The 144179-nt window shown below is 43.6% G+C and overlaps 2 protein-coding genes, 1 non-coding gene and 1 pseudogene across 5 annotated transcripts; 1 reads left to right on the forward strand and 3 right to left on the reverse strand.

Moving 5' to 3' along the window:
* Positions 1 to 4473: 4473 nt before the first annotated feature.
* On the forward strand, positions 4474 to 4546 carry TRNAF-GAA (transfer RNA phenylalanine (anticodon GAA)). Its single transcript has one exon. It is a non-coding gene; the product is annotated as a tRNA-Phe (tRNA).
* Positions 4547 to 8945: 4399 nt separating this feature from the next.
* AGY1 (Albino or Glassy Yellow 1) lies at positions 8946 to 119653 on the reverse strand. Of its 3 annotated transcripts, none has more exons than XM_087668944.1 (21): positions 119099 to 119653; positions 76710 to 76782; positions 76399 to 76605; positions 60221 to 60324; positions 59936 to 60115; positions 59560 to 59778; positions 57951 to 58064; positions 57749 to 57862; positions 27776 to 27943; positions 27332 to 27507; positions 26494 to 26566; positions 26260 to 26406; positions 26075 to 26170; positions 25887 to 25955; positions 25694 to 25795; positions 25099 to 25350; positions 24944 to 25011; positions 24751 to 24868; positions 24262 to 24501; positions 23962 to 24158; positions 8946 to 9401 (listed from the first exon to the last, which is right to left on the reverse strand). In XM_087668944.1, exons 1-20 carry the CDS (start codon positions 119555 to 119557, stop codon positions 23997 to 23999), a joined length of 3141 nt encoding a protein of 1046 aa, XP_087525070.1. In that variant the 5' UTR covers positions 119558 to 119653; the 3' UTR covers positions 8946 to 9401; positions 23962 to 23996. The 3 variants fall into 3 exon arrangements, with proteins under 3 accessions (XP_087525070.1, XP_087525069.1, XP_087525068.1); XM_087668943.1 differs by lacking the exon at positions 8946 to 9401 and adding an exon at positions 9470 to 9866; XM_087668942.1 differs by lacking the exon at positions 8946 to 9401 and adding an exon at positions 10384 to 10927 and having other exon boundaries at positions 119099 to 119652.
* LOC148012626 (uncharacterized) lies at positions 17426 to 23916 on the reverse strand. Its single transcript, XM_087668945.1, has 2 exons — positions 17954 to 23916; positions 17426 to 17904 (listed from the first exon to the last, which is right to left on the reverse strand). The coding sequence occupies exon 1, from the start codon at positions 20009 to 20011 to the stop codon at positions 19505 to 19507; it is 507 nt and encodes a 168-aa protein (XP_087525071.1). The 5' UTR covers positions 20012 to 23916; the 3' UTR covers positions 17426 to 17904; positions 17954 to 19504.
* LOC148012627 (U6 spliceosomal RNA) lies at positions 100894 to 100963 on the reverse strand (annotated as a pseudogene).
* Positions 119654 to 144179: the final 24526 nt, after the last annotated feature.

Raw genomic sequence — 144179 nt, forward strand, 5'->3', positions numbered from 1 at the left:
ATGAATGATCTCTTGGAGGAGAGAGAGAGGAGAGAGAAAGACTGATTTTTTATCTCCACAACCAAGCAACCATTGCTCGTGCGAAGACCGTCGATGGAGAGTGAAAATTGGAGGGATAGACCTACAACTTCACATTTATGGGTTGTTATTCATCCCAAACCCTCCCTCTCATCAAAACGACATGGCACCATTTGCTAATCACACTCAACAACCCCCCCAATCGTGAAATGGCCATTATTTAACCGTGCAAGTGCTCGACCTTCAGTTCCTCCCACATTCGGTACCCAATTTCATGTCTGAAAAATTATGGTCGTTCGTCTTGCAGTCGTGAATTGTGATGAACTTGTCCTACTTCAATCTAGCATCTACCATTGTGAAGGTTGGTCTTTTGAAGTAATATGAATTCTTGTCTTTGACAACCATATAAATTGTCTGATCCGCATCTTCCGCTTTCAATGAGCTTTAAATTCCACTTTAAAATGACATATTTCAGCACATCTCTGACTCTTATTCCAACTTAAAATCCCGCTCTCATATATGCATTTTCCATATCTACAAGCTAAAAGTGTTTACTATAAAATCCAAGTTTTATCATAACAATGCTGCCTGACTCCCTGCAAACCAAATAGTCTTTTCAAATACATAATGCTTGCCCGAACATCCAAGCAACACATGTACATTGGGTAGCTACTTTGTATTCTATTGAGTCTAGCTTATCCCATATATAGAGCCGTCATTCGTACATCAAACCAAATCACAAGGATCTCAATTAATTAGTATAGATATACACTTTTCAAACCAAGACAATTTCAATCCTACAATGGCTACACTAATATCAGGCATCTAAGTGTAGTAGCATGACCAATTAGACATCACAGACTGCATAGATCTCATACATACATGATAAAAAACCTTCAAAAAACTAGTGATCAGATAAGGGGCTATTATACTAGCAAAAGATTAGCTCAAAGATGAGTATTTAGTGCTCATAACTACTCAAGAACCATTTCATAAGGATATACCACTATCCAAGCATTCATAAGTGTCTATACTAGCTTTGATGAGTTCAAAGAAATCAAGGTGTAGGCTATCAGTCCACTTCTAGTGATTCAGATACATGAGTATAATGTCAAGTTCATTGCCAATCATTCCTTGTTGTCCAACTGTATCATTAGTCGAGAATTAGATGACTGAAATTTATAATAAGCATTGCTAAAGACCAAGAGCATTTTCCCACAGTTTACTCTGTTCTATACATGCATACATATTGTTCATTTGCAGCTCAATGGATGCTCAAACAAAGGTAAAAATATATAGTTCCAATGCTCAATGAGATCTTCCAATTTATGAGTGTTGCTAGCTCTCAAATGAGTTGATATTTGATGCCTTTAATGCTCAAAAAATAGGCACCTTCAGTGCCTAGAAAGAAGCAAGCGCATTCACTGCTATCCACGGTAAAGTTGAACCACAAGTTTGTTGCTATTTGGTGCTACTGTAATCCATACTTAATGTTGCCCAAAATGCCATACAATAATTACCCAAGATGCAACAAAAGGTAGATACTATATCTGCCAATCAATAGCTAGATATGAGAGTACCTTCCTATTGTCCACGACGCTGACAATTCAAACCAAGTAGAACTCTGATGAGGTCTACGTTGAATATATGGACTAAATGTTGGTCATAAAGCTCATCTCCCAAAGCTCCAATGTAGGCTACTAAACCCCCTTGAATGCCTCACAGCAAGGACAACTGATTCATGCTCTCTTTTCTTGTCTGTAGATCATATCAACTTGAGCTTTTCACGTGAACTCTCTTGGAAACCCGCTTTGATACCATGTTAGAAGTTCAAGAGAGACAAAAGGGCAAAGGGGTGGAGCAAGAGCAAAGTAGTAGGTTCTCTACAATCTTCTTCTTCATTATTCATCATAGGTCACACACTACAATCTAATGCGAAATAGTGAAAGTAATCTAGGTCTACAACTAACCATAGGTCTGAGTTACTAACTCAACTTATTGACCACACATGACACACAGCTAAGCTACAGCTCGAGGGTCAGGTGAATGGAATGAGCTTGATCCTCAACATAGTTTAGTTGATTGAGCTGAATGCATGGTGACCAAAACGTCTTGGGTTCAACTCCTACATTCTACACAATTATTTAGTATAGGTGTAAAAACACGAGTCAGGATGCATCCCTTTCCTTTTCAATCTATGGGTAAGCTTGCTATATGGCACCCTTTTGTATATTAAAAATGTGAAAAAATGATAATTTTCAAAATCCCTTTTGTTGAACCGACATGGTACATTCAAGTATTTATGAGTTAAACACCATTCCCTTGAGAGAAAAATGGGAGATTTGAACTTGGATCAATGGGTTAATAGAATAAGTGGCTTACCACTATATATATATATATATATATATGCACTTATAATTTCCCAACACAACATACATTTACATGTATAAATTCTCATTTGCAATTATGGTTAGAAACTAGACATGTGGAGAATGGTGTTTACAAACATATTGTATCCTGCCCTTCATTCTGCAATGACAAAAGGTAAGCATACATAGAAAACATTAGAAATAAGTTAATATCCAAGTGTATATGCTTTGTGCTCCTCACACCCACACACATACACAACATTGATTAAAAAATTTACAAGTAAAAGTTTAAAAGATAGAATTTAGAGGAAACTTAAACAATGACCCAACAGTAGGAGAAGGGATTAAGCTTATGACTTTAGCATGCATTTTAGATATCTAAAGTCCACATGCGATTGCGACATAGAGTCTCCATATATTTTCACCACAAATTTTTGTGTTTGTCAGGGAACTAAAAGGGAAGAGAAGATGGTGGTGGATGAGGAGGAGGAGGAGGAGGAGCTACAAATAGATATAGGATAGGATGGCAATAGAGAAGATGTTCACAATGATAATACACCCCATCTATTATGCAACAAACTGGACCTCCCTAGGTATGCTACACTCTAATTAATGGCCTGCACAATGCAATCTCAATAGGTTTGCAAGCAACCAAAGTAGGCCCAATAAACATTGGCCCAAACACAAATCCACCTATCTGGAGTTTTAACTTCTCAGTTCCTCAACCCTTCTATGATGCCCACATTTCCATCACACAACACAAGTCCACCTATCTAGAGTTTTAACTTCTTAGTTCCTCGACCCTTCTATAATGCCCACATTTCCATCACACAACACGTCTGTACATGAAAAATTATACATCTTACAATAATACCATGTCACACACGCGCGCGCGCGCACATGTGCTCTCTCTCTCTCTCTCTCTCTCTCTCTCTCTCTCTGTGTAGTATGCAACGCCATGGTACACTTTCGACGACTCAACATTCTATGCTTCCGATCGAGCAGGTGTGGGATGAACATAGCGACCTGGATACGATTATACGATTGACATTCTATGCAGATAATACTATTCCATCCATACATCATCCGATATCCAATCCCCTCGACACTGAACAAGCTTGTCAAGTCGAATCACAGGCCTATAATAATCAACCATCTACCGACAAACACACAGGCGCGTATACACACACTGCACACACAGTACATCAACCGAATCTTAGACACGTCTTCGTCTGCCAGTATGCAGCAACGTCGCCTTCTGCACCAACAACTTGCTTCCTCGATCCGACTTCATAGCCTAGCAAAGCAACCCACCTATGCTGCAGCTCGATCAGGCCCCGAATTACACAGGGCGGCCCTGCTAATTGCAGTCTAATCACCATACACCTCAACCTACTCTTGGACAGCATCCCGGAGGCCTTCGCTGCAGCAGCAGCTGTATTTGCTATCCCTGCGGCGGCTGTAGTGCCTGAAGCTAAAGAAGTAGAGCCCGCAGACTTAGTTTAAAGATGAGGAGATGGCGCAATCGCCATCATACGGGACATATTGATTATGGCAGGTTGTGCTTCAGTATAATTCCCTACGTGAGATCAGTGGGTTCTGAAATTATCAACCACTACTTGCATATGCACGGCTGGCCATTGACCGTACTTAGGGGAGAGAGTGTGGGTGGGGATCAGTGCCTCAAAGCACCTCGTTCTTTGTAATACACAGAGTGACCTTTCTTAGAATTGCCTTCTCCTCATACATGTTTTATTTCATGTAATTCAATTTAATTTATGCCATGTAAGGGTAAGATTCTTCCCTACTTTCATATAATTAAATTTAATTGATTTCATGTAAGGATAAGACTCATGTAATGTAAACTAAATTAATGAAAGCACCCCTTCCCACACAATCAACATCTCAATGAATGTAGGACCTTTTCACAATCCTCAACAGTAGGCAATGCGTAGTCAATGCAGATTTTTCTAAATGAGCTAAAGCTTGATGTATACAAACATGTAGCTAAACGGTTCGTCCCGACACATGATATAGAATAAGCAATTATTGATGTTAGATTAGGTTGGGGCTAGAAATCAACAATGCGGGGATAGCTCAGTTGGGAGAGCGTCAGACTGAAGATCTGAAGGTCACGTGTTCGATCCACGTTCACCGCACAGGAATTCCTTTTAGGCATTTCGCTAATTATTTGAATGAATATCTCACCCGCCACATCACCGATGATTCGAGTGGCATATGGATGTCTTTTATAAATTGGTTTTGACCTGCAACCTTTTATTTAGCTTATGAAGCTCTCACTCTCGGGAAGGCGATGGTACTTCTACGATTTGCTCTCTATGCACGCCTCAACACGATAATAATCCCACTTAGATGCCGCCCTCCATACAATCAATCTCACAATGCTTCGCCTTTCTCAATGTCATATTACGCACGTTATTTTGATGTTGCGTACTTTCTAACTTTCGCATCAGATCTAAAATCAAATGAAAGAAACAAAATGCTATGGTGAGAAAGATAAGTAGCCCACAATATTGAAGATACACAAGAATTAGCAACAAATTAATGTTTCCCCTCATAGACTAGGCTTTCCCTAGGCTATCTAAGTTCTTGGAGTCCAAACAAGATATATTACCTAGAATTCCACATGAACTCCTTAGACTTACCCACTGCAGAGCCTTTAGGTGCAACCAATAGGTTTAGCTTAGAAGTTGCCCAAAACATGCATATGAAATATATTTAGGTCCCACCTACAATTCCACATGAACCCTATCCTTAGACGTACGCTCTGCCAAATCTCCTTAGAGCCTTTAGGTGCCACCTTTAGGTTCAACCTAGAAGTAGCTCAAAACATTTAGGCGTTTGTCAATTTGTTAGCCACATGCACCCTTCCAAAGGTGAAATAAAAGAACATTATGTATGAAAGAATCTTATCCTTGCATGACTTTTGCCAAATTTGACTAACTTCATCCTGTCCTTATATCTTCTAAAGTAAGGTGAGCATATCCTCCTCAAAGGATCAAATACATAAGCATCACCATGTTCGTCTATCTCTTTGACAAATAAACAAAGTTTCTATTAATGAGCCTTTTACATTGATGGCTGTGGTGCTATATAACATCATCTCTAGCTTTAGAAATGCAACCAATAAGGTAACTTAAAAGCTTTGAAATGTGGTCGAAAGATTTGTTGCAAAATCCAAGCCTCCTTTAGTGTAGGTACACCTACCTACATTATAATATGGAAGCTAAAAAGGTTAAATCAATCAATGCCAGTGTATCGTATCTCCTGTCAACTCAATCATAATGGTCTCACAACAGAGCTTGAAGGCCTCTCGACCTTTGGTAGGAAAAACTTCAATGATGATGGACTTCTAGTTCCACACATCCATTAACCTTCTAGATAAGGCTATGACATAGGGGGTAACTTGTAAGTCTTTTATACTTCTCCCTTTAGAGAAGGAAATAATTAAAATTCCGTTAGCAATACTTATATGACCTCAAGGGCAACTGTATGCCTACTGATAATCATCTTAAAGTTGCAACATCTACACCCAATCACAATAAATGGAGGTTCTATTAAAAGGATTTTCACAAAGTTCATGCTAGATGAGATGGATTAGTGCCATATAGTGTCATTTCTAGCTTTAGAGATGTAACCAATAAGGTTCTCTAACTATAATAATCATCCGATTATGAGGTTCTCTAACCAATAAGGATAATAATATACATCCAATTATAATCATCTTAGAATTGAAGGTGTGATGACATTGCGTTATCTCTACATATCCCAAAAAACTCCAAACTTTTGCTAGCTATATATATATATATCATGTTATGAATTGTGGTGACAACAATGGCAAGATGGACTTAATATAATCATGGTGATGATAATGGAAGGATGAGAGAGACCACCCTATCCCACCCATTTCTAGGAATAGGTTTAATGGTCCTTTATATGCCATGTATAATATGTGATGAGGTATATGTAAGTGCTCATAATTGGGTGCATCAATGTGAGATTGATCAATAAATTCCATCTCCTCTCGCTTTGGTGTAAGGCACACTTAAGTGAGAGGGTTAGACTTAATTTCCTTCAGAAGCCACAAGGTATACCCAAAGTCCTTTTCAATGATGCTAGTACCATTGACCATGCCAATTTAAGAGCCAAGCCCATGCAAAAAATACCTACACCAATACGAGTTTGGAACTTAAAAGTAGAGAATATGGACTTCAAAGATAGATTGGACAAAGTGTGCCATGCACTTTGTTGAGCTAGGAGGAAAAGTGACGGTGCATAATATAACTAATAGAGAGATTGATGACGAAGTCAAGAACATGATGATGAATACAAGAGGAGGTACAAAGTAAGTCAAATGAAGATAAAGCGAATCAAATGAGGATGAATACAAGAGGACACACAAGTAAATGAAAACAAGGAGGAAGGAAAATAAGCAAGGTACCACAAACTATCTTTTCAATTTACTCAAGTGATTATGTATACCAAAAAGAAGGTTGCATCGAATGCTCCTTTAAGACCTCCTTGACATGTTAAGAATGATGAAGACTACATGTACGTTCAAAGTCATACATATTATAGAACCAAATAAGGCCTAAGATCAATGTGCAAAAAGCAATGGTTTGGTTTGGAAGTACCAAGCAAGGGGTAATAACTAAGCAACTATCAAATTTGGGTACAAGACGAAAGATTTAAGAAGTACAAATATTTCAAGGGAACCAAAATGTGGATCACAAATAACTTACACTAAGTTGTCTTAGGCTCATGATTTATTTAGTAACTCTTGAAGCTTTTCGTAGTTGGATTCTTTCATGCCAGTTGTCTTGTGTGTGTGCATGAGTGCATGCGTGCATGCCCCATCACACACATGTACATGGGTTAATTTGGTGGGTAGAGACTACTAAGTTCTTATATTCTATTTGAAAGAACCAACATTGAAAACCTTAAGCATATGCAGCATTAAAAAATGTGAAACTAGGATTACCTTTGATGACAAGTGATAACCATGAGCCGCAATGAATTTATTTCTATTTTGTTCAATTTTTTCAATCTTTGAACTATTCAACTCCCCATGAAGAAAATGGCGCTAAGAAAGTTAATGCAGGAGAATCTTGGTTTTAGCTCAAGGATTGAACAATTGTGCTAGTGTAGGTCCCAAAAGTGGACTTGAGCTCCTCATGAGAGTTAAGTTATGTGTTGTTGAATAAGTTTGAGAACTAGAAAGTTGTTAATGTAGGTCGCATGCTTCACACCTAAAGGTGATAATGTGTCATTGTTAGTACTTCAAGGACATGGTAATTCTATTGTCTTGAAATGCATTGCATCAAAGAAAGAAATCTGCTCAACATCGTGATGCTTGTAAAACCACATTGATATGAAAGGGCCGGTTGGTTTGTGTGCATGCATTTGGTGGAGATGCATGTGTGCTTGGATATGGATATTTGTGGGGGGAAGGGATAGGTTGGGGTGCATGTGTGTGTTAAGACAAGACTTACACATGCAAAGAAAAGGAGAATTTCACCAAGAGAAGTTAAAAAAACCATGCAATGCATACTATTATTAGTCCTGCATAAGAATGTAACAAGCATGTACATTAAACTATTATTAATCCTACATAAGAATGTAACAAGCACGTACATTAAACTATTATTAATCCTACATAAGAATGTAACAAGGCCGTTATTATCTATTATTAATCCCCTATAAGAATGACACTTTACATAAGAATAGAACACGGTTAAATACAGGCATCTCCATGTATTAGAAAGTGAGTTTGTGGCAACTCCAACAAAGCTACATGGTAGTTAATGGTAAAGGGAGAATGTTGTTTAGAAAAGCGAAAAAGGTGCAGCACAAAAGTGAATCTACCCACCAAAATTATGGAATGCTTGTTCACACTTGCTTACCAAAGGAAATACCCTTTGTTGGAAGTATTGCTGATTTATTTTACCAATAAAGGACCAACCCCATTATATTTTGCTATACTAATAATGCAATTTTTTCTACAAAGAATTTTGAGTTCTTAACACATTATACCTCAATTAACCCCCTCTTCTTTGAGTAGTACTACGTTTGACTCATTGTGATGTAGGTGACAATTTTGCACACAAATGACTTGCTTCCAAAGAAAAGATCTATAAAGGAAACTTCATTATCACAACAAAGCAATGCTATCCTTTCTTAAGCTTCCACCAAAGAAAATAATTGTGTTTCATTGTGAGGCTATCCTTTCATTTGAACAAGAGCACTTCTTTATTATGCAAGCAATAAGGTGCTCTATTGGATTTGGATGGCCTACCCACAAACACTCTTGAATTGAAGAATACATGACTTGTTACAATTAACTCATTATCCAAAGGTTATGATAGAAGACCATCCTTTAAAAAAAGGACTCGACGTATACAAGCAAATGAAATAACATCTTATCTCAAATGGATGTTGAGGTATGAATTCCAACAAACCCTTAACAACCCTTCAAAAGCATCTACTTAAGACAACTTCTAATGGATATGCAACAATTTCCACTACTAGTGTTATTTATATGTTCCATAAGAGCAATATCGATCGTTGTAAGGTTGGAAAGGGTCCAGACCATGTTCTCATCAAAAAGAGCACATTATTTAGATTCAATGTGTGTAGAAATCTCAGTTTTTTTCTTTCGAAGCTCCACCTTACTTTATGTAGTCTTGTTATTGTCAAAGTTTTAGGGTTGTTGGCTACCTTGCTGGTGAGATAATCACTTAAAAAATCAAGTGAACTACTGATCAAGCTTATCTATTTTGGCCATGGTTTTGGTCCGCCCTGCATAAACAGAAAGCAAGCAGGGAAAAAGCAGAAAATTTGCCAAGCTATCGGCCAAATCAGTGCATATTCTGAGGAAGATGGAGGTCCATGCAGTTTCACTCGAGCTCAAAAGAGTAGGAAGCTTACAATCAGTGATGTAAGTTAGACTTTCCATGGAGTGCAGTGAAAATTGGGATGGCTTTTACTGTTCAGCTGCCAACCCAGACGAAGATGTAACGAATATTTGTTAGACCAAGAGTTACAAATACTTTAGAGCCACCACCAGTTCAGCGCCTTGTAGATTAAAAAGAAATCACCCAGATGCAACTGAAATTACATCAATGGCAACTTTTAAGGGTTTCATGGAGCAGAATACCAACCTTCTAACCCCCATGAGCAAAATTAGCAGACGCAGATTTGTTCAGAAAAAATGTACTCCTATCTGAAGTAACACTCAGCTGGTTGACTACACGCATTTCTGCACCCTTTACAGAGGGTTTTTCTCCTTGTTCTTTCACGTACTAGGTTTTTGGACTGTACTACAGCACATAAACTAGTTCAAGGAGACCTAAACTGGGTTAAAGCACCAGGCCAATGTGATCTGGTTCTCTTATAATTATTACACAAAAACCTGGCCCGTCCTACCTTGCAACTGCAACGAGTTCCCCTCAAGGAATGCTGTTCAGAAGAATGAAAACATGAGAACTGTAGTCTAAAGAGAGAGAAATGTTTGCACTATTTAACATGCAGTATTGGTCATGATGGATGCTCTTAGAGAGAGTACAATGATGCTGTGGCAACATAGTAACATAAGACAAGACAGAAAATGGGTGTCTAGCATTCCATTACTTGAAAGTAACATGAATGTCCATTACTTGAAGCTTCTGATTGCAACCACACTCAAACAAAACTAATGTTAAATTCTTAGTGCACGTGAGAACTAGGCATGGTCTGGTAAGCAAGTGCCAGCCAAAAAGAATCACAACCACCAGCTAGGGGACAAGACCACCAGACGCCACCACATGCTTGACAAGCCTGAGTCGTCAGCATTAATCATAATAAAAACTTCCGGCTCCATTGTGCACAATCTGGTTTTAGAGGAAACAACTGGCTATCCAGCACATTATGTTTATCAGAAGAACCATGCTTAACATGCTATAGCGCATTTTTTTTAAAAAACAACTTTGGTAAGACCTTTAATTAACTTCTTTTTTATTCATTGCTAATAAATATAATTCGGAGCTCAAAGCTGGACTGTACAATGTGATATGTGTAGCCACTGTTTTGAAGTTGTCAAAAGTGACGGAGCCTCTTTCATGCCTCTATTTGGTAGAGATTTCAAACAAAATGACACGCATGGGTCTTGGTGTCAGTGTGCACGTCTGCATGGTCAAGTACATGATTAGAGAATGTTGGGATAGCAATAAAGATACACTCTACTGCAACTCATTGGTTGCCTGACATATAGCCATGTGTATGACCAGCTTTTTGTCACCTGTGTAGACTGCCATATCAACTACCTTGTAGCTTGCAAACAATCTGCTGCAATTGCCCCCTGGCTTCCTCTCTGGCTGGTGGACAATTGAAGCAGTGGGTATGCGTTGCTAACAGTGGGTATGCCAGGATGTTTTGCATTGGCCTCACCAGCACCTACATATGATCTTGCTCTGACCGGCTGCTGCTGTAGTCTGCATGTCACCTGATCTGTCTTTTGGAATAGAACCAATGTTTGATAACTCCTGTTTTACACACAGAAGATGCTGCTTTATGCCTGCAAAGATTTGTCTATAACTAGCTGCTTACCTACAGAAAAGAATTCAGAATTCGCCATGCCGACGGTTAAAAAGAACAAAATGTTTGTACTGTTCATCATGCCCCAGATGCATAATGTAGTTACCAACTGTATCTATGAGGATTTTCAAGAAACCAAATGGCTTGGAAATTGAGAGGATGCAGAACTCATCTTTGCAGGTAAGGACTTCTACTAATGTATGTCAAAGGTTTAGTTTATTCCCAAAGATATTGTAGGATGTTATCCGAGTATTTGCAGTGTATGGCCAAAGCCACAGGGACTCAAGTAAGAAGAGTTTGTAGCATAGAGAAAAGAAATTCTGTAGAACCAGAAGAAGGTAAGAAACAATAGGAATTCAATAGACAGAGAAAACCCAAATGTAGAGTAAATTTATTGCATAAGAGCTTGTGCTTAACCGTTGTACAACATATACATCAACATAAAGCCCATCAATTGAAGCTATGGCTCAGTACAAACCCAATTTAATTCAGCCCATATGCATTAGAGTTGGCCATACATGAGTTTTAGTATCAAACAATGTATCTATGGCTCAAAAATAGGCTTATACATGCATAAGAACAGTGCGGTACCTATGCAGCCCACACAAACCAATAAATCCCTGTTCTAGGACTCTAAAATACCCTTCCTCCAGACAGATTCAATCTGTCAACCTGCTACAACCGTAGATCAAGATATGTCAAAACAATCCTCAATATCCCTCCATTCGAGACAGCCAAGAGCAATATTCAGACATAGACACAAGATAGATCAGAGAAATCTTCACGAACAGCAATAGACAGCTTGTATTCCCTATTTAGAATACTCCACAGCAGTGAGAATCCACAAGTATTAGTCTTCTCCCACACATCAAAAGCTTCTCCTTGTTCACTCCTAGTCTTTCCTTTGCTTTGCCCTTAGTTTGAGCATACAACTATATGCTTTTCCCTGCCACTTTCCCTACAGTCTATGCAGCCTGGAAGTGCCCAAAAATTATGGTGGAAATCATGGAAGCAGCCTTGCAGCCATTCACACTGCAAACCACATCAGAAGTTGGTCCAAGATCATGTTTTGGTCCAAATTAATGTCCTTTATAGGCACTTAAGACTTTGCACTCCAATGAGGTGTGAAACCAACTTCAACTTCATGATGACAGATGTTCACAAATAGTGTATATTCAGCATAAGCATAGGTAGTTCAATCCCATAGGCACACAGCTCAGATATTGTTACTAGCAGACTTTCTTTGAGTTTTCAACCATTGGATATATAACCACATGACATCCACCCCCTCTAAACACACACATCCTCCTGCATGTGCCACATAACTTAGTCTTCAGCATGATCAAGATCATCTACTTTATCTTCACCTGTCTTGAGTAGTTCCAATGTCATGCTCTTCTTTCTCATAAGTGATAGAATCTCTTCTCTTGAATAGTTTGATCCTCTTTCCAACTATAGGTATCTTCAACTCTGTCCCATCAAGCTCACAAAGAGAATATGTAGCATTATCATACGCATGTCTCACAATGTAAGGACCAAATCATCACTTGGAGACCGACCTTATAGTAAGTACTATGCCAATTATCCAAAGTGCTATCAAAGACAAGTACCCAGTCTTTTTTTTCTACAACTCTCAATTGAAGTCTATATCAAACCTGTCTTTGTTTCGCAATATAGCTTCCTTCAACAGACTTTTTACTGCAAGCTCTATATCCTCAGGTCTTCTCTCCAACTGATGAATCCTTAGAACTAGCAACTCTTCTCTACTCATTCCTTCTCTACTCATTCCTTCTTCCCATGGTAGTACATTTCCTCTATTGCCATGATCGACTTCTACCCATACATCAACTCTATGGGCATATATCCTATCATAGCACTATGAGAAGTGCAATCAACCCATAAAGCATATGGAAGTGACCATGGCCACTCTCGTATCTTTCCTCAGCAAAATTTTACTAAAGCCTTTACAATCAGTGGTGGGTGACCCCTTTCACTGTAAGTGCAAGCTTGATTTCCAACCTAGAGAAAAAATCTTAACGACATATCACATCTTCCAACAAGAACCTACATACCGCACTAATAGCTTTTGTACTCAAAGCTTGGCCTTTAACTTGATTTGTGAGATCCTCCTATACAAGCATAATATATCTCATTTGCCATAACCCCATAGGCATGGTTAATAAATTCACAATCCACTTATAATGCATAGAGAAGGTAAGTAGGATGTAGACCATCACAATGTCTCACAAAAAAATACATCTGACATGCGTTGCAAGTCTCAACAAAATGTAGGACATCCTTGTATAAGGCTTTCCACCGGTATCTCTCTTTGATCTTTTCAAATGTAGCGCAAACTCCTCTATGACCAGCCCATAAGCTCTTATGAAACTCTTGCATAATCTGCTGACCTGAGTATCCCTATCACAGACTACTCACAATGGGGTCGTCTCTTTTATGCTTTGAGTACTTTCAAAGAAAGCCGTTCTTAAGAAAATAGGAATATGCCTTTCTTCTAATCCTCTTGAACTCTTCAACCCAATCAACGACCATTCTCTTTCATATAACCCCTTTGAAAAAGCTTCTATTAAAGAGAGAGAACATTCATGATCAAGTACTATTCTTGCAGTTTCAGTCTCTTCATCATCTGTTAGCATGTCCTCTTCATCTTCATACCTTGCTCTTGATAATATATTAGCCACTAGGTTATCCTTTCCTACTATGTGTCGAAATTCAGGATTCATGGATTTAATGTAGGCAATCCTTCGTAACATAGCAATGCCAGGAGTGAAACAACTAGTGATCTCCCCAAGAGTAGGTAAAAAACTTGTTTCCAAAACACTTGGTGCTTCCATGAAATACTCGTCAGATTTCAAAGCTATAACCACTCCCCACAATGCTCTTTTGATCTATGGATATCTTCTTTGTCTTTCATTCATCACTTTAGTCCCAAACTTGACTGCTTACCTCTTTCTCGTGTTTGCATCTTGCCCAATAACCCAGCCAATCTCTATAGAGCTTTGTATCAACAGTGATAATAATAGATCTTTCACCTACATAATCAGCTTTCCTCAAGGTAGGTGCAGTCCTCAACAATCTCTTTAGCTTCCTCATAGCATGTGTGTGCATTCGATTCCACTGGAATTTCTAACCTTTTCTCAATAACTAATACAAAGTATCTAAATTTAACCGCATGGCCCGTCTGGGTGTGACTTCAGTTGCGGATGCCACCCTTGCCAGTCGTAATGTCTGCGCATCGTTTCGTACGGCCAGGAGACTTTTCAGAATCCTGCGTGGATACCATGACTTATGGGAGAAGCTTTTGTTGGTACTTCAGGGCAGGCAACCTTTTCCTGCCCTTGTGGTGGGTCGTCCTTGGCAGGACTGGGACCTGGCAGGCCGGTTGAGTCTGGAAAAGGCCTCTACTAATCAGGTGTATCATCTTCTGATTAAAGATCATCAGTGGCTGGGTGTTAAAGCTAATTCTGTATGGGAATTGCGGAAAGCTCAGTCACGGTGGAAGGCAACGGTGATGGAGGGCTGGTTGAATAAGACACCGTTCAAATGTAAAGTCTTTCTTTGGCGGGTGATGATTGGTGGTCTTCCTCTTGCCTTGGCCCTTTCCAAGCGCCGAATCTCCAATGGCAATTGTTTCTTCTTTACCACTACTGTGGAATCTGCACGGCATCGATTTATTTCTTGCCCACTGGCCAAGAAGATCTGGTCGTTCTTGTCACAGGTTTGGCGTACAGTGGTGGGATCCTCTCTAACCCCTTTCGACTGGGTTTTTGTGCGGCCAAAATACCCCACACCGCCACAGTTGCATATGAAGATCTTGTTCCACTTTTTCAGATTCTGGGGATGCTGGCACATTTGGACCACTTGGAATGCCAGGAATAGGTGGGCAAGAGAACTTGGTAGTGGGTGCAATTCAAACAAGTTGCAGATACAGTGAGAGAGAGAGAGAGAGAGAGAGAGAGAGAGAGAGAGAGAGAGAGAGAGAGCCATAGAGAGCAGATACACTTGGGCGGACATCATGGTGAGTCAGGCGGCAGGTACTTGTGATTATGTAGGCTGTCACGATCTCTAGACAAGCATACCCTGTGGGCACACAAGTAAACTCTCACACCGCCCATCTCACACAGATACGAAATCCAGCAACTTCTATCAGTTGTCTACAGCACCAACCATGCAGTCACTTTCATAAGCACAGTAGAGACTATATCTCTATGCCTAAGTTGAATGCAGCCTTCATTGATGAGGAGGTAGAGGCCTTGGACCATGATATGGATGAGAATGAAGTGGTTCCGAACTCTGATTTTTAAACATGTTGAGCCAATTGTGAAGAGGTTCAAATATGTTGAGGCTATCTTGTGAGCAAGACAAATGCATTACCTTTTGAGGAATCTCAGACATTGCCTTATGCTCCAACAACTGGTCCAACTTTGTCCTATGCTCAAGCAATTGGACAATCAAATGACTCCAAGGACTTGGATTGGGAGCATCTTTTAAATTTTGCTAATACATTGCTCGGAGAGTATGTGCAACGTAATCAGGATAATTTTCCAAGATTTTGAGGAGAATAATGTTCTTGTTACTAGTATGGATACAAAGACGGTTGTGTTCCTTTTCCTCCTTTTATGACAAAGGGGTTATCCTATGTTTTACTGCCACAATTCCTATGATGTCTTCTATACGATTGTGGTTGATGGCTATTGTGCAAGAGGATTGTGTTGAAGACATTTTTAAGAGCCCAAGGGGGTTTTATGAGGTTTTGCTCAGATCTTCTCATCACCATGTTGTACTTCTAGGCAAGCTTCCATTGTCTTATGATAGCAAGCCGGTGCATGTTGTCCCATAGAGGCTAGTAGCGGACTTCACACAATTGCTCAAACAAGAATGCCCAGTTTGGGTGGAAGTCGAGGATTGTCCAGCTCTATATTGGCCTCTTTTGTCTCAGGGAATGGCTAAGATTGGCTAGTTCCTCCCAGTACTCGAGCCATCAATAGAGACAGAATGTTTATGCTCTAGGATACTTTCCGGAAGCATCCTACTTGGTTGCGTGTGAATTCTTCTTGTATGCATTTGCTACACTTCTGTCTCAAATAGAGAGCTTTTGTAGGAGATTGCTTTAGTTCGTGGCTAATTGGGCCATTTTATAGCAAAGTGTTCTAAAGGGAAAGAAGAGATACAACATGCAAATGATGCTCCTGTTATACCACAGGAGGTGGGGTTTTACATATGCCTATAGATGCTCAGCCTGTGGGAGGAAATATAGACAAAGGGAAACAATTGCTTTCAACCTCCTCAGATGATACACATGGCTAGCAGGAGGTGCATTCAGAGAAGGATAAAAAGTTAGATGATGCTCCACATACTAGACCCTTGGACGACACAAATTACCTCGCGCACCTATGTACACCATAAGGATGAACCCTCATCCCATGCTACGAGTATAACACCTTTGAGCACTAAGACTACCTATTATATAAGGTCCCAACAAGAGTCATCATGTAAACCCCCTAAACGTCTAGCATTCGATAAACATGGTAAAGTGGGAAGTCCATGGAGCCAAGCCGCATAGTAGTATGGGTGATGTGGATCAACCCTCGATCTCTAAAGTGCATAGCCGTGCAACGAATGCTTTTGCTGTGTTGGCAAACTTGTTGGATGAGAATGTTCCTGTTGTCTTGGAGAATAAAGCTGTAGAGAGGTAGCTACAACCTCAACCCTGATTTCCTTTCTGCCCTTCATGAAGCCAGCTACATGGAATGAATTAAGTATTTGCTCTCACAGCAAGCAGCATGCTATGTGGCAGACTTTGCATTCTAATCGTTGGGGTGTTTTGTGTGTAGCACAGCATAAGAGTCACAAAGAAGCCAAGAGAATCCTGCACTGTCATGGCTTCAATCTTTTCTATGCTAGTGTTCTTGCAGGGACCCATTCAGGTGTGTTGCTAATTGTTTGTGAGAAATTTCAGCCAATTTTGATAAAGCGAGATGTATTGGGCAGAATCATAGCTGTGGAGATTACCTATGATGGGGAAGCACTATGGCTGGTGGGTCTATATGCTACCAATGATGTTTCTAGTCATCACGAATTATGGCGACAGCTAAGAGCATGTCTTTCTCTTGGAAGACCTGGACTTATCATGGGGGATTTTATTGTGTTGATCCATCTCATTCAACTTCTAGATATGGATTAATGGATGGGCTTGAATGCCAAGATTGGAATGATTTTGCATCAGCCATGTTGAAACAAGGTCTCTCGTCTTGGTTATCCCAACTTGACCATGGTTATACCTTTCATTCACTGCAGCACTTGGAAACCTAGAGCCACCTAGATTGGATCTAGGCTATGCAAGATGATTCCTTCTTGCTCGAAGTTTTGGAGATCCAGGTTTTGCAAGGCTATATTCTTGCCGACCACTTGCCCTTGGTGCTATGCCCTTGCATTTTAATTCCTTCTTCCTCCAGCATGAGATATTTGATGGCTATATGCAACAGTTACTACATCAGTTTTCATTGGATCATACATCGCACAGGGCAGCCTCTTTTGATGTGTTGATATGTGATGTGCAAACAGTTGCTAAGCAATGTGGAATAAATCATGCTACCCTCCACAACCAAAGATTGCACGCCACCGATCACCTTCTAGCTTATGCACATTCATTTCTGATGGGTTCGCAGCAAGATCCCATTTTGCTTTCTATCTCTATAAAATTGTCACAACTTGTTGATACTTTTCATTAGAGATCCTATCAATAGGCTAAGCTTGTAGCATTGTCCGAAGTATCGCACGATAATAATTGTTAGTCATGAATCCTCAGATAATTGGGTATATGTGCAAGAACTACCTTATAGACTTGCTTGGATTGCAATCCTCTGTTTCTAACACAATTGTAGCGACCAGCTTGTTGTTTCGTGACCTAGTTAAAGATCAAGTCTTTTGTAGCGACCAGCTTGTTGTTTCGTGACCTAGTTAAAGATCAAGTCTTACCAGGTGATATTAATACATTGGATGCAAACAAACACAAGATGAAGTGATGGAAGTTTTTTGATACCCATGCAACTCAATTGGTTGCACCTTTGACAGCCTTATGTCTACAGGTTTGGATGAAGAATGGTGTTATTAAATTGATTCCCAAACCACTCGATCTCCATCAGCCCCGAGAGCAATCTCCGCAGTCTCACATGTGGTAGAAGACGCAGCCTGATACTCTCCCTCAATCAAAGATAGGGCTACCATGGGCTACTTCCTGCTACTCCAAGAGATAGCACCAATACCCAAGGTAAAACAACAACCTGTAGTAGACTGCCGTTGATCCACATCGCCAGCCCAATCCGAATCACTCCAACCTGCAAAAACAAGATCAGAAGCACCTGTACCTACTGTCTAGGAAATCCCGAGGTCGGAGGTCCCCCTCATAAACCGAAGTATCCTCTGAGCAGCCTGCCAATGCACCTACTGAAGTGCACTCATGAACCCACCCAAGAGACCTACAGCAAAACATAGATCAACCCGTGTGTTGAGGAGTCAAATCAATGATCCAATCACCTGACGGTAGCGGGTAGAATCTGCCAAAGGAGAATCTGCATGTGAAGTGGCCTTCCAGTTCGGATCCATAGAAGTAGAAATGGACCGACGATCCTCCATCTCAAAAGTCACCAAGAGCTCCTGTACATATCTCTGCTGAGAGATGAAAATTCCCCTCTAAGTCTGATAAATCTCGTGGCCGAAAAAGAAATGGAGAAGTCCTAAATCCGTCATCTCGAACTTCTGATGTAGGGCTGCCTTCGTCTCTTCAACCTTCTGGGCATGATCACCTGTAACAAGCAACTCATCAACATACAAAACAAACAACACACGACCACCCTTAAAAGTGTGCACATAAAACTGCAGATCGGCCCTAGAGTGCCAATATCCCAACTTGACTTGGAGAAACGAATCAATCTTCTCATTCCAAGCACGAGGAGCCTACTTCAGGCCATACACGGCCTTCTTCAACCTGTAGACCTTCCTATCTGAAGAACCAAAGCCAGGAGGCTGCTCTACATAGATCTTCTCCTTCAAATCACCATTCAAGAAGGCCGACTTGAAACTTCACATCCAGCTAAAAGGCACGCCATCTCCTATGACCAGCCAAGGCAAGAACAGCACAAATAGTCATCATGCGAGCAGTAGGGGCAAAAGTATCAAGAAAATCAACACCTGGGCACCGTGCAAAACCTTTAGCTACAAGGTGAGCCTTGTGCTTGTCCAAAGAGCCATCACTATGGTACTTGGTCTTGAAGGCCCATTTGACACCAATCACCCTCGTATGAGAGGAACGAGGCACAAGGTACCAATTGCCATTCAACTCAATAGCCTCCAGCTCGGCTTCCATCGCTTTCCGACAATGATCAAATTGTAAAGCCTCCTTCACTGATGTAGGCTCTCTATCCTGCATAACATGGGACATCAAATAGTAGTTAGACCAAACAAGCTCCATAGTATGTGCTTAGCGTTGTCGTGACCTCCGCGATCCATCACTCCTCAGGGACCCCCTCGATCCCTGAATCTCGGAGAGTGTCACGGGCCCAACGAGGAGGAGGCCATATCTCGCCTCGGCGCTCTCCATTTGCTGAAGTTTCTGGAAGATCCACCATCAACGGAGGACCAATCGCTGAATCCGATGGCTGGAAAGTAGGCTCCTCATCCAAAGAAGAGTTCTCAAGAGACACAGGCTCGAGAGGAATAGTCGCTAGGGCCCAGCTATCACGGGGATCTCCAAGTACAGGGTGATCCTCACCCCCCTCTCGGGCTAGAACCTCCACGAACCGAACATCATGGCTCATGTAGACATCCCGCTTAACAAAATCATATAATTGGTAGCCTTGAGATTGGGAGCTATAGCCCACAAACACCTGTCTTCTGGAAGCCTCTTCAAATTTATCACGTTGTGTCTTCGGGATGTGAGCATAAGCATCACACCCAAAAACCCTGAAATAAGAAACATCGGGCTTTGATCCAAAGTACGCCTCAAAAGGAGTCATACCAACAACAGCGGAAGTAGGGGAACGATTAAGGATGTAAACTAAAGTAGCCACAGCCTCAACCCATAGACATTGAGGTGTCTAATGATGCCCCATCATGGTATGGGCCATCTCGATCACACTGCAATTCTTCCGCTCCAAAATGACATTCTCCTCAAGGTTGTTTGTATTGACAAACTCCTGGTGTATGCCACGATTTGCACAAAACCAAGAAAACTCATTAGAAACAAATTCTCCGTCCTTATCCGATCGTAAGGTCTTCAGCTTCCACTCCGATCAGTTCTCCTAAAAGAGCAACCAATCCATGAAGTGGCAAAAAGCCTCCAACTTCAGCTTCAAGAAATAGGCCCATGTCATCCTGCTGTAATCATCTACAATGAGCATGAAATACAAACTCCCTCGAAGGGATTCCGTCGTCATCGGTCCACAAAGATCAGTGGAAACAAGCTCCAAGAGTGCTAAAGACCGCCTTGAAGCCTTACTGGGAACAACATCATGAGTCTCCTTTCCACGAATGCAAGATACACACGGCTGCTAACTCACTACAATATTTGGCAAACCTCAAACAAATTGATTCTTAGACGCCTTCCAAAGGTATTCGTGTTTGAGGTGACCAAACCGAGCATGCCAAAGCTCGAACTGAGTTTGACAGATAAGAAGAAAAGAAGTCAAGGCAGAAAAAGACCGCAACTTGTAGACTCCATTCTCCTCATAACCTGAAGAAAAAACTGCTCTCATTCCTCAATCAAGAATCCGGAAAGAATCCACATCAGATTCGACCAAGAGGCCGATTGCACAAATCTTGTGCACCGAGAGAAGATGATACCCCAAAGCCGGCACATAAAGTACCTCAGATGCATGGGTACCACCACACCCATTTGGAATAAGATGCATGCTGCCCTGCCCCTGAATCGGAATAGATGAACTATCTCCAATAAGAATCTGACCATGAGAAGGCCGCAACTGAGTAACACCTTCTAAAGAAGGAGTCATGTGCCTAGAGGCATCGCTATCAACAATCCACTTTCGAGTAAATGGGGCCGTCAACGCAGCATCAAAAGCCGGCAGGGTCGAATCCTCAACCACCTCCTAATGGAGGAAAGCACCTGATGAGGGAGCAGCCACCGCTTCGGAATCCTTTGAAGATTTCTCCTTCTTCTCCTTGTCGGGGCAATCCTTCTTCCACTAACCTCTTTTGCCACAAATGTGACAAGTAGACTCCTTGTCTTTGTCCTTCTTAAATTTGTCTTCCTTCTTCTTCTTTTGGTCCTTTTCCTTCTTCTAAGAGGATTGACCAACCAAAGCTTCAAATTTTGAAGCATTGGTTCCCTTAGGTTGCTCCTCTTGGTCCAAGACCATAGGAACCAACTCTTTCCACCGAAGAGTCTCAGACCGCCCTAAAGCAATCAAGGCGGAATAAAAACCACTGAAGCGAGGCGGTAACTGTGAAAGAAGAGTTATCACCATGTCCTCAAATGTGATATTTCCTACGTTTTGAACCTGCATCTGAAGCTGGCTTGGCTTGTTGATATGCTCCCGCATAGATGATGACTTGTTAACACTCATAGTCCTCATTTGCACTTCCAAAGAAACTCGCTTCATGATGGTCATCCGATTATACATCTGATCCAACTCCAGTCATATCTCCCTAGCCACCGTCAAATGCTCTATATTAGAGATAACAATTGTAGTACATGAGAGATAAAAACGAGCGAATGCGAGCATTGATTTTATCCCAATGTGCTTAAGCCTTTGCCAACTCCGCCTTCTCACTAGAAGAGAGTCTGGACTCGTCTCGCGAAGAAGGATGATTGATAGCCTCCGTAACAAGCTTTGCCAAATCATAGGACTCCAATATGGCAAGCATCACGACCCGCCAATGCGGTAGTTCTCACCATCGAGCTTTTGATCTGATGGAAGAGCCGGTAGGACGGGCACCTTACGGTTCATGATCACTTAAAACTCTGTCTTGGCCTCAGAAGACATTTTCACCTACAATGCCTGCACAAAACACAAAAAGTAGCCCCCTTTGACTGAGAAAATACAGCCTGCTATGGCTGAGGTTTGCTCATCCCATTCCTTCTTCACCCACCAGAGGCGATGAAAAGGTAAAATCTACACTTGAAGGCCAAAAAATGCAGCCTCCTTCCTTCTCTAATGTGAAAACAGCAGCAGCTTCAGTAAATCTTCTCTTTTCTCACACGCCCACACTCGCCTTAGCTTTGTTCTGATGGGCAGCCCACCTATTCGCACTTGAACGCTGAAAACGCAACCTTGTGTCGCACTGAAAACTCCTCTTCAGATAGGTCCACCCTAGGTCAGTCCTTCAATGCTCTAATACCATGTCAAAGTGAAGCAATGCGGAAGTGAATGACCGTGACAAAGAGTGAACAGAGAGAAAACAGAGAGAGAGAAAGAGATAGTGAAACACATAAAATCTGCACAGAAGAATGTTGTATCAGGATGCAGAATTATACACGGGTGCAGAGAGAATATCTGTGTATGTCTCCACCTCGAGGACCTCGATCCCTGTCAGCCCCGAGAGCAATCTCCACAGTCTGTAGGCTGAAATCTGTGAGACACCATATCAAGACTGCTGGAAACACAACCTATTTATAGGCTGAAAATCCTTGTATGCCATGCAGCCCTTTCACTCTTTGGACCAAGATTTCCCTTGGCAAGAATAGATGATTAATGGCTACTTTGTCTCGGCCATTTTCAATGAATCAAATACACCACTTGCTTATACATGATGAGGCTTGGCTTGCCCGAAAAGACAACAACACTTCGGGCCTCCATAAAGATGAAACTTGGTTGAAATCTATGACAATGACAAGTTGGCTTAACAAACTGCATTTCAAATACAAGGTCTTCATCTTGCGAATGTTGCTTGGTGCTCTCCCTCTTGCCTTAGCACTCTTCAAACATCTAATTTCCAAGGCTGCTATTTCTTTTGTGAGATGTGTGTGGAAACCCCTCGCCATTGGTTCCTTTCTTGTCCAGCGGCCAAGAAAAGTTTAGTTGCTCCTGTCACAACATTTGGTTGCAAGTGGTGGGGCTATTGATGCTTCCAAAGGACTGGGTCTTTGGACATCCCAAGTTTGCAGATCATATGCAATCTGATATGAAAGTGTTCTTTCACTTTTTACGCTTTTGGGATTGTTGGCACATATGGACTATGAGGAATGCATTCATCTTTGATTCTTCTTTGGGATTGCAGAGTTATATAGCCAACTTGAGAGGCCTTCTTCATTGGCAGCTTGACATGATTGAGCAGGCAGATATTATCCCTCGACAAGATTTGCTTCGTTGGCACACAGCAATTTTTTCAACTACTCTACAACCTATCTAGTCCCTTTGTACTTTTGGTCATGTCGTATCCTCGTACTCTTGGTCATGCTGTACTCTTGAGATTATGTTTTGGTAATTAATACAATTACCCTCTCATAGAGAGAAAGAGAGAGAGAGAGAGGCATATATATATTTACGAAAAAAAAAAAGAGAGGCATATATATAGCATGAGGAATGCATTCATCTTTGATGCTTCTTCAGGAGTGCAAAGTCATATAGTCCACTTGAAAAGACTTCATTGGCAGCTCAACTTAATTGAGTTAATAGATACTCTCCCTAGACAGGATTTGCTCTCTTGGCATGCTGCAATTTCTCCTGCCCCCTTGTAGTCACTCTACTTCCTTTGTACTTTAATTGTGATGTCTCAGATTTTATGCACAATGGCCTAGAGCCATCCTACATCTTGTAATCATGTAATCTTGTACTTTTTCGTGATTAATACAATTACCTATTACGCGCGCATGAGAGAGAGAGAGAGAGAGAGAGAGAGAGAGAGAGAGAGAGAGAGAGATATTTTGGTTGGCCTGAAGGCCTGATGTAAATATTTCCATACATTAATATGCACTTATTCACGAAAAAGAGAGGAGAGAGGGAGGCACCTGCTTCATTTGACAATCATTGAACCAAGCACCATCTAAACAAGTCCTGCAGCAGAGGGTGTTTTTGTATTTACATCATCCTCCTCTGAGGGAGCTTTCCCATTCTTAGATTTTCTCCCTTTCTTTTTGCGTTTATTTTGACCTTCTTCATCTGAATCTTCAACTGCCTTTTTATCCTTGACCGTGACTGGCTTAAACTGCCACAAGCAAATTATTTCAGAATGAGTTGTATTATCACCATATAATAGATATCATTGGAAAAGAGACTAAGGAAACCCTATTTATGAAGATGCAAAAGACCTGATAAACAGAGTAGATGACATTCCGCCGAATCTGTGCCATCAGCTCAAGGAAAAGATTATATCCTTCCAGTTTGTACTCTACTAGAGGATCTCTTTGTGCATAACCACGTAGTCCCACAGCTTGCTGTAGGAATTTCAAGGCTTGTAGATGCTCTTTCCAAAGACGGTCAGTTTGAAAGAGGACAAAATACCTTTCAGCCTCTGTCATAAGCCCTGCTGCTTCTTTCTCAATTTCTTGCTGTCATTTAGACAAAATGGTGCAACTTTCAGCACAAATACATAGCACAACAAAAGCTAATACTACAGAAAATTAATATCAATGCTTTGTTTGAAGATTGTATTCTTTTAATCATGACCAATAGTCTATCACATGAAGTACAGATCAGGACAATTCAACCACTGAACTGTTATCACAATGAGAAAAGATGTATGGCCTCAATATGGCAAGCAGCAAATCTATCTGGACTAGGAACAAAGCCTAGCATACCCGCTTTTGCAAATATGATTCTCGACCACATAGGCGAAGATATTCTCCTAAGCTCTCATAATCAGAACCTTTTTCTCGTAGCTGCTCTACTGTCAAATTGTTTAGCAGATAGCAATACCTGGGACCACAAGTGTGTTAAGAGGTTTGAAATTTTACATCCGCCTACTTATGTTTAAAATGGTAAAACGCTTACTGTTGCACTTTGGCTAGCAATGATTCCAAGTTCCATTCTTCTTTGGGGGAAGCAGGGTCAACATTTGCCTGCATGAAGACATACCCTATATCACCAAAATTACATGACATTTATATGTACACATACTTTTGTTAAACTGTCACAGAGCTATTTACCTCCAAAATGTCATCCATGGTCAATTCTGCATATTCGATCATCTGAGCCTGAAGATCAACTGCTTCAAGAGCTCGTCTACGTTCAGCATACACACGTTCACGTTGACTGTTGAGAACCTCATCATACTCGTAAAGTCTCTTCCGAATCTCAAAAAAGTAGTTTTCTACTTTTCTTTGAGCCTCATCCAATGCTTTTGTTAGCATCTTGGACTCTATTGGCAGGTCCTCCACACGGAAAGCCCGCATCAACCCCTTCCAACCAGTTCACCACACATTGTTACATTTTGCAATGTGATAAAGAACAAGCTGCAAGCCATACTTATGAAGTTTGACTTCAAAAAACGAGTCACTTGTTTCAACTCTTTTTGAGATATTCACTCAAAATTATCACAGAGCATAAAGAAGCAGGGTGGAGTGATTCACTGCAATGCAATCTGAATGGAAATACCTCAAAAGAAAATAATATAACATATAACTCACTCACTCTTTGTTTAAAACATTTATTCAGATGTTCAGTCCTAAAGCTTAAAAATTATCATAGACCAGATAGAGCCAGGGCAAAGTAATTTCTGCATTGAAACTTGAAGAAACGTACCTGAATACGGTCTCCACCAAAGATACGAAAGATATTATCCTCAAGGCTTAAAAAGAATCTTGAGCTTCCTGGATCACCCTGCCTACCACTTCGCCCACGGAGCTGGTTGAAAATTTTCAAGCATTAGCAACTTGTCTATAAAGTGTATCAAAATGCATGTACAGAAGCATCCATTAAGGTACAAAATTATAACCTGGTTATCAATACGCCGTGACTCATGTCTTTCAGTGCCTATAACATGTAAACCTCCTGCTGCAATAACCTGCACAAACTAACTGTTAGACTTTTTTCATAATACTCACCTATTTCCGCTTCTTTGATACCATAAAACTAATAATAACAACAGCCACAACAAAAAGTGCCAAGCAGTTAAACAGTTACCTTCTTCTTTTCTTCGTCGGTAAACTGTTTATATTCTGACACTAAAGCCTCAAAAGCTTTCCTGAGTTTGAATATCACAGGATCATCTGTTGGACCCTAAAGATGCACGAGAATTTTTATAGAACTAATTACTAAAGACCCATTTAAACTTGACCCTGTAATTTGCAAAATGAAGCATCAAAAACCTTCTCGCATGCATAAGACAAGCGATCCTCAGCCTCAAGTTCTGCCAAAGACTTCTCTCCCCAAGCCTTAACAGATGCTTCAACAGCAGCATTTACCAAGGAAGAATTCACTTCCGATAGCTCACATGGAAAAAGGATTGGATTGACCTGTAAAACGAAAATCCCACTTTTGTCCAGGTTCCACAAGATATATATGACAGCAAGTGTTTTGCAAGATCAATAACACAAGTTTACCTTCCAAGTTCTTCTTGGGGGCAGTTTCCGACTTTTCTGGAAAGGAATCTCATCATTGCTTAGTTCTACAATTCTGGAATGGAAGATGCATACTTAGTGATTTGAAGTATCTTGAATAGTATATATTCATAAATCCAATTTCGATCTCTCAGTACTGAGACACTCAGACAAAGGATCGCATGAAGCAAGAACAATGAGAAGCACATGACAAACTGATTGCAGATATTCCACACAAGCAAATTCCAAATAGTATAGAAGATTATATGATAGCTACTTGGCCTGTACTGATCACTTGAGACTCAGACAAAGATTCACCTGAAGCAAGATACATCAAAAGCACATGGCAAACAAATTACAAATCTTCTGTCAAACCAAGCTGTAGGTACTACAGAAGATTATATGACAGTACTTGGCCTGTATATTGTCACACAGCAGGCAAGATTGTTGCAGATTTCTTTGATGGGTTTTATGTGCTGGAAATCCAAATGACCTCCTAAGACGCAGCTCATCCTCATTTCTTGTTACTGTTGATTCATGAGTATATTAGTTGATTATTCATTTAGCAACATTAAACATGAAAGAAACAGTGATTGACACAGTGATGCTTAGCAACAAACTGTGCACAACAAAGAGAGGAAGAGTTTTGAGAATAAGTGAAAGGTCTGGTGGTAGCTGTAGTTGTGGAATTTCTTGAAATTGCAGGCACCATGATTATTGTAACAAAGTGCAAACATGGACATCAAAGAGCTCATGTTTCCACAAGGTTTCTGGACTTTCTTGTGAGTCAAAAACACTTGGGCAATCTTGTCAAACTGCAGATTATAACTAGCATTCATACCTTGGCATCAGAAACTCTCTCAACTTCAATCTTGCCATGAAGTCTGGATTGCCACCAAGAATGATGTCAGTACCACGCCCAGCCATGTTCGTGGCTATTGTAACAGCTCCTGAACGGCCACTTTGTGAAACAATTTCAGCTTCTCTTTCAGCATTTTCAGGTTTCGCATTCAGCACCTAAAGATGCCAAAAAAATATCCCACCCCAAAAAAAAACAAAAGAAAGAAATCTGAATTCAAAATTTTAACTACCCATGTAAATTGGACCACGAAAACAAGACCCCTCTGCACTCACAGAACAATGTTATCATAGCTCCAACCCCTGAGTCTGGATGTGGATTATAATTGGAGACATGTGATTAGCAAATGGCTAATTTATGATAGATAACCTCACATTAAAAATAATATCAAGGTATATACACAACCTAGCATTCGTGTGTTTTCACCTGATAAGGAATATTGACTTCATCTAACTGTGCTGCCAGAGCTTCACTCTGTTCTACACTAGTTGTTCCCACAAGTACTGGCTGTCCTGATTTATGCATCCTGGAAATTTCTACTACTACTGCACGCCATTTTCCCGCAGCAACCCTAAACACAACATCTGATTCATCCTGCCATTACATCACAGAATTTATTAGCACAGACTTCATTAGCGCATTTACTGATTCAGAAAAAGTACAAATGCTAAATCATATTGAGCCCATACACAAGGTTAATATGAAACTGTCAGTCCCCCTGCTCATGCCCCCTTCTGCCTCCACCTCAGCCCCACCCTGTTAGCATCACAATGTCGAGCAGCTTGGCCAAGGCCTTTACACTATGGGCAATTCTTTTGGCTTCTCCTGACATGGAAAAGCCTTCAATACTTCTTCGAAAACACACACCCCCTCTGCCATTGCACTCTTTGAGTCAGGGGCTCTACATAAAAGAGATCCCTGAAGTACAAGGTTCATCACTCTATCCAGCTTTATCTTAATCACATATGCCAAAACTTTAAGGCTCAATATCTCTATCCTTCACATCAAGGGAAATGAACTTGGAAGAACTCCTTTGTGAACTCATCTTTTGTCTTGGCCAGGAAAGAGGTAGATACCTGAAACTGATAGTTCATCTGGGCAGCCATTTTGGTGGGCTGCCCCAGCTTTGTCCTCCATCAAAGACATATTCCTGCTCCCCACGGTTTAACCCCTCTCCAAAACCTGCTAAAAGGAAGTAAAGTCCCATCTCTTTTTTTTCGTAAATCGACTCCCTGGTGGTAAGTCACTTATTTTCTTAACCCACTGACCCGGGTTCAAATCTCCCTTTTTTAACACCTATACTAAATGACTGTGCAGAATGTAGGAGTTGAACCCAAGACCCCTTCTAGTCACCATCAACTTAACCAACTTAGCTACACCCGTATGTCAAAGTCCCATCTCTCTCTCTCTTTTTTCTTACCCAACCACTAAATCATCCCTCCTCAGTTGCACTGAATCAGATTTACACACTTTGGTCTGGCATGGTGTGGTGATTCCACATGGCAATATTTCACGACAACTTGGCTACCCTTTGGGCGTTGCAATTCACCAAAGTGGCATAGACCATTATGTTGCCCATGCTTTTGAGAGATCCCAAAGAGCAACACCCATCTTTTTTTTTTTTTTTTTTTTTCGTAAAAGGTAATTGTATTAATTACGAAAAAAGTACAAGATTACATGATTACATGATTACACGAGGGCCCTAGGCCAACGTGTGGGAAATCCCCGGACTAATATACTAAAAAGGTTACACCAATCATGGCAAGGACCCAGAGGCAATTGCCAAATGCCAGGAATGCAAATCCTCCCGAGGGAGCAAGTCAGAGTGCCTGATGAGATCTAGCTGCCAATGCAAGAGCCCTTTAAGCCTTGCAATATGTCGCGGTACATTAGAGGCCGAATCAAAGAGAAAAGCATTTCGGGTGGTCCAAATGTGCCAGCATCCCCAGTATCTGAAAAAATGAAATAAGATCTTCATATGTAACGGTGGCGGTGTGGGATACTTTGGGCGCACAAAAACCCAATCGAAAGGAGTCAGTGAGGACCCCACCACTGCGCGCCAGATTTGCGACAAGAGTGACCAGATATTCTTGGCGAGCGGGCAAGAAAGAAAACGATGTCGGGCCGATTCCGGCGTAGTGGTGCAGAAGAAACAATTGCCGTTGGAGATTCGACGCTTGGAAAGGGCCGAGGCAAGAGGAAGGCCACCAATCAGTACCCGCCACAGAAAGACCTTGCATTTGAAAGGTGTCTTATTCTGCCATCCCTCCATCAGCGTTGCCTGCCACCAGGACAGTGATTTCCGCAAGCCCCAAACAGTATTAGCTTTCACACCCAGCCATTGGTGATCTTGAATGAGAAGATGATACACTTGATTAGTAGCGGCCTTTTCCAGACTCAACCGGCCTGCAAGGTCCCAGTCCTGCCAAGGGCGATCCATAGCCAGGGCAGGAAAGGGTTGTCTATCCTGAAGTTCCGACGAAAGCTTCCCCCATAAATCACGGTATCCGCGCGGGATCCGGAAAAGTCTCCTAGCAGTCCGAAACGATGCTAGGACATTGCGAGTAGCAAGGGTGGCATCCGCAATCGAAGTCACACCCAAACGGGCCATACGGTTAAATCTTGGTCTGAGCTGTTGTTTATCTTCCCATGAAAGCAATCTGGATACTGCCAACAATTCCATCTGAAAAGAATTAGCCTGCAAGCGGTCCCCTACCGGATGCCAGCGGGCCTTTTGGAGCACCACTTTCCAAGAGCCGACCAAATGCAGTAGCAAAGAGGAAGAGGGACTGGAAAGTCGAGAGTCAGCATTAATGACATGCCACCATGAGGCCCGAAGCCGTGTGTTACCCTGACGGAGCCCGCTGTCCTCAAGAAGATAACGGGCTATGATGGTCCACGGGTGGTGATCCACACACATGGCACGAAAAAGAGACCAACGAAGAGCCAGCATATGAGTTTCCGCATCCAAAAGAGCTCCACCACCCAAGCGCTTAGGGGTACATGCATGTGACCATGAAATCCAGGAAATGCCTGCCTTCAGGGAATCCTTCTTCCATAGCATGAAACGAATGGGATGAGTGAGAGCCTTCAAAGTAGTGGGCGTCCATGGCAGTAATGGCAGGAAATACGTCAGCATTGGTAGCATAATTGTCTGAGCCACTTTGAGGCGGACATGGAAGGGCCAGGCTTGCGACTTCCAATACATAAATTTCGCAGCCAGTTTTTGTGAAATCCACTGCAACAGGTCCTTTGGCCGCACATCCACCCCCAATGGGTATCCAAGATGCCTGACAATGGAGCCACGGGAAACCACCTGACCCTGCCAGCCTAATGACTGTAAATCAGGCTCCGTGCAACTGAGCATGGCTGACTTAAAGGCATTGATGCGAAGACCAGAGGCTTGACCAAAGAGCGTCCAAACCTCTAATGCCTTGCGAATGTTATCCCTGTCCGCCTGTAAAATCATAAAGGAGTCATCAGCCAACGATTGGCTAATGAAATGCTGCCCCAAAGGAAGAGATAACCCTGCCAGCTGGGCAGAAGCCGCCATGGAGGATAACATTGAAAGGACCGGATGAGTCGCCAAGGCAAAGAAGAGAGGACTCAAAGGGCAACCTTGTCGAACCGAGCGTGCAAGGACAAATGGCTCTGTAACTCCACCATTAAGCATAACTCTTGAAGAAGCCTCAGTACTAATGGTGTAGATCAATCTGGACATCCGGATACCAAAGCCCATAGCAAACATAAGATCCGCAAGGAAAGACCAGTCCACACAATCAAACGCCTTTTCCAGGTCCAATTGAATCAAGACCACTTGCTGATTTGAGTGACGCGCATAGTCAATAGCCATTTGCACATTTAAGATATTATGCAAAATGTTGCGGCCCTTAATGAAACCATATTGGAGAGGGTGCACAATAGCTGGAAGGTGCTTATGAAGCCGATTTGCCAGCACTTTGGAAAAGATTTTATACATCGTGCCCATCAACGAAATCGGTCTCCAGTGTTGCAGCTTTGACGGCGAAGGCACCTTGGGAATCAGTTTGATAAGGCCTTTCCATGCAGAAGGCATGACCCCTGTTTCCCAGACCTGCTGAAACATGACCACCAATGGCTTTACCAACTGCGTGGCCGAGTGCTCAAAAAATTCATTAGTGAGACCATCCCAACCAGGACTTTTATCCTTAGGCAGGTGCAACAAAACATCCATAACCTCCTCTTCGCAAATATCTGCCTCGAGAGTGGCTTGCATATCAAATGGAACCTGCTGCTGGACCAGATGATAGAAGACCGAGCGGGCATGCGTAACCTGGCGAGAAGGCAAGGGAGAAGAACCAAAAAGATCCATAAAATAATTTCTGCACATATTGATGACGGTCTGCGGATCAGTGACCATGCGACCTTCCGAATCCTGGAGTCGAGTCATATTTTCGCGAGCCGGAGAAGCATGCAAGGCGCGAAAAAACTTATGACTCTGACAGGCACTATCTTGCAATGTGTCAGTCAAGTTATGCAGCTTGGCCTGCTGATAAGATTTCAAGCTAAATACTTGAATAAGATGGGCCAAACGCCGCTCCAGTGATAGCAGAAAATCATCATCTGGGGAGTCCAGGAGCAAGGAACGGACCAAGGCCAATAAGTCCTCTGCTGCATGTCGACGGCGACGACAAAGAGAGGCATTATGAATCCCATACTGCCGAGCCACCCGCTGCACATTAGAGAGCAGGCGTGCATACGAAGCCAAGCCCTCGGAGGCGAAGTCCAATAAGAACCTGTCAATCAATTGCTGCATATAACCCTGAAAAATTGGATGCTTTAAATAAGAGGAGTTGAAGCGTAAAGGGAGCTTTTCCAGCAACTGCATAAAAGGTGCAATAGATTGTGCCCGCATCTCCAGCTGGAGGGGGAAATGATCCGACAACGCATATTGCTGCAAGACCTTAATCTCCAGCATTTCGGGAAGAAAATCATCCCCCTGCATGATATACATTCTGTCCAACCGCGACCAAGTGGTTGCATATTGTGCGGAATGAAAAGTAAAACCTGAAACAGAAGGGTGAAGCCACGACCAAAGATCTTGCTTAAGGACGTGCAAAGCAAAGGAGTTCCACACCCGGCTTTCCGGCGTATCCATTACCGAATGTCCTGAGGTGGACTGAGAAGGGTCAAGACACATATTGAAATCTCCCATCAAAAACCCCCTGCGGCCAAGTGACATGGAGCCCTGCAAAGTCGACCATAGATCCCGTCGGGATGTGGAATCATTCGGAGCATAGAGTCCCAACAGCCATAAAATTTCTCCTTCAAATAAAATTTCAATTACCAGAAAGCGGCCCTGCACATCATTTTTAACAAGAACAGGCTGGTATTTCTCATGGACAATCATCAGCACGCCCGAATAGTGCTTAGCATGTGTCCCTGCATAAAACAGACGGAATCCATGACAATCTACAACTTTTCCTGCCTCACCGTGACTTTTGTGCTCCACTGCACACAACACATCCCACTGGTTCTCATGCAAGACAGACCACATGGTATGTTGCTTATGGCGAGAGCAAATGCCTCGCACATTCCACGTGGCAATCTTCATATATTTTCAAAGAAGGAAGTCAGGAACGAGGCGCCTGTTGCCTCGATTGCACCTTTTCCGCGAGAGCATCCAGAACACCCTCATCCAGAAAATCGGCCAATACTGCAAACGAATTCGGGCGACCTGCTTTAGAGGTAGAAGGGAAATCCACTGCCTTGGGAGTAGGGCGGGGATAACGCCTATCCCAAGGGGTAATCACATTACCTTTTGCATCAAACGCTAGCTTGGCAGGTGGGCCTTTGGGGCCCTCTGAATAGACTTTCCTTGAAGCCGGATAACGGGGGGCAGACGGGGCCATAGTACGCGCAGCCTGCTGCGAGGTGACCAGGTCTTTCCTGCGCGTGTACGTGCGCACAGAATCCGGGGAAGCATTAGGCCCAAGATCTGCCAGGCCTGCGTCCAACTTTTTACCTTTTTTTTGTCGTGCCTCAATCCAGTCAGTGCTAGGGGAATCCAAACCCCGGACCTGTTGTTGGCCTTTATCTATGGCAGTTGGTGGCTGAAGGGTCGCCTGCATCGGGGCATCAAGTACCATGTCATCATTGGGCTGCACAACCTGCGGCGCCTCAGGGGACGGTTGCCGGTCCGGGCATTCGGCCATAAAATGCCCTAATTTACCACAGGAAAAGCAGTGGCCGGCAAAATTGCCCCATTTCAGGCGAAAATGCAAAGGATGCATGCCGGAACAATTGAGGCGAAGCCACGGAGGCCTTTTCCTGGCCGTATCCCATAACATGCATAAACGGTTTCGGTTCATAGCCCTGAGGCTTGGGGGAACCAGCACTGTGCCCACAACCGCCATCGCATCCTTCAACAATGGCCAATATACCGCTGGACAATTTTCCACTTCCACCCACACCGGGCATTCTCGTTGAAGCAGACGCTGGAAGTCAGCCATAGGGCGCCATGGTACCACATGGACCAGGCGGCGATCAAAGAACAGTGGCAATCTAGACAGGAGCTCAGCTCGATGCGATTCCGATTTCAACAGCACCTCATAAAAACCTCGAGGTCCAAGGAAGATCTCCTCAACACACTCCCCTTGCAATAAATGGTGCATCCACTGGCGAATATGTGAGAGCACTGGGATCCTGCCGGTGAAAAAAAGTATAACTGCCCGGTCATAAAACACCGAGAAGGACCGCAAGACTGATTTTGGGTCCACCGTGGCGTCCAGCCCATCATCCGCAGCCGCAGCAGAGAAAGTTTCATTATTATGCTGGACATAATCGCCAAGCAGAGTATTGGCAAATTCCAGCAAATGTTCCCAGTCAATTTCCTGCGAATCTTGAGGTTCAGAGGCAACCTGCGCATAGGAACGGTCCTGAGGACCCATTGGCTCGTCTGAAGTATGCTTGGAGCGTTTGCCTGCAGGCAGCAGTTCAGAACCCGGAGGCGGCTCCTCCGAGCATGGCACCATGTCCTCCGACTCCTCTGCATCGGAATCAGGGCCAAGGGCTGCCACCGTCTGGTCGAGAAAATCCATATCCAGGCCAGCCATACTGCTGGCTTCTCGCTTTCGCTCGTTCCCTTACTTTCTCTCTTTCTCTCGCTATGCAAGTCCCGCAGGCCTGCAAAAACAGGGAACCACCCGGCTGCAGCAACAGGACAGTGAGACTTCAACGCGGCTGCAACAGGCTTCCACGCTGGCGCAGTGCAGCCAACCACAAACAGAGGGCTCTGCACCGGGCAAACGTTGAAAGGGCAGGCGAGGCGTGAAAGGGTCAGGCACAGACCAGGCGTCGCGGGGACAGCGTGGAAGGGGGCAGAGAGACAGGCGTAGGCCAGGCGTCGAGGGGCAGCTTGGAGGGGCGCTGCTCGCTGGCGCAGCACCAGCGACCAGCAGCGGCGCTGACGCAGATCAGCAGTTCAGGGCGATGGCAGGGGTCTCTGTCGTTCAGAGCAGGCGGGGAGAAGGGGCCTCGTGTCCAGTCCCTGAACGTCGTGGCGGGACAGGCGAGCTGCGACCTGGAATGCGACGGAACCTCTCTCTCTCTCTCTCTCTCACACACACACTCTCTCTCTCTCTCTCTCTCTCTCTCTCTCTCTCTCTTTCCCTCTCTCTCTCTCCCCCCCGACCCTGGCGGCCACTTCATGCATTATCCAACAAGTTGGCACTCCCTTTCAGCAACACCCATCTCTCTCTCTCTCTCTCTCTCTCTCTCTCTCTCTCTCTCTCTCTCTCGTGAATAAGAGTATATTAATGTATGGAAATATTTACATCAGGCCTCAGGCCAACCAAACAAAAAGGAAAACAACAGTAATGAAGCCATCTAGCTATCAGAACAACCATTCTACATGAGTACCACTAAGAGATCACACTGAAAGGACAACAGGAGTAGAGCGAACAATAGCCAGCCAGGGCGCAGCAATGTCAGGAAGAACCAGGTCAGCTGATATCATAGAAGAGATCTGCCATAGCACTAAACCACAAACACGGGCCACATGACCATGAATGCCCGATACTGAATCAAAAATAAAGGCATTACGAGTGCGCCAAATATGCCACAGGACTGTCCACCTAAGAAAATGGAAAAGGCAAGAATAATTTGAAGGCAAGGAAGACATAGAGGGCATGTTTCCCATAATCCATGAACGAGGAACCATCCATTGCTGAGTCACCAAAGACCACACACGGGAAATAAAACTCCAAATCTATCGAGCAACTGGGCAAGAGACAAAGAGATGAAGCGATGTCTCATCACATGTAGTGCAGAAAACACAACGACCAGCAGAAATCTTTCGCGCATGCAACACATCCCCAGTTGGAAGACCCCCAATGAGCAGCCTCCACATAAACACTTCACCCTGATATGGAACCTTAGATTTCCAGAGTTGTATAAATCTTTCCTCCCATTCAATTTTTCCTATCCCGAATATGCCATAGTTTATTAACCTTCCCAGTGACCCATTTCTTGGCCTCCACCATCTGATGATATATCTGATTAGCTAACCTACCATGAGGCATGAATAACTGTGTTACCATGAGATATGCCAGTCTTTTCTATGAAAAATTTAGCAATATCTGACCAAGGATGACTCTCTACACAAAGGGCTTGCAAAAGGGTTAGCCTCAAAGCAAAGCCATATGCAAGTTAACATCTAGCAAAGCTGCACCCCCCGTCCTTTTTGGAGTAGTGACATGTTGCCATGAAATCCACACCTATCCCAAACAATTGCCTTTCTTTTTCCACAACATGAATTCGATAGGCTAGACCAATTCCAAAAGGGATTTCTTAGTCCAAGGAAGCAGTGGCAAGAAAAACGAAATCATGCTGATCATAATACATTGAGCAACTTTAAGTCGGACATGTAGAGGCCAGCCTTGAGATTTCCAGTACATAAACCTATCACGAATCCGAGAACCCATCCAATCTAGCAAGGCACGAGGAGCTACTTCCACACCAATAGGATATCCCAAGTGTCTCATTATATTTCCCCTTGAGATCGCAATACCATGCCAGCCCAATGCCTGTAGATCATTCTCCGTACAAGAGAGAAGAGTAGATTTTTGAGTATTAATATGGAGACCCGATGCCAAAGCGAAAAGATTCCATGCCACCATTGCCAAATTAGTATTAGTGTGATCTGCCTTAAGAAACATCAAAGAATCGTCTGCCAAAGATTGACCCACAAGTTGGATACCAGAGGGAAGAGACAAGCTAACTATCTCACCTTGATCAGCCAACTTATCCAACAATGAGAGCATCGAGCAAGTGACTAAAGCAAACAGCAAAGGGCTGAGAGGGAGCCTTGCCCAAGAGACCGGGATAAGGCAATTTCCTCCATGATCCCTCCATTAAGTGTAATACGAGCCACTCGCAAAAAAGACCAGCTGACATGATCAAAAGCCTTCTCAATATCAAGCTGAAGCATAACCACCTGTTGGCCTGAAGCTTTGGCATAGTCAATTCCCAATTGAACATTCAAGATGTTGTGCATTATATTTCGGCCTTTGATGAAGCCATATTGACGTGGATGAACCAAGCGCACATATACCTTCTACAATCTGTTGGCAATGATCTTGGAAAAGATTTTATATAAAGAACCCATAATAGAAATAGGTCTCCATTGTTTCAAAGATGTTGGAGAGGGAACCTTGGGCAACAACCTAATGATAGCAATCTTCCAATCTGAGGGCATCGTTCCGGAATTCCACACTTGCTGACACAGGTGAGTTAATGGGTCCTTAAGCTGCTCCACATGGGCTGAAAACAGCTCATTAGGCAGCCCATCCCAGCCAGGACTTTTCCTTCGAGGCAAGTGGGGCAGTACTTCTTCCACTTCATCTTCTGAAATATCAGCCTCCATTAAATCCACCCAATCGGGTTTGACCTGATTACTAACCAATCCGCAAATATATCTGCAAGCAGAATGAATAGCATTTGAAAGAAACTCTTGCGGACCCAATAAGAATCTATAAAATTCAACACTCATCCGAATGATGGAGGCAAGATCAGTGACCATAACACCTTGTCCATCTATTGAGCGCACTATATTTTCCCGGGCATATTTCCAGTGCAGACGAGCAAAAAAATGATGGGATCGACAATTATTGTCATGTAAAGCTTCAGCCCTGGCCAAGTGATTTGCCACAACACTAAACCCTAGATTTGGGCCACATGACCATGAATCCCAAATACTAAATAAAAAATGAAGGCATTCCGAGTATGCCAAATATGACACAAGGCTATCCATCTAAGAAAATGGAAAAGGGAGGAATGACCTGAACTCAAAGAGGTCATGGAGGTCATGGAGGTCATCTTCCCCAAAATTCATGAACGAGCTAAAATCTGGTATCGAGTCAACAGGGGACGCAGTATGTAACATTTTGGTCTCATAGGCCAACTTGGCCTTTCATCGACATTAATCTCTCTCTCTCTTTTTTTCGTAAAAATCTCTCTCTCTCTCTCTCTCTCTCTCTCTCTCTCTCTCTCTCTCTCTCTCTCTCTCTCTCTCTCTCTTTTTTTCGTAAAAGGTAATTGTATTAATTACGAAAAAAATACAAGATTACTTGATTACAAGATACATGACGACAATCTAAGTCATCATGTGAAGAGATTCTAAGTGCTACAAGTTACAACGTCATGGCAAAGATGCAGAGGAAATTGCCCTATGCTAGGGACGTAAGTCCTCCCTAGAGAGCAAATCAGAATGCCGGAGAAGATCCAACTGCCAATACAAGAGGCCCTTAAGCCTGGCAATATGCTGCTGAATATTATAGGCGGAGTCAAAAAGAAAAGCATTCCGGACGGTCCAATTATGCCAGCAGCCCCAATATCGAAGAAAATGATACACGAGCTTCATATGTGGTTGTGCAGGAGCGGGGTATTTGGGCTGCCCGAAAACCCAATCAAAGGGGCGCAGGGTGGAACCAACCACTCCTTGCCAGACAGCCGACATAAATAACCAGACTTTCTTTGCGATGGGGCAAGAAATAAATCGGTGGCGGGCGGATTCCACAGCAGTGGTGCAAAAGAAACAGTGGCCATTGGAGATTCGTCGCTTGGAGAGAGCCGAAGCAAGCGGAAGACCACCAACAAAGAAAAACTTTACATTTGAAGGGTGTCTTGTTCAACCAGCCCGCCATCACAGTTTCCCTCCACCATGACCGGGATTTACGTAATCCCCATAAAGCATTCACTTTGGTGACGAGCCATTGATGATCTTTAATCAGAATATGATACACTTGGTTAGCAGAGGCTTTGCTTAAGGTCAGCCGGCCTTGTAGGTCCCAATCCTGCCAGGGATGATCCGAAGCAAGGGCAGGAAAGGGTTGTCTGCTCTGGAGCACCCTCAAAAGCTGTTCCCATAAAGGCCTGTAACCACGAGGGATCCTGAAAAGCCGCCTGGCTGTACGAAAAGATATAAGCACATTACGACTGGCAAGGGTGGCATCCGCAACGGAAGACAAACCCAAACGGGCCATCAGGTTGAATTGTGGTCTGAGGTCCTGTTTACCTTCCCATGCAAGTAAACGGGAAACTGCCAGCAACTCCAATTGAAAAGAGTTAGCAGCTAAGCGATCCTCCGCTGGATGCCACTGGGCCTTCTGGAGGACGTGTTTCCAGGAACACACCAAATGAGTGAGCAGGAACGAAGAAGAGCTGGAGAACCGCGAATCAGCATTAAGAACATGCCACCAAGAACTCCGGATCTGGGTATTGCCATGTTGAAGCCCCTGGCCCTCAAGGAAATAATGGGCTATATCGACCCATGGATGATGATCCGAGCACATGGCGCGGAAAAGCGACCAACGGAGTGCCTGCATGTGAGTTTGGGCATCTAAAATAGCTCCGCCACCCATGCGTTTAGGAGTGCACGCATGCGACCAAGAGATCCAGGAAATACCTGCATGCAATGAGTCTTTCTTCCATAGCATGAAACGAATGGACTGAGTAAGAGCATTGAGAGTCGTAGTAGTCCAGGGCAACAATGGTAAGAAATATGTGAGCATTGGCAACATAATAGTCTGGGCCACTTTTAGACGAACATGAAAAGGCCAGGCTTGAGATTTCTAATACATAAACTTAGCCACCATTTTCTGAGAAATCCACTGCAGCAGTTGCTTTGGGGGAACATCAACACCCAAAGGGTACCCAAGGTGCCTGACAATGGAGCCACGAGGAACAACCAGACCCTGCCAGTCCAAGGACTGCAAATCCGACTCCGTGCAGCTGAGAATGGCTGATTTGAGGGCGTTGATGCGAAGGCCGGACGCCTGACCAAAGAGGCCCCAAACATCCAATGCTCTTCGAAGGTTATCCCTGTCCGCACGCAAAATCATAAAAGTATCATCCGCCAGGGATTGGCCAATGAAGTGCTGTCCTGTAGGAAGTGACAGTCCTGCCAACTGAGAAGAGGCTGCCATATGAGATAACATCGAAAGAACTGGATGTGTGGCAAGGGCAAAAAATAGAGGGCTCAAAGGGCATCCTTGCCTGACAGAGCGGGCGAGGACAAATGGCTCAGTAACACCTCCGTTCAGCATGACCCGCGAAGACGCTGCAGCGCTAATAGTGTATATGAGACTAGACATCCGCGGACCAAAGCCCATAGCAGACATAAGTTCAGCAACGAAAGACCAGTCTAGATAGTCAAAAGCCTTTTCCAGGTCCAGTTGAATCAGTACGACCTCCTGATTGGAATGCCTGGCATAATCAATTGCCAGTTGAGCATTCAATACATTGTGTAGGATATTTCGGCCCTTAATAAAACCATACTGTAGAGGGTGCACAATGGCCGGGAGATGTTTATGGAGCCGATTCGCCATTACTTTGGAAAAGATTTTGTACATTGAACCCATCAAAGAAATTGGGCGCCACTGTGTCAACTTAGATGGCGAAGGAGCTTTTGGAAGCAGTTTAATGAGGCCTTCTTTCCATGAGGAAGGCATGATCCCCGTTTCCCACACCTGCTGAAACAAAGCCTGCAAAGGTTTCACCAGTTGGGTAGCAAAAGCTTCAAAGAACTCATTAGTGAGACCATCCCAACCCGGGCTTTTATCCTTAGGTAAGTGTAACAAGACGTCCATAACCTCTGCCTCACAAATATCAGACTCCATAGCAGTTTGCATGTCCTGCGGAAGCTGATTGCGGACCAGGTCATAAAAAGCCGAACGGGCCTGAGTAATTTGGGCCGAAGGGGGAGAGGTGAAACCGAGAAGGTCATGGAAATAATTCCTGCACATATGCACAATAGTCTGCGGATCCAGGATAAGGTGGCCTTCTGCATCCTCGAGTCTAGTCATATTTTCTCGAGCAGGAGAGGCATGGAGCGCTCGAAAGAACTTATGGGTCTGACATGCACTATCTTGCAAAGTTTCCGTCAGATGTTGCAGTTTGGCCTGCTGATATGATTTTAACTGGAATGCTTTAATAAGATCAGCCACCCGCATGTCTAGTGCAAGCAGAAATGGATCATCCGGAGTGTCGACCAACAGAGAACGAACCAAAGCCAGCAGATCCTCTGCTGTCTTGCGACGCTGCCGACAAAGCGAGGCATGATAAATCCCATACTGTCGAGCAACCCGTTGTACATTAGAGAGCAATCTTTCAAAAGATGCAGTGCCCTGAGAAGAGAAATCCAAGACAAATCTGTCAATCAATTGCTGCATATAGCCCTGAAAGAGTGCATGCTTCAGGTAAGATGAGTTGAAGCGCAAAGGGAGTCGGTCCAAAAATCGCTTGAAAGGTGCAATGGGTTGTGCAAGCAGCTCAAGCTGCAGAGGGAAATGGTCTGACAAAGCATATTGCTGCAACACTTTGATGTCGAGCATCTCGGGAAGAAAGTCATCATTCTGCATGATATACATACGATCCAGTCGCGACCATGTTGTTGCATACTGAGCCGAATGGAAAGTAAACCCTGTAGAAGACGGGTGTAGCCAGGACCAGAGATCTTGCTTAAGAACAGAAAGAGCCAACTCATGCCACGTACGACTTTCAGGTGCGTCCATCACCGAATGCTCCGATGTGGACTGGAAAGAATCCACACACATATTAAAATCCCCCATGAAGAAGCCTCGTCTGCCAAGTGACAAGGAGGTCTGCAAAGTCTGCCAAAGCTCCCGACGAGATAACGAATCATTCGGAGCATAGAGGCCAACTAACCATAAGATTTCCCCTTCGAATAAAATTTCAATCACCAAAAAGCGGCCATGAACATCATTTTTAATAAGCATAGGCTGATATTTGTCATGTACAATCATGAGCACTCCCGAATAATGCATGGCCTTTGTCCCTGCATAGAACAGTCGAAAGCCATTGCAATCCACTACTTTTCCGGCTTCACCGTGACTCTTGTGCTCAACAGCGCACAGGACATCCCACTGATTTTCGTGCAATACCGTCCACATGGCATGTTGCTTGTGGCGAGAACAAATTCCTCGCACATTCCACGTGGCTATTTTCATGTGTAGTTAAAACCACATCAGGTACGAGGCACAGCTTGCCTCGATTTGACCTTGTCAGCAAGAATGTCCAGGACTCCCTCGTCCAAGAAATCCGCCAACACAGCAAAAGAGTTCTGAGGACCAGATTTGGAAGTAGACGGCATATCTGCTGGCTTGGGGTTGAAGCGGGGGTAACGACGGTCCCATGGGGTAATGACATTACCTCTGGTATCGAATGCCAGCTTAGCAGGGGGACCCTTTGGACGATCTGAATACATTTTTCTGGCGGGCTGATGACGTGGGGCAGAGGAAACCATAGCAGGGGCAGCGCGCTCAGAAGACAACATTTCCTTCCTGCGCATATATGTACGCATGGAATCTTGTGAGGGAGTAGACACAGTATTTTCCATGCCAGCAACAACCCTGTTGCCTTTTTTTGCACGTACTTCCACCCAATCAGTGGCACGGGAATCCAGACCCGAAACCTGTTGTTTACCTTTAGCTAGAACTTGGGGCTGGTGGATAGCATCCAGCGACGGGGCATCACACATCATATCTTCCGTGGGCGGCGCAGCATGGCCAACATCGGAGGTATGTTGTTGTTCCGGGCATTCAGCCATGAAATGCCCCAACTGTCCACAGGAAAAGCAATGCCCTGCGAAATTGCCCCATTTCAATCGAAAGTGTAACGGATGCATGCCCGAGCAATTAAGGCGCAACCAAGCAGGCCTTTTTCTTGCAGTGTCCCATAGCATGCACAAGCGGTTGCGATTCACTGACCGGAGACTGGGAGGGACGAGAACAGTGCCCACCGCGGCCATAGCATCCTTCAACAGTGGCCAATAAACCGCCGGGCAATTTTCCACTTCGACCCATACAGGGCATTCCCGTTGCAGCAGACGCTGAAAATCTGCCATTGGACGCCATGGAACCACATGAACCAACCGGCGTTCAAAAAATAAAGGCAGTTTAGACAGGAGAGCAGCGCGGTGCGTCTCTGATTTCAACAGAACCTCAAAAAACCCCCGGGAGCCAACAAAAATCTCTTCAACACATTCCCCTTGGAGCAGACTGTGCAGCCACTGGCGAATACGGGAAAGCAGGGGGATTCGACCAGTGAAGAAGAGTATCACAGCGCGATCATAAAATACTGAAAAGGAGCGTAGGACAGTTTTTGGGTCGACGGTGGCGTCTAGAACATCGTCAGGCGCTGAGTCGGAAAAGGCTTCCTGATTGTGTTGAACGTAATCGCCAAGCAACGTGTTGGCAAATTCCAGCAAATGCTCCCAGTCAACATCCTGGGAGTCCACAGGATCCGAAGCAACCTGAGCATATGAACGATCCTGAGGAACACCTATCTCTTCCGGAGTATGCTTGGTACGTTTACCCGCAGACTGAATGTCGGGACCAGGGGGCATCTCTTCGTTGCACGGAACCATGTCCTCAGGTTCCTCGGCATCAGAATCCGGGCCAAGTGCTGCCACTGTTTGGTCTAAGAAATCCAGATCCAAACCAGCCATCGTATGACAATTTGATCTTGAAGGAGGACTGACCCTGTTTTTCTCTCTCTCTCTCTCTCTCTCTTTTTTGGACGGATCAGTGGGTACTCTGGCCGAGACGCTGTCTCTCTGACAGCCAACGGGCGTGGGGCTTCACAGAAGCTGGACGCCTCAGCCGAAGACGACACGCACAGGCAGGCTGAGCTGCAAACAGCAGTACAGACGAAGGCAGCGGGGCGACTGGTGACGTGGCAGCGCGATGGGGCAGGGGACAGGACGGGACAGGCGGCAGGACACGGGACAGAAGGCGGAACAGGAGACGACGGCTCTTGCTCTGACGTCTAGGGTTTTCGCTGACGGCGCAGGACAGGGCGTGAGCAGCGTGCGAAGGCGGGCGGAAACGCAGGCGTCGGCGGTGCAGACAGGGCACGAACGACCGACGGGCTGAGGCGGAACGTCAGGCCACGACGGTGCTGACGCGCGCGAGAGGTGACGACAGGCGGGTCGTCAGTCTTCGACGGCACAGGGCTACGCGACGGCAGGGCGTGCAGTACCAGGCGACGGCAGGGCGACAGGAAACGGCGGCACCATTCTCTCTCACACACCCCCTCTCTCTCTCTCTCTCTCTCTCTCTCTCTCTCTCTAGCATTCTCTCTCTCTCTCTCTCTCTCTCTCTCTCTCTCTCTCTCTCTCTCTCTCTCTCTCTCTCTCTCTCCGTAAAAGGTAATTGTATTAATTACGAAAAAAAGATACAAGTTTACATGATTACAAGATACACGATGGCTCTAAGCCAATGTGTGTAAACTGTCAGTACAAAACCAGGAAAGAGTTACACAAGTCATGGCAAAGACGCAGAGGAAATTGCCATATGCCAGGGAAGTAAGTCTTCCCGAGGGAGCAAGTTAGAGTGCCGAATGAGATCTATATGCCAAAGCAAGAGGCCTTTAAGCCTGGCAATGTGTCCCGGAACATTAGAGACCGAATCAAAAAGAAAGGCATTCCGAGTGGTCCAATTGTGCCAGCATCCCCAATATCTATGAAAATGGAACAAGATCTTCATATGCAACTGAACCGGTGTGGGGTATTTTGGGCGTACCAAAACCCAATCGAAAGGGCTTAGTGAGAAACCAACCACAGCTCGCCAAACCGCTGACAGAAGTGACCAGATATTCTTAGCGAGAGGGCAAGAAATAAATCGATGACAGGCCAATTCCACAGTAGTGGTGCAGAAGAATCAATTGTCATTAGAGATTCGACGCTTGGAAAGGACCGAGGCAAGAAGAAGACCATCCATTACCCTCCAAACAAAGGCCTTGCATTTGAAGGTATCTTGTTCAACCAGCCCTCCATCACAGTTGCCTTCCACCATGACTGAGATTTCCGCAACCCCCATACAGTATTAGCTTTAGTAACCAGCCATTGATGATCTTTAATCAGAAGATGGTACACCTAGTTAGCTCAGGCCTTTTCCAAATTCAACTGACCTGCAAGGACCCAGTCCTGCCAAGGACGATCCACAGCAAGGGCAGGAAAGGGCTGCCTGCTCTGGAGCACTAGCAAAAGCTCTTCCCATAAATCACGGTATCCACGAGGGATTCAGAAAAGCCTCCTGGCAGTACGAAACGAAATGAAGACATTACGACTGGCAAGGGTGGCATCTGCAAACTGAAGTCAAGCCAAAACGGGCCATGCGGTTAAATTTTGGTCTGAGCTCATGTTTGCCTTCCCATGAAAGTAATCTCGAGGCTGCCAACAATTCCAGTTGAAAAGAGTTAGTATGTAAGCGGTCCTCCGCTGAATGCCGACGCGTCTTCTGGAGAACCAATTGCCAGGAGCCAACCAAATGAACAAGCAGGGATGAGGAAGGACTCGAAAACCGAGAGTCTACATTAAGAACATGCCACCAGGAGCTTCGAATTTGTGTATTACCATGCAGAAGCCCGCGGTCCTCAAGAAAATAACGGGCTATAACGGCCCACTGGTGATACTCCACACACATGGCACGAAAAAGAGACCAAGGAAGTGCCATCATATGAGTTTCGGCATCCAAAATAGCCCCACCACCCAGGCGTTTGGGGGTACATGTATGCGACCACGAAATCCACGAAATACCTGCAGCTGCTAGTTTCTGTGAAATCCACTGTAGTAGTTGTTTCGGCCGAACATCAACACCCAAAGGATACCCAAGATGCCTGACAATGGAACCACGGGGAACAACCTGTCCCTGTCAGCCCAATGACTGTAAATCGGACTCCGTGCAACTGAGAATGGCTGATTTGAAAGCATTGATACGAAGACCAAAAGCATGACCAAAGAGCGTCCAAACATCTAATGCCTTGCGAATATTATCCTTGTCCGCATGCAAAATCATAAAGCTGTCATCAGCCAAAGATTGACTAATGAAGTGCTGACCAAAAGGAAGAGACAATCCCGCCAACTGAGTAGAAGCTGCCATGGAAGATAACATCGAAAGAACCGGATGTGTCGCTAGGGCAAAGAAGAGAGGACTCAAAGGGCAACCCTGTCTCACAGAGCGTGCAAGGACAAAGGGCTCTATAACACCACCATTTAGCATAACTCGCGAAGAAGCCACAGCACTAATGGTGTAGATCAAGTGGGACATCCGAGTACCAAAGCCCATAGTAGATATAAGTTCTGCAATGAAAGACCAGTCTAAATAGTCAAAAGCCTTTTCCAGATCCAATTGAATCAATACGACTTCCTGACTCGAGTGCCTTGCATAGTCAATAGCCATTTGCACATTTAAGATATTATGCAAAATGTTGTGGCCCTTAATGAAACCATATTGAAGAGGATGCACAATGGCCGGAAGATGCTTGTGGAGCCGATTCGCCAGCACTTTGGAAAAGATTTTATACATCGAACCCATCAAAGAAATTGGTCTCCAATGTTGCAACATCGACGGCGAAGGAACCTTTGGAAGCAGTTTGATAAGACCTTTCCATGAGAAAGGCATGAACCCTGTTTCCCAAACCTGCTGAAACATAGCCGTCAATGGCTTCACCAATTGGGTAGCAAAACTCTCAAAGAATTCATTCGTGAGACCATCCCAACCGGGACTTTTATCCTTAGGCAGGCATAACAAAACATCCATAACCTCCTCACAAATATCTGTCTCCAAAGTAGTTTGCATATCAAGTGGAACTTGATGTCGGACTAGATCATAGAAGACCGAACGTGCATGCGTAACATGGTCAGAAGTTGACTGAGAAGAACCAAGAAGATCTAGAAAATAATTCCTGCACATATTGACAATAGTCTGAGGGTCAGTGACCATTCGACCTTATGAATTCTGGAGTCTAGTCATATTTTCTCGAGCAGGAGAGGCATCTAGCGCGCGAAAGAACTTATGAGTTTGACAAGCACTATCTTGCAAATTGTCAGTCAAATTTTGCAATTTGGCCTGCTGATAAGATTTCAACTGAAACTCTTTAATAAGATCAGCCAAACGCATCGCCAGTGACAACAGAAATTCATCATTTGGAGTGTCTACCAACAAAGAACGAACCAAAGCCAGTAAGTCCTCCGTTGCGTGTCGACGCCGCCGACAAAGAGAGGCATGGTGGATCCCATACTGCCGAGCAACCCGCTGCACATTGGAGAGCAAGCATTCAAAGGAAGCAGTGCCCTCAGTGGCGAAGTCCAATAAAAATCTATCAATCAATTGCTGCATATAGCCCTGAAAGATTGAATGCTTCAAATAAGACAAGTTGAAACGTAAAGGGAGTCTATCCAGCAATTGCATCAAAGGTGCAATGGGTTGTGCAAGTATCTCAAGCTGAAGAGGGAAATGGTCCGACAAGGCATATTGCTACAAGACTGTCATTTCCAGCATCTCAGGAAGAAAATCATCATCTTGCATATGTACATTCGGTCCAACCACGACCATGTAGTTGCATACTGCGCCGAATGAAAAGTAAACCCTGTAGAGGAAGGGTGTAGCCAAGACCATAGATCTTGCTTAAGTACAGCAAGCGCAAACGCATTCCACACCCGACTTTCCGGAGTGTCCATCACCGAATGCCCTGAAGTGGACTGTGAAGAATCAACACACATATTAAAATCCCCCATCAAAAAGCCCCATCTACCGTGACAAGGAGGTCTTCAAAGTATTCCAAAGATCCCAGTGGGATAAAGGGTCATTCGGAGCATAGAGGCCCAGCAACCATAAGATCTCTCCTTCAAATAAAACTTCAACTACCACAAAGCGGCCATGTACATCATTTTTAATAAAAACAGGCTGATATTTCTCATGTACAATCATAAGCACACCAGAATAATGCCCGACGTATGTCCCTGCATAAAACAAGCGAAACCCATGGCAATCCACAACTTTTCCTACTTCACCATGACTCTTGTGCTCAACCGCACACAAGACATCCCATTGATTCTCATGCAATACAGTCCACATGGCATGTTGCTTATGGCGAGAACAAATGCCTCGCACATTCCACGTGGCTATCTTCATGTGTATTCAAAAAGAAAATCAAGAACGAGGCACCGCTTGCCTCGATCCAACCTTTTCTGCTAAAATGTCAAGGACACCCTCATCCAAAAAATCAGCTAACACGGTAAAAGAGTTCTCACGGCCAGCTTTAGAGGTAGACGGAATATCCACTGTCTTGGGGATGGCACGGGGATAACGACGATCCCATGGTGTAATCACATTCCCTCTAGTATCAAAAGCCAGCTTAGCGGGTGGGCCCTTTGGACCGTCTGTATGTACTTTCTTAGTAGACTGATTACGAGGAGCTGAAGGAACCATAGTACGCGCAGCGTGCTCTGAAGACAACATTTCTTTCCTGCGCATATACCTACGCATGGAATCTTGTGAAACATTAGGCCCGGTATCCGCCAGGCCAGCATCAAGCTTTTTACCTTTTTTGGAACGTGCCTCTACCCAATCATTGCCACGGGAATCCAAACCCAAAACAAGTTGTTTATCTTTATCCAAAACTTTAGGTGGCTGGGTTGCATCCTGTGACGGAGCATCAAGCACCATGTCTTCCATAGGTAGCACAACATGCTCATCATCTGAAGACGGTTGCTTCTCTGGGCATTCGGCCATAAAATGCCCCAATTTTCCACACAAAAAGCAGTGTCCTGCAAAGTTGCCCCATTTCAAACGAAAGTGCAAAGGATGCATGCCAGAGCAATCAAAACGAAGCCATGCAGGCCTTTTCCTAGCAATGTCCCGTAACATACACAAACGGTTACGATTCATGGCCCTTAGGCTCGGGGAGACCAGAACAGTTCCCACAACGGCCATGGCATCCTTTAACAAAGGCCAATAGACAGCCGGGCAATTTTCCACTTCAACCCACACCGGGCATTCACGTTGAAGCAGGCGCTGAAAGTTTGCCATAGGGCGCCATGGCACAACATGGACCAAACGGCGATCAAAGAACAATGGCAATTTAGACAGGAGATCAGCCCGATGCTTCTCCAATTTCAACAGCATCTCATAGAAGCCTCGGGGCCCAACAAAAATCTCCTCAACACACTCCCCTTGTAGTAAATGGTGCAACCACTGGCAAATATGGGAAAGCACTGGGATCTTGCCAATGAAGAAGAGTATAACAGCACGGTCATAAAACACCGAAAAAGAGCACAAGGCATTTTTCGGGTCCACCGTGGCTTCCAGAACATCTTCAGTTCCAGAGTCAGAAAAAGCTTCATGATTATGTTGGACATAATTGCCAAGCAGAGTGTTGGCAAACTCCAGCAAATGCTCCCAGTCAATATCCTGAGAATCCACAGAATCAGAGGCAACCTGAGCATAAGAATGTTCCTGATGACCCATTGTCTCTTCTGAAGTATGCTTGGAGCGTTTGCCCACACGCTGAAAGTCAGGACCAGGAGGCATCTCCTCTGTGCAAGGAACCATATCCTCTGGTTCCTCTGTATCAGAATCCGGACCAAGGGCTGCCACCGTTTGGTCGATAAAAGCCATATCCAGACCAGCCATGCTTCTCCTCTCTCTCTCTCTCTCTCTCTCTCTCTCTCTCTACACACACACACACACACACACACACACACACACACACACACACACACACACACATACATACATACATACATACATACATATATATACATATATACATATATACACATATATATATATATATATATATGTACAAATCCGTGGGCACGCGAGTCAAGACGCTGCCTCTCTGACAACTATCGGACTTAGGGTTTACAACAGCTAAGCGTCTCTCTCTCTCTCTCTCTCTCTCTCTCTCTCTCTCTCTCTCTCTCTCTCTCTCTGTGTGTGCAGATTCCGCAGACCTGCAAAACCGGGTAACCGCAGGGCTGCAGCAACAGGACTGCGACGGGGCGCCTGTGCAGAACAGAACAGACTCGAGCAAGTGAACCCCAGACCAACAGGGCTTGTGAAAGCAGTGGGCGTCTGCAGCGCGGCTCAGCAGGCGATTGTCTGAAGGCGCAGATCCAGGCGCCTGTCAAGCGAGCAACGGCACGTTCCGTCAGTAGGCGCAGCAGGCGACAGGTCCAGGTGAAGACGTGACGCGGACGTCAGGGCAGACGAACTCCATGCAGGTCCGGGGGAGATTGCCCACAGCTCGCAGGAGGTTCGTCACCAAGTCATGGGGATGCCAAATCCGCCATCGCATCGTCTCCTCTCTCTCTCTCTCTCTCTCTCTCTCTCTCTCTCTCTCTCTCTCTCTCTCTCTCTCTCTCTCTCTCTCTCTCTCTCTCTCTCTCTCTCTCTCTCTCTCTCTCTCTCTCTCTCTCTCTCTCTCTCTCTCTCTCTCTCTCTCTCTCTCTCTCTCTCTCTCTCTCTCTCTCTCTCTCTCTCTTCGTGAAGATAATTGAATTAGATAGTGAATATTTACATCAGACCATCAGGTCAACATTCTATCTTGGACAAGCACCCTTTTTGTAGCAGCGAGAGTATGACAACTTGACATCCAAAGGAGCAGCAAATGACTATGATGAGGGTGGAAAAGCATTGAAGTTTGAGTCCTTTAGTGGTGTACAAGATAGGTTGAAAGCTTTGACTTTCATTTAGTAGTTTGATGCAACCTATTCAAGGGGCAACTTCATAGAGTCCTCAAATATTCAAAAGGCAACCACTTTCTTGAAAAGGAATGCATTACAGTGGCGATCTACTCTTTCGATACAAGGTAGAGCACCGTCAATGTGGATACAATTCAAGCAAATGTTTGCATCGATTTGATTGACAAGTACCTTTGAGGTGGACATCATGATAGCTTGGAATAAGCTGGATGCTAAGGAATGTTGTGGCTAATGCACTGTCATGTAAGCCACAAATTTCAGCCATTAGCATGGTTTATCACATTGAGTTGGATGCCATGAAAGAGCAATATGTTGTTGATTCGTACTTTGCTAATGTTTATGATCAGCTTTGCAATGGCCAAAGGCATGAACACTTGTGCTAAGAGATGGATTTTTTATGATGCATGGACAACTGGGTGCCACAAAGCAGTTAAGGCCTAGAGTTATCATTGAAAGTCATGCTCCTCCATATGCAAGACACAAAAGTATTGATGCCATGGTCATAGTTGCCTCCGTACATGGTACAATACAATCCGTACGATACGATTTCGTACGATAAAACTGGCCTCTTTCTTCAATTTGCATGTGATCCATGTGGAGAGGGACACAAAGAAGTCCAACTTCCACCATTGGACATGCAAGTATTGCGGGAAGCGCTATACAAGTGGTGCAACTCGACTTCTCCAACATATTTCCAAGACGGGGGGGCAAGTTGCTCCATGCAAGGAGATCCCTCCAAACATTGCAGAGGAGATTCTCGCGAAGATAAAAGGGGGATCCACAAGAGGAGGAGGAAATGGCTTATTGGGACTAACTCCTATGCCTACTAACGAGGAAGCATCCAATGTGAGCGTATCTTTAACCGATGCAGGAGAGGCCTCTACCATTGGTGGTGGGGGCTCCACATCCGCATCCGGCTCCGATAAAAGACAAAGAGTGGAGGCTCATGCGGTGCCGGAGAGACAATCGTCTCTCTCTCAAGCACCGAGTCATGTGTGTGGATCAGTTGTCTTTCTTAGAAAAAGGCAACGACTTGCAGACATTGAAATTGCACGCATGGTGATTGAGTGCAATCTTGCATTCAATATCCTAAAGCAAGAGCAATGGAAGAAGATGGTAAAAGCCATTGCCAATGTGGATCCATGTAAAGGATGGACCGGTGTCACATACAATGACATGAGGACGAGAAAGATTGATGAAGAGGAGAGGATTGATAGAGCCCTTGATCCTATTCGGGCCGCATGGATAAAATATGGTTACTCCATTCTCACCGACGGATGGAGTAATCATAAGAAACGGGACATTATCAACATACTCGTCTCATGTCCACCCAGCACTTACTTTTTGTGGGCCGTAGATACCGGCAAAAGAGGGAGAAAAACGACGCGCGCATTCATCTACCGCCACAATCGACAAGCTATCATTGAAGTATACATCGCAATTTGCATTTTAAATTTGTTTCACTTTCTTTCATTATGATAATATCATGATTCATAATTGAAATTTGATTTATACATAACTTGCAATTTGTAAATTGTGGTTGTAGGTGCCCCTCAAATGTAGTGCAAGTTGTTACCGACAATGCATCGAATTGTCGGCGCATGGGCCGTTTGCTTGAGGTCGAGTTCCCTACCATTGTGTGGACTCCATGTGCAAGTCATTGTTTGAACTTGCTCATGGAGGACATTGGGAAGCTCAAGTGGATGAAGAGGGTGGTCCACAAAGCTATATCAATTGTCACATTCTTCATGGTAAAGGTAAAGGTACTTGTGATATATCATGAGCATAGCACACTTGAGTTGAAGAAGCCTTCTTCAACTCGCTTTGCTTACATGTAGTTATTGCTGGAGCGCCTTTATGAGGTGCGGTCTGCCTTGCGCCAGACAGTGATGTCCACTCTATGAAATGAGTGGGATGAGCAGAGGAGACCAAAGCCATACAGCGCTTGTGCCTTAATGAGCAGTTTTGGCAAAATGTCCGTGCCGTTGTCATTGTCATGACTCCCTTTTATAGCGAGAGTGTCCAAAAGATGCCGATGAAGGAGACCTTGGATCTCTATGGCCCTACCCATTATGTACGAATCATGGATAAAACTACTACTAGGCCCGAAAAACCATTTGATTATTTTCAATCTTTAAAGACGGGGGTATGTAAAGTTGAGGACCAATTGTTGAAAAGGTTTTGTGAGTACATAGAGATATACAAGGTTGCAAAGAGGAAATGCTCACATTTGTGGATCCCTCATACTACAAGTATACATGTAGGAAGCTTGGCATGTCCTCATAAACCTATTACCAATGTTTTTCCCAAAAAACCAAATACACGATGATGTTTATCAATGCTCAAAGGTGACCATTTAGGCGTTTGATTAGAAACTCCCTTAATTGGTCCACATGTAGATACAATTTACTGAAATTCAATTCGATCATTAAGAAACTATCGACCGAGGCACCGGAACATAACAAATAAATTCATAGGTGTATCCATATGGGCAAACTGCAGTACCAGCTAGTCCACACTAAAGAAATCTTGAGAGAGTGTCCCATACGAAAAACCTAAAAGTGTGTGAGATGGAGGTCAAGCCTCCCCCATAGGTACATATGCACCACCCAATATGAGAAAGTAGAGGTCCTATACAAAAAACCCGAAAGTGTGTGAGATGGAGGTCAAGCCTCTCCCATAGGAGAGTGTCCCATACGAAAAACCTAAAAGTGTGCCCCATATCGGAGAGTATCTTATACAAAAAACCCGAAAGTGTGAGATGGAGGTCGAGCGTCCCTCATAGATGCATATACACCACCCGCATATCAGAAAGTAGAGGTTCTAAAGGCTACCTATGTTTAAAAACCCCCTAGAAGTGATATGAGAAGTCACTAGAGATGTGTGGAAAGAAAAAGTGAAAGGTGTGAATGGAAGTGGAGATGTGGTGAAAGAAGTGAGTGGATTGGGTAGAGATTGGTATTTCGGTAATGCTAAAGTGGATGTAAGCTCATTAAATTAATTTTCTAAATTTAATCTTTGAAATCGGAATATGGATGATGATGGAAAAAAGGAATGAGTATGTTTCACCAACATCGAATTGACCTTGAGAACCAAAAGTAGAAGGAAACAAAGAAGGGAAACTTGCAAAAGGGATTACGGAATTTTTCTTGTAAATACCTCTTCTTGTATTTACATTAAACAGCCCCAAAACATGCTTAATTAAGGAAGAAACCTTGTTTATTTTTTTAAAAATGTGTTCTTAGACAGTGTCTGTATCCCATAAGCACAAACCCACTTGGGAGGGCCCAAACTTTCTATAAATAGGTATGCTACTCTCCATTCAACCTTAATCTCGTTTTTGCAGATTTCACGTATTTCAGCTTGCTGCCCACACCCCGAATGCGGAGGACATTGCGGTCCAAGCTGGCCATTGCTGTCTACAACAGTCTGACGCCTGTTTCCAGCCCACCACACACTGTTCGGAGCTGATTTCAGCATACTGACTGTTGCTGCTGGTTTTTCCTGCGTTTTTAGTCTTTATCTCTCCTACGGCCTGCGTTTGCTGTTTTCTCTCTCCTGCACCTGCATTTTTAGTATTTCTCTCTCCTGCACTGCCATCTGCATCAGATCCAATCTTCCTTGGCTGCGTTTGCCAGTGTTCGACATCCGAAGGCTGCCTTGCTGCGATTCGGGATCCGTTCAAAGTAGAACACACTCTCTAGCTCATTACCCTTGCCATGATCCTTGAGATACATGAGTTTGAGGTACAGTATTCATTCACTACATAGTGTGTTTGTTGCATGAGCATTGTATATTCAATAGTCATATCACTTCATTCATTGTTTGTGTTCATTGTCTCTGAGTTACCCTAACTTGAACTGTGTTCTTCTATCAGTCTATGCTTTGTCATATGGTGTTATTTGCATTTTTGTGTTAGGGCATTTCTTCACATCATATTCCTCCAATTTTAGAGGGGGTCACTTCCTATTCTCCTCATTCATCGGGGAATGGTGTTTCCGCCCCTCCTTACCGTGGCCATCCATGCACCTTGGTGTGCACCATGGTTTTCATCCTCCTCTTTCAACATCAACATCAATGATCTACAGATTCTACCTAGGTCAGGCCCTTGAATGTTTCAGCCACGTGTCGGTGGCTTTGCCTCCACATTCTTACCAACATGGAGACACGAGGCTAGTGGATTCTCTTTCAAGGTCAAGTTTCATGCACGATCGACACATCCTGTCTACTATTCTTCATTATAGCCATAGGTTTCTTTTCACATGAAATACATGGATTACCAAGTGGAGACTATCTCTTTCACACCTCTAGGGCACCTTTTTGGGCCTAAGAGTAGATGTTGAGCAACCAAAGTCACTAAGAGCATTGTATTACATTAATTCCTATTATGGTTTCCATTTACATAGCCCCAATTTCCAAAAAGGCACTATTTGCTTCATTTATTAGTATATGGGTGCCACCCAAGACAATTGAGGCACCAACCTTGACAGTTCAGTGACTCATGTGCCTATAAATAGGGCATGGGCATTCATCCATCCTCACTTTATCTTATTCATTCTTTGTCAATTTATCCACTCCATCACACTTACTGCCTTGGCCCTCTACCACTGCTATCCACATCCTATCTTGGCAGATATCTCAGTTTGCCTATCCAGCTAGTTGTGACACCATACCAGCAAGTGCCTTCATTCCAGAGGTCTTCTTCACATTGCCATCAGTTTCAAACACTCCAAATTGTTGTGCTTTGAGTCCAAACAATTTGGCAACCTGTTCTTCATCATTTCCCACTGCTGCATTTGCTGGTTTCACTCCTCCCTGGGCTAGTACAGCAGATCATCTTCATCATTATTGTGTGTTTCAAGGTCCTCCTGCCACCCCAGCACCCAAACGATAGTTCTCAGCCATCACCAACCTTCTAGAGGCTGCATTTGCAGGAGCAGATTCAAGCCATCTACAGCAGGTTACACCCTTTTTATTGGCCTTACGTCAAATACTTCCAACAATCACCTATGTGCAAGCATTTACATGGAGAGATCTTCACTCACACTCTTCTGTTTTCTTATCTAGTTGGCTGCAGCCATCATCCCAGAGAGATTTCAGCATATCCTTCTTCTCCAACAGTCCCCTAGGACTGCATTTTGCTCCCTCTACTTCTATCTATCATCTTTCAATGTCTACTCTCACACCTCTACCTAAAGGATTGTGTTTCGCTCCTCCACTATGCAGATCCATCTATAGGTGCAGATCCATCCATAGGTGCTGTTGCCCTAATCAGCCAGGACAGTGCAGTCATCTCCAAGCCAGCTCCATTTTATCAGCATGATTCATTCATCATGATTCAGAGTTCATCATTCTTCAATTATCTTCTTTTATGTTTCAAGTTTTCCTTGTCACAGTGTTTGCCATACACTTTGTGTTCCCCCCTCAAACACTATTGTTTCTTGACAAAGTCTACATTTCTAATTCAGGTGACTTTGTCATTGGTGCATCACAAGTTTGAAGCCCACCACTAATCCTTTCCATACATAAATTTTTCCTCTCTCTACCCAATCATTTTGCTGATCCAATTCATTCACAAAATCTCCATCTTTTTATTCCTTCACACTCTGGAGTTTCAACTCAGTGCTTCTAGTGCTCCAATACTGAGATCACACATGCACAATCAACCACCAAACAAAGGTCAAATGCACGGACTTTCTTCCCATACTTCCCTTCAATTTCTCACCCAGCAACTCAATTGCACACATGCCCATCATGAGTAGGGCTCAATTCACTTATCGAACAACTACTCCCACTATGGATCCTGCTCAAAATGATGCACATGATCCGTTTTGCAAGGGCTTCCTTTTTCACATGGTGGGCCCTCTAGGCTCAATCTGCAAGTGTACTCCATTCCCCAAACCTACCTTTTTCACCTAGCATTCTATTCCCATTGGCTACAGCCAAGGCCAGTGGGTTTGGAAACTCGCCCAAGCATTTGGGCCACATCCTGGTCCTAATCAATCCCACGTGAGTGAGTCTGACAATAGCAAATTCATGTTAACAAAGTTTAATTGTAGAGGTTCTTGATCTATCTGGTACATTAGGTTCCATTATGAACATGCAAGTCTCTCTAGCCATCAACTAGATCGAATGCTGCGATTGCCACGATAGTGTTGCAGTGCACCTCTTTCACAATATGAGATGCAATGTTGGGTCCATTGTGCATCATTATTGAACAGTTCTTGGGTTCAAGGATGGTTAGGGATTGAGGTATATGCCATGTGTTTTCTCTCAATTTGGTGTGCGTGGCATGCGTAGTTAAGGAGTCCACTATGATGCCTATGTACATTTAACCAAGACCAACATCTTGGTGCCAACACAAACAGATAACTCTAAAGGACAGTTTCATCATTCTCCCTGCCTCTCTCCCCACCTGGCAGGGTATCCTTTAAAATGTGGTAATCTGGACACACAAACTTCCTGGTCACACAGTTCCACGTGCTGATGCTGAGTAAGAGTCTCACAAATTAGCCTTAGAGCATTGTCTGCTGAAGCTCCTAGGCATATCCCTACAGATTAGCAGTATTCCTGAGAAGATTCATTCTATGAACTTGGCCTGCTGTATCATGTACTAGAAAGCATAAACTGAGCCTGCATGAATCTGGCCCCCATAGAAGGGGCTAGGCCTGCCATATCACATGCTAGAAAGCATAAACCGTGCCTGCATGAAACTGCCACACCCACAGACATGTGGGAGCAGAAATAAGGACAAGATGAGAAATAAGAAGGGAGGGGACAACCTACAAGGTTGCTTTGAGATAGAACAAAGACACCAAGACATAGTGTCCAATTACCAAGTTAACATGAGTTGCCATTGTCTTAATCTTAAATATCACCATTCTCAAGTTTGTCTGCCACCATGGACCTCCTTCTGATCAATAAACTTAGTTGTCCAACCCTTGGATGGAGATTTGAAGCAGGAAAAGATCACATTGTCTAATTTTACAAAGGCAATTACAAGGATGTTTATGTACCAACTACTTAAAATAATATTTGTCCTTCAACAACTACAGAATAACTGTTAAAATCTGGCTTGACTGCTTCCTTGCACTTGGAATGATCCCTCACAATGAAAAGGCTGTAAAGTGTTGTAATACCAAATTTGTGTGAGACTATATAGCCAGTGGAACCTCTACATCTGAATTCTTAGGACTTCAACTTCTTAATAAGTTAGTTGCAGTGCATCTGCAAACAATCCTACAGACATGCAGTGTTCTTACCAGATTTTAACACCTGACCACAAGATACATGAAGAATCAGACAGAGTTCCTGGCACAGAGAAAGGCAGAAAAGTATTCAGCTGTTCTTACCTTCCTGATCATGGGCTGGTTGGTTGGAACAACGGTCACAGTTAGTTTGTAGATCTTTTCAAACTCGGAACTCTCAGTAGCTGCTGTTCCAGTCATTCCACACAGCTTGGGATACTGACGTTAGCTTACAATGTTAGGTCAAATGTTGGTTGTTAAGCAAGTTGTGTATGGATATGGCATGTTCAGATTGACACAACAGTACCTGCAAGAAAAAATTCTGGTAGCTGATAGAAGCCAAAGTTACTGTCTCATTCTGAATGGGCACGCCTTCCTTGGCCTCTACAGCTTGATGCAAACCATCGCTCCAGCGCCTACCCTGAAGGACAACAAGAAAATGGGTAATGGATAGTGTTGACTTTCACAAAATACATGGTCCCCGGTCAGGTCCAACTACCCTTTCTAAGAGTCAATGAATGCACGTATATCCCAACCAAACAGTCAGTAAAAGCAAGGAAAGTAATAAAGTCTAGTTGCACCACCTGAAATCAGCCAGCTGTTTGAAAGAATATGACTACCCAGTAGTTTGTACATAGTTTGTGAATTCCTTCTATTATGAAATAACAATATCAGAAGGCCTACAGTGAGCAAAATTTCTACCAGGATAAGATACATCTCCAAGAGTAAATGCAGCATAAATGTGAAGCTAAATATTTTTCATGATAAATGACTACAACAGATAGCATAAAAAGAAACGAATGACTTCCTTTCTTTTGAATCTATCATATGTTTACAGTATGTTTGCTCATTTGCAATCATAACTTCAGAATAACGTGAACTCTTGCTAAACAAACATCAGCTCTCCTTCTGTTGCTTAATGAATGGAATAAAAATTTATAACCGAAAATAGCTGATCCTAATCAGCAATCTTCGGTGGTCAACATCATGAAGAAAAGGTAGGATCAACCCTGCAGACTTTCAAACTGCTACTCTGCATTTCCATTTTGATAAACATAAAGAGTTTAAGCTTTTGCAACCTGCACTGCCAACATTCAGAAGCTACGTATGTCCAAATACTTGTTATTGCATTGCTTACTCCAACTGGATATGGTACAAGAAACATAAGACTACCTACCCTCAACTCCTTCCAATGTCTGTTGCACAGCAAATGCCATGAACAATGGGCCTCATGGAAGCTCAGCAAGACAGCAAACAAAACAGTCTCCATGGAGAAAACAACAGCTTTAAAAAGCCTATCCTTCTCAACAAATAGTCTTGCTCGTTCAAAAAGATGTCTTCACCACAGATTTCTCTCTTGAATGTACGGCTGGCTCATATATACTGGCCCTGCACTTGGTAATGAAGATTCATCACTTGAGTTTCCTCATCATGCATTGGCCCCATTTTGCCACACCACACCTTATTGCCACACAGCCAGCTACAACATCGACTTCAAGATGGGACACTCTGACCAGTCATGTACTTAGACTTCTGTTATTGTGCAGTGATTGAGCATCCCTTTCAATAACAGGGAAATTTTTTGGGAAGGAAAAGAAAATGATTTAGCATTAAGGATCAAATTCAGAATCCTGACATAATGGAAGAAGTCTTTGTGAACCACAGAATATGTTCAATGAGAGCTGTCCCTTGTTTCCAGTTTAAGTTAGCACACATACTGAAAATATAAAGTTCAAACTTGAGAATCAAAACAATGTCACCACGTAGACATACCCCTAATGAAGATCAAAAGCCCAGGAACCAGGAAAAAGAGCTACTGCAAACATATTCTAAATAGAAGAGTGTGTCAAACATAAGCATAACCAGGAGACGTAGGTAGGCAAGCCTACAAAATTGAGTGTAATCAAGCCATTTACCTGCATAACTCTGCCTGTAAATTCATCCACAATTACCACCTCTTGCCCGCGCACAATATAATTGACATCCTTCAAAAATAACTCCTTTGCTTTGATTGCATTAATAACATAAGAAGCCCACTGTTCACGGGGATCATAAAGATCTTTAACATCTAAAATTTCTTCAGCATCTTCATAACCTTGTTCTGTCAACAGGATTGTCTTCTGCTTCTCATCCACCTGTCATTATGTCAAACACGATGCAGAAATATAAGTTTTTAAGGCAAGATCAAAACCCCACATTTGCACCACGCATCTCATTTGTCCTTTTAATTCAAAGAACACAAACCGAGCTGCTGAATACATGCATTCACAGAGAAGAAAACGTTAAGCTTACAGTGTAATGAATGTCACGTGCAAAAGCAGCAGCTATTTTAGCAGCTTTGTAATATCGTTCACTTGGTTTTTCTGCAGGACCTGATATGATCAGTGGGGTTCGGGCTTCATCTATCAATATGGAATCAACCTCGTCGATGATACAGTAGTTAAAGCCCCTCACAACAAGATCATTGACACTCTGATAGAAACAAACAGAAAAGAAAGACATTAGCTGCAAATATACAACTATCAATATGAGTCAATTGCAGGTGAAACAAAGTTATCATAAGATCAGAACACTTGCCGTTGCTAGATTGTCGCGTAGGTAGTCAAAACCAAGTTCACTATTTGTGACATAAGTTACATCACACAGATAGTTGTCTTTCCTTTGTTCGCTTGTCATACCCTCTGTATACAAACCGTATAAGAACTCTAGAAGACGTCATATTAAGGCTGCTGAAGCTAATAAAAGCATGCAGTCATGAAGTTAACTTTAATTCAGCAATGTATCTAGGGGAAATATGCCTGCTATAGATAAGTACAGGTAATTGCAGATATGAGATTAAGAATCCGCAGTAAATTATTCAATGTGATAATACTGGATTCAATACGTGGAAGGCGCTACCACTATGGTTATTGAAGACCATCACTCCTTTCGAAGAACTGTGGCATCCCAACATTCACTGGATTTTCCTGTACATCAGAGCTACAGAACTTGGGAGAGGTTCTGAGGTAAGATTTTCAGCTGCCTTATTCGATCCTAGAAACCTGTATCTTTAGGCCTTTATCAGATTCATCTAGCCCCTTTTGAAGAGAAGATTACACATTCTGTTTCTTCACCACCTTGGAGGGTAGATCACCCCACATCATGGGATAGAAGACATGTCTCTTGAGGGAGGTTCTCTACACATGTCACCTCTACAATGGGGTAGATTATCTACATAAGTTACCTCTAGAATGGGGGAGATTCTCTACACAAGTCACCTCTACAATGGGGCAGTGATCCAAATTTCCAGATTTACCAGCTGATACTCAGAGACGACATCTTTAAGGTACTAGGGGGCTAGGACTGGACTATCTCTAGACTAGAGGACAACTGCTACAAACACTTCTCAACTAGAGGAAACGTTCTTCTTTGCTGTGGTCAGTACCACTGGAGAGTCTTTTACCTGTTCAGTGCAAGAGGATTATAGACTCGTGAGGATTTGGATCAATCACAATTCACAAGATGCTCTTGCCAAAGGATCAAGGTGGTGGCTCATTGTGATAGGAGAGGGTACTATGAAGTGATGCTAGGCTTTGCACTGAGAAAAGATAAAATGTACAACACAACTAAAACACAAGAACGCAATAAATGCAACACAAAACACAAACAGAGAAGAGAGAGAACTATGAAGTGAATGAATTAACATTGTAAATCAATGTGAGAATGTTCAGAATGCTCAAAGTCAAAGAAATGGGAGTAGCCGGAGAATGACATACACTGAAGATGGATCCCAAGGTTTGTAAACACCAAACTAAGCCATAGTGACAAGGGATGGCCATTTTCAAGCTTCCCATCCCAATCCCATCCTGTCCCAATACCATCCCAATCTCATCCCCATGTTAGAGCCCCCCCTCACGGTAACAAGGGATGGCAATTCTCGCCCCCATCCCCATCCCTAAAACTCGTCCCATGTTAGTATGTCACTAGTCATAGCTGAATGTGGAGGGGCAACAGGCTGGAAACCAAAACATTATAGTTTAGAGGCTAAATCTCAACAAGGGATAAGCTAAATGGTGGGCAGCCTGTCTATTTATAGATGAATAGATCCTCCCAAATTAGGGTTTGGCTTACGGACACAGACACTCTCTCGGACTACACAGCATACAATGAAACTTTAGGTAATTTACGTGTTTTGAAGTGTTTTAAAGAGCTAATCAGTTTAAAATGCATTTTTTAGCTCAAAATCTCCTCTCAAGCCGAAAATTGGAACCAAAAAGGAACTATCAAGATAGCTCGAGCTCATTTTTACCCAAGATATCCCACCCCAAAGTAACTAGGGCATCGGGCAAAGGGTGCTCGCTAGTTGTCCAATGATCTACTAAGACTACAAATGCAATGGTTATCTTACCAAGGAAACCCAAACAGTCTCCCCAGAGAGGCCAAGGCACCAGACAAAGGGTGCTCATTGGCTGCCCAATGTCCTGCCAAGACCTGCAAAGGCAAATAGAACCACTTTGAACTATGTTGATTTTTTCCCTAAAGTAATGGTGTGTGCCCTTTCAAGCATCAATGTCCCTAGGGGCAATGAGAGAGCATACAACTCCAAGTACCAAATAGTATTAGAACAAGCAAGTTATCCCAACCACCTGTGGGTGTCAATGACGAACGAAGAGAGTGAAGAAGTATGGAGGTGTGGTGATAAGGTGGCAAAGGAACCGCTAGTGAAAACGACTCAAGATCCGCTCAAGGGTGCTTTGCACAATGAGATGCATAGAGTAATGCTACATGATGAGAATGTGCAAGTAGCAAGGTGCCACTTGGACAATGTCCCTCGTGAAGAAATTGTTCACTTGCCCAAGCGCCCTTTCATGAAGATGATGATGATCATGCAATGTAAAGGGTAGGTACAATAGGGAAGGGAGGCCGATGTCAAAGACAAATGTTCAATTGTCCAAGGAGAGTGGAGGCACTCACGACCTATTGTGGTTTCTTAACTAGGAAACCCTTGGCCGTAGTACAACAATCCTTGTCTATATGGATCGATCTCTAGCACCATGTGCAAAATCTATTAATTTTAGAAAACTGCAACTTGATGGGTTTGGTTTCTTTGCTGTCTTTGGTTTCGTCTGAGTAAAGGATGTCACCCTTGATTTCACTTCTCTTCTCGACTTGAGAGTTCTTGCCACCTTTGATGTTTGCCTTCGTAGAAATGGTTACTGCATCCCCCTCTGAATAGGAAAATGGGGAGGACTTCTTGTGGACTTGATCACGTAACCTTGTATAGTACAAGAATTGGCATTCGAGCTCCTAGAAGATCGGCGATCAAGGTAACAAAATGATATTTTGCATAAAGTGAAAGTATTTATAAGGCAACTTGTTCAAGAAGAATATAACTTGTGAAACCAGCCTTCCTTCCGTGAATGGGTGGTAAATCCCTGATTACAACTTAATTAGAGCAGAAAACAATTAATGCAAATCTGAAAATACAAATTTACCTACTGATCTTGGACAATGCACACTCGATTGCCCCAAATTGGCGCGCCTTTCGGTATTTCTTTAGCTTTATTGAAGAAAAAGTTGATTTACAATGGGATTCTCCCAATCCCCTTCACTATCCAAACTCCCCTTGCTGTGCAAAGTGACTAGCAAGTCTTCAATCTATTTTGCCCCTTGATTCGAGCACTTAATTGACCTTCACTCGCTTTGATAGAGATGGAAAATGCCCCAAATTCAATTATTTGCTGGTCCCTCCACTTGAATAGGCTAAAAACAGCTTTAGCACTATTGAATCCAAGTCTTGGAGTTTCCAATTTTTGGCACCCTTCCCGAGGCTACTACTAAACCCTAATTTCTGCTGCAAACTAGGGTTTACAGCAGAGAAATCTGAAATTTCTCAGCCTCTAGTAATCTTAATGCTGCAATCTTTGGAGCAAGGCTTTAGAAAGATTGGGAGATGAATGAGAATGTTGAGGAAAGAGAAAATTCAGACTTTCTTTGCAAAGAACTGAAGAGAATTTGTCATTTACTGCTGTTGCCCTGTCTCAACAGCTTGTAGATGCAAAGAACTGAAGAAAATCAGTCATTTACTGCTGCTTCCCTGTTTCAATAGCATGTAGATGCTATCAACTGCTATTGATTGGTCTTCTCTTGCCTCTGGCTGCCTCAAAAAGGTCCTCCAATGGCTGCAAATCAGACCAGCAACATCTCCTCCCTCTCTCTTGCACGTTGAATACACTAAAAATGCCTCCAGCCTCTAAAGACGTTTTTCAGTCTTGCATGGGCATTCTTGACAAGTGGCAGCCTTCCCAAATGGTTTTTCCAACACTATTCATAATTAAATATTAAGTTTTAATATTTAAATACTGAAAATTAGTCTAATAATTATTTCAGTGCCCTGAAAAATAATCTGACTCGCCAATAATTAAATTGGCTAGACAACTTCCATTCCCGAGTGTCTCTGCGCCATCTTTGACCATCAGATTGGCATTAGGCATAGAAACATGAAACGGGGAACGGGAACCGGGAACGGGGACGGGGACGGAGACGGGAACGCCAAACCTAGGGAACGGGGACGTGGGAACGGGAACGGCATTTAAAAAATCAAAATTCATGAAAAAAAATTAATATTTCACTCATAATCCATGTGGACTCTGGAGTGTTAAAACTTAAAACCAAGGTATATAATCCACAAGGACAAATCATTTTAAGTTTTAACTTTAAGATATCATGTATTATTCTAAAACTACTCATTAGAAATTGAATTGCAACTTACAAGGCTCAAGAGGTAAGCTATTCAATTATAAATAATAAAATCCATAATACATATGCCAAAAATCATAAATGATAAAACAATGAACAATGAACTAAACTTAAAAGTCTAAGCTAAAAGAACAGACCATGATCAGGCACTAGACGAGACAATATAATTCTCCATGCATCCATAACCTCACTATCATTCTCCTGACCCTTGCCCTGGAACTCAGGATCCACAACAAATGCAGCTGCATGCATGGGTGAGCTATAGGAGTTCCACCTCGTTACAACTAAATGGTGCATTTCCTCATACGCCTCATCATTTGGTGCCAACTCCTGCAACTTTTCATTCAGCCTGTCCATAGCCTCATATACCTTGCCAATGCAAGGTTGCATAGCATCCATAACCCTCAAGAAATGTACAATGGGTGATACCATAGCATCTATCAGCTTTACATCATCCCAAAAAGTGGAGTTATTTGCTTTCTCCAAGCATAAGATACCTGTAGGAGTATCTGCCAATGTTGATGAGGTAAACTCATCACTAAGAAATAACTGCCTCAAGGCACCACTGCATTCTCTTAACCTGCCTAGCATCAAGAAGTTAAAGGCAAATCTGGTATCAGAGTATTTTAAAAGTGTCTTCTTCGACCGAAAGAAAAGTGATGGCGAAGAAATTGGTGATTCAAAACAAAGCTAACCATTTGAGCTCCTTGCTCTATGACAGGTGCAATCCATGACAGGTTATCAATATCCTTTAGTAGGTTGTTCAAGCAATGAGCCATACAATATGAAACTGTGATATGTGGATAATATCCCTGAATAATAGCACCTGCTGCCCTATTTGCAAGCTCTCCATCTGCAACAAATCCCACAACATACTCTGGGCCAATAAGCTCAACACCTGTAGCCCACTCTGCTGCAAGTACATCTGCTGACTTTCCTGTCCCCGATGCATCATGTGAAGATATAAAATACATTTCCCCACGAGAATAAGCAACCATACCATGAATGGATCACTTGCGTATATCACTCCAACCATCAGCAATCAAGGAAACTCCATTTTTAGCCCACATGCTCTTTCTAGTCACTGCTGCTTGCTCAACAAGGCGCTTTTCCTTGTCGAGCAAAGTGGTGCGTAAGGTCTCTGATGATGGAGGTATATACGAAGGGCCATACTCACTAATCTTCTTGCACATCAATTTAAAATACTCTGACCTGGCTGCACGAAATTGAATGTGGTCATGATAAAAAAAGCATGCCACTGATGTATCCACCTCTTCCTTCTTCTTGGGATCCCAACTAGCATCAAGTGTGCTTTGTCTACGTGCAACATGTGGCGTTGTTGATGCCATGGCCGATGCAATGCCTGTAGTAGGTGTGGAGGTAGCACTTCCTGATACTGACCCTGCTCTAGATACATCTGATGGGGATGGTGTCATAAAAGTCACAGGGTCAACTGCAACACGTCGTGGTCTAGATGCAAGATAAGCTTGTTGACCTGCTACACGGTCAGGAAGCTCCCTTTGCTTCTCCAAGGTCACATTTGGACAAAACTGCACCTCTGAATTTGGCTCATGTAGGAGATGAGCTCGGACCTGATTATGCATAAATATTAAAATTTAAAATGGAACAAGTGGCAATTGGTAGTCCATATTCTAATATTTAAGTAACTTTGAAAAATTAAAATCAATAAAAATTTGAAATACAAATGCTCGGCTCAATGGATTACCTTGTTTGCTCCACTAGTTCGCTTGTATGGGCAAAGCTTGCAAGTCCATGGTCGAGATCCTCCACCACTCAAAGGGCGGTCAGCATTTACTTCTTCCCACCATGACCAATCATCAGACCTTCTTCCTCGACCACCAACCCGACGAGCGGGGCGGGAAGATGAAGCCATTTATGACTTCAGGCTGAAAATTGAAGGCCTTAGGTTCAAGAGTCGAGAGAAGGAAAAATTGAAGGCTGAAAATTGATTATTGAAGGCTCGAGAGAAGGAAGAAGGCTCAAGAGTCAAGACTCACTCAAGAGTCGAGAGAGAAGGGAAAGGGAGAGAAGGGAGAAGAAGAAGAAGGTTCATGGAAGAAGGAAGAAGAGAAGGGAGAAGTGAAGAGAAGGTAGAAGGAAGAAGAGAAGGAAGAGAAGAAAGAATAAGAAGAGAAAGAAGAAGAAGGAAGAGAAGGAAGAGAAGGAAGAGGTTGGAGGTGGGAGCAGAAAGAAGAGAAAGAAGAAGAAGAAAGAGAGGGAAGAGAAGGAAGAAGGTGGCTGGACCTAGGGGCAGGAGAACTGGGCCAGGCGGGAGCAGGAGAAATGGGCCAAGCGGGAGCAGACGGGACGCAGGCGGGAGCAGGCGGGACGCAATAGAACAAGGCGCAGGCGGAAACTGGGCGCGGGCGGCCCGCAGGTCATTTTGCCACGTGGCGTTCCCTGTCCCGTTTCAGACAGGAACGCGTCCCTGCTGCGTTCCCTGTCTGAAACGGGACAGGGAACGTTCCATTTTTTGGAAACGCGGTCCGCGCCGGATACATGCCGGGGACGGCGATTCCGCGTGCCGGGGGGCCGTTCCGGCCGTTTCCTGTCACTATGGCGTTAGGTACTATTAAACGCCACTTCTCTAGTATCACCAACCGACACTTATCGCCAAATGAACGACTTGGGCGAACAATTGACACCAGATACAACCAAGTACCTGTGCAACATAACTTATAGCAACTTTTACCTTCGACATCCCGTGATTTCCTCGGGTCTGAGGCTCGTAAATTTACTCTAACCCCAATTACACCTCACATGTGCAACACTTTACTTAACCATGTGATTAAAAATTAATCCACATATTAAGTGAGGTTTCAAAAATGCATGTCCTCATGATAGCCCTCCCCCTTAAAATCCTTGCAATCGTCCTCGATTGCACTGCCAAAGGCATCAAAAGCAAAGTATTACAATGAAATTTCCATAGGGCATCATAGTCAACACAACATTGCGCACTATTGTTCAACCATTCCATATGCCCAACATATGCTAAAAATTGCCAGCCAACATAACATAACATAAGACTCACAAAGAATCTCAAAAACATTGCCAGATTATCATGTGACATGTCCATTTCTCATGAGCTCAACTCATCTGGCAAAACCAAACCATAGTATAGCGAAAACCAAGCATAAACCATGGCTGAAACATCAATGGCATCATAAGACATGTTGCTGTCCACAAAACCAGCTGAGTACCACTGAATATTAATGATCATACGCTGAAAACCAACATTCGATAATCAGCCACCACTGATGATCATTAACTGATGCTACACCAAGCATAACCAATCCCATACCAAGGATAATTGATTACACACCGAGCATAACGGATGCAAATGTACAGTTTCAGAGCTGTGGTGAAAACCATACCGATCTGCATACCAAACATAGTGACTAGTACACTGAATAGTGATCTCCTGGCAAACATACTCTTCAGCTACAGTACCCTAAATGTATGCTGAATATATTCGAGATCCACTACTTCTAGAGCTGTCCATTACTAAGGAGCGGAGGTGCTAGCTCCCTCACAAGCATCACGTAATACTCTGGACCTCTGCTTTGTTGAACCTCAACTAAAGTCGGTTCTGACTGGAAAGCATCAAGGTAAAGCTGCAACAACTGAGGATGGTCTGCCAAGTCATCCTCCTCCATCCATTTGGTATCCATTGCTGAATAATTCTGAAACTTCACCAAGTACCTTCTGGAACCCTTACCCCTGATCTTCCTCTCTGTGTGTGCCAAAATCTGCTCTATTACCAGTATTTCATAGAGCTCTTCAACCTCCGGCTGAATTTCAGCAAAGACATCCTCTGGCAAATCTCCATGAAAAGGTCTAAGCAAGCTCACATGAAAGGCATTGTGTATTCGCCAATGTGGAGGCAATTTCAGCCTATAGCATGCATCACTTGTCCTCTCCAAAACTTGAAATGGCCCATAGTATCTCATAGACAGCTTTGGATACAATCGCTCTTTGCCCTTCATATTTTTCAGCAGTGCCTTTTCAAATTGCAGCAATGCATAATTGCCCTCTGCAAAGTGCAAAGCACGCCTATGACGATCAGCTGCTCTCTTTTGCTTCTCTCTCTTTTGCTTATCCTGCGATCTTTGAAGTGCATACTTAACCTTCTGATAAGCTGCATTCATGCTTTCCACATAGAATCAAACTCAAAGATCTTATCTTTTGTGTGCAAAATAGGGGGTACTTTCTTACCACCCTCTACCACTTCAAATGGAGCTTTGCCTGTAGAACTATGCACTGTTGTTGTAAGCAAACTCAACCAAGGGAAAATACTGCTCCCACTATGTCTTGTGGTCTGAAACATAGCACCTCAAAAGATCTAACACTGTGGAATTTGCTTCCTCAAACTGACCATCTATCTACAGATAGAAGGATGATGAGAATTTCAGCATGGTACCCATATTCTCAAACAAGCCCTTCCAAAATAAAATGGTCATCTGAGGGTCTCAATCACTAATGATCGACTCTGGCATACCATGATACTTAAAGACGTGCTGCAAAAACAATCGTGCCATATGATCAACCTTAATTTTCTTCCTCCACGGAATGAAATAGGCTTGCTTGCTAAATCTGCAAACGATAGTCCATATCCTATCATTCCCTGTAGGTGTCTTAGGAAGCTCAAAAAAAAAGTCCATCTGCCAAGGCCTATCTGGAATAGGCAAGGGCTGTAACAAACCCGGCATCTTTTGCCTATCATGCTTTACCTTCTAGCATACGATGCATGTCTTAACAAACTATTCTACATCATACCCCAAAGTTGGCCAATAAAAGAAATGCTCCACTGCCTTGACCGTGGCATCAATACCTCTATGTCCTGCATACACAGTCGTCCATGCATCATCAGAAATCCATCTCTTACACAAAGTATCCATGCCTTTGGCCATTGCAAAGCTGATCATAAACATTAGCAAAGTTCAAATCAGCAACATATTGCTCTTTCATGGCATTCAACTTAGTGTGATAAACCATATTGACAGCCGACAAGTGAGGTTTACATGACAGTGCATCACTTTTTCCACTTTTTCTCTGCAGTCTATTCCTCTTTCCAGCCCTCTTTTTCAGATTTGCCCTGATTTTCAGCTTTATTTTCAGATTTGCCCTTTTCCTCAACCTTTGACTCTTTGACATATGACTTGGCATCATCATCGTGGAATCTTGCATCCTTTCCACGCAGCAATTTGTCGGTTATAGAAGCAGTTTCTATAAGCTGAGACATGCTGGAAACAATGGACTTAATGCAAAAATCTCGAATACCCTTTGGTAAACCATAAATATACTTCTCCACCTGCTCATGGAGGGGTACTGTGAGATAAGAAGTAACTGGCAGCAATGCATCCCAAAACTTCTTATTATATTGATCCAAGTCCTTGCAGTTTTTGAAATTCAAGTGATTCCAAGCTGTCATAATGTCTACTTCAAAGGTACTTGTCAACTAATTTGAAGCAAACATTTGCTTGAACTGGACCCAAGTGGTAGGTGACTTCCCTTGAATAAGAAGTGTAGACCACCACTGCAATGCATTTCCCTTCAAAAATGTGGCTGCCTTGCGTATCTTAGATACCTCTGTGAAGTTGCCTCCAGAATAGGTTGCATCAAACTACTAAATAAAAACAAGTGCTTTCAGCCTATCTTGTGCACCATTGAAAGGCTCAAACTTCACGCTTTTGCCACCTTCATCGTAGTCCTTCGACGGACCTATGGGAGTCAAGTTATTATAAATGGGTTGCTGCAAAAAGGACGCATTGGCTGTATTTGCATAAAAACCAGCACTATCTGAAGCACCTACATAACCAGCACCAAATCCTTGTGCTCCAACATTCCCTGGGGGTGCCGATACATATCCATATGGCCCACTTTGTGCCCCAAGCATCATGCTTATGCTGCCATACATGGGATTAGGCATTCCACTTGCATTATCCGGATACATTGGGTGTTGTGAGCCATGCATTGGCTGCTGCATACCTTAGGGATTTGTGCCATACATTCCCGTATGCGGTGCCTGTCCAATCATAGCATAAAAAATGGTACCACCACCAAAGTATCCTTGCTGTCCCTTGCTTGCATGTGCATAATTGCCTTGTTGCCCATGTTCCCATGGATTGGCACTACCAAGTTGGCCATGCATTTGCCCTTGCTACCCCACGGATACCAATTGTTTGTGCTCATCATGCATTTCGCGCTCTTCTAAAGAAGGCTTAGGCATTTTCTTCAGTTCTTGTGGCCGAAGCTGTAGAAGGTGTCTTCTTCTCTTGCCTTTGTTGTTCTTCTTTGGGGCATTCAAAAATCGGGTAAATTGAGGATCCTTTGCCAATTCAGCAAAGAGATTTGCTACTGTCCTCATCCGATTCTTGAACTGGTCATCAAATTCCTCTTCACTTTGCTGGTCATCAGCCTCCTTATGCCCTAAAGGCCGTGCATCTTGCCCAACAACAACATTTTCAGCTTGCTGTCCATGGTCTGAGCCTTGTCCAAGGTCAGCCATTGCATTTCCTTCATTCCCATGTGAATGTTCATACTGAGAGGCATCATCATTGCTTGAATCCATCTTACCATATGAAGACATATTGCTGTAATTTCTCAGCTGAGAGTAAAAATCAGCACTACCACAAAGCTTTGGCTTGCAATCAGGTGCTTTGGGTCCACCTAATCAAGGGATTGAGTGGTATCCCGGCAATGGAACCACGAAACCAGCCTTCCTTCCATGGATGGGTGGTAAATCCCTAATTATAACTTAATTACAGAAGAAAACAATTAATGCAAATCTGAAAATACAAATTTACCTACTGATTTTGGACAATGCACACTCAATTGGCCCCAAATTGGCGCCCCTTTCGGTATTTCTTTAGCTTTATTGAAGAAAAAGTTGATTTACAATGGGATTCTCCAAATCCCCTTCGCAATCCAGACTCCCCTTGCTGTGCAAAGTGACCAGCAAGTCTTCAATCTATTTTTCCCTTTGATTCAGGCACTTAATTGGCCTTTATCCGCTTTGATGGAGATGGAAAATAACCCAAATTCAATTATTTGCTGAACCCTCCACTTCAATAGGCTAAAAACGGCTTCAGCCCTATTGAATCCAAGTCTTGGAGCTTCCAATTTTTGGCACCCTTCCCGAGGCTACTGCTAAACCCTAATTTCTACTGCAAATTAGGGTCTACAGCAAAGAAATTTAAAATTTCTCAGCCTCTGGTGATCTCAATGCTGCAATCTTTGGAGCAAAGCTGTAGAAAGATTGGAAGATGAGAGAGAATGCTGAGAAGAGAGAAAATTCAGACTTTCTTCGCGAAGAACTAAAGAGAATCAATCATTTCCTGCTGTTGCTCTGTCTCAACAGCTTGTAGATGCAAAGAACTGAAGAAAATCAATCATTTACTGCTGCTGCCTTGTTTCAATAGCCTGTAGATGCTATCACCTGCTATTGATTGATCTTCTCCTGTCCCTGGCTGCCTCAAAAAATTCTCCAATGGCTGCAAATCAGACCAGCAGCATCCTCCCTCTCTCTTGCAGGCTGAATACACTAAAAATGCCTCTCCCTAGTCTCTAAAGACGTTTTTAGTCTTGCATGGGCATTTTTGACGAATGGCAACCTTCCCAAATGGTTTTTCCAGCATTATCCATAATTAAATGCTAAGATCTTCAGAGCAAGGCTGTGAAATGGTTGGGAGATGAGAGAGAAAGTTGTAGAGAGAGAAAATTCAGAGTTTTATCGCAAAGCATAAGTGAAAATCAATCAAATGCAGTTTACTGCCCTACCACAATAGCTTGTAGATGCAAAGAATTGAAGAAAATCAATCATTTACCACTACTGCCCTGTCTCAACAACTTGTAGATACTATCACCTGTTGTTGATTGGTCTTTTCCTGCCCCTGGCTGCCTCAAAAGGTCCTCCAATGGCTGCAAATCAGACCAACAGTATCTCCTCCCTCTCTCTTGCAAGTTGAATCCACTAAAAGTGCCTCTCTCCAACCTCTAAAGACGTTTTTTAGTCTTGCATGGGCATTTTTGACAAGTAGCAACCTTCCCAAATGGTTTTTTCAGCATTATCCATAATTAAATATTAATTTTTAATATTTAAACATTGAAAATTAATCTAATAATTATTTCGGTGCCTGAAAAATAATCTGACTGGCCAATCATTAAATTGACTAGGCAACTTCCATTCCCAAGTGTCTCTACGCCATCTTTGACCATCAGATTGGCGTTAGGTATCATTAAACGCTACTTCTCTAGTGTCAACAGCCGACACTTATGGCCAAATGAATGACCTAGGTCAACAACTGGCACCAGATACCACCAAGTACCTGTGCAACATAACTTATAGCAACTTTTGCCTTTGACATTCCGTGATTTCCTCGGGTCCGGAGCTCGTAAATGTAACCTCGGTTACACCTCACATGTGCAACACTTTACTTAACCATGTGATTAAAAATTAATCCACATCTTAAGTGAGGTTTCAAAAATGCATGTTCTCATGACAACTTGATCGTCATCTGACTTCACGGAGCCAGTAGCAATAAACTTGACAAGTAATCACCTATATTTCTTCTTGTAGCTCATAATCGAGATTAATGCATCAGGTTCAATCTCTCACCACATAGCGTTCAAGGAGATGAATCCAATGATCCAATGCTAAGGGAAAGTGTTGCAGTTGAGAGTGGAACTCGGTAAGTAATCCCTACATTAACTCGATATTTGTTGCACCATTGTGACCTCTCGTTTGATGGATGGGATTAAGGTGGGCCAATGGAGGGTCCACCATAGGGTCTTAACCAATTACTAGGTCCCAAAGACCCTGAGCCTCAAGCAGTTGAGGCATTAGGTTAGACCAAGTGGTGAAATTCCATCCATCGAAACAAGTCTTATCTATAAAGGCATTCTTAGTTGTAGCAATAGAAGTGAAGGTGTTGGGAGAGGAATAGTACACGTAGGGTAGGCAAGGTGGGTAGAGTGGGGGAGTGGAGTACACTTGGGAATGAACCCCAAAGTGCCCACCATGCATGCACCATGTGTGCACAATGGATCCAAAAGTGGATATCAACTGACTTGACATGGGCATGGTAGCCACATGAGTAGCCCAAGGAGCGATAGGGACTCTATAGCTAGAGGATGGAAATCCCTACATGGGAGTGACCCATGGAGTGTGTGACAACACAACATAAGCAAAGGATGGATAGCTATTAGCCTTACTTTAGGGAGGCCCATGGAAAGAGTGTTGAAGTGCCTAGGGAAGTGAGACAGATATCCATCATATACGTCCTAGGGTAGACAAGTGTGCTTAGAGTAGGTAGGTGTGCTCACTTGCGAGTGTGGGTAAGGGACAATGTTAATGAATGGGATTCTCACTAAACAATGTACCATGGTGCAAAGTGGCATTCACCTATGGATAGCTAACATAAGGTGCTGAAAAAGAGAAAGTGATAGGAACAAAAAGTTAAAACAGATGTTGCTAATCTTAGTTTACTTGATGCAACGATAGAATTTTATCCTAAGCTACTCAAAACAAATGAAAGAGAGTTGGGCAAAAGAGGGTGGGATGGGAGGGAATTCAGAACCAAAAATGCCAACTCCATGCTCAAAAGAAATAGAGCATAAAGAATGAAGTACACTTGTAGATGTATCTCTACATCTAGAGTCTCCTCTATTGGAATTAACATAATCAAACCTTTCATGATCGCGATCCTGGACACCACAAGAAGAAATAGGGAAGGATTTTGTATCACACAACTCAAAAGGATTATAGGAGCCTGACACTGGGCATGGCTATGATGAAGAAGATGGGTCACTAGTCATCTCAAATGCCACATGTTCTCCCTAAGGGGAGGGGTGGCTAGCCTCACCCACTGATATTCTCTAATGCACAAGGCTCCTAGGAGTGTACTAGGAATATTTGACACACAAGAATTCACTAGACTCCTCCATCATGAGCCCTACATCTAGCCAAGAAGAAGAAAGTGATGATGTGTTGTCTTCCTCGTTGAATCCATAATGCTTCCAATGATGGAGAAGCCTAAAAAGACACTATGGGATCCTAAGAAGGTGTCTGAGATATTTTCAATTGATTATGTGTCGCCCGTGTATCTTGCACAAACCAAGCTCTCCACAATAACCATACGATGCTCTTTAGAAAAGCATTGGCTCTGATACCATGTGAAGTAATGATAGGTTTTGCACTAAGAAGACACAAAATGTATGAGCATTACTAAAACAAAATAACTTAGACAGGAACGCAATAAACACAAAAATATTAATGAAACTTTGGGTAATTTACATGTCTTGGGACTATTTTAAAGAGCTGATCAGTTTATAATGTATTTTTTAGCTCGACAGGTACGTAGACCCAAATCTAATGACATGCGTGATGGGTGGTTAGAGGTACTAGGCCCATTGGAGGAGGCCTCTCTAGTGACTACAATGGGGCCCATAGGAGTGGGTCTGGAGACATCTCTTTGTAGAGAAACCAAGGGAGTCTGCTTTTTTGGACTATGAGAAACCAAGGGAGGCTACTTTTGAAGGAGTTTGAATGATAGCACTAGACCCAAGAAGGTCAATCTCTTTCCATCTTTGGCAATAGACAAAAGCTTAGCAATTGGTAATTGGCTTGGCTACAGCACCTTCCAATCATTTCTACTAGATATGGAGGGCCAAACAAAACTCAAAGGTACTACTTATAAGACCACCCGAAGGTTCAAGTGGCATGGAGAAGAGCCCTCAAGATAGTCTTCCACGGTACATCCAAGATTATGGCAATGATGTAGAGGACAATAACTCAGGTCATAGACGAATACCATATCCCAGTTATAGAGGATTTTCATGGGAGACAATCCCATCTCGCTTCTAGTCAACCCTTGCGCAAGATAGCCACACCAAACATCTCACAAACACAAATGCACTAAGGGGCATTGTCTTAGATGGAGCAAGTGGTAAATTTCATTGCTTGGTTGGACCACCAAACTTTGCCATACTATAGAGTTACTAGGTAAATCCACTGCAAAGGCCCTCTCCAAGGTATGGACAAATATTGTCCACTCTCTTCGAGGGAGATGGGGGAAGCTATAGGGGATTCCAAGAATATGAGAGAAAGAGATGCTTTTTGGATTCTTGCACTTGCTTTCACTTTGAGGCACATGCGGTCTAGCACCATAGACCTCCTAATTGCTTATTCACTTAGGCCTAGTACTAGACTTTCCACTTTAGTCTTTTTCACTTTATATTGTTAACAGAACAATCTTTTACTCTACCTCCTAAGATTTTGTTTTCGAGGAATAATAATTTTCTCTTCTTTGGGAAAAATGAAAAAGGATAAAATGAGTTGGTGGGTACAACAAGGGTTTGTCCGGGCAGATTGGAATAGTCAAAAGAGTTGCCATACACTATGCTAGGAAAAACCCATAGCTCTTGGATTAAAAACTCTTTGAAAGTGTTCAATGCACAACAAAGTATATTGTTTTTTGAAACCTTCAATAGAGCAAATATCACGATTCACAATGGTGTTTTGAAAACCAAACAAAAAGAACCATTCCATATGAGCTCTCTCAAGGCTGTTCTTGAAACCTTTTATGTACTTCAACAATGCAATCTAAGTATCATGCAGCACACAAATCATTCTTCATAATGGATTTCACATAAACTCTTCAAAGACTTCACTTAAAAGATTTCATCTATAACAATCAAAACAAAGTCTCATGCAGCATGTTAAGAATGATCCTTCTTCATCCTTTGCAAAAATAAGCATTTCACATGAGCTCTTCGTGGCTTTGTTGAAAGTTTTCCTCTACCAGTGATGCAATCTAGGGAAAGTGAAGCATGTTACCGCATTCTTTATCACACATCTAGACATTTTTGAGATACAAGTGTCCATACTGAACAGGACAGAACATTGTATGTTGAAAGCAGCTCCCAAAAAACCAGAAATTCTACTTAGTACGTCGCATGTTGAAAGCATCTTCCAGAAAATCAGAAATCTTACTTACGCTGAATGAGGCCAACTCTGAGCCCAAGAAAACGATGAGCTTGGCCAACCCATTCACAGTCCCTGCGTGCCAGGTAATCATTAACGGTGACAACATGTACACCACGGCCAGTCAGTGCATTCAGGTATGCAGGTAAAACTGCAACCAGAGTTTTACCCTCGCCTGTTTTCATTTCTGCAATCTGCCCCTTGTGAAGAACAATTCCTCCTGCAAGTTGGCAGAAAAAATACAATGTCGAGACATAAAGAGGTCATGCAATCATACACAAATACTAACAACTGAAAAAAGCCATATCAAACACTTCCAAGTACCAATCAACTGTACATCAAATGGACGAAGCCCAAGGACTCGTTTTGAAGCCTCTCGCACAACTGCAAATGCTTCCTGGTAAAATGAGATCAAAGCTCAGCATCATACTGAATGAATTGAAACACAAAAAAGGCCTAATTTCATGGTCTTCACATGAATCATGAGTTTATAATCTCTAGTACTTAAGAGTACTACAAAAACTTAATACTTGATTCTAGAAAGCTAAGGATTGCAAATGGCCAACTTGTGTTGACAAAACTCAAAATTTCCATGCAAACTCCTCAAAGGAATCTGAACAAAACCATAAACCCTCAAGAAATGACATTTTTTGTGTGTACCAGGAACAAGCTGATCATGCCTTTTTCAACAAAAGCAGTGTGTCCGAGTCGCAATGGTGTACAGAAAATAAATATGTCATGAGACCATACATGCTTTAAGTCATATATTCATACGCTTCTTTTGGTCTATGAAACAACCCTATTAAGTGTTACATTGGTGTTTCTCTCTGGCTATATTCTTTTTATAACGTGTGGTGCATCTTCATCAAGAAAAGAGAGCCAATTTTTGGTCACATGTAAGCATCTTCTGCAGCCAACCTTTCTTGCTGTATACTGTGGCCCATATTCCTACTTGCAAGATTCTCCACCCTTCTGTCAGCATTAAGGTTTGGGGCTTTTACATTTTTTACATCAATGCTATTTTGCATGCTTCTGGACTGCTTGCCTACTGGATGGCGGTTACAGGTCAGGTTTCCTATTTCAGGTCTCATATAGAGTTTTCTAGTGCCTTTTCAGTAGAGCCCCGTCAATTCAGTAATCATTTGTGTGTATGCCAAGCCCCAAGACTGGAGGCTGTTCGCTCCCTTTTCTTCTATCTAGGGACATGCCAGGCAGAAGTTGCCTTGAGTTCATGATTCTCTATGACTGAAGTATAGGCAATGTTGGGCAATAGTTACACATTTTCCAGCATTCCTTCCCACTTTGAGTTCTTTGATCCTCCCATTTAATTTTGGTGAGCCACTTGTTTTGCTAAGTTTTGCCAAATTATGTAAATTGGGTTGGCCAAACCTGTAGCTTGTTAAATGGGGAAGCAATCAAGGCATATATTTCCACTGGGTAAAACATAAGTATGAGATCATCAGATCTGTTTCACTCACATGTATCACAACCCATGAAGGTGTTAGCAGACATGTGCCTTGTATGCTTGTCTCCCACCTATGAGCCTCAGATTAAATCAGATGGACATTAGGAGCTCTGGCATAGTCTTTATCCATCAGTTTAAACTTTGTCTCACCTAGACTTCAGGTAGAGGTCCATTCTTGCGTGTGTCCTGTCAGCCTGTTTTACAGGCATCTGGGCAGGCATTGGTGCCACCTGCCAGGGCAGACAGGTTCATTCTCGGCAGGCAGCACTGTGCGGCTCCATTTTGGACAGGCAGCTACATTACCCAGTCTGACCTGTAATTAATGCAGCTTGGCCAGCTTTATGGGGATGTCCCTATTTAGTGCTGTCCTCTTCATTGTCTCATTCATTCGGATCAGTTCAGTTCATCATTGCCAGCCCTCACCATTTTCTCATCATTCTCCTACCCTCTCCATCGTCTCATTCATTGGTATCAGTTCAGTTCATCATTTCCAGCCCTCCTCACCATTTTTTCATCATTCTCCTACCTCCATCTAGCGCCCTCGCTGACGCTCTATGGTGCATGTAAGGGCTGACTGGGCCAGCCTTGTACCTTCAGTTTCAGTCAGTTTTGTTCCTGTGATTCTACTACAGTCTCATCTCCCTCTTCTCTTCTCAATTCATGTCCCTTGTTCTACTTCACTGCGCAGTCTCACGGAAGGGGCATTTAACAGGATCTAAGAGCATAGTACGGCCTTCACCCATGCAAAGTCAGCTGCAGCTGCACAATTGCCTAAAGGAGAGAAGTTCTTCGCACATCACAAATCGCCTCTCTATCAGGTCTTCCTAATGATCACATGCAAGCCCGTTGACACAGCTTCAGCAGCTCATGATTGCATGTGTGTCCCCTGGCTGACTGGTCAAGTACTTTCCTCAATAGCCATTAGGAATAGGGAACGGGGAACAGCATAGAAACAGGGTTTAAATCTTGGTAAAGTCAAGAATTTCTCAATATTCTGAAATAGCACACACAAATGATTCAAAAAGATCACTTTAAAGATCATATTACTCAAGTAAGACAAAATGGATGGTGTACTATTTTGGGTTGAAAGAGAGAAAAAATGTGTCTTTGTAAGTATAAGAGAGAGACGATGATGGGGTATTTGAGGTGTTGGTAGAGAGTTAAATCGAGGTAGGTGCTCTCATAGCAAGCGTTATGCGCTTTTGAGCATAAGAGTCACGGTGAAGTAGGGAAAATTGTGGATTACCATAGGTTTCACTTGTTTTATGCCGGGGTTTCTACAACCCATTACTCCGGTGTGCTCATGGTTGTTCATGAGAAATTTCAGCTGGTGCTTGTCAAGAATGATGTGCATGGCTGCTTTTTGGTGATAGAAATTTTGTTTGAAGGGGAGGTTCTATGGTTGATTGGACTCTATGGCCCAAATGATCTCTTGTCTAGATGCAATCTGTGGGATAGACTGAAAGTATGTTTGATGCTTGGTAGACCAAGTCTACTCATGGGGGATTTTAATATGTGTGTTGATCCTTGCAGTCTACTTCTGAGCACTCAATGATGGATGCACCTAAGAGTTGTGCTTGGAATGATTTTGCTTTGGCCATTCTTAAGCAAGACCTTTGGTCTTGGCTTTGTCCATTACCCTCGGGATACACTTTTTGTTCAGCATAGCATACATCCACATGGTCTCAATTGGATCATATATATATACATTATGCACGATGCTACTTTTTTGCCAGACTTTTTGAAGATGTGAGTACTACAACAATATGCCCTGTTTGATCACTTTTCCCTACAAGTTGAGATGCTTGAACGACCCATTGTTCATATTGCGCAGTTTCTGGGCAAGCTCACCTTACACTTCAATTCATCTTACTTGAAACATCCAGTGTTTAATAGTTAGAGTATATGCTAAGGGCACACTGCTGCCGTGAACCAAGAAGGTGGATTCAATGCTTGCCTTTGGTTGAATTTGCCTACAATGCTTCTTACCAACAAAGCATTCAGATGACCCCTTTCCAAGCATTGTATGGGCATGACTATCGAAGTCCCCTAAACTTCTCAGATCCAACCTTGAGGGTTGAAGCTTCAAGGCAGATGTGCAAAGGATTGCCTGGCAATATGGAATTCATCATGCCTCCCTTTGCAAGTAGCATCAGCAGGCTACAAACAAATTACTATCATTGGTTCGTCCCTTGCTGCTTGAATCCCCGAATGACGCATTTTTGCTTCCATTGGCTGCAAGGTGGGCTGATCTTATTAAATAGCCTTAATTGAGATCTTATCAATAGGCTAAATTGAAAACCTTGACTGAGAGTTTGCAAGACAATTCTTGCCAATCTCATAAATTCTTTCAAGCCTTGCATGCATCTCCTACTCCAGAGAACATGGTTAAATTTCAGCATGCAGAGAGTCAAATGGTTACAATTCCATAGACCATTGTGCATATATGTAGAAGCTATTTTCTGGAACTTCTTGGTTCTACATAGGCTCCTTAGCAGATTTTCCATGCCCATTTGGCTTTTTACGCCTTGGTTAGGGATCAGGTTTCACCTGACATGCCTTGGAGGCTAACATTCGTGAGGATAGAGAGAGTTTTGCAAGTTTTGGGTTGGCAAGGAGTTGTGATTTCTGGGCTCCTGCCGTCGCGTTCGTTGTGCTCCAACCCCCGCCATCGCACCAGCTCCCCCCACCTCTGTCCCGCAACTACTCCGTCCGCCTCCACCCCTGCTCGACGCCCCTACGTGACCCCTCCCCCCTGCTCAACACCACCTCTGCCCCCCCTCGACGCCGCCCCTGCGCAACCTCTCACAGCACCGCCTCCACCCCTGCTAGACGCCTCTGCCCTCGCCTGCTTGCCCCCACCTAGAACCCCCCCCCTGCCGGCCTGATCCCGGCCTGTCCTCCCATCTAAGGAGCTGTTTTCCCGCCCCTCCGCCCTGACCCCTCCGCCTCCACCATCTACCCCTCCGCCTTTTCTCATACAGGGGCCCGGCTCTGTCTGACAAGCCTAACACACACGTTCGCCCATTGCAAGCTGGCCTATAGCAGTGTCCAACACCTCCCCCACCGTGTAAAAAGAATTTCCCACCCCCCCCCCCTCCTCGCCATCAACCTCCTCCCCTCCAGTTGCTCCCTTCCTCTGCAGCAACATCCCCCCCCTCCGGCAGCACAGCACCGTGAGTGGTAGGTCCTTAGCAAAGACGCACAATGGAAACCTCTGGTCAGACGCCGATGCATTCTGCGAGTGCCCCCCAATCAAATACCTTGCACGTCATCCTCTCTGAGGAACAGCTCTTAGCAGACCATGCCACAGAGCTAGAGATTAAAGAAACAGCGATCTTTGGTCAAGTAGTAGGACACTCCCCATCCAGGGCCCAACTTCGAGATTGGCTTCACTCCACACTGCGCATTAGCACAGCATAGATTGTGGAGGCGGTCCTAATGGGTCAAGGGATCTTCATGGTACGACTCAACTCAACAGACGCAGCACGGGAGCTACTGGCTAGCTCACCCTATATCTCCACAAAGGGGGTCATACATATGGTTCCCTAGTACAGTGGCTTCACAGTGGAGGCATTCGTGCTCCACAACAGTTTCCTTAGACACTTGGCCACCCTATTCTTCCCCGGATTGGAGATAGAGTATCACCAGCTTGTGGAAGACTTTGGACGGCTCTTCGACACTATCCTTCCCGCCTCTTTCGCGGACGCAGTGATAGTCGTAGGAGTCCCAAGGTACGGGTGGCAATGAAAGAGACAAAGAGTATACCACAATTTTTAGAGATTAAGGCAGGTGGACACTCCTTCAGGCAACAGGTCATCGTGACTGGGAAGCCAAGGCAGTGTCTGCGTTGCCATAACTTTGGGCACCTGGCAACAGAGTGCACGCGCTTCGGAGCTGGGCGGCTTCACCGAAAGGTCCACAGGTGGACGCGGACGCCTTCACACGGGTCCAGAGACGACATAGAGGGAGGGCATGGGGGACCGCAAGCAGCCCCTCAGAAACAGCCACAGCAGCAGGGAGCAGGAGGGCAAGCGTCACCTCCCTGGCAGAGCACCACGCGGGCCCTCCCTCCTTACTCTATCCAACAAGACCACAGGCCTACACATCCACCCCCCACGGAGGCGCCTCGGGCTGCCTCATCTGAGGGCCCACATCCCCCACCCCTCCCCCCTCCCTACAGCTCCCCCCCAACCCTAGTCCACACCCCCCCCCTCCTCCAGAGCCACCGGTTCCCCCCCACACCCACCATGTGCCCCTGTCCACCCCACCATCCCTTGATCCTCCCCCTCCCCACCATCGCCCCCGCCGACCACCCCCCCTGCTCCCCACCCAACACAGGTGACCCCCCCCCCCTCCCACAAGAGGCGAGGAGCCCCATACACCGACATCATCCACTCACCCGCAGTCTAGCCCCCCCTCCCCTCCCCACACAGCCACCAGCTCATCCGTCCATGCCGCCCGTCACACTTTCCCGAGACATGCACAGGTGCTACCACAGGAGTTTTTTCGCAATGGGCCGTGGTCTTACCTTAGAGATGCGGAGAGCGGAGAGTTCCCACTACCCCTGGAGGTGGGAATCTTCGTGGTATGCAAGTCAAGGAACGGCAAGGTCCATCTACTAGCACCACCGGATGGACCAAACTATGCCTTCTTCCTTCAAATCTCTCACATAGGAGATTGGATGACGGCTCAGATAGAGGAGGTGAAGAGCCAGGTGGCAGACCACATCTCCTAGTGGATGGGAGAAGGTGGGGACTGACACTTTTCTCCCAACAGTGGCCAAGGTGCATGATGGACATTAACTAGTGGGAGGTCCCACATCTGAGCATTATCTTTCGAGCCCCTCCGCAGTGGAGGGCGCCGATGGATGTGATCAAGTGGCCACTGGCACAGGCGGCCCGTTTCTACCAATGTACAAAGTCTCACCTTTCAACCTGGTTGGTAGATGCCTTGGTGGTACCACCAAGCACATCCATCACCCCCCATGGTCCACTCGAGGGCTACCATGGGGGAATGGAATTCACCGTCCATGCCGGCAGCGAAGCGTATATGCATGCCTCATAGCTCCTCTTTGTCAGCAACTTCTACATCGAACAGATGCTTGTTCGATCAGTCACACGTTTCCCTATGAGCTTACATCTTGCATCCTGGAATGTGAATGGCCTCCACTATAGTGGAGCACGTGGTCCCAGAAATTGAGGTTGGAAAGGTACTCCCAAGCAATTCACACACTTACTAGGAGCATGCCATCGATACCCATGGCAGGAGTGGAGACGTATGCACTTCAATTGGCCCGAGTCTCACCGCCTACATACAAGACCACGGGACGATAGTGGAAGGGAGGTTTCTATGGATCAGATTGGATATTGGGGACTCGTGCCTTGGTGTCCTCAATGTCTATGCCCCCACTAAGGTGAGCACACGCAGCAGGTTCTAGGTCGAGATCGCAGCAGGACTCCTAGAGATGCACTCCTAGATTGTTGGAGGGGACTTCAACAACCTGGAGGCTCTAGAGGACCAACAAGGCAGAGGCAAAAACCACCAGGGCATAGCTGGGGAGGAGCAGGAGGCATGGGAGGTCTTTTTACTGGCAGTAGGAGCATGCAATGCTTGGAGAGACCCTGCCTTCCACAGGAGGGAGAGGTCGCTGGACTACTCTTGGGGATACAGGTGGCTAGGTAGAGTCCTGCTGGAGCAGTTGGACAAGTTCTATATGGGAGAGTGGGGATGCTCTCGTGGAGGCCAGGTAGGGCAGCTGGCAGGAACCACGTTGTCCAATCACCACCTGGTTGTCCTAACACTTGATCCCCCACCATCTGCCCTAGACACATGACCCTGTCGAATCCCTGACTCGATCTATAGGAGGAAGGAAGTGAAGAGACAGATTGAGCAGATCTGGACCAGGGAGTGGGGCAGGAGGGACCAAATTGCAAAGAAGGTTGCAGAGGTCCTAGCCGAGTCAAGCAGTATCTGCCAGGAGGCAGCCCTACAAGCCAAGCAGCAGAGCTAGAAAGAGGAGAGAGCACTCCGGCGGGACCTTGCAGCCACACAGAGATTACTACAGGAGGCACCAGGGAATCCCACCCTCCACGCATAGGAGGTGCACGCGCGCGAGCAGCCATCGCCAGTCTAGAGGACAAGCCCTCAAAGTTCTCATTCCGCACCTCAGCAGCCTTCTGGACGCAGAAGGGGGACACGATGTGCAGGGAGTTTTTCCAAGCGCACCAGCCCCATACCTCAGGAGAGTAGATACATAGCCTTCGGGATCAATATAGGAGGACTCATTCTAGCCCAGACGAGGTGATGGAGATTACTACCGACTACTACAAATGCCTTTTCCAACAGGAGACAGCCTCAGCTAGAGGACAATGATACACACAGCAGGTCTGGGATCACATCCCGTCCCTCGTCACAGAGATGGGACGCTCACTCCTAGTCCCCCTTCATAGAGAAGGAACTAGAGGAGGCCTTCCATACACACGACGGGAAGAAATGCCCGAGAGAGGATAGCCTCTCCAAGGCCTTCTTCATTACCTACTAGGAGGTGGTGAAGAACCCCCTGCTACTGGCCTTCCATGAGATTTTCACTTCAGGACAAATGCCAGGGAGTCTCTCTGCAGGCCTCATCAGTCTCCTCCCCAAAGGGGGAGACCGGTTGGAGCTATCCTAGTGGAGACCGATCACTTTATTGTCAGTAGCCTATAAGGCACTGGCAAAGATGATTGATAGGCGACTCCACCCTGTGCTTTCAAACATCATTCATGACACACAGACAGGCTTTGTCCAGGATAGGAGCATCCTAGACAATGTATTCACCTTCTTTGAGGCGACAGAGTGGGCTCAACACAGTGGGCAGGGACTGGTCGTACTACTCCTGGATTTCGAGAAAGCCTATGACAAGGTCGATTGGGAGTTTCTAGAGGGCACCATGTTGAGGTTGGGCTTTCCCCAAGCATGGATTCTCATAGGTGGTAGGCGAGGGGAGGAGTTTCGGCTAGAGAGATCAGTCCAACAAGGATGCCCCCTGGCCCCATACTTGTTCTTACTCTTTGCAAAGGCAATGTCCCACTTCCTCGGGTCACGCGTGAGCGGGTTACGCAACCTCCAACTCCTAGTGAGGGGAAAGACGGAGCTGTTAGACTCAGAGTATGCTGATGATACAACACTCTACATAGAGAACGATGAGTTTATGCTGGAGAGAGTGAGACTGGGCTCGAGATGTTCTGTATTGCAGTGGGAGCGAAAATCAACTAGCGAAAGTCGGTTGGATTTCTTACAGACCTGGACTCTAGCACGGAGTGGGGCGTACACCTAGGATTTAGATGGGTGTGCAGAGGGCAGACCGTCTATCACTTAGGGTTCCAAGTGGGACTCGACTTCACTCCCGCCCAGCAGTTCCTTCCAATCCTTGACTCTATTCAGAGGAAGTTGACCTACTAGAGTACTACTCGCCTTTCCCTAGTAGACCGAGCCCTAGTGATTAACCAGGTCCTCCTAGCCACGGCTTGGTACATCGCCTCGTGTTGGTGCTTCCCTTCATCCTATGTAGTTCAGCTTCGCAGCCTAGTACGGAATTTCCTTTGGTCCATGTCAGACGGTTCCAGGGATTCCCAGGCCAAGGTGGAGAAGGCGACCATCATCTGACATCAGGGAGGACTTGGGATCATAGACCCAGAGTATCGGAGTATCGCCCTCTTGGGCAAGCTAGTAGTCCATGGCCTCACACCAGGAGAGCAGACCTCGAAGGTCCTACTGCACGAGGGTCTCCAAGATTTGTAGACCAAGGATTGGCGGTGATTGGAGGCCGTCTCTGAGATGGATCTTTACGACGGCCCAAATCACCCCCCCCCCCCCCAGATCCCCCTTCCTATGCAGCTTGCTCCGTGTGTGGCAGGGCCTCCGTAAGGCCCTAATTTAGAGCCCCCCAAGCTGCTAGGAGGAGATAGACCATCAGCCAATGATCTGGAACCCCCAGGTCAGAGATCGGAATGGGGTACAAATTGGAGAGCACCCCCCACATCCAGTGGGCTGGTTGGGAGGCCGGCCTGGCTCGTACCATCACGACATGGCGGGAGGTGTACAGGATGGTGAAAGAGGAGGTGTTGCAGAGAGCATCAGGCTGTCAAAGAGGAGTTGAGTTGAGGAGAAGGGAGATAGATGCAGCAATTCCTCAGGAGTGGCTTGCCCCCCTGATACGGGAGCTGGTAGAGCCCGAGGAGGTATGGGCTGCTAGGTTTTCACCAGCAGGTATCCCCCTACAAGTGGCAACTAAAGTGGGTGATGCTCCACATGGGACTTTCTTCATCATGGTCTGGCCCTTGACAGAGGGAAGCAAGATGAGGGGATAGCTGTCCTTTCATGGAGGAGGATTTGGGTGGTTGGCCTTCAGGGGAAGACATGGCGGCTGGACCCTTTTGTCTTTTGGGAGGAGCTCAGGGAGTGGCACGGCTCTGGATATGGGAGGGCAGGCCACTTGATGAGCTGGAGTGGGATCCGAGAGAGTAGCTATGGCCAGCCACTGCGGTTACCAAGAAACCACCGAGGTTCCTGGAGTACACAGCCAGGATTGGCAGACACGTACTGATGCAGGAGGACATGGATTGGGCGTCGTCACGCAGCATGCACTGGGCGGAGCACAGCATCACAGAGGCTTTCTGACGGACCTTTTGGTGCTGCCTATGGGATAGTTGGAGGCCAAGGAGGGTATCGTACTTCTTATGGCTAGTGGCACATGGAGACCTGGCAGTGGGAAGTTAGCTAGCCCAAATGCAAAAGCACAGAGGCTGTAAGCGTTGCACACAACGGCCTCTGGAAACTCCAAAGCGCTGCCTTTGGCCGTGTGAGGCGACGTAGCTCGTGTGGAGAGGAGCATGCCGCATTCTCCCCCATATAGCACCCAATCTTGGATGTATCTCATGGGGAGCTTTCTGCTGGCAGGCAGTCCCAACAAGGGCCGTCACCTTCTGTATGAGGCCAAGATGCAGGACACAATATTCATTATTGAGGCAGGATCGTGTGCAATGGTCAGGTTGGAGGCTCTACCCATCCACCAGGTACTAGAGCCCACAGCAGACCACTCTGAGGTATGGGAGATCATAGGGAGTCATACTAGATGGCATATCTGGAAGGCGCGGTGTCAAGATGCTTTTGGCGAAGAGAGACTTTCAGCACAGGCGACCTTAGCAAAGCTCTAGATCTCTATCATCCACTCCCTCCGCGGCCGATGGAACCAGGTGCAGAGTGATTCTAGAGCTTGTCAAGAGCTACATTTCCATTTCATGTGCACTTGGGGCGGTCAAGACCTGTTTTTCGTATTGCAGGCAAGCAGCCCAGATGGCGATACACCCCCCTCCATGGCTTCTCGCCCCCATCCCCCCTAGACCGCCCTGAGAGGCTTGTACATTTGATATATTTGTGACTCTGCATTATCTCCAGCTAGTCTATTGAGCAAGAGCACTTCCTTGTATTCAGGGTTTTGGACTCGTGAGCTGCAAGTATAAACGAATGGCCGCGTGTTGTGATGAGATGCGGCATGGTGATGAGGATGCTGGTGATGCCGATTGAGAAGAGGAGGGATGTGCAGAGAAGAGAACAGAGGCGAAGGCCCGTGCTAGGGATTGGGCCAAATCTGATGATGCTTCGAAACACAAGGCAAAGGGAGAGATGGTGGAGTTTGTCAAAAGATGACGTACCGGCGAGACAGTAGGGTTGGCTGGGAGGAACACGAAGTGAACTTGGCAAACATGGAGAGGAGAAGAAAAGAGAGAAGAAACTCTAATGAATGGAATGATGAAGTTCCGAATCATGGAGTGAATGTGATACAAGGAAACGAGGGTGCCGTAACACAAGGAAGATGATGAAGACAGCCACGAACCACGAACCACAATGTTCTCCTGAAGGGGTGTGAGGGTAATGGAGAGGCTGGAGAGAAGAGGTGATGGACTGAATGAATCGGCCGTAAGGAATGAATGAGAGAGTGGCCTATAGATAGGCACAGTCAGTCTAGGATGGCGCCCCTTTTTGGGGCTGCAAACCCTAAATGCAAAACGCAGAAACGCAAAAACACAAACTGTGGGTGAAGGGTGAAGGGTTTCTCAACACCCCCTCTCAGGCCCAAAAAGGGAAAACAAGAGAAGAGTGAGATGGAGATAGAATGCTACAGGCTGAAAAATGCTCATGCAGCAGGTGCCACTTGGACAGTGTCCCTCGAGGGAAAATTGTTCACTTGCCCAAGCGCCCTAGTACAAAGATGATGAAAACATGCAATGCATAGGAGATAGAGGATCCCTAAGATCCAAGATTTCCATCGGAAAGGGGACCTGCAGTAAAGAACAATAGACAGAGTAAGCTAGAGAACCCGAAACTCAACCTCGGGAGAGAAGCCACTAGCTCCGTGCATCCATGCTAGAAGGAATACCAAGGCCTCGTCACCAACTCGCGGCTGAACCTCAGAGGTACCGATCTAGGTGGTACCTGAAGATCCTGGGTATCAGTAGAAGAGATGACTGGTCGAAGACAGCCACCCCAAGAAAGTAGAGGATGGGTGAACAACTTCGTGTGCAGTAGGTTCCCCCTCTGAGGTGGGAGGTGGAGGGGCACCCGTTGAAGTCGAAGAAGAAGTAGATGCCCCCTCTGAGGGCAAAGAAATAACATCCCTCTTTGAATCCTCCTTTGAAGTAGATAGGGAATCCAAAAACTCATGGATCACGGACTCTGAAATGTCTAATGACGAGGAAGTGCCAATAGTCGTGCCAAAGAAGGTATCTGGGGTGCCCAAGAGCTCCCAGAGGTGGCCTCTCGAACATGAGGAGTCGAGGGTGGGGAAGGGTGGGGCTCAGAATGAGCAAGAGGTGGGCAACAGTCGTTGTCTCTCAGTGGAGCTAACTGGGTAGCCGAAGAAGAGGAAGGAGTCGAGCAACCATTGTCTCTTGAAGGAGCAGACTGACGAGGAGACGGTATCAAACAATCACTGTCTCTCGATGGAGCGCACTGCAGATCCATAGGTCATGGAAGCCACAGTACCCGAAAATAGGTGGGAGAAGACTGCCGCTGGCATTGCGACGATCTCTAGGAGGTCATAGCGCCAATCGATCCTCCATGTGCTCGAAAGAACTTAGTGCACATCAGATGCGTCTTATTGCCTTGAGCATAGTACTCTGATAGCCGATGCAGAACGATCTCTGTGGCCCAGAAAGGAGAGGTGGCACAAAGAGTGCCTTGTGGAAGATGCATATAGTATATACTCCGAAGGGGTGGGGAGCAAAGGTCGAAGTCGGCAAGCATCGGTGGTCTGGACATTTGTTGGTAAAGAAGCCATGGATACCAGTGTGCCTTGCTGAAGAAGAAAGAGGTCAACCACCATGAACCACGAACCGCAATGTCCGCCTCAAGGGGTGTGAGGGCAATGTGAAGCATGAACCGCAATGTCTGCCTCAAGGGGTGGGAGGGTAGTGGAAGAGCTGAAAGTGAGCTCCTAGTGGGAGGAGTATGTGACCAACAGTAAGAAATTGCAACCAATAGAAAAACGCAGGTAAGGAGAGAGAGACTAAAAACGCAAGTAGGACGGCCTGCAGGAGAGAGAAAGACTAAAAATGCAGGTAGGACAGCTTGCAGGAGAGAGAAATACTAAAAACGCAGGTAGGACGGCCTTCAGGAAAGAGAAAGACTAAAAACGCATGAAAAAACAGCAGCAGTAGTCAATATGCTCAAATCAGCTTCAAACAGTGTGTGATAGGCTGGAAACAGGCGCCAGACTGTTCTAGACAGCAATGGCCACCTTGGACCGCAATGTCCTCCGCGTCCGGGGTATGGGCAGTAAGCTGAAATACCTGAAATCTGCAAAAAACGAGAATTTGATGTAGCGGAAGAAGAAGAGAAGTGGATGCCGAACCCGCCACCAGTCTTTGCCTTCACTGGAGTGGAGGATCTTCGCTGCTAGGTGAGCAGATCCAGCTCTGATACCATGTCAAAAGATGATGTAACAGCGAGACAATAGGGTTGGCGGGGAGAAACACGGAGTGAACTCGGCAAACATGGAGAGGAGAAGAGAAGAGAGAAGAAACTCTGATGAATGGAATGATGAAGTTCCGAATCATGGAGTGAATGTGATACAAGGGAACAAGGGTGCCATAGCACAAGGAAGATAATGAAGACAGCCACGAACCACGAACCGCAATGTCCTTCTAAAGGGGTGTGAGGGTAGTGGAGAGGCTGGAGAGAAGAGGTGACAGACTGAATGAATCAGCCGTAAGGAATGAATGAGAGAGTGGCCTATAAATAGACACAGTCAATCTAGGATGGCGCCCCTTTTTGGGGCTGCAAACCCTAAACGCAAACCCTAAACACAAAACGCAAAAACGCAAACTGTGAGTGAAGGGTGAAGGGTTTCTCAACAAAGTCGACCCCTTAGGGCAATCAAATTTGCTAAGCTTTGTATGTGGCGGTAAAGGCACACCAAGAGGCTTAGCATCAGCCATATTAAACCTGTCAAGTACTTTGCTGATGTACTTGTCCTGTGAGAGAAACAACAAACGCTGCCCTCTGTCTCTTTTAATGCACATGCCCAAAATGTGTTCAGCTGCCCCCAAATCTTTCATAGAGAAGGCTGAACCCAACAACCTTTTAAGAGCATTCAAAGTACTCTTATGCAATCCTGCAATCAACATGTCATCCACATATAAAACTAGCACAATAAGGCTACCATCATCAGCCTTTTTAGTGTATAAGCAATGATCTGCATGACTACGTTTAAATCCATGACTAAGCATAAAGGTATTAAATTTTTTGATACCATTGTCTAGGGGCTTGTTTCAGCCGATATAAGCTGCATTTCTTGCTGCTAAAATCTGTTTTCAGCTGTTCTTCTTACTGTCCTATTTGATCCTGCGCATCTATTTGCTGTCCATGATCTTCTAGCTGTAGCACAATAGGTTGCTGCTCATTTTCAGCATCAAAAGGGATAGAATTTTCAACTAATGGCTGGCTGTTCACGCTGAATTTGACCTTCCTTTTGTCAAGATCACCATGTGTAGCATTTTTCAGCAACTTTGCCTCATTAAATACTACATCTCGGATGCGTACTATCTTCCTGCCTTGAGGAAGCCAAACTCTATAACCCATCTCTCCCTCATCTCCATATCCCATGAAGATGCCCTTGATGGATTTCATGTCTAGTTTGGTCCTCTATTCTACAAGTACATGCACAAAGGCATCACAACCAAAGATACGCAAATGGTCATATGAAGCAGGTTTGCCAGAACAAACCTCTTCAGGAATGCCATTTTCCAATGCACGATTGGGAGAGCAATTACATACATGAACTACAGTTTTAAGAGCCTCTCCCCAAAACTGTTGCAGGAGATTAGTTATGGACAGCATGCATCTGACTCTCTCACAAAGTGTGTGATTATATCTTTCAACCACACCATTTGATGTAGGATTATAAGGGACTACCAACTCCCTCTTAATGCCATGCATCTCACAAAACTTGTTAAATTCATTTGAGACATACTCACCCCCATTATCTATTCTTATGACTTTCAACTTAAGCCTTTTCTGTGTGGTAACAAAAGCATGAAACTTTTTAAAAGCATCTAACACTCTCTTTTTGCTCTTAAGTACATACACCCATGACTTTCTACTAAAATCATTAATGAAAGTAACAAAGTAGTGTGCACCCCCCATACGAATTAACAGGTATAGTGCACACATCAGAGTGTACTAAGTCAAGAGCATTAGACTTTTTAACGACACCAGAGTAATAAGGAGACTTCACATGTTTTCCATATAAGCAATCATTACAAAATTCAAGATCAGAGCCTTTTACATCAAATCTCCCTAAAGAGAAGAGAACCTGAAGGCCTTTCTGGCTCATATGACCGAGTCTTTTGTGCCAAAGCTCCATCTGTGAATGGACTTCAGCCACAGCCAAGAACTTGCCAAGTAATGCTTTACGATGCAAGTAATATAAAGTCCCCCTTTTACTGCCTTTAACAATCAGCATAGAGCCCTTATGGACCTTCCAAGATCCACCACCAAAGGTAGTAAAATACCCTTTAGCATCAAGCTGCCCAACTCATAGTAGACTTTTCTTTAGGCCAAGTACAAATCTGATATCCTACAAAATCAGCTCTTGGCCATTTTCAAGCGCCAAGTGAATGGTGCCAACACCCTCTATCTCACATGCATAGTTATTACCCAAGCAACCTGCAGTGTATTCAGAAAATGACTCCAAAGAGGGAGTAACATGAAAAGAGGCACCGTTGTCCACTATCCATGATTGTGACAGCCCATCATGAGCTGAAAGTAAGGCATCAATTACCTCCTTTTTGGTGATGTGCATATCACTTGTTGCTGCCATAATATTTGCATCATTACATGAGGCTACAACAAGTATCTTTTCAGTGTCAGGAAGCTCTTCAATGACCACACTAGATGCAACATTTGCCTTTGCAACTTCTTTTCATAAGTATCCTTAAGCATTTTCCATATAGCATAACTTGTATCAAGATGCTTGATGTATGTAAGTACATCATCAGACACTGCCATCTTAATGTATGCAATGGCCTTCTTATTAAGTCTAGCCCAATCCACATTTGTCATAGCTGCAGGCTTAGTCTCCAAAAGAGCATCTTCACAGTCCTTGAGAAATAAAATGCCTTGCATCCTATCCTTCCACAAGTCAAAGCCCTTGCCATCAAACCTCTTGATTTCAAAGAGGGATTTAGTGTCGCTGCTACTAGAAGCATTTGCAGCTATTTTTCAGCAATAAACCAGAAATTCAATGCTACAATTTATGACAACAAAAATAAGCTTAATATTCAGCTGACTACAGCCCAATTTTTCAGCAAATAATAGCAAGATTCAGTCCAAGTACATGTACAGCAGTAGAACGAATGACTTTCAGCAGTATGACTGCAATTTCAGCATACATTAAATGCATACATCACTGCCACACAACTCCCACTTCAGCAATATCACCAAAAATACATCTGCACTAATCCCAGATCTGCAAATGATCACTAAGACTGCTGCAACATGAATGATCAGCAATACATCAACTCAATGGGAGCTGTCCAACATGTATACTGCATACATATGTGCTCGTATCATCTTCTGATACCCAAAACACCAAGAAATCTCTGCAATTTCTCCAAAATTGCACAAGCGGGAGATAAAAATGCTGAAATCACTCTGCTTATAGCCACAAGATTACTTCAGCAATATTCCCAAAGTGCATTTCATGCATTAACTTTGTCAAAATCCACAAATTTCAACAAAAGCCCCAAAATTTCACTATCAAATCTGCCCCAATTGCATTAATACATGTTCCCGAGAGCATAAAACGGGCAAAATTAGCAAAAATTTTGCAAAAGCCCCAAATTTCTCGGGTCCAATTGTGCACCAACGTCTGCCAATTTGGCTGAACAAAATTTCACCAATACAGCAAAAGCCCCAAATTTTATGGGTCCAATGTTGAGAAGTTTCACTCGGATGAGCAAAAATTCAGTAAATTTGGCGAAATCCCCAATTCAAACGTACACAATGTCTGCAATTTTTGACACAAATGCCTCAATTTTGCATGAGCAGCACTCAAATTGGAAAAGCCCCAATTTTCTGGCAAAAATATGCACAAATTTGCGAACTATGCTTGCACGCGCGAACGCCTAGAAGAGAGGAGAGAAAATAACCCAAAGGTTTCTGATTTTAAAAAAATAAGGGTCCGTTGACCCGCCGTTCAGGTCCTGACCTTTCAGACATCACGTCGTATGCTAATCACCGCCCGTGATGGTCGCGCTAGTGCCTGCTGGTCGTTGGCGTGTCGCGTCTGGCAGCGCGCGCCTTCTGGCACCTGGTCGCTGTCACCACGCTGTAGCAATTGACACGAAGTCCAGTTGTCTACGGCTACTGCCCGCTGCTGCCTGTAACGCCCGCTGGTCCATGCTGGACCTATCGCCTGGTCCTGCCCCGTCCACGCTGGACCTACCATGATCCTACCCAACTGTGGCTTGTGAGTTGTCACTTGTCACCCAGAAGTCTCATCAACTACCCGCGTCAGCCTGTCGCCCGATGGCCACACACTCAACAGCTGCAAGTCACACTGACTGGTGCTCGACTGACCTTCTTACGGCCACACACTCAACAGCTGCGAGTCACACTGACCGGTGTGCTTGACTAACCTTCTTCTGCCTCGAGCTGTTCGCGAGCTGCCTTTGATCTCGAGAAGCATGCACTCTGTGCTCTGATACCAGTTTGAAGGGGTGAGTGCGCAATGGCATGTCAAGATCAAGGCATTAGCTAAAGAGTAGAGCTGAGCTGAGAGTTAGAGGAAGTGAACGCAGAGATAGGTGTACCGTTGTGATGGTACACAAAGAATAAAAGAATGTATTTATATGTTAGGGTATTAAGGGTGTGTTCACACCCATAAGTCTATTTACACGGAGACAAAGGTGTTAGATATGATCAATGCCCCACCCTCATTAGGTGCTACCAATGATCCATGGTGCTCAAAGTTGTAAGGCCCCCATTATGAGGAGAAGCCAAGTGTGAGCCCGGACATTGGTGGAGTCCTGACTTGTATATCAGATGAGGTCTATGTGACCGGATGGCAAAAAGGTGACCATTGTAGGTCTAATCTTTGGGTTAGACGGAGAGGTTAAGTTGGTAGCAACTCGAGGCACATTGCATTGAGTTGCGTGGTAAGGGAGTTAAAAGAGGCTCCTATTGTGGGGTCCGGGGGCCGCAGAAGCGGCCCCTGGCTAGGGGGTTCCAGGGGGGCCGCTGGCCCCCCTGGCGGGGGTCCGGGGGCAGCGCCCCCGGCCCGATGGTAAAGGGAATATTCCCTGGCCGACTAGTGGAGGCTCATATGGTAGGTCAGTCAGCAGGCCAACCTAACGACCTTCGCAGGCTATAAAAGCTAAACCCCTTCATAGCCATCACTTACTCATCTTTCACCCAGTCAGAGTTGTTGTTCCAGCTAGCCTTAAGCTCTTCACCTATCTTCTGTCTAGATCGCCATCTAAGCTTCACACAGTGGAAGCGCACGGGTAGACAGAGCCATCTTTGTATCAGTTGTTTGAAGTTAAAGAATTTACTGATTCTCCTCTTATCTGTTGTGCACTCTCTATCTCTTTCTCAGATTCTGTTCGCTGCGCCGTGTAGTATTTTACATGGTATCAGAGCCCAGGGGGCTCTAGAGATCAGAGAGCGTGCAAGAGGCAAAGGCTTCAACAGCAAAGAGAAACTATGTCGACTCCCGGAAGCGGTTCTGGCGCATCAGGAAGCGGTGCAGGAGGTGGTGCTGCTGTACCGGCTATTCAAACACTGAGGATTCGTCCACCAACCTTCAGCGAAGGCAAGTTAGATGGTACAAACTACACCTTGTGGAAGTTCAAAATTACAACTATCCTTGATTCTTATGAGCTTCTGGAGACTGTGCTGGGGACTGACGCAGAACCACAGCCTACCCCCGACCCATCAAATCCTAGTGTGATGATTCCTCCGAATGCAGATCTTCTACGAGCTTGGAAACGAAGGAATGCAGATGCATTGTGTGCCTTGGTTACAAGCTGTTCTGACAGTGTTCTGACTTTGATTCAGAATACAACCAAAGCGTCAGAGGCTTGGAATGTACTAAGGAGTCAGTATGAAACACGAAACCAAACGAGGATTCAAAACTTGGAGAATCAACTAGCAGGGAGAAGTTTGCTGAAGGAGAGACGGTTGAAGCATTCATCACTCGGATTAAGAATCTGCGCGACCAGATGGCTGGTGCTGGGATACAAAAGACTAGCGAAGAGCTAGCTCGGAGGTGTCTTCGGATTTGTCCACAAAAGTTTGATGGACTAGTAACTGCCCTTAATACTCAGGTGAGACCTCAAGCTTTGACTTTTGAGGAGTTTTATGCATTATTAATGGAGGAGGAGTTGAGGCTGAAAGCCCGAGAAGGAAGCAACAATGGAGATGCTGCATTCTCTACCAATGCAAAAGGCAAAGGTGTTTCCTCCACCAAAAATGATGGTGACAAAAAGAAGAAGAGCGGCAAGAAGAAGTTTCAAGAAGAGTGCTTCTACTGCAAGAAGAAAGGACATGCAATTGCAGATTGTCGTGTCAAGAAGGCAGATGAAAAGAATGGTACCCTTAAAAGTAAAGGGAAAGAGAGCCAATACGGCTGAAGCAGAGTTGGAAATATTCATGGCGACCATTGAGGAAGTGTGCTCCTCGGCGCAAGAAGAATCTACCACTGACTCATGGGTGTTGGATAGTGGGGCCTCCCGTCACATGACCAACAAGAAAGGTCTATACAGTTCTATGCAGCCTCTACAAGAATCCATCACTGTGACGGTTGGAAATGATGCTAAATGCCCTGCTGCGGGCACAGGTACTATTTCTTTTGTTGCTGCAAATGGTGAAGTTAAAAAGCTTTCAAATGTGTTGTATGTTCCCGAAATCAGGAGAAATCTCTTATCAGTTGCTACCATAACTGATCTTGGTCATGAAGTGAGGTTCAAGAAGACAGGTGCAGAAATTATTGATAATGCTGGCACAATTGTTGGCAAAGGAGACAGAAGGAACAACCTGTATGAGCTAAGTGCTCTTACAGCCACCGCTGGAGTGGGCACAAGTAAGCTTTGGCATGAAAGGTTTGGACACATCGGATTTGCAGTATTGAAGAAGATGCAAAAGCAAGGTATGGTTGCTCACCTACCTACAATAACTGAATTAAAGGAACCATGTGAAGCTTGTATGATGGGCAAGCAACAGAGAAAGGCATTTCCACAAGAAAGCAAGAATAGAGCACAGGCTCCTCTAGAGTTGGTGCATGCTGACTTGTGTGGTAAGATGCCTACACAGGCCTTGGGGGGATCTTCTTATTTTATGTTGATTGTCGACGACTACAGTAGGAAGATGTGGGTGTACTTCCTTCGTGATAAGGCTCAAGCTTTTGGTAAGTTTAAAGAATGGCTAATACTTGTTGAGAATGAAACAGGGAAAAGTGTGAAGAAATTTAGAACAGATGGTGGTGGTGAGTTCAACTCAAAGGAGTTTGAAGGCTTTTGCAAGAGCAAAGGGATCAAGCGTCAATTGACGACGCCTCACACACCTCAGCAGAACGGTGTTGTGGAACGCAGGAATCGCACCATTGTGGAGATGGCAAGATGCATGCTAAAGGGCAAGGGATTGCCTCTAACCATTTTTGGGCTGAAGCTGTTAATACTGCAGTCTACATTCTAAATCAAAGCTATACAAAGGCTCTCAAGGGAAAAACACCTCATGAGGCTTACACTAGTAAGAAACCATCTGTCTCACATTTCAGAATTTTTGGATGTGAATGTTATGCACATGTTCCAGATGAGAAGAGAAACAAGTTACAACCAAAAAGCAGAAAATGTATCTTCTTGGGTTATAGTGATGAGCAGAAGGCTTACGAATTATATGACCAAGAGGCAAAGAAGATCATCGCGAGCCGTGATGTGGTGTTCAAGGAGGAGCCGCATACAGTGGAGGAGGAGAAGGCAAGTTCTTCCACTTTATCATCAAGCAAAGAAGTAGTCCACTATGAACCTGTCCTGAGAGCTATCCCTATCCTTAAGGAGGAGGAAGCATCATCTTCAGATGATGAGGAAAAAGTTCACCAACCTGACATCGCCCCACCGGAAAAGCCATTGCCGCGCTAGGTGAAGCAGCTCTATGACCACAATAATCCTATGCCTGCATCTGTTGAGGAGAAGGCAGACGGACCAAGGAGGTCTCAGAGAATAGAGGAGCAAAGGAGGGCTTCTGCTCACATAGTCAATATGGCCTTGATGGTTGAGATTATGAGAGAAGTAAAGGAGCCAACTGACTTAGAAGAAGCACTTGCAGATCCATCATGGAAGGCTGCTATGGAGGCGGAGTATAACAGCATAATGAAGAATGACACTTGGGAGCTAGTGGATCGACCAGCAAAGCGGAAGGTTATTAGCACCAAGTGGATCTGGAAGGTAAAGTACAAGGCTGATGGTACCTTAGAAAAGTACAAAGCTAGACTGGTTGCCCAAGGATTTTCACAAGTTAAAGGGTTTGATTTTCAAGAGTCATTTGCCCCAACTGCCAGAATGACCACTATTCGCACAGTACTTGCAGTGGCTGCCCACAAGAAGTGGCCAGTGTACCAAATGGATGTTAAGTCAGCGTTCTTAAATGGTGACCTCAAGGAGGAGGTGTACGTGGCTCAGCCCAGGGTTTGAGGCCCCCCATTCTGAGAACAAAGTATGTAAGCTGAAGAAAGCATTGTATGGGCTGAAACAAGCCCCCAGAGCATGGTACCAGCGGATAGATAGGTTCTTTTTAAACCTAAACTTCAAAAGATGTGCCTCAGATGCTAACTTGTATGTTTACAGGGATTGTAAAAAGTCTGTAGTGATTGTCCTATATGTGGACGACCTTCTTATTACAGGTGACTATGAAGATATGATCAACCAAACTCGAAAGGCTTTGAGTTCTGAGTTTGAAATGACAGACTTGGGGTTGCTGCACTATTGTTTGGGGATTGAAGTTTGGCAAGAGCCAGGAAAGATCTTCATCTCTCAGAAGAAGTACGCATGGGAGATCTTGAAGGCATTTGGCATGACCAAGTGCAAGGAGATAGCTACACCTATGGAGGTGAATGCAAAGTTATCCGTCGAGGATACATCAGCACTAGCAGACATGGGGAGGTATAGGAGGTTGGTCGGCAGTCTGATCTACTTGTGTAACACCAGACCAGATATCAGTTTTGCTGTTGGTGTTTTGAGCAGGTGCTCAAACAAACCTCATGAGAATCATTGGAAGGCTGGGATACGGGTGCTCAGATACTTGAAGAAAACTCTTGACTATGGTATCACATACAGTTTCGGAACTTCTCTTGTGGGGAACTCTGACTCAGATTGGGCAGGAGACATTGATTCCAGGAAGTCAGTTTCTGCTTATTGTTTCTCTTTGGGTTCGAGAATTTTCTCTTGGATTAGTAAGAAGCAACCAACAGTGGCATTGTCTTCTACCGAAGCAGAGTACAAGGCAGCTTGTTTTGTTGCATGTGAAGCCGTATGGTTGAGAAGGATTCTATGGCATATGGGAGTGCAGGATGAAGAACCAACTGTGCTGAGATGTGACAATCAGAGTTGCATCGCCATTGCCAAAAATCCAATGTTTCATGCACGCACCAAACATATAGAGATCCAGCATCACTATGTGCGTGATTTGATGGAGGATGGAATAGTGGAATTGGTCTACTGTCCAACAGATGAGAATGGAGCAGATATCTTCACCAAAGCACTTACGAAGGATCTGCTTCAAGTTCATCTTCAGAGACTCCGCATTGGGCCGAGGAGATAGTTCATCTATGGGTGGACATTGAGGGGGGGTGTTAGATATGATCAATGCCCCACCCTCATTAGGTGCTACCAATGATCCATGGTGCTCAAAGTTGTAAGGCCCCCATTATGAGGAGAAGCCAAGTGTGAGCCCGGACATTGGTGGAGTCCTGACTTGTATATCAGATGAGGTCTATGTGACCGGATGGCAAAAAGGTGACCATTGTGGGTCTAATCTTTGGGTTAGATGGAGAGGTTAAGTTGGTAGCAACTCGAGGCACATTGCATTGAGTTGCGTGGTAAGGGAGTTAAAAGGGGCCCCTATTGTGGGGTCCGGGGGCCGCGGAAGCGGCCCTTGGCTAGGGGGTCCCAAGGGGGCCGCTGGCCCCCCTGGCGGGGGTCCAGGGGCAACGCCCCTTGCCCGATGGTAAAGGGAATATTCCCTGGCCGACTAGTGGAGGCTCATATGGTAGGTCGGTCAGCAGGCCAACCTAACGACCTTCGCAAGCTATAAAAGCTAAACCCCTTCACAGCCATCACTTACTCATCTTTCACCCAGTCAGAGTTGTTGTTCCAGCTAGCCTTAAGCTCTTCACCTATCTTCTGTCTAGATCGCCATCTAAGCTTCACACAGTGGAAGCGCACGGGTGGACAGAGCCATCTTTAGCACGGGTGGACAGAGCCATCTTTATATCAATTGTTTGAAGTTAAAGAATTTACTGATTCTCCTCTTATCTGTTGTGTACTCTCTATCTCTTTCTCAGATTCTGTTCGCTGCACCGTGTAGTATTTTACAAAAGGGACTTTACACCCAACAGAATGAAGCGAATTGAGTTGGAGAGAAAAGGGCCATGTTATTCATGGGGAGTTTGATTATGTAGAGGAAGAAACAAAGATACATGGGAGGAGTCAATGGGATGAAAGGGAAGAGTGGGTGGCAAACACGCCATACCATGATCATTTTGACGAACCCGAAGAGGGCTATGCACCTAAAGAAATGTTTGACGATTAATATGCTCAATATGAAGAGTTTGGTTGGGAAGGGAGAGGAGATCATGTTGGAGAATATAATGAGCAATCTTTGGAACTACATAATGAAGCTGGCTATATGCATGAAGAGGTAATTGAAGATCATTATACCCAATATGAAGAGATGGCTTCGGAAGAAAGAAGGGATCGGTTTGAATATTATGAAGAGCAATCTTTTGATCCGAGTCATGAAGTTGGCGAGGGGCACGGGGAGATACTTGATAATCAATATGACCAATATGAAGGGATGGGTTGGGAAGAGCAAGACGATCAATATCAAGACTATTATGACCAATTTTTCGAACCAAGATATGAAGCCAATGATGGCGAGTGGCAAGGGGAAAATGAGGAGGCCTACAGGCCGTATTATGATGATGATGACACATGCCATGTCAAGAGGAACCAGTATGGACCGAGGGGCCAAATAATGAAGGGCAGTTTGAAGAACTTGTGACGGCGCGGGCGAGTATAAACGAAACCGTGACCAAAGAGTTTCCTATATGCCTAGAGGTGGCCTACAGGCCGAGTTACATGTTTGATGGAGTGCTCATTGAGGAGTGCGCGGAAGAGAAGACGACCTGTGGGTCGGATCCATTGCCAGGAGTAGTCCTTGAGGAGTGCATAATGGGGGGCAAGGAATATTGATGCTTCTTCACCGGTTATACTGAATGGCAATGCCCATCCTTGCGCAAGGGCCATGCTAATCTTCTCTGTATCGTTCCAATTTTATCAGATGTCTCCGAAGAGACTCTTTTTTTTTTCGTAAAAGGTAATTGTATTAATTACGAAAAAAAGGTACAAGTTTACATGATTACAAGATACACGAGAGCCCTAAGCCAACGTGTGTAAAATCCCAATACTAGGCCACGAAAAAGTTACACAAGTCATGGCAAAGACCCAGAGGAAATTGCCATATGGACCAAGAAGATCCAGAAAGTAATTCATGCACATGTTGACAATGGTCTGCGGATCAGTGACCATGAGACCTTCGGAATCCTGGAGTCTAGTCATATTTTCTCGAGTAGGAGAAGCATGCAATGCACGAAAGAACTTATGAGTCTGGCAAGCACTATCTTGCAATGTGTCAGTCAAGTTGTGCAGTTTGGCCTGCTGAAAAGATTTTAACTGAAATACTTGAATAAGATCAGCCAAACGCATTGCCAGTGACAGCAGAAATTCATCATCTGGGGTGTCCACTAGCAGCGAACAAACCAACGCCAGTAAGTCCTCCGTTGCGTGTCGACGCCGCCGACAAATAGAGGCATGATGGATCCCATACTGCCGAGCAACCCGCTGCACATTAGATAGCAGCCGTGCAAAAGAAGCCATGCCCTCAAAGGCAAAGTCCAATAGAAATCTCTCAACTAATTGCTGCATATAGCCCTGGAAGATTGGATGCTTCAAATAGGACGAGTTGAAACGTAAAGGGAGTCTTTCCAAAAACTACATAAAAGGTGCAATAGGTTGCGCAAGCATCTCAAGCTAGAGAGGGAAATGGTCCGACAAGGCATATTGCTGCAAGACTTTCATTTCCAGCATCTCGGGAAGAAAATCATCCCCCTGCATGATATACATTCGGTCCAACCGCGACCAGGTAGTTGCATATTGAGCGGAATGAAACGTAAACCCTGAAGAAGAAGGGTGGAGCCAAGACCAGAGATCTTGCTTAAGTACTTGAAGAGCAAAGTCATTCCACACCCGACTTTCTGGAGCATCCATCACAGAATGCCCTGAAGTGGACTGAGAAGAGTCAACACACATATTGAAATCCCCCATCAAAAAACCCCTTCTGCCAAGTGACATGGAGCTCTGCAAAGTCTTCCAAAGATCCCGTCGAGATGCAGGGTCATTCGGAGCATAGAGGCCCAGCAACCATAAGATCTCTCCTTCAAATAAAACTTCGATTACCACAAAGCGGCCCTGTACATCATTTTTTATAAGAACACGCTGGTATTTCTCATGGACAATCATAAGCACGCCAGAATAGTGCATAGCATGTGTCCCTACATAAAACAGGCGAAACCCATGGCAATCCACAACTTTTCCTGCTTCACCGTGACTCTTGTGCTCAACCGCACACAAGACATCCCACTGGTTCTCATGCAAGACAGTCCACATGGCATGTTGCTTATGACGAGAACAAATGCCTCGCACATTCCACGTGGCTATCTTCATATATCTTCAAAAAAGAGAATCAGGAACGAGGCACCTATTGCCTCGATTTCACCTTTTTCGCGAGAACGTCCAGGACACCTTCATCCAGAAAATCAGCTAACACTGCAAAAGAATTCTAGCGGCCCGCTTTAGAGGTAGAGAGAATATCCACTGCCTTGGAAGTGGAACGGTGATAACGACGATCCCAGGGTGTAATCACATTACCTCTAGTATCAAAGGCTAGTTTAGCAGGTGGGCCCTTTGGACCTTCTGTATATACTTTCCTTGTAGACTGATTACGGGGAGCAGAAGGAACCATAGTACGCACAGCATGCTGTGAAGAGAACATTTCTTTCCTGCGCATATACGTGCGCATGGAATCCTGTGAAACTGTAGGCCCAAAATCCGCCAGGCCTGCATCCAACTTTTTCCCTTTTTTAGGACGTGCCTCTTGCCAGACATTGCTACGGGAATCCAAACCCCCGACCTGTTGTTTACCTTTATCCAAAAATTAGGTGGCTGGGGGACCTCCTGTGCCGGAGCATCAAGCACCATGTCATCCATAGGCATCACAACATGCGCATCATCTGAAGACGGTTGCCGCTCTGGGCATTCAGCCATAAAATGCCCCAATTTGCCACAGGAGAAGCAGTGGCCTGCAAAGTTTCCCCATTTCAAGCGAAAGTGCAAAGGATGCATGCCCGAGCAGTTGAGGCGAAGCCACGCAGGCCTTTTCCTGGCCATGTCCCATAACATACATAAACGGTTTCGATTCATGGCCCTTAGGCTTGGGGGAACCAACACCGTTCCCACAACTGCCATCACATCCTTTAACAATGGCCAATAGACCACTGGACAATTTTCCACTTCAATCCACACCGGGCATTCACGTTGAAGCAGGCGCTGAAAGTCTGCCATAGGGCGCCATGGCACCACATGGACCAAGCGGCGATCAAAGAACAATGGCAATTTGGACAGGAGCTCAGCCCAATGCTTCTCTGATTTCAGCAGCACCTCATAAAATCCGCGGGGTCCAAGAAAGATCTCCTCAACACACTCCCCTTGTAATACATGGTGCAGCCACTGACGAATATGGGAAAGCACTGGGATCCTGCCAGTGAAGAAGAGTATGACCGCACGGTCATAAAACACCGAAAAAGATCGCAAAACAGTTTTCGGGTCCACCGTGGCTTCCAGCACTTCATCAGTTCCCGAGTCAGAAAAAGCTTCATGATTATGTTGAACATAATCGCCAAGCAGAGTATTTACAAATTCCAGCAAATGCTCCCAGTCAATCTCTTGCGAATCCACAGAATCGGAGGCAACCTGCGCATAGGAACGTTCTTGAGGATCCGTTGTCTCGTCGGAAGTATGCTTGGAGCGTCCGTAAGCGGCAAGTCAGAACCAGAAGGCATTTCCTCCGTGCAAGGAACCATCTCGTCCGTCTCCTCTGTATTAGAATCCGGACCAAGGGCTGCCACCGTCTAGTCGATAAAAGCCAGATCCAGCCTAGCCATACTTCTGTCCTCTCTCTCTGTTTCTCACTCTCTTGCTCTCTCACTGGCGCTCACACTCTCGCTCTCTGTCTTTGTACAGATCAGTGGGTACTCCGGCCGAGATGCTGCCTCTCTGCCAACTGTCTGGCTTAGGGTTTACCGTAGCTGAGCGCCTCAGCATAAAAAGACCAGCAGGACGAATGGACAGAAGACAGGGCGTTTGGGCAGAAGACAGGGCAGGACAGGGCGAGTCTCTCTCTCTCGTTTTTCCTACACACAGGGCCGAGGCGAACCTGCACAGCCCGGAGGAAAGGCCTGAGGCTACACACAGGGCAGGGAGGCGTGCCCGCAAACGGGCACGAACCAGGGCGGACGGGCGCAGAGTCCGCAGACGACAGCGACAGGACGGGATGGAACGAGACAGGACAGGACGGGACGACAGCGGGACAGGACGGGACGAGACGAGACGGGACAGCCGTGAACAAGGGCAGACAGGCGCGAAGCACGGCGCACGGGCGCGAACGGACGCAGAGCAGGGCGAACAGGCACAGAGCCCGCAGACGACAGCGGGGCGAGTCAAGCGACGGAGGCGATGGGCCAGACGGGCCCGACGACGGAGGACAAGTCGCGCCGCATCCCTCTCTCTCTCTCTCTCTCTCTCTCTCTCTCTCTCTCTCTCTCTCTCTCTCTCTCTCTCTCTCTCTCTCTCTCTCTCTCTCTCTCTCTCTCTCTCTCTCTCTCTCTCTCTCTCTCTCTCTCTCTCTCTCTCTCTCTCTCTCTCTCTCTCTCTCTCTCTCTCTCTCTCTCTCTCTCTCTCTCTCTCTCTCTCTCTCTCTCTCCGTAAAAGGTAATTGTATTAATTACGAAAAAAAGGTACAAGTTTTCATGATTACAAGATAAACGAGGGCTCTAAGCCAACGTGTGTAAGATCCCAGTACTAAGCCACACAAAAGGTACACAAGTCATGGCAAAGACCCAGAGGAAATTGCCATATGCCAGGGAAGCAAGTCCTCCCGAGGGAGCAAGTCCGAGTGCCGAATGAGATCTATCTGCCAATGCAAGAGACCTTTAAGCCGAGCTATGCGTGTCGGTACATTAGAGGCAGAATCAAAAAGAAAGGCATTCCGAGTGGGTCCAATTGTGCCAACATCCCCAGAATCTGAAAAAGTGGAACAAGATCTTCATATGCAACTGTGGCGGTGTGGGGTATTTTGGCCACACAAAAACCCAATCGAAAGGGGTTAGAGAGGATCCCACCACTGTACGCCAAACCTGTGACAAGAGCGACCCGATCTTCTTGGCAAGCGGGCAAGAAATAAATCGATACCGGGCCGATTCCACAATAGTGGTATAGAAGAAACAATTGCCATTCGAGATTCGACGCTTGGAAAGGGCCGACACAAGAGAAAGACCACCAATCATCACCCGCCAAAGAAAGACCTTACATTTGAACGGTGTCTTATTCAACCAGCCCTCCATCACCGTTGTCTTCCACCATGACTGAGATTTCTGCAATCCCCATACAGTATTAGCTTTAACACCCAGCCATTGATGATCTTTGATCAGAAGATGATACACCTGATTAGCAGAGGCCTTTTCCAGACTCAACTGGCCTGCAAGGTCCCAGTCCTGCCAAGGACGATCCACCGCAAGGGCAGGAAAAGGTTGCCTGCCCTGAAGTACCAACAGAAGCTGCTCCCATAAGTCATGGTATCCACGCAGGATTCTGAAAAGTCTCCTGGCCGTACGAAACGATGCGAAGACATTACGACTGGCAAGGGTGGCATCCGCAATTGAAGTCACACCCAAACGGGCCATGCGGTTAAATTTTGGTCAGAGCTCATGTTTGTCTTCCCATGAAGGTAATCTTGAGACTGCCAACAATTCCAATTGAAAGGAGTTAGTATGCAAGCGGTCCTCCGTTGGATGCCAACTCGCCTTTTGGAGCACCACTTTCCAGGAGCCGACCAAATGCAATAATAGAGAAGAGGAGGGGCTGGAAAACCGAGAGTCTGCATTAAGGACATGCCACCAGGAGCCCCGAATTTGTGTATTGCCATGCCGAAGCCCACTGTCCTCCGGAAAACAACGGGCTATAATGGTCCACGGGTGATAAGCCACGCACATAGCGCGAAGAAGAGACCAATGAAGAGCCAGCATATGAGTTTCAACATCCAAAATAGCCCCACCACCCAAGCGTTTGGAGATACAAGTATGTGACCACGAAATCCACGAAATACCTGCGTGCAATGAATCCTTCTTCCATAACATGAAACGAATAGGGGGAGTGAGAGCCTTCAAAGTAGTAGGAGTCCAGGGCAGCAATGGCAAGAAATACGTGAGCATTGGCAGCATAATTGTCTGCGCCACTTTGAGGCGGACATGAAAGGGCCACGCTTGCGACTTCCAATACATAAACTTTGCTGCCAGTTTCTGTGAAATCCACTCCAGTAGCTGCTTTGGCCGAACATCAGCACCCAACGGGTACCCAAGATGCCTGACAATGGAGCCACGAGGGACAACCTGACCCTACCAGCCCAATGACTGTAAATCCGACTCCGTGCAGCTGAGAATGGCTGATTTGAAGGCATTGATGCGAAGACCCGAAGCATGACCAAAGAGTGTCCAAACATCTAATGCATTGCGAATGTTGTCCTTGTCTGCACGCAAAATCATAAAGCTATCATCAGCCAAAGATTGGCTAATGAAGTGCTGCCCCAAAGGAAGAGACAATCCGGCCAGCTGATCAGAAGCTGCCATTGAAGATAACATGGTGTAGATCAATCGGGACATCCGAGTACCAAAACCCATAGCAAACATAAGTTCAGCAATGAAAGACCAATCTAAATAGTCAAAGGCCTTTTCCAAATCCAATTGAATCAATACCACTTCCTGACTAGAGTGCCTTGCATAGTCAATGGCCATTTGCACATTTAAGATATTATCCAGAATGTTGCGGCCCTTAATGAAACCATATTGAAGAGGATGCACAATAGCTGGAAGGTGCTTGTGGAGCCAATTCGCCAGGACTTTGGAAAAGATTTTATACATCGAGCCCATCAATGAAATTGGTCTCCACTGTTGCAACATTGACGGCGAAGGAACCTTTGGAAGCAGTTTGATAAGGCCTTCTTTCCATGAGGAAGGCATGACCCCTGTTTCCCAAACCTGCTGAAACGTAGCCACCAATGGCTTCACCAGTTGGGTAGCCGAGCTCTCAAAGAATTCATTGGTGAGACCATCCCAGCCAGGGCTTTTATCCTTAGGCAGATGTAACAAAACATCCATAACCTCCTCCTCACAAATATTTGCCTCCAAAGTAGCTCGCATATCAAGTGGAACCTGATGGCGGACCAGATCATTGAAGACTGAACGTGCATACGTAACCTGGTCAGAAGGCGACGGAGAAGAACCAAGAAGATCCCGAAAATAATTCCTGCACATATCGACAATGGTGTGCGGATCAGTGACCATGCGACCTTCTGAATCTTGGAGTTTGGTCATATTCTCTCGAGCAGGAGAAGCATGCAAGGCGCGAAAGAACTTATGAGTCTGACAAGCACTATCTTACAAATTGTCAGTCAAATTGTGCAATTTGGCTTGCTGATAGGATTTCAACTGAAATTCTTTAATAAGATGGGCCAAACGTTGCGCCAGTGATAACAGAAAATCATCATCTGGGGTATCCACCAGTAGCGAACGAACCAAAGCCAGTAAGCCTTCCGCGGCATGTCGACGTTGCCGACAAAGAGAGGCATGATGTATCCCATACTGGCGAGTGACCCGTTGCACATTAGAGAGCAGTCATTCAGAAGAAACTGTGCCCTCAGAGGCAAAGTCCAATAAAAAACTCTCAATCAATTGCTGCATATAGCCCTGAAAGATTGAATGCTTCAAATAAGACGAGTTGAAACGTAAAGGGAGTCTATCCAACAACTGCATAAAAGGTGCAATGGGTTGTGCCAGTATCTCAAGCTGGAGAGGGAAATGGTCGGGGGACAAGGCATATTGCTGCAAGACTTTCATTTCCAGCATCTCAGGAAGAAAATCATCATCCTGCATGATGTACATTCGGTCCAACCGCGACCATGTAGATGCATACTGTGTGGAATGGAAAGTAAACCCTGGAGATGAAGGTTGTAACCAAGACCATAGATCTTGCTTAAGTGCCGCAAGAGCAAAGGCATTCCACGCCCGACTTTCCGGAGCATCCATCACCGAATGCCCTGAAGTGGACTGTGAAGAGTCAACACGCATATTGAAATCTCCCATCAAGAAACCCCTTCTGCCAAGTGACATGGAGCTCTGCAAAGTCTTCCAAAGATCTCGGCGAGATAAAGGGTCATTCGGAGCATAGAGGCCCAGCAACCATAAGATCTCTCCTTCAAATAAAATTTCAATTACCACAATGCGGCCCTGTACATCATTTTTATTAAGAACAGGCTGATATTTCTCATGGACAATCATAAGCACACCAGAATAATGCACAGCATGTGTCCCTACATAAAACAAGCGAAAACCATGGCAATCCACCACTTTTCCTGCTTCACCGTGACTCTTGTGCTCCACCGCACACAAGGCATCCCACTGATTCTCATGCAAGTCAGTCCACATGGCATGTTGCTTATGGCGAGAACAAATGCCTCGCACATTCCACGTGGCTATCTTCATATATCTTTAAAAAGAAAAATCAGAAAGGAGGCACCGCTTGCCTCGATTTCACCTTGTCTGCTAGAATGTCAAGGACACCATCATCCAGAAAATCAGCTAAGACTACAAAAGAATTCAGCCGGCCAGCTTTAGAGGTAGATGGGATATCCACTGTCTTGGGGATGGAGCGGGGATAACGATGATCCCAGGGTGTAATCACATTGCCTCTAGAATCAAATGCCAACTTAGCAGGCGGGCCCTTGAGACTGTCTGTATATACTTTCCTCGTAGACTGATTACGGGGAGTAGAAAGAACCATAGTACGCGCAACATGCTGTTAAGAGAACATTTCTTTCCTGTGCATATACGTGCGCATGGAATCCTGTGACACAGTAGGCCTAGAATCCGGCAGAGCAGTATCCAACTTTTTACCTTTTTTGGGAGTGCCTCTATCCAGTCATTGCTATGGGAATCCAAACCCAAAACATGTTGCTTACCTTTATCCAAACCACTGGATGGCTGGGTTTCCTCCTGTGAGGGAGCATCAAGCACCATGTCATCCCTGGGCGGCACAACATGCACATTATCTGAAGACGGTTGCCTCTCTGGGCATTCAGGCATAAAGTGCCCCAATTTACCACATGAAAAGCAGTGTCCCGCAAAGTTGCCCCATTTCAAGTGAAAATGCAAAGGATGCATGCCAGAGCAAGTAAGGCGCAGCCGCGCAGGCCTCTTCCTGGTAGTGTCCCATAACATACACAAACGGTTTCTATTCATTGCCCTTAGGCTTGGGGGGGCCAGCACCGTTCCCACAACGGCCATGGCATCCTTTAGCAATGGCCAATAGACAGCCGGGCAATTTTCCACCTCAACCCACACCGGGTATTCACGTTGAAGCAAGCGCTGAAAGTCTGCCATAGGGCGCCATGGCACAACATGGACCAAACGGCAATCAAAGAACAATGGTAGTTTGGACAGGAGCTCAGCCCGATGCTTCTCCGAGTTCAGCAGTACCTCATAAAAGCCTCGAGGCCCAACAAAAATCTCCTCAACACACTCCCCTTGCAGTAAATGGTGCAGCCACTGGCGAATATGGGAAAGCACTGGGATCCTGCCAGTGAAGAAGAGTATAACTGCACGGTCATAAAACACTGAAAAAGAGCGCAGGACAGCTTTCGGATCCACCATTGCCTCTAGAACCTCTTCAGTTCCCGCGTCAAAAAAAGCTTCATGATTATGCTGGACATGGTCGCCAAGCAACGTATTGGCAAACTCCAGCAAATGCTCCCAGTCAATCTCCTGGGAATCCACAGAATCAGAGGCCACCTGAGCATAAGAACGATCCTGATGACCGATTGTCTCTTCGGGTGTATGCTTGGAGCGTTTACCCGCAGGCTGAAAGTCAGGAGCAGGCGGCATCTCCTCTGAACACGGCACCATATCCTCCAGTTCCTCTGCATCAGAATCCGGACCAAGTGCGGCCACCGTTTTCTCTCCCTCCCTCCCTCTCTCCCTCCCTCCCTCCCTCCCTCCCTCTCTCTCTCTCTCTCTCTATGTGTGTGTATGTCTCCGAAGAGACTCTCTCTCTCTCTCTCTCTCTCTCTCTCTCTCTCTCTCTCTCTCTCTCTCTCTCTCTCTATACACACACACACACACACACACATCTCTTCATAGAGAAAAATATAGAGAGGAGAAAAAAAGAGAAAAACAAAGAGGGAAGAGTGAATGCAGTTACCTTAAAGCTTGAAGAATTTGTGATATTCTTCTTCTCCTTCATGACATTCCTTTTTCTCTACTCCTTTTCCTTTGTCATCATCTCCTCCTCCTTCACAAATGGTCCCCTCCCCCCCGTCTTTCTCTCTCTCTCTCTCAAGCTCCCTTGCCTCAACCTCTTCTTAGTTGCGTTGCTGCTACTTAACATCTCTGGAGGCTATCTATTGCATTTCAAGATCCATCAAAGTATGATAAACTCTCCTACTCATACTCTCTATCTCAGTCCTTGAAATGAGAGTTCGAGGGTCAACATTTTACCTCTGCATAGTATGTTTGTTGCATTGAGCATTGTATATATTCATTATTTATTATTCGTTCATTATCTTCTTAGGTGTTCATTGTCTTGGAGTTACCCTAGCCTTAACTGTGTTATTTATCAATTTGTGCTTTGTCGTACGATTGCGTTTGTTATCTATAGACAAGTATTTCCTTACCAATTCTAGCTGCCTCTCCTTTGCAAGGGAAAACCGGAGGTGGCAAAAACTCTCCACATGCGAAGGCAAAGCAAAACAAGGATAACACCCCTTTCTCAAACAAAAACAAAGAAACAAAAGCCATCTAGCAACAACTCCCTAAAAAGAATAGGTTTTGCACACACTACCAAAGATTAGGCCATGCAAACAAGGAGTCTCATACTAAGACCCAAGGTCTCCCAACTAGGGCAAGTCATGACTACATCCACTTCCCTTGGACAATCAAGTGGTGCCTCCCACTACTGCCCCGTCTGCTCCTCTTGGAAACATGTCACTAGACATGTGGCATGCGGATAGCCTCATCCGCCCCTACCTTACAATATTCTTGAAGGTTTGGGTGACTGGTCTACTAACACCACTCCATTAAATTTCTCACTAATAGCACTTTATGCATCTATTATTGGGCCTCCTCCTACATCCCCACCTAGGACTATTTTCTCACCTTGGCATGAGTTTCATTGGCAAAAGACCTATTGATGGCCGTGCGGCGCGATGGTAGCTACACTTAGGCTAGCACCCTTAGGGTACACCACACTAGTCTCGTACTACTTAGTACTCTTAGTTCTTTAGACTAATGAGTCTAACCCATAGATTACTTTGTCCTTAGGCTTTTTTTCCTTTGAGTTACGTTGCTTTCCCTCATTAACACATTCATTCACTTTCTTTTCGCTTATTTTTATGGTGGCTACACACTTAGGCTAGCACCCTTACGGTACACCACACTAGTCTTGTACTACTTAGTACTCTTAGTTCTTTAGACTAATGAGTCTGACCCATAGATTACTTTGTTCTTAGGCTTATTTTCCTTTGTCTTCCATTGCTTTCCCTCATTCACACATTTCTTCACTTTATTTTCGCTTTTTTTTGCTTTCTTTTGCTTTGAAGAATGTCACAAGGATGTGAAATTTTATTGCTTTGCTTTGCAATTTTTTTATAAGTTAATCAAATGTGCCAATGTGACTTGCACATGTGAGGTGCAAGTTAATTACTTCACAGTGTGGGACCCAAGACCCAGAGATATCAGTTGAAGCCAAAGGCAAAAGTTGTAATAAGTTATGTCTGACAAGTACTAGGTGATACCCAATACAAATTTTGACCTAGACCAATTTATTGGCCACTAATGTCAGTGATGATATTAAAGGCTCCACATTAATTAATGTTGGACTAACATTCAATAACTATTCAAGGATACTTGAAAGACAAATTGACCTAGCCAATTCAATTATTGACTGGTGAAATTAATTTTCTAAGGTTCAATAACTGCTCAAGAATACTTGGAAGACAAATTTGCCTAGCCAAGTATATACGACCAAGACTGAAACACAAAGACTCATACAAAAACAAGCAAAACTGTTTAAAAATGCTAACTAGCTGTAAAGGGTGTTTTAAATCAACACCCCCTCTCACGCCCAAAACTGAGCCTAAAAGAAAATCAGCAACGAGAGGCATAGCTCCATTGGACTGGCCAACCAAAGTGGAAGTAGGCATAGCAATCTATTGTGGTTTTCTAAGAGGAAGACCTTGGGCCTTGGTACAACACTCCTCATCCACATGGACCGACCTCTAACAATGTGTGCAAAACCTACTTTTCTTAGGAATTTGTTGCCAAAGGGATGGTGTTTCTTTGGTTCCATCAAAGGAAGTGGTATCATCCTATGCATACAAGTTGCTTATGCATGCAGGTTATGCTATGTACAGTTACAATGATATTGAAATAAAAACAGAATCTTTTTGCCTTCGCATCTTGTAAGTTCTTACCACTAGTGGTTTTCCCTCCCAAAGAAGAGGCAACCAACCCTCGCCCCTCTAAATGGATATGTGTGGAGCACTTCTTGTGGACTTGATCATGCAGCCTCGCATAACGCAAGAACTAACACTCAAAACTCATAGAAGATCAGCAATATAGGTAGTGAGATAATGTGTTGGATAAAATGGAAGTATTTGTCGGGTAACTTATTGAAGCAAAACGTGACCTGATTGTCGACTTCGGGGAGCTAGTAGTGGTAAACTTAGCGAGTAGCCGCCGCTGATATTCAGCCAACTTGACTTTCAGATCATCCCCTTCCTTAATGGAAAACTCTTGAAGCTCAAAATAGAGATTGATACACCGAGTGTGATCTTGTGCCGCATAGTTGGCAATGAGATGACTTCAACACTCAAATGCAAGGGGAAAATGTTATAACTAAGAGTGGAATTCAGGAAACAATCCCTATATTATCTCAACATTGGATGTGGCATTGCGGGCTCTCCATTGACGGATGTGATCAGGGTGAGCTAATCAAGAGTCTACGGTGCTAATGAGTCATGACGAAGTTCCAAAGTCCCCGAGATTCAAGCACTTGTTGTGTGAAGTTTGACCAAGTGGTGAAATTCGATCCATTAAAACGTGTCTTATCTGTGAAGGCATTCTTGGGTTGCAATAGGAGTGGTAGTGCTAGGAGATGGAGATACGTAATGGGAGTAGGGTGGATAGGGGGGATAAGGTGGAGAAGTGAAGTATACTTGGAAAGGAATCCTAAAGTGTCCACCATGCATACAAGAACTATGCATAGCAAATCCAAATGTGGAGAAGGGTGGACTGGGAATGGGTATGGTAACTGCTTGTGGAGCCCAAGATGGAGGGATAGAGACATGAGGAGCAGAGGATGGAAATCCCTGCATAGAAGTGACCCAAGGGATATGTGACAACAATCCATAAGCAGAGGATGAGTATCCTTATGTCTGAAAGGTCGTGCGGTGGGTTGGTGAGTATCCACGGGTAGTGAGAGGAATGCCCATCACAACCGTCCCTAAGTGAAAGGATGTGGTAAAGTGGGGGTACGTGGAAGGTACAGTGTTAAAGGTGGCATTCCCCCTAACAATGAGCCAAGTGGTGGAGTGATTGGAGGGTAGGAAGATGGTGGGATGGAGAAAAATAACGTGTTGGGAGCAGAGATTGAAGACCCAAACCCTAGTGTGGTTTCAGCGGAAGTGGAATGTAATCTAAGATTTTGAAATGAGGATGTAAATAGATCAAAATGTGGAGAAGATAGTGGTGGAATAGGAGAGAGTTGAGAAGAGTGGTTCACTTGCTCAAAAGAAATAGATGGTAGAGATATACCTAATGAAGGGCGTCTGCTTGAAGAGCCCCCTCTATTAGAGTTAACATATTGGAAAGCATCTGGATCTTGCACACCAAAAGAAGAAACAGGAGAGCGTTTTGGCTCATACAACTCAAAAGGGTTATATGAACCTGGCACAAGGTCTGGATATGATGAAGGAGATGTCAAAATGCACAAAATGTCGTGGTCCCTCCAAGATTACAGAGATAGCCAGTCTCACGAATTGATCCAAATGGAATAGTAGCACTTGTTGGAGGAGTGTAAACCAAACTATACGTGATGTGCAAGCACTCTAACTCTTTGTCTTGAACGAGAAGAAGAAGATGATAATGGTGAAGGTATGTTTACCGCCGCCTCGAGACCATAATCCCTTCTCAGAGCCTGCGATGATAGGAAACCCTGATAGGGTGTCATAGGATCCGAAGAAGAAGGTGTCTGATACATTATGAGTCAGAATCGAGTCGCATATGAGTCTTGCACATAGACTAGCCTCCACAATCACTGCATGTTAGTCCTAGATTGAAATATAAAACAGAGGTTAGTAGTGAGATGCTTTGTCATGAAGATATGAAATTTCATTGTGTTGCTTAGCATTTGATTAAAAGTTAATCAAATGTGCTAATGTGACTTGCACATGTGAGGTGCAAGTTAATTATTTCATAGTGTGGAACCTAGGATCTGGAGATATCAGTTGAAGCCAAAGGCAAAAGTTGTAATAAGTTCTGTTTGACAAGTACTAGGTGATATTGGGCTAAAACACACTTTAGAGCTGATTAGCATTTTTAAACAGTCCCAAAACACGCTTAATTAATGAAAAACGCAAATTTGGTGTGCGGTTTAGTGGTTCCCCAAAACCCTAATTTTTTTATTGATGCATGCTTCTTGGCCTTCATAACTCCATTACTAGATGCAATTGAGGGAACATAAATGATTTTTTACCGAGCAGTGATTGAAGGCAAGCCTCTTTCACAACCCAAAAATGAGACATCAAGGAGTGCTAGTTAGGGAATTGACTTTGTCAAAAGATGACTCAGAAAGATAATTTTCAAAGTTTCTCGAACTCAACACAACCAACACACTAACACAAACTAGTAACTATGCCTCTTGTAACCTCAATAAAACTCAAGGTAAAGCATCGACAAGATCAAAACATTTAACATTGGCCTCGAAATAACAATCACATTCATACATCTTTGAAATTTGCTACACCACCTTCGGCATCCAAGTTTCTATAAATAGTCGGACTCCCCACCATTCAACCTTGTCCCTTTAGTGCAAGTTCTCACTCCTCTGCTGTGTTTGATAGGCCAGCCCACAAACTGCCTCCTTCTTCGTGTGTTCAACTCTCCATCAGCCAGGCGACAGGTGGCAGCCCTTCCTCGTTATTAGGCATCAACCTTGCAATCTACATTCTGCCTTTTCACCCCCATGTAGTAACCAGTGACCGTGTTCTCCCTATTGGCGACTATCTTCTCCTTGCTGGCGGCCATCCTACACCTACATTTGCAGCTTCCTGCTGCCACCCTCTACTCCAGGTACCTTCCTTGCTATCACCTCCGTCATTTGACCTTCGGTGATCAACATTTAGTGTTTTCCTCGACTTCCATACTCTGACCAATGGTCAATGCATTTGGGATCCATCTCCAATGGACGTCACTCTCTGACAATGCATTGCTCTACCCTTGGGCATTCTGTACACTCTTACATTCACTTACAGCATTCATTTGCTTCAGAGTTTCTTCTCTCTATGTTTGTCTCTGTGTTTGAGTTTTGAGTTTTTGTGTTTTGTGTTTAGGGTTTGAGTTTTGCTTGTCTCTATATGAGTCTTTGTGTTTCAGTCTTGTTCATGCATGCTTTTACACGGGTCCTTCCTTGGCTCGAGACATGGGAAATTTACTGTTCCTTTGTGGTTTTATCTTCCTTGGAGACTTACTCTTCTATCAACATGAAGGCTTCCCCTCCTGAGGTAGATCTTGCGACATCTCTTGATGCTATCACAACAGTAGCTTCTCCCTAGCTCCTCCAACTAGGGTGGTTCATCCATAACCTTCTTCATGATTTTCGGCACCACAAATAGTCCGACATCAAGTTTCTCTTTCTCCTTCGGCATTGACATCGATAGTTGAGAGGGGGTTCTTACCCTTTCTTGGTATTCTGCACATTCTGGCACTTGTCTACGACATCAGCCTCCCTTCCTTCCTGTACCTTGCCTTTGCCTTACATGATCATCATCATCTTTGTAAAAGGGTGCTTCAACAAGTAAACAATTTTCCCATAGGAAACATTATTCAATTGGCACCTTACTGCATGCACATTCTCATCATGTAGCATTACTCTTTACATCTCATTGTACAGAGTACCCCTAAGTGGATCTGGAGTTGTTTTCACCAGCAATTCTTTTACTCCCTTACTACCACCTCTCTATACTTCTTCGCCCTTGTACTTCGTCACCGACATTCACGAGTGGTCGAGATAACTTATCTGTTTTGTGATGTGGTGAATCTAACCGTCCCTTTCATTATCCCCCTACGGCACAATTACTTAATAGGACGAAGATCTTATTCAAATCCCTTTTTCTGGGCATTCAATGTGGTTCCATTTGCCTTTGCAGGTCCTGGTAGGCCACCGGCGGATAGCTGGCAAGCATCCTTTGTCCGATGCCTTAGCCTCTCTGGATTGATCACTTGGGCTCCCTTGGTAAGAGTTACCATCACCTTTGTAGTCTTGGTGGGCCATTGGGCAACCGACGTGCACACTTTTGTTCGATGCCTTGGCTACTTTGGGGTGGGATGCCCAGGGGTAAAATGAGCTTGAGCTTTTCTTATAGTCTCTTTCCGGTTCTAGTTTTGGGCTTGAGAGGGGGTGTTGAGCTAAAAATGCATTACAAATTGATTAGCTCTTTTAAACAGCCCAAAACTCAAAAATCACCAAACTTTAATTGAAAAGAAATGTGTTCTTAGAGAGTTCCTATGGGAGGATCCTCTATATCTATAACAAGACAAGCTGCCCACCATTCAGCCTAACCTTGTTTGTAGGTTACATCAACCCACACACACTCCATTGCTGTTGGCGCCCCTATTTCTAGCCTTCGGCCCTCACCTATCTGCTATCTAGCCATCATCAACTGCAGCCATGATTATTCCAGTCCCTGGAACCCCTTTTTCAGTTGTTACCCTGCTGTTAGGAGAAGCAGACTGCTGCACATGACAACCTAGGTACGACACTAACAAGGATCCAAGCTCTTAACCCAAGGAGGACACATCGATATGGGATTTGTACTATTTTTCATTCTAAGCCCATCAAATTTGGTGAAAGATAAACAAGTTGCATTTTCTAGTCCTTTGTTTACTTCAATTGACATACAAGCTATGGACACAAGTATTCATGATAACCTTGATCCATGTCAATGAGAGTAATAGAGGTGGTTCAAGAAGAAATTTATTAAGTAGCCCATCCTAATCATTTGTAGATCTAGAAGATATTTCTTTTGATGCATCATTGTACACTCACATTCCACCTATCCCACTTACATCTTACACTTAAATTCCACATACATCTCACATTGAAATCCCACCCCATCCCACCCTCTCATTCCACTACACATACATCCATCCATCCACCTTAGCACAATTCACCACAGTGAGGGGAACACGATCCTTAAACACTCATCTTTAATGACCCTATGCTTATGCGCGAGTGGGTAGTAGAGATGCAATACTGGTGGGGATATATTCCCCAAACCAAGCACCTTAAAAAATTTATTCATAAGGGTTATCTACCAATGCATACCAACCCCCTAGTGTTGCCTAGATGATTCAAACATTTGCTCAAACGTCATTACCTAGTGGACCTAGTTTAATATCAAGTGCCTCATCCTACAATATGGCAAAGGCCACAAGTTACATTGCCTTCTCTTACAACACCACATGTTATACAGCGCTCTATTCCTACTTTCCTACCATGTTGTGACATCTCAAAGTTTACACCACACTGTCGTCTCCACCAAGAATGCTATTAATACGAATCTTTGGTGAGACATGTGTTAGATTCTTAGAACTTGTGAGACCTTGTTCAGGGGGTTGGAACCCTAGATAGCCAAACCCCCATTGGGCTCCCCTTGATGTTGTTCCCTCCTAAAAAGCCCATAATGCTTCAGCCATCATTGATTGATGCAAGGTTGTTTATACCTAAATTTCACTCTCAATTACAACACTTTGACCTACCATTTGATCAGTGCGAACACTTGACCAACCTCTACGCAGCTCAAGATAGGACCCATTGTATCAATCTTGACCATGAGCTCTAAGAGTTCAAGATATCTCATCAGGATAATCTTAAGGTCAGTCTAGCCAACTATCAGGGGTTACTAATCAGAGTTTGCCACTACCAGGCTCCTTAAGTCCTTTGATGACCAGTTCACTTTGGTCCTTGACAAGGTGCCACCAAAATACTTGAATTTTATCCAACAAATGATCTCACAACCTACTATGCCTACTTTCTAGGAGTTTGAGTGCTAGATGTTGTGCTATGCATGGTTGTTCAACCGAGTTCATAAGAGGACCCTGATGAGAGACCATCACAACTATACTCTAATACATAATGTTCTCTTAGGCAAGACATTATCCATTTCTTGAGAGCCATTGAGATAAGCTGCAGAAGTTTTAGACAACTGAGGACATCACCAACACAGCAGTAAAGCTTGGGATTAAGGACCAACTGCAGTTGGAAGTCCATTGTAGCTAGACTGCTACTCAATGCAAACTTCTTTGCTATAACCGGATGTGAGTGCTGCTGAGATCACTGTACTGGTCTTACAGAGCTTGCTCTACAGTCTCAGTTTAATCAAATTATTTATGATCTATGGCCGAAGTTACCAAAAGAAACAAGATGGGAAAAAATTCCCGGTACAGCTCTCTCTCTCTCCATCTGGAAGTTTCAATCACAGTCACTAAACAATTGAGAATGTCTGCTGGATCAAGTACAGAGCAGGCGTTATGGTCAAGCAGCCTATCATCCCAATAATTGGACTATCTCTGCATGAAAGATCAGTTTACATGAAACCACGCAGGCAATGTTGAATGGACAAAAACGTGAAATATTCATGTATTGCACGGGCAAATTTACGAAGCTAAATCACATAGTAATCCTGCTTAGATCATTAAATATGTAATAGAGTTGAGAACTCCTGTATATCAAGCTTTAAACTCTTAATGTGACAAGCTTCTAACAGCCCTTACTGGTAAGATTGAATCCAATGACTCTCCTTGAGAGACCCGATCTTTAAATTGCGAGGATTTATCTCGAAGCTCATCATCGGAGAGTGCTGAAACTGCAGCTTCTAAAGAGTTAATGGAGGCGACGGTGGCAGCATACTGCTGTCTGGTTGTCTCCCCTGCATCTGCACCCTTGAAGATGTTCCCAAGGAGGCCACCCAGGGCAGCTACAGGAGCAGAACAGGTGTCTCTCCTCGCTCTTCCATGGACGGCAATCCCTTCTGAGGTCCAAGGGATGCTGCTGCGAGATCCAAAGAAGGAATGGCACTCCCCGGTGTCGGCCGCAGGAGAACGCGCGAGGCCGGTGTAGTGGAGGGAGGAAGGCGAATACAGCACGGAAGGGGAGCAGCTTGCGACGGACCCGAAGGACTCCGAGGCGAGGCAGCAGGACGAAGAGATTGTGCGGTGCGCGTGGGAAGCCATGGCGCGAGATGACGGGCTCGATAGCAGAGACCTTCTTGGCAGTTAGGAAGCCGTGACTAGGCTTGCTCGTTTGGCTTCCTCTCTCTCTCTCTCTCTCTCTCTCTCTCTCTCTCTCTCTCTCAGGTTTCAGATAACGCTGTGCTGGCACGCCACGTAGACGTGAAAATCGCTTTATGCCACGTTGTTTCTTACATGAGCTTACCACAGACCGTGTCATTTTACCGCCAATTGATGTGCACTTGTAAGTCCATGTAATTTTACAGCTGCATGCTGATTGAACAATTGTGGACACAGCACACGATAATGGATGGAAGAGGACTGGGAAAAACCACCAAGGGCAGGTTTCACACAGGGCAGCGAAAAACATGCATTTTTCTTTCTTCCAGCTACATATTCTCCATAAAGGGCAATCATAGATGAGTCAAAAAAACAGCACAATGACAACCTTTTTGCTAAAGACAGAGCTTTTCAAGCTTCCACCCTTCTTCAAGAGGGTGAAGGTGGAAAAAGCTTTCATCCACCTTCAATTGGAGAATATAATGAATTGTTACTATGGCATTGCCATGTCAACTCACTACCCTTTTCTCAAGATTGCTACATTACTATCCAAATCTTCCTAAGGAGAGAGAAGTGTAGGTGAGTATCAAGTCAATGCTTGGAGATATTCAATTCTTCGTGAAGCTGCAACGAGAATGGAGATTGCACACACGAGACAGAGAGAGAGAGAGAGAGAGAGAGAGAGAGAGAGAGGAAGTTATATTTGTGGTACCTCCAATAACCTATTGTGATTGGCATCTTATTGCCTTATCACTCAAAGAATAAAGAATAAGTGTGTACACATATGGTTAGGGTTAGTGAGTAAGATGGATTGCCGGCCACATTGGCCTTTACCTCAATAGCCTCCCACTTAAAAGCCAATATACCTTTAAGGGAGACAAAAGGATAAGAGAACGTGTGAAGTAAATACAAGTGAGGTACCCTCACCCAATGCTCATCAATTCCCTATAATATGCAAACTTTTTGGAGGGCAAACCCTTAGTGAGAAAGCTTGTAGGGTTATCATCAATATGAACCCCCTACAATATGTAAACTTTTTGGAGAGCGAACCCTTAGTGAGAATTTGTAGGGTTATCATCAATATGAAATTTCACAAGCCCAACTTGCTTGTCCTTAAGAACTTAATAAATATAGTGATATCTCACTTCTATGTACTTGATTTTAGCATGAAACGCAAGATTCTTTGCCAACACGATGGCATCTAACTATCATTGTGCAACAATGGCATGTCTTCTCCAAGGCCTAAGCCTCCCACTAGACAAGTAAGCCATGTGGTTTCTTTGGTTGCCTTTGTGGCTACAACATTCTTAGCTTCAATAGATAATGCCACACATTTTCGCAAATGAGACATCCATGAGATTGCACCACCATTCAAGGTAAAAACATATCATGTGGTTGACTTTTTATTGTCAATAGAATGCATCTATGTATCTAAGTATGTCATTACTACTCTCCTAAACCATGTGCACAAATCTTTTGAATCATTCAAGTATCTCAAGTTACTTCCATTGCTTTCCACTCCTTCTTGCCAAGATTTGACATGTACCTACTCACTACTCCCAACACAAAAGCAATGTCCAAGTGAATGACAATCATAATATATATGAGACTAACCACACATAATGAATATAGAACCTTAGCCATTTCGGCCCTCTCCTCATCAAACTTGGGACAATCATAAGCACTAAGTTTCACATAACATGGAGGCAATGGAGTACAAATTGCCCTTTTTTCCTCCATATTGAAAAGCTACAACACTTTGTTGCATGATTCTTTTGGGAGAGATAGAGCAATCTCTTTGTTCTATCCCTGATTATTATATTTATCACCAATATATCATTTGTATGTTTCAAATCCTTCATTTCAAAGGTTTCCATGAATCTTTTTTGTAGGATATCAATGTCATACTCATTTTTCCCAGCTATCAACATATCATCCACAATGATCAACACTGTCAAGATGTCATCTTTAGCCTTTCTAGTATATAAGCTTATTAAACCCGATGCAAAGAATCTGAAAAAGAAAGTGAAAGAAAATAAAAAAGATAGAGGACAAAGCGAAAAAAGGCGGCCCAACAAAAAAATAGGAGGAAAAGGGCCAAAAGCACAAGGAGCAAATTTAAAAATCCAAGATGAGTGCAAAAGGGGAAAGGCGCATCTTAAATATAAAAGCGTGCCCTAAATTCTTGTAAAAGAGATCCAGACTCCCTGCTGTGCAATTTGTGAAGGTAGATGGGCATGGGTAAAGTAACAATGTAAATAAGAAGGGAATAGGGAAAGAGGACCTAGGCTAAAATAGCCAGTTATGTAAAAGGGATGGACACCCAAAGAGGAGTAGGACATGTATAAAAGGCAAAAAGTGAATGGAGAAGCTTATTCTTGTGTGTGGACAAAACTAGCTCTTCTTCTTCTTCTTCTTCTTACTCTTGCTTGTGCTTGTGCTTGAGAGAGGGAGTGTGAGGGAGTTAGTGTGTGAGGGTGAGAGACTATGGTGGAGAAGCTCTCCATCTTCTCCTCTCTTGTCTCGTGCGTAGCAATGGAGCTTAGAGCTTGAGGATTGAGCTTGCACCTTGGATTGTGGAGCTACCAGAGAGCTCATGGGGGGAGGCAACTCAATCGGACATGAATGTAAGCTCACTGCAATCGTAGGTGGGAGAGTGCGCACGGCTATGTGAGAGGTAGCCATTGCACTTGGCTTGAAACACTTGAAACAATAAGCGGTCTGTGGGTCTTGGTGGTCAAGCATGAGCTCCCACAAAGTTGTTGTTTATCTCTCTTCCCTTTTAGCCATAAGACTGCATAAAGGTGTCAAACTTATTGTAGCATTCTCGTTGGCCCCTCTTTAATCCACAAAGACTCTTTTATAGCATGTAGATAAGCTTTTCTTTGCCATGTTCCACAAAACCCTTTGGTTGCTACATGTAGATCTCGTCATGAAGGTCAATATGTAGAAATGTTGTCCTAATATCCAACTATACAAGGTCTATATCATCCTTAGCCACTAAGGCAAGTATACAATATGAAGAGTATTCAATTTCACCATAGATGAAAAGATATCATCAAAATCCACACCTTTTTCTTACATGAAGCCTTTGGCCACTAACCTTGCCTTAAACTTTAATTTGGCATCACATGTAACCTTCAACTTATAGATCCACTTGCATGGTAAAGCCTTTTTTCCCTTTGGTAAAGAAACCAACTCCCAAGTCCAATCCTCATAATAGAATTGATTTTAGATTGCATAGCTAGCTTCCACTTAAGTTTATCATCATGAGTCATGGCCTTTCAACATCTACTTTGAGATTATATAAAGAACCTTAGGATGCTCTAGCCTAGAGTATCAAAGCCCAATATTGATGTGCCAAAGGCCAACATTGTCATTTGACTTGGTTCATGCACATTTTCTCTTGGGGCTCAATCCCATCGCCGAACATTCAATGTGAGTAGCAAAGAGCACCTCATCAAAAATTTCTTGAGGGAAAATGTTTCCCTATCAAGGGTGACTTGGGCATGGAGCTATAGTATTTTCATATACTTAGTTGAAAATGAGGTGATGGTGACTCTGTAATGAGCCACTATCAAACCATGTGTCCCTCCGTCACAATCTCTCTCAAGTTGTCCCTCGCTCAATCCCTCACTTTCATGCTCTCATCAAGATGGGAAGAAAAATAAGAAGATGAATAATGATGAGTAGCTTCACCTATTTGAGTCTTGTACTCACTGCCTCAGTTTCTATCACTCTCACTCTCAAGCTAAGCTAAAGCAAGCAAGAACATAGATATAGATATGAGGAGGCTCTCAAAAGTTTGCACACATAAGAATTAGGGCCTCCATTCACTTTCTGCATTACATACATAGGGTTTGCTTTTGGTTGGACACTCTTAACCCTTTTCCTCTTATGATCACTTCTCCTCTCTTATACATTACAATTGGTGGGCTTACAATCTACCTACAATGAACTTGTGACATGATCAGTATGAAATGAATAGACACATCCTACAACTTGTATGATTGTGTTTGAAATCTTCTAAATCTAAATCCCATAGATTTTACTTATTCACATAGAAGTAAGTCCCACTCTTAGTTTCTTTAATAAAAACACAAAAGAATGTATATTTGAAAGTAGTAAATGTATCAAATTAAATACCCATATTGTATACTACAGTGCCTTTAAAAAAACTAATGAAGTTTCAAGAATTTTGTATCGTTCTTCTTTTAACATATTTAATTCAAGTGGTTGGCATGTTTTACTTCTTGTTCTCCATCTTTACTAGCTTTTTCTGTAGCTTGTTGTCTCTTTGGGTTAACACCCAACCTCATAAAGTTTTCAAACATAAGCAGCCTCATCAACTTTGGTGCAATAAAAATTGTGCCTCTTAGTAATATACCCTTAGTATTATTTCATTGAAGGGAGAGACCCAAGTGGGAGCATGAGAAAGTGGAAGTAAGAGAGGTGCAAGTTATGGAAAATGGAGAGAGAGAGAGGGAGAGAGAGAGACTCAAGATGTGGAAACTCCAACACTCACAACGTGTGACTAGCCTTCCTTTATTCATTAGTTAGTGAAAGAATAAAAAAATAAAGTAACAGTGTGATGGGTGCGTACCATGACCTATAGTGTAGAGGTGTGTGGGTACTTTTAAGTATAATGAATACAGGAACAATGTAGACACATGCGCCTTTGCCCCCAACAACCTCCCATTTAAAGATGAATGTGCATTTAGTGAGGAGAGAACAAAAAAAAAAGTGACAATATACAAATGTACATAGAGTATAACAGGATGAGAGAAAGATGTCATCTCATCCTATGCCCGTCATCATCCTAAAGAAGCAAAACGATTTGTTTTTTACCCTCTCTTGGAGAAGAGGAAAAAGACTCACCACAAATCTTTCTTTCTTAAGAAAAATGGAAGCTCTCTTTACATTGGTAGGGTAGTAGTGCATTGATAAATCTCCGATAATATCCCATTGATGATAGAAAGCTATGTAACTCTTTTGGAGTACATGGTGGTCTCATATCAACTATAACCTTTATCTTTTCATCAGGGTCGGTTACAATACTAGCCAAACTAACAACATGGCCTAGTAATAATCCATAGAGAACCCTAAAGATACATTCTCTAGGGTTAAGAGCAATGCAGAACTGTCTACAACACTCAAAACATTTCCTTAAAATGATCAACTGTCATTCCCTTGTGGTGGTTGCCCCCATATGATCAATAAAGACTTTAACCTCCTATCTCCCCAAAGGTATTATCAATTGTTCCTTGCTAAGAACCAGGTGCCTTGCATAACCTGAAGGCCATCATGTGATACACAAAGGTACTGAGGATAGTGGTTGTTTTCAATTTGTCTTCCTTTGTAATAGCCATTTGGTTATATCCAACAAAGCAGTCCATAAATGAATAGATTTCCCTACCCGCTAAATGATCTAAGATTTTATCATCCTTAATTGTATTCTTATTAAGCTCTCTAAAATCTACGCAAAGTCAAATCTGATTGTTCTTCCTCCTTATAACAACCGGTGACCACCACTCTATGTGTTGAACCAAAAATATCAGGCCAGCTTTTCGTAGTTTTGTTAGCTCTTCGAATAGTCCATCCCTTAATTCAAAAGGCATCTGCCTTACTTTCTGTCGCACAGGTGGCTACCTTTCTTTAAAAGAATTGTATGAACAACGACAGGATGGGAGGAATACCTCTCAGCTCATCATAACTCCAAGCAAAGATGTCGTGGAATTCCTAAATCAAGAACACATAGTCCTTCTTTTCTTCCAAAATCAAGAACACATAGTCCTTCCTTTCTTCCAAATTGAGCATGGACTCTAATTTGATTGGTCGTGAATCATTCATCGTACCAAGGTCTAACTCAATTACATCTGCATTCCTTATCCTCTCCTGAGCTTCTATTGGCTCATTCAAAGTTACTTGATAGTTATCCTCTATAATGGACCCCTCATTGGATTCGTCACTTGACGGTGACTCACTAGCAAAGGGAGCATCTAATGTATCTAACTTTGACGAGGATAAATGAATCTCTTACTTTGAGGAGATTTAGGGTAGAAATCTACTACTACACGTCTAGCACCTCTGCCAAAGATCAACCGACCAGCAGGTGTATCAACCTAGCAGTCTACTTGTAAGATCCATGGCCTACCTAGCAATACTTGATAGTTAGGTCGCCCAGCAAACCTAATGACCCTAAAGTCTAGGATTCATTTCACATTAGCAGCGGTCACATGGACTTTAGTAATACAACCTTCAGGTTGTCTTAAATTGTCATCATCCATTCGGAGAATCCTGGAGGCATCTTTTCTTATTTCTAATCCTAGCCTCTCCATCAATTTCAAACTCATAATGTTGATGGAGGATCCTATGTCTACAATAGCATGATCCACTAATATTCCATCAACATATGCTGCTACCCTTGGAAAATGCTTTTTAGCATGTTCAAATCAATCATCTCTCCTACTTGCGTTATTCCCAAGGGCTCAACGATATACCCAATGCATAGAATCTTCTTAAATTCTTTACGCACTCTTGGAGACAACTTAATCAACTATAGGAGGTTTATATCCGCCTTAACTTCGCAAATAGAACTTACTAAATTGAATTCATGATAGCTAGCAAGAGCTCTCTTTTCTCGTCAAACCATTCTCTCCTTTTGTCTTTGAACCGGCTTTGGTGCCTCTTTCTTGGCTTTTGCCTTCTTCTTTGGCAACTCCTTATCCTTCTTGGGGTCGGCTTTACCATCTACGACTTTGGGAGGTCTACCTTCCATATCGAGGTTAAGGACTTGTGTCCCCTTATCATCTTGCTTAGGGTTTCTATTGACATGTTTTACCTTGTCTTTATCAACTTCTTTACCCTTTTGACCTCTTGTAACAACCTGTAAATTAGAAGCTTCAATGCCATTGACACAAATAGCTATAAGACTAACTCCACTACCACTAAGAAACTCCTCTACCATAGCTTTCCCTCTCTGTAGTATTTGTTTCGGTCCTTTATCTTGCTGAAGATTATTTCTTGGTGCTCGAGGACCTAGCTGTTTACTTCCTTGTTGGAGAGAACTAATCTTGCTCTAACAAGTACTAGCTAAATGGTCAAACTTCCCACATATGTCACATTTAACATTTAGATAATTCCTAGGGAAATGTTGGCTGCCACACCACTTACAGTTGAATCTTGAGGGGGACACCCTCTTCAAGGCATCGACTCCCTATCAAATTCTATTACTTCTTAAGGAAGTTCACATCAACAGCTATTTGTCTATATTGTTCAGTGATCATGTCAATATAGTGCTTCATTATATCCTTACCTTCGCCAAGGACATTTGAGGCACTTGACTCATAACCAGGATCATCTAAATGTTGTTCCACTGGTCTCACTACTTGAGTAGGGATTGACTGTTCATTCCCTAGAACAACAGTAGAATTTATCATTTGGCTTTCAACATTTGGGGGAGCCATCTGCCTAGCCATATACATGGTCACACTAAGAGGAGCTAGCAACATAGGCACATTTTGAATCATTCTTCCTCTCCCATCAAGAGGACTCATGGGTATCCCCTAACCTCCATTCATCAGTGCTAAAGTATTTCCAACACATGGACTCAAATTCCAATTTGCCCTACAGGTATAAGCCGCTTGTAATTGTGAATCTACCTCCTCTGCTCTTGTAATAACCGTATTGATATCAATGTCAGCAGGATCAACACTACTCAACTGCACTTGAATATTAAAGTTTAACCCATTCAAAAAGTATTGCAACAGAGCAACAACTAGAATGGGAAAATAGATTTGCAACTTACGGAATACTTCCTTTAGTTTCTTGGCATATCCACAAACATTTTTGTCAGGTTCTTGACATGTTATATTGAGGACATGTAGCCAATATTGACCTCCCCTTTCAAAAGAAAATTCTCTTTGAAAGGTCGCAAAGAAGAAGTCAATCATAGTTATGGTTCCAACTTCTAGGCTATGCTACCATACTGTAGCTCGTCCTTTCAAAGTAATATTCAAGAACATCGGCAAGTGTCATTCATCTTGAACTTAATAGTTAAACGTTAACTTTTGGAATTCATTGATATGAAGTTTCGCATCTTCCTCTACTAACCTATTAAAAATGGGTAGAGGAAACCCTAAGGCTAGCAAGTCTGGAATTCCTACTAAAATTGCAGTAGGTTGCACCATAGAAATAACTGGATTCACTAAAGGAGTTTGAATGATTGGAATTATTACTCCACTCGAAGTAAACGTACTAACTAGAAGGGGAAAAGTACTAGAACTTCCTCCTTCTAACGGACTATGCATAGGTTTAGGGTTGCTAAGAACCTACCCTTGTAAGGATATTGGACCACTCCTTTGTAGAGAATATCTTCTAATGATTTTGGCCCGCCGTCTAGCCCATTCAACTCTCTCTTGCTTTTGAAGCTCGACTTGACAGCCTTTTGAATCTATCTCACTATCTTTTGGCATACACTAATAAACTTGTCCCTATTGATCAAGATTTGAAAACTGCCACTTATTAGCAGCTCTTGGAAATCACACCACCTGTCGGAACCTAAACAAGCCATATTGGCTCTAAGGCACTGGCCAGGCCTCTACTACTTACCTAAAACCACCCCACACAGCCTCGTGGTGGCTAGGAGTGTTTAAGAACTTTGTGTTTGTATGATTTTATAGTCCAATGAATGATTCTTTTTCCACTCCTCAAAGGAAGTCCCTAAACATGTTGGTGTTATTCACCATGTGGCACACACAAAGGGAGCACCCCTCGATTGATCATCGTGGCTCCACTATAGCTCTCCTACACCTCGAGGATTGGCCCCAAGATGTGCCGTGAATATAAAACACATTTGAAACAAACTCCACTCTTTTGATTAAACGATCCAAGAGATGATAGATAAACCTCTCACTAAATAACCACAAAGGAATCGAATATCTAGCCCTATAACTTGGGATACCATACAATCTCAACGTCAATCAGTCATACAAACAGGTACTATGCATCTAGGATATGATACCATATGGTGCATCAATGCAAGTGTGTATATGACCATCATGCTCAAACAAATTTTTTCATTGAAAATCAATAACATGAAAGTGCGAAGACAATTCTTTTCATGATTTTTTTTCCTATGATAATACTTCGTTGCTTAGGGCTAGTACCAAGCTTTCTTATGCTACTAGTCCCTTTAAGTTTTAAGCAATCGCAAACTCTATATGATATGTATCATGAAACATTAGAATTTAACGTACTTTATTCACTCAACAAGCCCCTACTCCCTAAAATTTTGCATGCGTCGATAGGTTTAAGGCATGCTTTTTAATATATTTTCATTTATTGAAAGCGATAAAAACTCACTCTAACAAAAATATAGGGTTGAACTAAGGCTAAACCTCATGCTTCAACTCTATCATATGTTCACATATATAAATCTTATTTTTCCTTAAATTTTTATGCGAAAAAAACCTAATTTTTTCTATTTTCTCATATTTTTCTCTACTTATTTATAGAAATTTACTGATATTTACTAATTTTCTAGTTTAGATTGAATGAAATTACAGAAAATGATTTTCTAAGCATGTTTCAATCCATAGGAATGGCAAATGCACACCAAAAACCCAAAAACCCAAAAACCACATATTTTTCCTTAAATAGCCTAGTCTTGGGTTTTGCGTGTTTTGTATAGAATTATTATATGACTACATTTTTATGATTCCTTCAACATGATTGATCAATAAAAGTATGGATACTCAAATACAATCATCGCTAACCATTTCAAACAACAATTGATCATAAAACGATAAAATTTGCCTTTTTCTCTTAAAATTGCTCATTATAATGCGTGTTTTTCGAACTTGGAGTCCCACTGATGCTCTTCCACAGTCTCGCTGATGATCCGTCCAACCTCAATTCATTCTTTCCACTCCCCATCATCGCACAATCAAAAACGTCCATCTCAGCCCATCCCCCTCTCTTTTACATTGATCCATAAGAACAAACCATAAGAGGAGAGAGGAGATAGGAGAGAGAAATACTAAAATCATATCTTTTTACTTAGTGCGTCATTTCCGATCATTTTTGAGGCGATGAAGGGCAAAGAATTGATGCATCTTGCTGCCAAGAGGATGTCCAAGATGGTTCAGTAGAGAAATGACATTTTTTATGCTTTTTGGGGGCACAAAAAATGCCCCCCCCATGTTTTGGGAAGTTGTGTTCTTTCATTCCGTAAAGCTTAAACAAGCTTCAAGTTTAAGCTTTTAAAAAATGGTTCAAATTCTTGTGTTCACACTCTTTGCTAAGTGGTTTTTCGATTTCGGAGGGGCAAAATGAAGTCAGATACAAGATCCATCTGGACAACTAGCTTCATAACATCAAAATCTATCGACCTAGCCATCGTTATGCACTTTTTGGCTCCCGAATCACATAGCTACTTCATAACGCGAAACCTTACGAGGATGAAATATGGGGTCAAATGGACTCCGATCGATGAACCGAGATTTGCGTTGGGTTCCTAACATCGAACTCCATCTAGAAAACTCTAGCTCATCGATCCACAACCATTTCATTTTGCGTAAAAATTTGGTCTTCGATGGCCTCCCATACTCTTTTCTGCTTCAAAATAGCCTTTAAAATCTGCTCTCATGGACACCTAATGACTTGAACGTCCGAGTCCACTCAAGACTTGGCCATCTGATACTTGCGGTTGTCGTTTGAGCAGTACAAGAAAGATGCCAAATGGCACAAAAATGCTTCTATTGCATTCAATGCATGTTAGTTAATGCTACGATGATTCTAGAATAATACATTAGATAGCAGCAGGGATTCTGAATGTATGCGTCAGACCACAAATCGTAGGCAATGTAACCTGCAACTTGCAACTCTCTGTCTCTCTCTCACAAGCTCTCTCTCTCTGCCTCTCTCTCTCAAACTCTTTGAATGGAAATGAGCTCTCTATCTCTCTTGTGCCTCTTTTTGTGGTTTCCCCTTCCCCCCTTACCTCTATTTTTCTCCCTGGATATGCAAAAATATGACTTCTTTCTTCCCCTATTTCCTTGTTCTCTAATTATCCAGAGAGTTATCTTTTTCCTCTTTTTTCCTTATTTCCCAAATCTAATGAAAACACATAGCTCATATTCTACCAATGCACAGAAAGCTTATTATAGCTAAACTAATCCACAAAAGAAATTGAATGGCCTTTGACTGCCTTGCTTCCTCCCTAAAACCAACCATTGTTTTGGAGTTAAACTCTTACTTCATTGCCTGATTTGAAGCATGCAAGCGATCAAGCTTGAATTCGTTTGTCTTGACAACAGAACCAAAATGTGGGAGTCTTTGCTCAATTTCCAAGACCCATGGACCACTTATTGCTCAAGTGTTTCAAGCTGAATGCTAATGGCTATCTCTCACCTAGCCGTACATGCTCTCAATCCTACAAATGTAGTGAGCTTACCTTGATGCCTGATTGGATAGCCTCTTCCCTCAAGCACTCCAATAACTCCATGATCCAAGATGCGAGCTCAAGCAAGCTCAATCCTCTACCTTCAAGCTCCATCCTCCATAGTCGCACGTGCCAAACAAGAGAAGAGAAGAGAAGAGAAGAAGAGAGAAGAAGATGGAGAGCTTCTCCACCACAATCCCTCATCCTCACACACTCACTCTCTCACTCTCTCACTCTCTCACACTCCCTCTCTCAATCACAATCACAAGCACAAGCAAGTAGAAGAGAAGAAGAGAACCACTTTAGCCACACACCAAGAATGGGCTCTTTCATTCACTTTTTGGTTTTTATACATGCCCTTAACCCTTTGGGTACCCATCCCCTTTTTAGATGACTGGGCATCTTGCCAAGGTCCTCTTTTCTTGTTCCGTTCTATTTACATTATCCCTTCACCTATGCTCGCCGTCTACTCTTTACAATTTGTACAGGAGGAAGCCTAGTGCTCTTTTACAAAATTTGGGGGTGCCTTTGCATTTTAAAATGCACCTTTCCCCTTTGCCTTCTTTGAGGTTTTCTTTGCGCCTTTTGCCTTTTCTTCTCTTGTTTCCTCCATTAAGTCTACATTTCTGAATTTTATTGGATTTATTTTTGCTTTCTTTTTCCCTGTCTTGCACTGGGGTTAACATTCACATTTTCTCCCGTCTATCTTCCTACGTTTTCTCTCCCTCTAACTCTCTTTTGATGCAATGGTTAAGTCTTGTCTTAGCTTATAAAAGCTAAATTAAAACTTTAGAGTATTTCTAGTGTGAGCTTGTTTTGAGATTGACACTAAGTAAGTTATCGATGTGAACATTTTTCTTAAAGGTTTAGGTTTCTAATATTTTGAGAGAGAATTGATAGGCTCTTGAATTTGTCTCTTCGAATAAGGACCACGCATCATTTCTTATATGGGTTTATATGAGTCTTTCCTAGTTATCCTAAAATTCCCTCAATGGACTAAATGCTTATATTGGAATTTTCTCTCATAAATTTTCTCTTATTTAGTATGATTTAATAACATGCAAGAAGAAGAAGAAAAAGAAAGGCATGGAGAAGAGCTCCAACTAGTCCCTCACTCACTCTCACAGACTCTTACCCTTTAACTTATTCTATCAAAGAAAAGGCTTTTTATACCTTTAACTTATTTTTATATCAAAATAATGATTTTTTATATCCAAATAATTTTTTATACGTTTAAATTATTTTTATATCAAAATAACAATTTTTTTGCTGGATTAATAATTTATCTTTCATGTCTCTACATGACTTTAAGATGCTTTAAATGTTTTTTATGCATTTAATCATTCTCTTATTCCTTGAAAAAAATGGGTTTTTATATAGATTTTCTAGTTGATTTTTTTAAAGTTTAGTATTTGACCTATTTCTCGATGCACTTTGTCTAAATTCAACTACTTTTAAAAAAATCATAAATTTTACATCATTTATACTACTCTAATCGAATCGTTAGAAGACTCTAGTGTTTAAAATTTTCCATGATTCTCTTTTTCTTAAATTAATGATATAAATTTATATTTTCTATTTATCCTTTTGTTTCTTTTTGTAAAATTTTATTCTCTAAACTATGAATTACTCATTTATAATTTGAAGAAAACTTTACTATATTTCCATCTTTTGTGTTAAATGAATCTTAAATTCTACGAAAGGAACCTAGGATTGCTTCACAAGTGACGAGGCATTGTCCACACTTATGGCTCCATTCATAGCTCTAATGCTTCTTGGTCTAGAGCTTCACTTCTTCAAGGCCATTGCAGATGCGGATCCTCTTGTGTGGTAGACTACCAACTTTGTCCAACTTGAAGGGTGCAGCTATGAGTCTCGAGAGGCTAGGTAGGGCCTTTACGAGACGTGGCCCTTGCAAGGAAGATGAAGTGTTCCAACAAGTGCTAGCTCTTGGAGGACGTGCCGACAAAGTTTTTACAAAGTTAAGGAGATACTTGTAATAAAGCATGAGTCACCTTAGTCTAGAGTAGTCTAGGGTTAAGTATAAAAGGTGGAGATGTAACATGTGAGGGATCTTTTTTTGCCATTTTTTCAAGCAATACATGCTTTGAGGATCCTTCCTCCCACCAACTAAGAGGGTGCATGCTCTTAGCCACCAAGATATGGGGTGCATACCATGTCCCACCTTGACATGAGGTGAGTATTCATGTTGCAGCATCCATCTATGATTATCAGCCTTCTATGGCAATATTACTTCATGCTTGGCTACCTTGGCTATGGCTTCCTTGCAAATATGGTGTATTTCTTTTATTTCTTTGCAAGTATGGTGTATATCATGAATTTCCAATTATTTGGCTTGCTGTGAGAACTAGCTATATTACATTGGTATCAGAGCATGGATTTTGATCCATGTGGCAAGTCATTTTCTTGGGAATCTAGTCACAACATGGTTACAGGGTAACCGGGAGGCCAAAATTTGGTCACAGTGTTTATACAATTTAAACCATGACTAGTGGAAGTGTTCTTCAGCAAGTCGAGACCAAGTTGGTGGAGTTTGAAGAAGTCTCAAAGGAAAAATGGCGTACTCAAGACCATTTTAGTAGGTCGTGTTCCATTTGGAAGTCATTTTGGAGTCTTCTTGGACAAAAGGATAACCTATAGTGACTAAATGAGGTAAAAGAAGAGTTACTTTTGAGAAGTAGACTTTCTCTATCCTCTTCTCAAGCTTTTCTTCAAGAATCCATGGTTTGTATTGCCTCAATCTTTTATCAATGATCACTATTCCTTAATGAGACACCAAAGCTTGACTCCTTCTGCCATGAGCTTCATGTAGAGTAGCCTATTGCTTAGTCTAGATGATTTTCATCTTCCAGGACAAGAGGAGTAGTTTGCACTATTTGCGCCGATTTTAGCCTCTCCTCCTTCATGAAAATTTGCATTATTTTGATGAGGCTATGGCATAACAAGCTTTAGCAATCCTTCTTGAAGGTTTTCAGCAAGCTCACATGTTTATTTCACACTTCCCTGATCATTCTTGAGCTTTCCAAACCCCGGCCATGACAAATTTATGACAGCTGTGAGTTTTCTTTGAAATTTCTTCAAAATATCAAAGGGCTTTTGTTCTATTAAGCATCCTTGAGCTTCTTTAGCACTCATTGAACCGACATTGAAGATTTCTTCCAAGATTAGAGTACTTCTCTTGAATTGAGTCAAAAACAGGGCAGCCACTTGATTCTTCAAAATTTTTGGACTTTGAAGGATGGAATCATGGGGCTTTTGGTTCTTGATGCCTCCTAAGGTTTCTATGCATGGGATTTAGTCAAGAATTGATGGTCTTGCTTTCAATATTGCAAGAATAGGGCTTGTTCTTGGCATTGCAAGTGTATGGGCAGCATATGCAAGCTTATGTGCTTCAATGGAGGAGTTCTCTATCAAGGGTTGAAGTCTTCTACCCTTTTGGATGCTCATTATTGATTCCCTTTCAAATTTCTAGCCACATTTGGGCTAAAAGTATCACTTCTATCAATCTTTTGGATATTGGAGCTTTCGTCAAGGAGAAATTGGAATCTATGAGCTACATATTCATAATGGGAATTGCAATTTGAGGATATTCTTCGCTACATCAAGTGGGAGATCAAGAATTTCAAGTGTCAAACGGTTACTGGAGCTTCCATAGTCATCTATTCCAACAATGAAATAGGTATTTCTAAATTTGGCTCTTAATCCCTTTAATATCTAATTGCTTAAGCCATCCAATTGTTGAAAAGGGAGAATTGAGAGTAATTCCATTTTAGAATTACCAATTGAATGCATATAGACCCAACTTAGGGCTAAATGATGTTATGCTGAATTCTTTTCATCTTGCTCCATAAAAATCGGTAGCCAATTGTTACTAATCTCTTCCATTTGTTGGAAACTTTATGCCTAATCCTAACCTTGGTTGCTTGATGAGATTTATTGCAATTTGGTTGAAAAAAAAAACCAAGTGGTAAGTGGAATAAAATTGTAAAGTAGTGAGTCAGTGCTGTAGGTATTCCTTACCTATACCCATTTCATTTTTAGCCCTACTTCATTCCAATTTTTGCATATCATGAAATAGCAAAAAATTGATTCAGCCATGCATATCATACTTTGATTGTTAGAATACACTAGCTTTGCCATGTATATTCCGACTGAGAAAAAAGGTGGAAGTCAGACGAGATAGCAAGGCAATAGAGAGGTGACCCTCCCTTGCTATTTAAGACTGTAGGGGTACACAACCTGGCCTGGAAGGAGCTTTCCACACCTTCCAGAGTTTCAAAGCCCATTTAGGTGCCTATCTTGCTGTTTTATCCCTTACCATAGGTGGTGGACCATGGAAGACTACTAGAGTGGATGAAGATTTGAAGACTAATGGTATCAAACAGAGCAGTTTGTGACATTCTTGAACAAACATATAGGTCTTTCCAACAGGTACCTATCAGTTGCAGGTGTTTCCTGGATACCTACAGGTGCCCTAGAGCCCATCACAGGTCTATTAGTTGTTTTGGGGGGCCTACAAGTACTACAAGACCCATTTTAGGGTGAAACATGGCTTCTATAGGGTGTTTACAGGTTGTAAGAATTCACAGGACAGGTTCACAATTTCTATTACATGAATTTCTCTCATGATCCGATTTGGGAGCTTGATATCTTGATTTGAAGAGGGGATATAAAACTTTGATTTGAATCAAAAATTTCAGTAATTTGACTTTGGAAGCAAAAGCTATAGCAATTTTTCTGATAGGGGGTCTAGTGGGACTGCACCTAGACAAGCTAACAGGGGTGCATTGTTTGAGTTCATTTCACCCATATACCCTATTGCAAGCTGAGATATTTCTAAATCTTGAGTATCCTTGATGCATAAGATTCCTTTGGATCAAGAAACCATTGGCATTGGTGCAATACTAAGCAAGATATTGACAATTTTCTTCCCTACAATCATCTTTGATAGCACCTATCCATAATGGCCAAAAACAAAAGAAAAGATCAAGTCATGGAGACCATTCAAGAAGACATCAGAGAATATATCAACGATCAAAACAACACTGATGAAGCCCTCAATTGTGACCAACAAGATGATGTTGTAAGCATTGGTAATGCTCATAGTGCACGTGTGGGTAATGATGGAAATCCCTTATCTCACAAACCTTTTGAAGATCCCATGCTTTCAAGAGAGATGTGTATGCTAAACATTGGGATGTTATAATGAAAACCATGAACTTCAAGATAAGAGGATAATGTGTACAATAAGAGATAAAGATAGAGGCAATATAGAAAAGGTTGTGAACTGCAGTTGAGCATTTCATTGCTAGTGGTTGTATATATACAAGGTACATTAAATGAGGTAGGTGAGCCTTATCTCTAAACATCTAGGATATTTACAAAGTGGATATCTATGAGATCCTTTTGTCCACATACCGACTTGTCCTTATCTTATCCACAACTTTATCTTAACATTCCCCCTCAAAAGGATTCCATAGGTATCTGTAGAAAAATAAAAAAAGATTACGTTCAATTCATCAATTTAGCTAAATGTTTTCCCTCCCGATCAAATCATGCAAAGGATTTGCATGGCAATTTTGTGCTTCAAGTGAGGAACTGATTTGGTGAGGAAATCAACATCATTATCACATGATGGTACATATTGAAGGATGATATGGGAACTTTCAACTAATTCACGTACAAAATGATATCTCAAATCAATATGGTGGAGTTTAATGCTCAATTTTGGTCCTTGAATGACATAGATTGATGCTTTATTGTCGGTGAAGATTGGAATTTGCTGAGGCTGATACCCAAAACTGATGTCTTCCAAGAGTTTCGTTAGATAAATTATTTCATGGGCGGCCATGCTGCATGCCACATATTCGGCTTCAGTAGTAGAAAGTGCAATGGAATGTTGCTGTTTGGTACTCCAAGAGATGGGACCTCCTGCTAAAGTAATGATAAAATCAATGAGAGATTTTCGGGTAACAAGATCACCACCCCAATCTACATCAGAATAGGCTCGTATAAGAGAAAATCATTGTTGTCTTTTGTAAAACAAATTTCCACATTTGATTTGCTTTTAGATATCGCAAGACCCGTTTGAGCTGCTTCCAATTTCATAAGTGGATTGATGCATGGCCTTTGAGAGAATGTGTCCTACATAAGATAAATATGGACGGGTACAAGTAATTAGATATCAGAGATATCCAAGTGCTTCCATGTAAGGAATGGTCTCCATTTCACGAGCCTGATCAGTAGAAAGAGAATGGGAGGAGAATGGATTCAATTGTAGATTTTGGGCAAGTGGAGTGACCATGGGATTACATTTTAGCATGGAATTACGGGAGAGAATAGACATAATGTAGGTATGTTGATGCATTTTGATGGATGTGGTTGATTGTTCAATTTCAATGCCAAGAGAGTAATGCATAGGACCATAGTTTGTTATAGCAAACTATGAAGATATGATAGATTTGGCTTTGGACATTGCATGAGGAGTGTTGGCAAGAATAGGAATGTCATCAACATAAAGACCTAAGATAATGACAATGTTGCCTTGAAGAAGAGTATAAATGTTGTGATCTATTTTGAGCCTCCGAAATCCATAGTGTAGTAAGTGAGAATGAATACGAGTGTACCACTGCCTAGGTGCTTGTTTTAGACCATAAAGAGCTTGATGCAGTTGACAAACGTGTGTAGGATATTTGGGATCAACAAAGTTTGGTGGTTGAGACATATAGATTTTTTTCTTCTAAGTGACCATGCAAGAAGGTAGTATTAACATCAATGTGGTGAAGAATTAATTTGAAATGAGCTGCCATGGAGAGTAATACCAATTTCTTCAAAACCACGAGCCACAAGTCAAGCTTTGTACTTGTTGATGGAGCCATCTGGTTTGAGCTTTTTGCAAAGTACCCATTTGCAACTTATTGCAGATTCTTCAGCAGGAAAGGGTACCAATTTCCAAGTGTTATTGTGAAGTAGAGCTTTGTATTCTTCAAGCATTGTAGCTTGCCAGTGAGATGCTTCAGTACTTTGAAGTGCTTGAGTAACATGACAAATTGGAGCTTTAGGAATAGTGATTGGAGGTGATTTTCGAGCTTGGCCAAGAGCAATGTTGGCTTGAAGATGAAGATCATGTAAGTTCTTGAAGCATGGAGTTGATTGTGATTGTACCTCTTCAGTGTCGGAGTCGGATGTATTGAATAGAGTAATTGGCATTGATGGAGAAGCTGGAGATGGAGGCCGTAGAGTCGTAACAATGAGAGCCTAGGAGAACTATTGCTTGATGTCGACGACATTGCGGCTATGCAAGCAGACCTTCGAGGTTTGTGTTCATTAGTGGATGGAGCTAAGTTGGGAGTAGAGGCATGGAGAGGAGTCAGGTGTCCATGAGGAAATGAGGTTTGTTGAATGGAAGCTTGACCTTTATATAGATGATCTTGGCAATTTTCAAATCGTGGATGATTGAGAGGATTAGATTGAGATCTGATTTTGGCAATGATAGCAGCTTATTTGCTTGCCAAAGGATTGTTGGAGTGGATTGATTGCACACAATGATGTTGTTTATATTGCCTGTTGCCTGTCGTCTAGTGGCCTGGGATTGTTGTGTAGTGAAGACGTTAGATGTGGATCCTTCAGCTCTTGCTATTGCATGGTGCCTTTTGAAGGCACATTATTTGCCAAGTGTGTGTCGTGGAGCTATTGCATGGCACCGTATGTAGCAGTCGTGAATTGCACTGATTGACGGCCTGCTGCACTAGCCTTGAATTGCGCTAATTGATGGCCTGTAACCTCTGTTTGCTGTGTCGCACCGTGTGTAGACGTTTTAGTGGTGCCGTCAACATCCGTGAATTGTGCTGATTCAGGGCCTGTAATCTTTGTTGATTAATTGCATGTTACCTTTAAAGGTTTAATTAAGGCTCTAAGGTTTGAATGCCTTGTAGATAAGGGGTGTTCACATGTGCTAAGAGAATTGTATCTTGTATGAGAAGTATAGGCCAATGAAGGAGGTGAAGAGTGATTGTGACTAGAACTAGACAGAGAGGAGTTTGTCGAAGTGAAGTTTGGATTTATATGGGGCATATCTAACGTCGAGGATTCTGTGACTAGAATAAGTGCGAGAGATGGACATGTTGTGGTGTTGGACGGAACAAGATTATCTTCATAAAAGATGACATTGTGGCCATAAATAAAGACTTTATCAGTTGGATCATAGAAGCGATAGGCCTTGTGACCATGTGGCTCTCCATAGGAGTAAAGATCAGCTGTGTGGATCTAGGAGAAAACTTGGATTAGTGATTTTGATTGACGAGAAATGCAGTGCATCCAAAGACTTTAAAGACTTTAAGATGTGATAAGTCAGAAGAGTGACCAAACCACAACCCATAAGGAGTGTTATTTTGTAGGGAGTTGGAATACAGCCTGTTTTGAAGATATGTTGCAGTGGCAATTGCTTCCTCCCAGTAGTCTTTTCCCAGACGAGCTAGTGATAGCATAGCTCTCGCATCATTGAGTAGTGTACGATTCTTTATTTCGGCAACTCCATTTTGCTGTGGGTGATGTGGTATGGTAAGCTCATGTTGAATGCCAAAGGCCTTGCAATAATCTTCGAATTCATTTGAAGTGTATTCTCCTCCGTTGTCGGTACAAAGAGCTTTGAGTTGTAACTCGTGCTTATCTTCAACTACTTCCTTATATTCTTGAAACTTGGAGAAGATTTGTGACTTCCTTGTGAGAAAATATACAATAGTATATCTTGAATAATCATCAATAAGTACCATAAAGTATTTTGCTCCAATGAGAGATAAATGATTTATTGGACCACAAATGTTTGAGTGTACTAATTGAAGTGGTTGAGTCATAATGGAGGAAGATTTGGGATAAGGAAGATTTGTGGCTTTACTGAGAGCACAAGCTTGAAAAAATGAAATTTGAGAGAGAGAACATGGAATGCCGCGGACAGGCCTTTTGTGAATAAGTTGTTGGAGAACATTCTGAGAGGCATGACCAAGCCTAGAGTGCCATAGGAGAGTGTTCTATGGTAGACTTGTGAGTCAAGTGGAGTTAACTGAAGCATTTGAAGAAGGTTGTAGTAGTGAATACCCAAGTGTATAAAACCGACCTTCTTTGGGGCAGGTAAGTTTGAGAGAAGGTGAGAGTAGTTGTAAGATACACTGGTCTTTATAGAAGTGAGCAGTGAGAGAGGATTGAGAAGTGAGCTCACTGATACTTAATAAAATTTTATTGAGATTGGGAACATAATAGACTCTATGTACCTTGATGATGTGATTGGAGGGAAGCTCCACTTGAATTGAGCCGTAGCTGTGAGCTTGCTGAATATTGTTGTTCCCCATGGCAACACGGAGTGGAGTAGAGATCTCTTTGAAGTCGACTAGCCATTCCTTATGAAAAGTCATATGATGAGTAGCTCCAGAATCTAGAAACCATGTATATTCTTCTTTGGAGTTTGATGAAGGTGCCCAAACACTGGTGGCTAAGCTGATGATTGTTTCTGGTTCTTCTTGTATGTCATAATTGCCAATGCTAACAAAGTGAGCCTGACCTTTTGATTGATATTTATTGAATCTATTTTTTTGACGGCAATCCTTTTCGATATGACCTTGTCTTTTGCAAACATTACATATGAGATGACAATGAGGGTTTCTTGTTAAGGATAGGGATTGAGAAGACTGGTAAGAGTTGGGCTTATGTTGTGGATTACCAAGAATCCCTTTGAAGTTAGATCGAGAAGAAAACTTAGGCTTTTGTTGAAAGTGTTGAGCTCTTTTGTGAAAATGTTTTGGGTTGTAAGTAGTTACAACTAGGGCCTTGAAATCTTGATTTGAAGAAGTAGAAAGAGTATCTCTCATGACTTGCTCTTGCTTGATTCTATTAATCAATGGCTGAATCTTGAGTTTATCAGTGGAGGTTTGAGTTGTAATAAAGGCTCTCCAAGATAGAGGCAAAGAAGAAAGTAAAAACATGGCTTGTAATTCTTCTAAGATGACCAAACCAGATATTATGGTTTCATCTAACAAAGATTGCCACTATTCTAAGAGCGTAGTGGCAGATTGATATTCATGCATAGTAGTTGTAGATAGTTTTCTAAACATGGTCATTTGATAAACAATATTTGTGTATTCATATGTATTTTTGAGAAGAATTCCCAAATACCTTTTGCAGTGGGTATTGTTCTTACGAGTTGTACTTGGCCATCTCCACAATGGACAAGTATTTCCATTCTCGCATAGCTGCATCTCTTTGCATCCAATCTTCCTTGTTTGCTCCTTCTTGTTCAGGGTAGTCTTCCTTGCCATTGATAATATTCCATAGATTTGCTTGAGATAGATAAAGTTCCATCCTTAGCTTCCACACTTGATAGTTGCTGCCATTGAGTTTGTCGATCTTGATGTGTCAGTTGTAGGAGGTGGTGGCATTAACGAGAGCCATTGGAAGAATGAGAGTAAAGGAGGATGAGTATTTTGTGAATTTGAGGAGAATATGATAAGCTAGAAAGATAGGACCTGGTGCTTTGATACCATGTAATGAAAACTAGGAACTTGAAGATAAGAGGATAATGTGCACAATAAGAGATAGAGATAGAGACAATATAGAAAAGGTAGTGAACTACAGTTGAGCATTTCATTGCTAGTGGTTGTATATATACAAGGTACATTAAATGAGGTAGATGAGCCTTATCTCTAAATATCTAGGATATTTACAAAGTGGATATCTATGAGATCCTTTTGTCCACATACTAACTTGTCCTTATCTTATCCACCTTTTATCCTTAATCACCTCATCCATTACCTTGAGCGGCAAGACCCTCCGCAGACTCTTGGGTAGGAGAAAACTAAAGGTGAATGGATCCTTTCCTTGTTCTTGTATCTCCCACAGCACTAGCTTTGCGTGGAATCCCACGGGGATATCATCAGGGCAAGGTGGGAGGGGTGCGGATGGCAGCACGGCTGGTTTGGCTCTCAGTTGTTTCCTGGCTTCCTCTACTAGCTTTCTGCATCTTTCCCTAGATGTGGCTTGTCTTTCCGTAGATGAGTCCTCTTGTGGTGGCTCTTGAGACTGTGGCGAGGGGGGTTGTGGGACTACATCCTCCCTAAATCGATTCATGTCGATCTCAAGTTCTGCTTCCTCCCCTGCCGTTCTCCTTGTGGTGCTTCCTCTTCAAATCCGAGAGCGTCGATTTCTTGGGGGGTTAGGCCGGCCAGCAATAGGTATTTTTGTTGCTCGTCCAAGCTCAGCCTAACCTCCGCCGGTTGGGGTGGCATCTGCAATCCAGCATGTAAGGCTCTATGTGCGATGCTCTTCTTCCATGCTTTTTCCATTTTTTCCTTCATTTTCCGCCATTTTGACTTAGGGTTAACACTTAACTTTGTCATCATCGATGAGCTAGATGAATATGAAAGTGAAGAGGGGAATGTATTTCATGTGGAAGCAAACCCTATGGTTGAAGAAATGCATGATGAGGATGAAGGAAATAATGATGAATTTTATGATATTATGGACAACTTTCCTTTTGATCTGGGTGGTTCTTTATGTGCAATCTCTCATGATACATGGACTGGTTGTAAAGGAGAAAAAACCCTTAGATTTGATGGGTTGATCAATGGAACCTTTTGATTGATACGAGCAACACCCATAGCTTCATTAATACCAAATCTTTGCATGGGCTGAGATTGCTTCCTCAACAAATGTAAGTGCCGTTGAAGATCCAAGTTGCTAATGGAGCTTATGAGTCAAGTAATGAAGTTTGTCTACATACTCCTATTACTCTATCTCCTTCATGTACTTTGGAAGTGGACTTGATCACTTTGGAAATGGGTCCCATAGATATTGTCATTGGTTGTGATTGGTTGAAAACCATTGGAAAATTTTCTTTGGACTTGAAAAACATGCTGATGGAGTTCCAATGGAATGGACAACATATAATATTGAAGAGCATTGGTCAAAAGCAAATGGAACTCATCTCTAAGAAGAAAATGTGTAAAGAAATCAATGCACGGTCATGCATATTCACTCTTTTGCTTGCGAAAGTGGATGAAGAGCAGCCACCAAATAAGCCATCATCTTCTTTAGAGCAAAAGGATCCAAGAATGGAAGAGCTATTGGAGGAATACAAAGATTTATTTCAGCAACCATCATCTTTGCCTCCAAAGAGAGAGGTAGGTCACCCTATTGACTTGCTGCCCAACACAAAACCCATCAACAAACCTCCCTATTGCTTGTCAAAGTTTGAAAGGGAAGAGGTGGAAAGACAAGTTAAAGAGTTGCTACAAATGGGTTTAATTCAGTCAAGTCAATCTCTATTTGCCTCTCTTGTGCTCTTGGTAAAGAAGAAAGATGGATATTTTCACATGTGTATTGATTATAGGGAGCTTGACAAATCCACGGTGAAGAATAGATACCCGATTCCTCGCATTGATGACCTCTTGGATGAACTCAAAGATGCAAAGGTCTTCAGCAAGATTGATCTTTGTTCGAGCTATCATCAAATTCGAATGAAGGAAGGGGATGAGTATAAAATAGCCTTTAGGATTGAAAGAGGGTTATACCACTTCTTGGTTATACCTTTTGGGATTTCAAATGCACTCGTTACTTTTCAAGCACTCGTGAATAAGATATTACAACCTTTCTTGTTTAAAACAATCCTTGTATTCTTTGATGATATCCTCATTTATAGCAAATCCAAGGATGAGCTTTTGATGCATGTGTGAGAGGTGTTTGACACATTAAGAAGACACATACTCTTTGCCAAAATGTCAAAGTGTACTTTCATGGAAAATGAAGTGGGATACTTGGGTCACACTGTGGGAGAGCAAGGCATTTGTGTGGATCCTAACAAGGTGAAAATGTTAAATAGTGGCCTACTCCTACGAATTTACTTCCTTGAGGGATTTCCTTGGATTGTCTTTATTCTATAGGAGGTTTATCAAGAATTATGCTCATGTAGCGGCTCCTTTGACCGATAAGCTGAAGAAATAAGCTTTCTTTTGGGACTCCATAGCCGACAAGAGCTTCAATGAGCTAAAATCTCTATTAGTTTCAGCATCTATTCTTATATGCATGGATTTCTCTAAGATATTCATTATATGTGCG

This window comes from Lygodium microphyllum, chromosome 27 (genome assembly GCF_053477565.2).
Source record: "Lygodium microphyllum isolate KBCC chromosome 27, Lygodium_microphyllum_v1.1.10, whole genome shotgun sequence".
NCBI classification, from domain to species: domain Eukaryota; kingdom Viridiplantae; phylum Streptophyta; class Polypodiopsida; order Schizaeales; family Lygodiaceae; genus Lygodium; species Lygodium microphyllum.

Coding starts and splice junctions, on each gene's coding strand:
- LOC148012626 (XM_087668945.1), bottom strand. CDS start 20,011: ATGACTCCTTTTGAGGCGTACTTTGGATCAAAGCCCGATGTTTCTTAT.
- AGY1 (XM_087668944.1), bottom strand. CDS start 119,557: ATGGCTTCCCACGCGCACCGCACAATCTCTTCGTCCTGCTGCCTCGCC. Junction 60,116..60,220: donor TACGCGACAATCTAGCAACG/GCAAGTGTTCTG, acceptor TGTTTCTATCAG/AGTGTCAATGATCTTGTTGT. Junction 59,779..59,935: donor CACGTGACATTCATTACACT/GTAAGCTTAACG, acceptor ACATAATGACAG/GTGGATGAGAAGCAGAAGAC.